Here is a 144,179-nt window from a genome sequence, read left to right as displayed (position 1 = left end):
CTATGACTCAGACAACTGTTGGAAGACCAACTCTTCGACATCCTCACGGTGGTCGACAGTAGCGAACTGATGCCAAGCTCGGTAGTCCGCGATGGTGTCTGTGTACTCTAAGGTGACATCTTTCTAGAAATGAACTCTTGCCTCCATAGCATCTAAGTACACTGTTGGGGCTCCTCTATCCAACTCGTTTGATAACATGTGCATCATCGTCTTGAGTGTGGTTGGACCAACAACATACGTGTGCATGGTGTCTGCACTGATTGACAAGTCTGGGCTAGTGGCTATGTGCATCAACTCGTCAAAGTACAAGTCAAGCTCTAGTTGGACATGTGCCTTTGTCTTCGCTTGGGTGAGTGTCCCAATAGATTGGATCGCATGTGCGTGAACAACAACATCCATACTCTTGAATACACGTGCATGGGAAGCCTGTAGACCAGTGATGAGTTGCGGGAGCTCTTCATAGTTCTGGATCTAACTCCAGATGCGTGCCTTCAGCTCGACTGCTCTGGGCTTCATCATCTTAGGCAAGTGTAGCGGGGCTCCCTTGTATCTCATCATCCATGTTTGCATGTAATCAACAGCATCATTCACGTTCGACAAGATACGTGCTCTCCTAACACATCATTGCTGCCACCCGTTGAGATGGACGACTACCTTATGCACGGTACCAAACTTGGAATGCAACACCCGCATGATTGTGTCAAGGGACAATACTTTATCCAGTATTGCCTTCTTCAATTCTACTTGGGCGGATGTTGTCAATTCTCCTCCCTTCTTGGTCATCTGTAGCTCCTTAGCCATTCGCTCGTTCTCAGCTATTAGGAAGCGAACACTCAAGCTAATGGCTTCGGCATATGCTTTGATAGCATCGTCTAATGCTGCTGGATGTTTGCACACGTCAGACACGATCACTCCTTCCTCAAACTGCCCAGGAGATGTATGATCATCTGGAGTCGACACTCTGCGAGATTACACAACTCTGTGTTGAGACTCGTCAAATGAGATGTTGTGCATCCCCTCCTCCAAATTGTCTCCACGGATTTCAGTGTCTCATTGGTCACTTGGGACGTGCTCCTCTTCGGGACATGGTCAAGCTGGTGGGTCAACCTCTTGGTGGTGAGGCATGAGGTCGATGTCTTGCTCTAACTCTTTGTTGTGCTCTACAACAACCCCCCATTTCTTATCATTCTATTCACAAAATTATCATATGAAATGGGTCCCTTTAGAGTTTGATTGGTATCAATATTATATTATTTAAAAAAGGTCCGAAAACCAAATGAAAACATTATAAAACCCTTTTTGAAAAATCCCATTTTAATCAAATAAATCAATCTTTATCATTGCGATAAAGCGATCGCAAGATCGCATATCGCAATGACATAAGGTACATAAGTAAGTGGCACATTGGTTTCCGCCGATGCGATATCGCTATCGGCTATCGGCAATACTATATGCACATTTTTAAAGCGCCCCATGCCATTCGCCCCGATGCGATGCGATATCGCTATCGGCGATCGGCGATATACTGTACATGTCTCATATAATGCCAATACTCCCGATGCGATGCGATATCGCTATCGGCGATCGGGGTTTTCAAAAGGTGTCAATATAAAAGGTTTAAGCTTTCCCCGATAGCCGATTGCGATAAAGCACAGATTTCAAAAAGCCGTTAAAATAAAGGGATATCACGATTAATTCATATTAAAGGCTTGATCCGTCCAACAATGATTCACCTATGCTCAACTGCCAAAACATCTACAGCACGCTTAAATGAATCATTTGGCCGATTAATGACATAATGGTCATTTAAGGATTGGCATGTTTTAAACGGCCATTTAATGTAATTGTAAGTCCTAAAATCCTCCCATGGATTGTATCTGCGCCCATTTTAAAAGCTAATCCCTTATCACGCATCAGTCAATATATCTCATCACATTGAAGTTTTCATTGCCAATTCTCTGTATTACGTTTATTTTCGCCTCTGTGCAGAACTCATCCAAAGAAGAAAGCTCAAGCAAAATGGGGAAGAAATCCAAGAAGACCACAGGTGCTTCCGTTGCGCCAGCCACAGGACAAGTTGTCACTGATCCTTCAAGCAAAAAGAAAGGATTGATCTCGGATACTACATGTTCTGGTCTCGGCAGAACTACTTGGAAAAGTACCTACAACTTGATCGAAATCGAAGAACCTAAAGTGACAACAATAGAAGCTACTGCAGATTCAACTCGGAAATCTGATGGTACTCTTAAGGACTTAGCTGACTCCTTCCTTCACCGGATAGCAGCTAGGGAACAAATTCTCCCATACACAGATGTAGTGCGGTGGGCAATTGAAGAAATCCCAATCCTGGATAGAACCTTCAGCACGAGAGACGGGAGAATTTTCGGGTCATTCAAAGCTGATGATCTGAGGCAAATGTATCATTTTCCTGAGCCAGAGAAGATACACAATAAGGCGTTCTTGGAAAAATTCTCAAACGAGAACGAAGTTGAATCCGAACCCATCCGGGATTGGAGACAAAATCCGGCAAAGCACAAACATGAGTCTTCCGGTAAGTACTCGGTTGATTCCCTGGCTTCTCCTTATTACTACGCTGGAATAATGATGTGTAGATTGTGGGGATTGCATGACTCTTCTAATTTCACTATAGAAATGATCCCCTTAATGGAAGCGGCATGCAACAGTATAATAATGGATTGGGCCACTATTCTCTCAGATAAACTAGCTAAAGATGTTCTTGAGTTTAGGAATAAGACTCGCATCTCTGAAAGGATAATTCCCCCATTCTATTACAGTGCATATATTTTAGATACCTTGTGTTTCAATTCTGAATTTCCCGTGCTCGGCTGGAGGTGGACGCCACAAGACCCCACGGCTATCCACATATACCATCAGAAATTATGGAAATCCTCTTACAAGCACCATCTGTACCAAGTCTACAATGGCTTTATGTTGCCTATTTATTATTCTATTTTTGATAAACCCATTCCCAAGATTTCCTAACAAGCTGGGATTGATTTAACAGTAGTAGGGAGATGGTTTGGAGAGGAGAAGTTCACTTATATAAGAGTGTTCGGTAGCCAAGCCGAACCCCATGTCCTCCCTTTATACATACCTGATAAACTGCTGGCAAGGGAAATCTCTTACCAGATTATTGCTGAGAGTGTTACACAGACTCTCAAGAAAAATAAGAAGCAGGGTTGGCCCTCTTTTCCTTTGAGATGCGGTGTCTATACCTTGCATGATCTCAAACATGCAGAAAAAGAAGCTACGAAGGTTAAATCATTAACTCTAGAAACTCTTCCAAATAGGCAATTTGATCCAAATAAAGTTTCCTATAATGCACTAGAACAGGCCAAATTGTCAAAATTTGATCATAAAGAAGATATGTTTGACGACCTGTTCTCTTCAGCTGAGACAATAATGCAGGTTAAAGCATTGGCCAAAATGAAATATCATGATGAAGGGTTGACCGAATTTAATAAACTTAGAGAACAGAGGTTGCAAACTCTGCCTCTAGATCTACTAGCGACAACCCCAGCGACATCGTCAAGCGAGCCTGATCGGCAACAGTCAAAGGAACCTCCAGTTATAACAAAAGAACAAGAGAAGCCACAGGAGGAAAATCAGAAGAAAGAACAGGAGGAAAAGCAGAAGAGAGAGCAGGAAAAAGTGCGGGAGGAGACCCAAGCTGAAAAGGAAAAACAGACCACCATTGATGTCAATGTGGATACTCATATTGACCCTAAATTGCTCCAGGAATGGAAGCAATTTGATTCCATTATCAGTGGTTTGGAATGTTCAAAGGACACAGACACTTCAAAGGTAACAGACACACAGGAAATCACTTCACCATAGGTTCTAAGTGGAACCAGCGGCCCACCCATTTCTAAAGAGGTAGAGATAATACCAAAGGACCCCTCCGACCAAATCATTTTGCAGGTAGAAGATATTCCTCCCCTGGATGTCTTCTACAGCCCAAGGCATAAAGCTGTGGTTAAACGACAAAGGAAAAGAAGAAGGACTGATCAACCTTCCCTTTTCCCAGAGCAAACTGTCACGGGCAATGTGGTTTGGAAGGAGGAATTTGACCCCTCCGATGACCTGACAAAACTGTCACAATATGCTGGAGCTTATTCGGCAGCGACAATAGATAAGGCATCGGAGGTAAGCCTTTTACTGAAAACAAAGGATCAGGATATTTTCTCGTTACAGGCACAGTTAACTGAAACAAAGCAGAAAGCGGAGCAGGCAGAGCAGCAATTGTTGACGCAACAACAATTAAACAGTCAACTAACTCAACAATTGCAGGCAGAAAAACAAAGGATTGACCAAAGCGCAATCCAGAAGCAGAAAGAATTATCAGAGGCATTGGCACAATTGAAGGCAACAAATGAGCAAATGGTGAAAACAAAAGATGAGCAAATTGCTCAATTATCATCACAGCTCGAGAAAACAAAGGGCGTTCCACAAGTGGCTGAATTTAGAGCAGAAGCATTACAAATAAATACTGCATTAATATCCCAAATTAAGCTTCTGTGTCAACAAATCGCCCAGGCAGAGCCACTATGTGAATTAACGGCATCCATAAGTAAGCAAGTAGACAAGGCCAGGACTGAATTGGATCAAGCTGAAGAAACAATAGCTGCATTTCTCGACTGGAAAGATTCTGATCAAGGACAAGCGGCGAATTTACCCAGGATCTTAGAATCACATAAAGATATACTCTTCACAGAATGGCAGTCCCAGTTAATGAAAGCAGAGAGGGCGGTTTCAAGATGTAAGTCAACTTCTAGCAATTTAGTTGAATTAGTCAATAACACTCTCTACTTATCAAACATGATTTCCCAATGCACACCAGTAAAGTTGACAACGATGAAAGCATTGGAGCAATCATGTTATCCAGATCTAGAAGAAAAGGGGAGATTAATCGCTGGGATTAACAGTTTAACCTGGGACACCTATTGGTTCTTCCTGGTAAAGCCGCACACACAGAGAGCCGCCCTCAAGTGCCTTACAGATGCAATCGGGTATATTATCCCCGATATTCAGGATGCTACCTATGCCACCCAGCTCAGCTCACGCCTCAACAAACCACCTGAAGTGGAGCCGATGCTTGCGATAAGTCAGCTCAGATTTAAAGGCAAGCAGCCTACTTGATGAATCATGCCGCCGACTGCCAGATTGCTGAAGAAAATAGGATCAAAATTTATTGATACCAATTAAGTAGGATTTCTGTTTTATAGATAGGTAGATTAATTAAGTATTTATAGACCCTTTCATTGTTTTGGAAAGGGTCGTAAAGTTTTGTACCTGACTTAAAGACTGAAGTTGCACTATTGTGCTTCAGTCATATTCTTTTATGAAACTGGACCAGTTGTTCTAAATTTGACAAGGAAGCTTTTTATGCAATTGTGCACTATTGTCTTTGTTTGAAAATCTTTCTGCGTTGAAGGAAGAATCACAAGTAGCGATTGATATTGGGAGTGTCAAGCAGCTCATATGGTATTTTTATCTATGTCTGAATTCATTCCTTTCATATGAATTGTTATTTGATTATCTTTGCTATTATCGATTATATATATGTGTTTTAACAGCAGTTCTGTATTCCTTCCACTATTGGATGTTTATGGTGTGCTTTTCTTTTAATCATGTATGTGTTGATGATATAAATGATAAGTGTAGTAATATTGCTTTAATCGCTTTGCTTAACTATTTAAGCACAGTAATCCTGAATGAAATAATGTCCATGTCTGTTAGATGGAGTCATCTATATGCATGTCTATAGACACAGACTATCAAGCGCTACACTTCAAAGCTCAATAAGTTCCTGGGATAAGTCATAGTTCTTATATTTTTGTTGATAGATTTAGTTATTCGCCCATCATTAGATTAGTCAATACATCATCCATTCATCCCGTTTATCCATTTCTGGAAACTGGTCCCATTATCCCCAGTCGGAGCCACCATTCCAAACGGAAAAGGAGTTGTACTAAGGTCCAGACCGGGTGGTTATCCCCCAATGTTGTTGCAACGATTTTCGAGGCATCAACATTTTTGGCGCTAGAGGGAGGGCCCAACTGTGAATGGCACACAAACCAAAATCTACAAGTCATTCTAAGAGTAATTCTCCCTCCGTATCCCCTCAAACTTCCCATTTGCATGCTGGTTCTCCAGTATCCAAACAAGAAGAAGAGGAATCAACTACCACTGCTCAAACCCATCATACTCCAGAACAATTAAGTCTTGAATCACCTGAAGTCCAATCTCTTATCCACAAACTTCAGAGCTTCTCGATTTCACCACAGAAATCTGAGGTATCACAAAGCAGTGTGACTTCGCAGTTCAATTTACCTCACCCTCTCACCAGACTTCAGAGCGAAAAGCTCGGTATTGAACCCACTGAGTTCCCTTTACCCAAAAGGAAAAAGGCGAAGAAATATACTGAAGGATCTGACAGTGAAGAGCTTTCATCCACATCCTCCATTGCATCTTCCCCTCTACAAAGTCAACCATCCACTCCCCCATTACATATTGTTGTTCATCAGGGATTAGGAGCTTCAACATCCCAACCTGCTCACTCCTCAACATTATTTCCTTCCCAGACATCTGGAGTTCCAACAGTAGTATCAACCACTACTGCTATTATAATGGCAGATCCATGGACCAGACCCGGTGCAGTCAATATGCCTGCACCATTGCATCCATTACCAGATGCTCCTGAAAAATGGCTACCCAAGTTTAATCCAGATGATGGGACCCAGGCTGAGGAACACATTAATAATTTCATGTTGGCAGTCAACTTGAAAGGAGTAACAGAACAAGATGTTGTTGTTAGACTTTTCCCTTACACCTTGCAAGGATCAGCAGGATCCTGGTATTTTTCTTTACCCTCTGGTTCCATTACCAGTTGGAACACTTGCCAAGAGCAGTTTCTTCCCAAATATGGAGATGATAGGTCTTTGGCTACCCTAATAAACAATCTCTCCAATCTTAGGATAGAGCATAGGGAACCAATTAAGGAATTTAATGCTCGATTCAATAAACTTCTGAACAAAATCCCGACGGCCTCCAAACCAAGTGAACAAATTCGAAGCAAATGGTATATAACCGCCCTACCTGCCAATATAGCCATTTTTGTAGATAAGGCTGGGAAACCTACCTTAGCCGAAAACATGAGAGAAGCACTTGCTGTGGAGAAACGTATCAATGCTCTAGAAAAGAAAGCTGCTCTGGAAGACAGAAATGCCAAAAAAGTCTCTTTTAAAGATGACTCAAGAAAGAAAACCCCAAAAGACCCATATGACATGGAGGGTTTGCAAAAATTCCTAAAAACTTTATCAAATGAAATGGTTGAAATAAAGAAACAGGTAGCCGAAACCTCAACCAAAAGACCCTTTAGGACTTATAAGAAAAATGAATCAAAGCCACCGAATGTCATATCTAATGCAGATTTAGAGCAAGAAGAAGAGGAAGAGGAAACAATCTCACCAACTGATGATGAAGAAGAAGTAGTAGAATGTCATGGAATGTGGGATTTTATACTCCCCAACTCCGATACCGATAATGAAGAAGAAGCGTTCCCGTTCACTACTATGAGTAAAAGTACTTCCGAACCTGTTCAGGTAACGTCAAAGAAAAGGAGTGCAGGTGCCGCTACAACCAAAGAAAAAATACCTGCAAAGAAATCACCTGCAGCAGTTCCCCAAAACCAGCCTTCAACTTCTAATACTCCTTCAACATCTAAAACATTAGTGGTATCCGATTCAATGGAGTACAACATTGTTGATGACATGAAGAAAACTAAAGCAAACATTACTATGTTTGAACTTAGTAAATTAAAACATCAGCAGAAATTGCTTCTCAAAGAATTGAATGATGTTCCTTCTACACCTCTTCCCAGTGCTAAAGTTGCTAATGATTCAGGCCAACCTCCTCCCGGTATGGTTGAAGCTACCGATTCAGTTCTGATTGGAGATAGATCAAATTCTCATACTCCACCTTTCCTTCTGACCTATGAGATCTACAACAGAAACCAGCACAACTGTTTGATTGACTCAGGGGCATCTTCTAACATAATGCCAGTTTCAGTTTGTTCCAAACTAAACATTGAACCCCAGAAATCTGCTATTCATATTGTACAGTTGGATAGGACCAAAGTACAGGTTGTGGGAGAGATTAATTCCGTAACTATCAAGTTATCTGCTGATCCCAGAGTAGTACAAAGGATTGATATCCTGATAGCCGATATACCTGAATTTTACGGTTTAATCTTGAGTAGGGATTGGTCTGAAAAACTACATGGGTATATTTCTACTGATTGGTCACATATGTGGCTTCCCTATAAGGGTAACTCAAATCAAATAAGGATCGATCGAGAAAAACATATGACCCATACAGTTACTGAATTTGAGCAAGAAAACCAACCTGTAGCATTTAATAACAACATTTTGGGGAATTATTCATCTGAGTCATTCTTTGGTAACTTTACTGCCCAGTCATCCCCTTTCTCAGTTAACCATTTTACATCTCAGGTTGAGAATTTTTCACAAACAGATAGGTCTAGATGTTTCAATGATACTGAGAAAACTGTAAATACAATTGTTAATACTTCTTTATTTTGGTCATTATATTTCGATGGGTCCAAATCTAGTGAGGGCTCAGGAGCAGGGTGTATTTTGGTTAGCCCACTAGGAGAAAAAACAATGCTGTCTTGTAGGCTGGAATTTGAATGCACTAACAATACAGCCGAATATGAAGCCTTAGTCCAAGGACTGTATAAAGCGATCGGCCTTAAAGTACAATATTTAAAAGTATTCGGCGATTCTGAAATTATTATCAAACAGGTGAGAAATACAATTCATTGTCTTTCAAATCATCTTAAACATTATCAATCGCTAGTACAAGAACTCACTTCACACTTTTTGGCATTCAATATTTCCGCCATCCCTAGATCTCAAAACTCGGCAGCCGACCTGCTAGCCAATGTAGCTTCCAAACTCCTACCTTCTGAAGACTACAGCCCAGATAGATTTTCAGTAGAATTGCTTTTTAGGCCTTCAATTCCTGACAATGTCACTAATTGGAGAGTGTTCAACCATGATGAGGATATTTTACAATTCTTAACTTCTGAAAAGTCCTATGATAATTAAATTATTGAGGAAAATGAGCATGACTTTCAAATGAGAGAAACACCTCAGGAAAATTCAATTCCTAAGCCTGTGGTAAAGCTGGAGGATCTTTATGATATTAAAGACAGGTTTAAACATGTGACTAATGCAAAGCTCCAAAGCTCTACCCTAAGGTTTGAGTTGATAAATCTGGGTACTGAGCAAGCTCCTCAAAATATTAATTTAGGATTAGGACTTTCCTTGGAAGAGAAAGAGGCATTCATTAAACTGTTACGGAAAAATAAACAGGTTTTTGCTTGGAAATATGATGATTTGAAGACATATGATACATCCATTATCCAGCATACCATTCCAGTGCTTCCCAATCAGAAACCAATTCAACAGAAGTTAAGAAAAATACATCCAAGTTTAGAGAGTCAAATAAAGACTGAACTTAACAAACTCTTGAAAGCCAAGATTATTTTTCCAGTCCGACACTCAAACTGGGTCTCCAATATGGTGCCAGTCAGAAAGAAAAATGGTGACATTCGGATTTGTATTGATTTCAGAAATTTGAACAAAGCAAGCTTAAAAGACAATTTCCCATTACCTACCATGGAGCAAATAATCCAATCAGTAGCAGGCTCTGAATTAATGTCTTTTCTAGACGGTTTCTCAGGATAAAACCAAGTTTTGGTCCATCCTGATGACCAGCTTAAAACCACATTCAGAACCAAATGGGGAACATATGCATATCAGAAAATGCCCTTCGGACTTATTAATGCAGGAGCAACATTCCAAAGAGCGATGGATACAGCTTTTAGAGGGATGATTAATAGAACAGTAGTCGTCTATCTAGACGATATTACTGTATTCTCTAAAGAGAAGTCCAATCATTTGCATGACCTAAATCAAATCTTTCAACGCTGCAAAAGATATGGTATTTCTCTTAACCCTAAAAAATCTTTCTTTGCTCTTGACCAAGGAAAGCTTTTAGGCTTTATTGTGTCTAAAGATGGCATTTATATTGATCCTGATCGGATCAAAGAAATCTCTGAAATCCCTTTCCCGCACAATAAGAAATCCATGCAGTCATTTTTAGGCCAAATCAATTTTGTTAAAAGATTTGTTCCAGATTTTTCTCAAATTATTTTGCCACTTCAAACTATGATCAAGAAGAATTCAGTCTTTAAGTGGGGATCAGCAGAGAAAGAAGCATTTGATTTAATCAAACAATCAATAATCGATGCCCCAGCCTTAAATACTCCCAATTTTTCTAATCATTTTATATTATACACTATTGCCTCCACCTCGTCTTATGCAGCAGTACTCACGCAGCTCAACGATCACAATTTGGAAGCACCCATTTCATTTTTTAGTTCAAATCTTCAGGGTGCTAAATTGAATTACTCCGAAGTAGAAAAACAATCCTTTGCCGTATTTAAAGCGGTCAAACATTATAGACCCTTCCTTTTGAAAACCCACACAAAAGTTATAGTTCCTTTCCCTGCAGTTAGGCAACTATTAATCCAAAAAGAATTGGGTGAAAAGAGGGCAAACTGGGTCACAGCGCTTCAAGAATATGACTTAGAAATTAAGCCAGCAAAGATTGTTAGGGGCCAAGGTTTTTGCAGGTTATTGGCAGGAGCATCCAACATTCCAGAATCAAGTGATACAGATCAAACTGAAGAAATCAATCAGATAAGTGTTACTGATTCTGAGTCTCAATATGCAGATTTAATCTTTTATTTAAAAAATGGTTATGCACCTCCTAACCTGTCTTACAAAAACAAAAGGGCCATTAGGTTTTTTTTTTTTCTCTGTAAGACTATGCTATTTATATTACAAAAAATTCAAAAATTACAGCAAATTTTACATCAGGGTCGTGGCCCTGCATCTCCAGAGAGATTTTCCCCATAATGGACCTTTCAGAGCAACACCATTACAAAATTGGATCAGCGTTCCATCCTTCCGACATAGCCAGCATCTAAATCGACACAGTAGACATATAAACCGCCACGGTGGACACATAAACCGACACGGTGGACACATAAACTGACACGGTGGACATATAAACCGTCATGGTGGACACATAAACAAACAGACAAAGAGAGCAGAAGAGACAAACAGAGAGTTGCGTTCCTGGCAGCGAAAAATAGAGTGACGGTGGAGCTATTACTCATCGGTTGTGTGAGGCTCATCCTTCGTTTGACCTTTGAGCTTCTGAGATTCCTCCATGTCCGAGCGCAACGACCTCTGTACCGGCTCACTGGGGCCAGCATCAGCAGCTTGTGTGGCTTGGGGAGAGTCTGCTCTGGTTGGCTGCCTCATATCTACCATAGGAACTTGCATGTCAACCACTGGCACATTCAGGTCTTCCAATTGCCCCCTGAGACTGTTGCAATGTTCCACCGAGACTGAGACAATGAGAGTGTTGTTCTCCAGAGTGCAGGGGATCTGGTAGCGAACAGCTGGATGCTCCACATGACCACAGTCCATAATTTCTCCCCACCCACGCACATTGTTGCGGCCTGCAAGTCTGCTCGGGTTTCTGTTCTGCTCAGAAGTGATTTCCACCGAGGAGGAAGGCGAAATGACTGGCTGCTGAGTAGCAGAACGACCCCTGGAACCGCCACGACGACTGCTCATTCTGGGCCTTTCTCTTTGCATCTTCTGATTATCCTCCAGACAAGAATTCCTCTGAGAAATCTTGCACTGAACCAGAGAATGTTCCGTCTCTGCCAGCTTCTGCTCGGACCGCTTGAAGGAATGTAGAAAAGCGGCATGGGGTTCGAGTTTATTGAGCGCCATTCTCCTCGTTCTTTGCTGCACATTGAATGCCGACTGGACCAGCCTTAAAGCCCAAATAACTTCACCTTCCGTCGAATTTACTGCGCCAGCGTCCTGGTAAGTCGTGGCTCGTCCGGGCTGACACCTGCCCATGTGACGAGCCACCTGCCTTTCACGCATCGAAGTCACCCGCATCCGGGAAAAGGGCCATTAGGTTAAAAGCAAAGAATTTTACAATTATTGATGATGTGCTTTTTAAGCAGAATTATGATTCCATCTTATTAAGATGCCTAGAGAAACCTGAAGCACAAAAGGTGTTGCAGGAGTTACATGATGGACCAGCAGGAGGACATTTTGGAGCTGACACAACAGCTCACAAAATTATTCATGCTGGATACTATTGGCCCACTCTGTTTAGAGATGCCCACGAGTATGTAAGGAAATGCCTCAATTGTCAAACTTCTAGTGGAAGACAACGTAAACCAGCTTTCCCTCTGCAACCAGTCAACATTGAACAACCATTTGAGCAATGGGGATTGGACATCATTGGGGAAATTACTCCACCGTCTTCCAAACAACATAAGTATATCCTTACTGCTACCGATTATTTTACTAAGTGGGTTGAGGCAATTCCTTTGAAGACAGCAAATTCTGAAGCAATCATTGAATTCATAGATCAATTCATCATTACCAGGTTTGGTGTCCCAAATGCTCTTGTTTTTTATAATGCATCTTATTTCTCAGGCAATGCTATGTTTGACTTCGCTATTAAAAGAGGATTTAAATTGAAATATTCTGCTAATTACTATCCCCAGGGTAATGGTTTAGCAGAGTCTACTAATAAAAATCTGATCAAAATCTTTAAGCGAACTATCGAACAGAATCATAAAAACTGGCACAAATCCTTAATGTTTGCATTATGGGCTGATAGGATAACACATAAAGCTTCTATTGGATCTTCCCCATTCAACCTTGTGTATGGAAAAGAAGCAGTACTGCCCACAAATCTTGTTCTTCCTTCTCTAGCCCTAATTCAGTTCATTGAGGAAAGTCCTTCCTCTTCTATTCAGCTTAGACATGATCAAATTCTAAAATTAGAAGAGGAAAGAGAAAAAGCCAAGGTTATTCATGCCAAACATCAGCAAATCATCAAGGCAGCTTTTGATTCAGTCTCATCCGGTTCAAAACAATTTCAAGTCGGTGATTTAGTTCTGAAATGGGACAAAGCCCATGAGGACAAGGGAAAACACACCAAGTTCCAGAAGATGTGGCTTGGACCATTTCATATCTGTGAGAAGATAGGCCATTCGACCTTCATATTGCAAGATTTATCAGGTTTGAGAGATTCTCTCCCTGTTAATGGCCTTATCTTGAAGAAATTCTTTAATTGAGGAGGTAACCCCTTCTCCTTTTAGTTTGATAGAGTTTTGTAGTTTGTAGGATTTTTAGAAAATAATGTTGTAAGGTATCTTCCATTGACCTTTGCTGTGTTTGAAAACTTGATCCACAGAAGTAGTATGATATTTGCTTTTAAAATAATAGAAGTCTTAACCAAAAGGGATAATTTCTAGGAAACTAGGTATCATTGTATTCTGAAACCACACTTCAAGTTTTGTGAACACCTCTCAAAGTTTAAAAGTATTATAAATCATTTTCTGTTTTTAAATTGGTCATAAAAGGTTATCAATATCAAGATAGAAGCTAATCCAACTTCAGCATCTTCAACTCTTACCCTGTCATCCATCTACTCTTAAAAGAGAAAATTGTCCATCCCATTCACCAAAGTTTATGATTACTCAGAGTGTAATTCTAAAATTTTGATATAAAAAGATAAGAGGTCTTATTACAAGCCTGCTTACCATGATCATAGGGAAATAGTTTAACCGACATTACCAATACTGCATACCATAACAGGGTAATGGCTTAAGAATTATAAGACAAGGGGTCTCATCACGAGCCAGCTTGTTCGGTTAGATTATTACCAGTGAATGGCATTGTCAATAGCTGGCTACCAAACCAGGACAATGGCTTTTATCTTATCAATAACAGAAAAAGAAAGAAATACAAAATATGAAAACATATTTTGAATTCATGCTGTTAATCACACTCTTAAATTGGATGGGACAATGGACAATAACATGGTTAAAAGGTATCCCTGTCGAAACTATGAACGTTTGCTGGCAGCAGAGGCTCTACCTATGACAGACGAGTTCACTATAAAAGCTGATTTGGAAAGGTTTTCTGTTTTATCATTATAAACCAATAAAGGCCTATTTAAAACTTAGAATGTATCTATTGTCTTTAAAAAGAGAGGAAATTAACAAAATAGTTTCATTTTACTCGGAATGCATTTATACCTAGTTATATTAGAATTTTCCCCTTTGATTAGAACTCTATTTTGAAAAAGTTTAAGTATTTCTATACTTTTCAGAGATAACTGTTTCTTCCAGCGAATCGCCAATTGTTGTGCTCTACAACAACCCCCCATTTCTTATCATTCTATTCACAAAATTATCATATGAAATGGGTCCCTTTAGAGTTTGATTGGTATCAATATTATATTATTTAAAAAAGGTCCGAAAACCAAATGAAAACATTATAAAACCCTTTTTGAAAAATCCCATTTTAATCAAATAAATCAATCTTTATCATTGCGATAAAGCGATCGCAAGATCGCATATCGCAATGACATAAGGTACATAAGTAAGTGGCACATTGGTTTCCGCCGATGCGATATCGCTATCGGCTATCGACAATACTATATGCACATTTTTAAAGCGCCCCATGCCATTCGCCCCGATGCGATGCGATATCGCTATCGGCGATCGGCGATATACTGTACACGTCTCATATAATGCCAATACTCCCGATGCGATGCGATATCGCTATCGGCGATCGGGGTTTTCAAAAGGTGTCAATATAAAAGGTTTAAGCTTTCCCCGATAGCCGATTGCGATAAAGCACAGATTTCAAAAAACCTAAAATAAAGGGATATCATGATTAATTCATATTAAAGGCTTGATCCGTCCAACAATGATTCACCTGCGCTCAACCGCCAAAACATCTACAGCACACTTAAATGAATCATTCGGCTGATTAATGATATAATGGGCATTTAAGGATTGGCAGGTTTTAAATGGCCATTTAATGTAATTGTAAGTCCTAAAATCCTCCCATGGATTGTATCTGCGCCCATATTAAAAGCTAATCCCTTATCACGCATCAGTCAATATATCTCATCACATTGAAGTTTTCATTGCCAATTCTCTGTATTACGTTTATTTTCGCCTCTGTGCAGAACTCATCCAAAGAAGAAAGCTCAAGCAAAATGGGGAAGAAATCCAAGAAGACCACACGTGCTTCCGTTGCGCCAGCCACAGGACAAGCTGTCACTGATCCTTCAAGCAAAAAGAAAGGATTGATCTCGGATACTACATGTTCTGGTCTCGGCAGAACTACTTGGCAAAGTACCTACAACTTGATCGAAATCGAAGAACCTAAAGTGACAACAATAGAAGCTACTACAGATTCAACTCGGAAATCTGATGGTACTCTTAAGGACTTAGCTGACTCCTTCCTTCACCGGATAGCAGCTAGGGAACAAATTCTCCCATACACAGATGTAGTGCGGTGGGCAATTGAAGAAATCCCAATCCTGGATAGAACCTTCAGCACGAGAGACGGGAGAATTTTCGGGTCATTCAAAGCTGATGATCTGAGGCAAATGTATCATTTGCCTGAGCCAGAGAAGATATACAATAAGGCGTTCTTGGAAAAATTCTCAAACGAGAACGAAGTTGAATCCGAACCCATCCGGGATTGGAGACAAAATCCTGCAAAGCACAAACATGAGTCTTTCGGTAAGTACTCGGTTGATTCCCTGGCTTCTCCTTATTGCTACGCTGGAATAATGATGTGTAGATTGTGGGGATTGCATGACTCTTCTAATTTCACTATAGAAATGGTCCCCTTAATGGAAGCGGCATGCAACAGTATAATAATGGATTGGGCCACTATTCTCTCAGATAAACTAGCTAAAGATGTTCTTGAGTTTAGGAATAAGACTCGCATCTCTGAAAGGATAATTCCCCCATTCTATTACAGTGCATATATTTTAGATACCTTGTGTTTCAATTCTGAATTTCCCGTGCTCGGCTGGAGGTGGACGCCACAAGACCCCACGGCTATCCACATATACCATCAGAAATTATGGAAATCCTCTTACAAGCACCATCTGTACCAAGTCTGCAATGGCTTTATGTTGCCTATTTATTATTCTATTTTTGATAAACCCATTCCCAAGATTTCCTAACAAGCTGGGATTGATTTAACAGCAGTAGGGAGATGGTTTGGAGAGGAGAAGTTCACTTATATAAGAGTGTTCGGTAGCCAAGTCGAACCCCATGTCCTCCCTTTATACATACCTGATAAACTGCTGGCAAGGGAAATCTCTTACCAGATTATTGCTGAGAGTGTTACACAGACTCTCAAGAAAAATAAGAAGCAGGGCTGGCCCTCTTTTCCTTTGAGATGCGGTGTCTATACCTTGCATGATCTCAAACATGCAGAAAAAGAAGCTACAAAGATTAAATCATTAACTCTAGAAACTATTCCAAATAGGCAATTTGATCCAAATAAAGTTGCCTATAATGCACTAGAACAGGCCAAATTGTCAAAATTTGATCATAAAGAAGATATGTTTGACGACCTGTTCTCTTCAGCTGAGACAATAATGCAGGTTAAAGCATTGGCCAAAATGAAATATCATGATGAAGGGTTGACCGAATTTAATAAACTTAGAGAACAGAGGTTGCAAACTCTGCCTCTAGATCTACTAGCGACAACCCCAGCGACATCGTCAAGCGAGCCTGATCGGCAACAGTCAAAGGAACCTCCAATTATAACAAAAGAACAAGAGAAGCCACAGGAGGAAAATCAGAAGAAAGAACAGGAGGAAAAGCAGAAGAGAGAGCAGGAAAAAGTGCGGGAGGAGACCCAAGCTGAAAAGGAAAAACAGACCACCATTGATGTCAATGTGGATACTCATATTGACCCTAAATTGCTCCAGGAATGGAAGCAATTTGATTCCATTATCAGTGGTTTGGAATGTTCAAAGGACACAGACACTTCAAAGGTAACAGACACACAGGAAATCACTTCACCACAGGTTCTAAGTGGAACCAGCGGCCCACCCATTTCTAAAGAGGTAGAGATAATACCAAAGGACCCCTCCGACCAAATCATTTTGCAGGTAGAAGATATTCCTCCCCTGGATGTCTTCTACAGCCCAAGGCATAAAGCTGTGGTTAAACGACAAAGGAAAAGAAGAAGGACTGATCAACCTTCCCTTTTCCCAGAGCAAACTGTCACGGGCAATGTGGTTTGGAAGGAGGAATTTGACCCCTCCGATGACCTGACAAAACTGTCACAATATGTTGGAGCTTATTCAGCAGCGACAATAGATAAGGCATCGGAGGTAAGCCTTTTACTGAAAACAAAGGATCAGGAGATTTTCTCGTTACAGGCACAGTTAACTGAAACAAAGCAGAAAGCGGAGCAGGCAGAGCAGCAATTGTTGACGCAACAACAATTAAACAGTCAACTAACTCAACAATTGCAGGCAGAAAAACAAAGGATTGACCAAAGCGCAATCCAGAAGCAGAAAGAATTATCAGAGGCATTGGCACAATTGAAGGCAACAAATGAGCAAATGGTGAAAACAAAAGATGAGCAAATTGCTCAATTATCATCACAGCTCGAGAAAACAAAGGGCGTTCCACAAGTGGTTGAATTTAGAGCAGAAGCATTACAAATAAATACTGCATTAATATCCCAAATTAAGCTTCTGTGTCAACAAATCGCCCAGGCAGAGCCACTATGTGAATTAACGGCATCCATAAGTAAGCAAGTAGACAAGGCCAGGACTGAATTGGATCAAGCTGAAGAAACAATAGCTGCATTTCTCGACTGGCAAGATTCTGATCAAGGACAAGCGGCGAATTTACCCAGGATCTTAGAATCACATAAAGATATACTCTTCACAGAATGGCAGTCCCAGTTAATGAAAGCAGAGAGGGCGGTTTCAAGATGTAAATCAACTTCTAGCAATTTAGTTGAATTAGTCAATAACACTCTCTACTTATCAAACATGATTTCCCAATGCACACCAGGAAAGTTGACAACGATGAAAACATTGGAGCAATCATGTTATCCAGATCTAGAAGAAAAGGGGAGATTAATCGTTGGGATTAACAGTTTAACCTGGGACACCTATTGGTTCTTCCTGGTAAAGCCGCACACACAGAGAGCCGCCCTCAAGTGCCTTACGGATGCAATCGGGTATATTATCCCCGATATTCAGGATGCCACCTATGCCGCCCAGCTCAGCTCGCGCCTCAACAAACCACCTGAAGTGGAGTCGATGCTTGCGATAAGTCAGCTCAGATTTAAAGGCAAGCAACCTACTTGATGAATCATGCCGCCGACTGCCAGATTGCTGAAGAAAATAGGATCAAAATTTATTGATACCAATTAAGTAGGATTTCTGTTTTATAGATAGGTAGATTAATTAAGTATTTATAGACCCTTTCATTGTTTTGGAAAGGGTCGTAAAGTTTTGTACCTGACTTAAAGACTGAAGTTGCACTATTGTGCTTCAGTCATATTCTTTTATGAAACTGGACCAGTTGTTCTAAATTTGACAAGGAAGCTTTTTATGCAATTGTGCACTATTGTCTTTGTTTGAAAATCTTTCTGCGTTGAAGGAAGAATCACAAGTAGCGAATTATATTGGGAGTGTCAAGCAGCTCATATGGTATTTTTATCTATGTCTGAATTCATTCCTTTCATATGAATTGTTATTTGATTATCTTTGCTATTATCGATTATATATATGTGTTTTAACAGCAGTTCTGTATTCCTTCCACTATTGGATGTTTATGGTGTGCTTTTCTTTTAATCATGTATGTGTCGATGATATAAATGATAAGTGTAGTAATATTGCTTTAATCGCTTTGCTTAACTATTTAAGCACAGTAATCCTGAATGAAATAATGTCCATGTCTGTTAGATGGAGTCATCTATATGCCTGTCTATAGACACAGACTATCAAGCGCTACACTTCAAAGCTCAATAAGTTCCCAGGATAAGTCATAGTTCTTATATTTTTGTTGATAGATTTAGTTATTCGCCCATCATTAGATTAGTCAATAAATCATCCATTCATCCCGTTTATCCATTTCTGGGAAACTGGTCCCATTATCCCCAGTCAGAGCCACCATTCCAAACGGAAAAGGAGTTGTACTAAGGTCCGGACCGGGTGGTTATCCCCCAATGTTGTTGCAACGATTTTCGAGGCATCAACACTCTTGTTGCTCCATATCTGTATCCATTTGTTTAAGCGCATGGTCTATCTCCTGAGCGAATTCCTGCTCCTACAATGGTTCACCTTGTCTGCCTGATGCCAGTTGTTCTGATGAGTCTACTATCTGTATGGGTGCAGTTTCATCTTTCTGCACAAGTTGCACCCTCTGCTGTAGTTGTTCCTATTGTGCTTTCTTCTCCTATTCCTTCTGAAGTTGCACCTTCAACTCATGCAACTCCTTCTCTGTTTCCTCCATTCTTTGTTTCTCTCTCTACCTTTGCGCGTTTCTCTTGTCACATTGTTGCCTCCTGGCCTCTATTACCAAAGATGCTTTCTGCACAACTGGGCCTGCTTAGAACTTGTAGCTTTTCTCTTCCTCCATGTTGTCGACAATCTTCCTCTTGCCCTTATCGCGCACTGATATGTTCACCTCTGTTGCTACTACTGCTTCTGGTGCTCTCCGAGATGCTGCTTCGCTATCCATTCCACAGCGAGGCCGACCATTTCATTGAGTCTAGAGGAGTTGTAACAATATCTCCATGGGTCTTCCTCTACCCAATGACATGCCCCGTGGATCCAGTTAAATTGTACTCTCGTGCAGTGTTATTTAAGAAGACAATGCAGGTCATACGGATTGTAACCTCGGAGGTCGAATGGATATTTCTTCATTTACTCTACTTCGACATCTCCATGCTTGGAACTCTATATCTCGTATAACCCGATCCACAACGGAAGAGTAGGCCAAGGTGCCTTCTTCTTCCTGTGTAGCCTAGTTGTCAATCCTACCGAGATGTGATATGATACTTCCTGCATGCCAAATTTTTCCAAGGAAAACTTCGGTAGAACATGCAGAGGATTCTCCACGTTGTACATATGTATGAAGGTTCTGGAAGGTGAGGCATACCAATCAGCTATGTCGATCAGTTCCTCCACTACTACCTTCGACATGCAGGGTGGATCCTATTCGAATATCATCTTGTAAACTGAGGTGACAAAATGATCAGACAGTTGTGTGATAACTCCTCTAAAGTTGCATTTGGACAACATCTTACAATAAGTGTTCACAGAGGTCTTCGCTAGTGTCCATGACCACTTCAAGCCCGGGAACTCTTGACTAGTATAGATTGCATCCAAGATGTAAGCGGGCATGTAGACCCCTACTTGCATACCTTTGGGCGGTTGTTGAGCCCTTGTTACATGTTCCTTCAGCTGATGAGCCAACATGCCAAACCAGTTGCACGCTTTGCCTTCTCTGGCTAGTTGGACCAACACGATCACCCAACTCTATGGGAAGGTTTTTATGATTTCTTGGCCATACAGAATACATGCAAAGATGACCAAGTATTGATACACCTTCTGCAGTGTCTTCGTCTTGTAGACCTAGTTGGGTTTCATCCTTAATTTAGCCGGCTCCTTCACCCAATTCTTTAAGATATCTCTGGAGTTGGAATTATTGTTGGGTATGCTGAAGGGATTCTCCATGATGATCACGGGCTTCAACATCTGATACATCTCATCATAATCATGTGCCCTGAAGGTATAAATCTTCGTCCTGCTAACACTGCTCAATGTCATCGTCTTAGGATCAGTGTGCGAGACGATCCAATGTATCATGTCCACGCATGGGAGCATGGGATACCTACATGCAATCCGGTATAAGCCGGACTTGTGGATGTTCACATAAACTTAGCAGTCTTCAAGGTCTTCCCCAAATGTGCCTGCAAATGTATCATTGACCTCTTGCCATTTCAGCTTGATGTCCTTGTCTACAATCAGCTTGGTGTCTTCATAGATCGACAGACTTGTAGACACTCGCTCAACTGCTGCTCTAGTTACACTTTTGTCATTCTCTTTTGATCCTGCTCTCTTAGAGGCCATTGATCCTGAACTGCTAAGAGGTGGACGAACACCTGCTAGATCTGGAGACAAAGTGACATGCATGGCAAGAAATCTGTCAGCTAAAACCAAAGCAAACTTGAGGAATGACATGCAACATACCTGGGGATTGACTGGCAAGGACTACGCAATTCTTCCTAGGAGGCTGGGAGTCTGGTTGCCAGAACTGCACAAAAGGTAGTCTAGGCTGTCTAGGGAGGCCTGTTGGCTACTCGAATTGTGCAATGCGCAATCCAGGCTGGCCTGCTAGCTACTGTAACTGCGTAATGCACAATTTCAACTAGCAGTGGTTGCAGATCCAGTGATTGCATTGCGCAATTTTCTAGTCTAGCAGTCATTGTCCCTTAGAATTGTGCAATGCAATACTGGAGGACAATCATTGGGAAGAAATGTGCATTTCCTACGGGGAAAACAAAGCCTTCCCTATCAGGATTGCACAATGTTGTCTAGGTGAGGCAGATTCTAAGCCAAGGCTACCCAGACCCGCCAAGGGGCAACTGAAAGCAAATGTGAATGTCATTGCATGGTGATACTGAGTGTAAGTAGGAGTGAATGATCATGCATGTAAACATTGAATGAAAGATTCAGAAAACGGAACAACATGCATGTGGGTGAAGCGAGTCGCCGAATCGGCGACCATTTGTGCAAAACAGTTTCATGAATGTGACAACAGTGAGATGCTAACGAAAACTGAAATAGTGCTAGTACAAGATAGTATGCATGTAAACAACAACAAGCGTTCATAGAAATCAAGCAAACAACACTCACACAAGCCAAAACACAAAAAGCGACAAAAATGCTGCAAAAGACAAGTTACGCTGACTTACTTGCAAATAACTGAGTTGGATGTGTCGAAGACTCCTCGATGTGCTATGGGATGTCAAAGATCCAAGATCGATGTGAATAAGTGAGCTCTGAAGCATCGAATAAATAATTTTGAGGCTCATGACACGCATGCCATAAATCTAGGAAAAAGCAACACTTGGAGGAAAGATTCTAAAACGATCTTTGCATGTAACCTCTAGCTGCTAAAAATAGCTCCCTAAAATCTAAGGATGCTTTTTGCATGTTGCATCTTTCTATTCTGGGAAAAAGCAACCCATACATGCAAGTCAAGTTTTCCTGGTCCCGGGTGAAACCAGTCAACTCAATGGCACATGCAATAACCTGCTCAGCTGAGGGGAAAAAATTGCGCATTTTTGGGAGGGAGCTGGGCTGACTGCCCAGAAGGTTTGCACAATTTCTGGGCTGAGCAGCTGACTGCTGCCCAGAATTGCGCAATTTATGGGCTGAGCAGCCCTGCTGGGAGGAATTGCACAATTTTCTCAGTGAAGCTTGACAGGCAGATTTGCGCAATTCTGGAGCCCAGCAGACTGCTAGACAGAATTGCGCAATTTATGGAGGGAAGGTTTGTTCCCCTCCAAAATTGCACAATTTCTTGAGGGAGTTGCTCAGCCTACAGCTGGACCAAGTCTGGAGAAACAGTCGGTGAGGGGGGTGTAACAAGACATCATGCACAGGCTAGAAATATGCAAGAAAATCACTTAAGCTTATGTACTTGACAAGGCAGACATGCTACTGAGGAAGGTTGGTAGGGAGGCTCCAAAATGAAGCTAAAGAAAAATTTTGGAGGTTGGTTGTAGCCACTACAAAACTTGGCTACACACTGGTAGAACTCCAGCTCTCTGAATGGACCTTCTTCGTGAAAAGCAAGTCTAACACCTCTAGAAGTATTGTTCAGCTCTTAGTTTGTCTTGGTTTCTGCACTTGCTTGATTGTAAGATGTAGCATCTGCCAAGCTCTTGGTCGGTTAACACACATTCCAAGCCAAGGCAACACAATTGTTTCAATTGGGGTTGAGGGGTATATTGGTGCACAAGCAATATAGTCGTCAGAGTCTTAATTTCATCTCTGTTGTTGCTTCACCGCCAGCAAGCCTTGACAATACCCTGTCAGAGTCATGCAGGAACATAAGCGTCGCTTCACTTCCAACAAGCTTAGTAAGTACCTCGGTGGAGTAACTTGCACCACCTCTCTGTGCAAGAAGCCTTTCTCTTCTTTCACCTTATTCATTTTCATTTTTGAAATTTTTCACTTTTCATTTTTTTTTTTTTCATTTTTCATTCTCATAACTGTGCATAGCACTTATTCATTTCAGAGGTGGAAGAGGGATCCCGACTTATTGAAAGAAGAAGAGGTTGTTCCTTCAGAGAAGTAATTTATTATATACCTCTGACATTCCTGTTAAGGTCTTCCCCCTCGCCTTACTTTACTCCACTGAGCTTCCAAGGGTTAACCCAAAAAAAAACTGACTAGAGTAGGTGACACTAGTTAGCGTGCAAGTGTTGTGTTTTCACTAAGCTTCACTTCGAACAGTACGTATTTTCCATCGATGTATCTTGGACCAAAATTAACAAGTTCTTCATACAGAGGGAGGATGATAGATAACCAAGTAGTGATAGTTGCACAAGGTCTCTCGTACTTTACCCATCTTGTTTCAAGAGTCACACACGATTTCATGTGAAACTAACCTACGAACAAAAAACAAGCAAACAAACAACAAAGAAAAATAGAAGCATAAGTAAATGTTAAAGCAAAGTGAGTAAGCAAACAAGCAAGCAGACAATCAAACATACAAAGCAAGAAAGCAAACAGGCATGCAAGCAAACAAACTGAAAGCAAACACTACTCCTACTCCTAAGCTACGGTGCATGGGCTTGATCACGTGAAGTGATATTTGCAATGCAGCGACCGATGCATTCGTTGACCCATGTTGGTGAAGGCTTGGTCCGCGAGCAACCCAGTTGTACGAACCTGCAAACAAGAAAGATATAACAATGGAGACAAAGACACTTCAAGCTTGAATGTGTACACAGGACATAACTGACTGCAAGTACATGACATGTGGTCTATGGACTTGTCACAGGTGTTGTGCAACACTGCATGCAAATTTGAAGCATACACATACTCTTGACTGTGACATGCAAGCAAATGAAAGAAACAAAGACAAATTGTGTCATGCACGTGCGCTTGCAATGTAAGATTCCTCCAATGCATGAGTGATGGGATCGTGCAGTTCGAGTGGAGGAAGTATGATTTGTGTTTGAGATTGATCTTCAATGCATATAGATGGGTGATGAGGAGCCTTGGTTTATTCAACAATTTCCTAATCGAAAGTGAAACCAACCTCAGGACAACGAGGACATGAAATAACCATCAGGTCAGGCTGAAGTGCCTTGATAGCCTAGGGTGTTTCGACTTCATCATCAGATAGATCATCATAAATAGGTGGCTTCGAAAATCAACCGCGATAGAATCATGATCGTGACCGAATATGGGAGTAAATAGGTGACGACAGCCACAACCAGAAAAATCAATGATTTCATCGACATCCTCATGATCTAATAAATCAAACAAAGGGGTAGATGAGAAGTGGAAAAATTCATCCTCTATGTTTCCGGAAAAGGAAAATGAAAGGTCAAGTGGATTTTCAATGAATAATCTATCCTCTCTGTTTTCAGATGATGGACTGACATCCGGTGTGCCCTGCGAGTGGTAAACAATGGGTGCTTCCGTAGATGAAGATACACGTGCGAAATCATGGATGGCAGGTTCACCAAAGATGTCAGGAAATAATGGAGGGGGCTTGGACAAAAGGGAGTCATCCTTCGCTGAGTGTTGATGCTCAAGCTCCCAATCATACTCTTCATGAATGACAGTGCATGTTGGTAGTGCAACACCAACTCCGTTGATGGCTTGATCCTCATTTACAATAACTGTAGAGTCTGGAATGGAAGAACACAAGACAATATCATCTGGAGGATCATCCGAGTATGAAGACGGAGGTTGTGGTACAAAATGCATATGACAACTCAATGGACTCACAACCACATCTACGCGAAAATTGAGCAAAGTGATGTTGGGAGGATGTGACAGCTGAATAGATGTGTGTGCATGTTCTCCCTCATCACTCTGCAGTGGTGGAGTTTTTTGATGAGGGGACGACGGACAGTCACTTGTGATAATGACCGTGTCCATCTGTGATTGCACAGCTCCATCACTAAAGTGTGTTGAGCGAGGCTTGGGCTCAATCTCCTTCTTGGGATGGATTGATTTGTTAAGACAATACTCGAATCTATCCCAAAGATAGGGAAATTTCATCTAGCTCTTCGGAGCTTGAAACTGCAAATCACGGAAGCGTTGCCAAAAATCCATAGGCAATTCATGTGGAGCCTTCCGTTGTTGTAATAGTTTGTGGTCAAGATGTTCTGGATAAAAATGATAGAAAGTGTCTTCAATGAGATCACAGAAGTTCTCAAGTGAGTGCATGTTGTCAGTCGGTAGGTTGCACAGCCACCGATGTGGGGATTTGCGAAGTGTGTATGCAAGTAGCAGACTGGCATGTTCGTCAAAACATCCATCTTCCTCATGAAGCATGGAAAGGAAGTCATGTAAGAACTCAGGCCAACCCTCTTCGCCTTCACCATCATATGTGTATGTAGACAAGAGATCAAAAAACTCCCTCGAAATGGTAACAAGTTTGGCATGTGAAAAACATCGTGGAGGGTTGAGAGTGCAAGACTCCATGATAGATATGCAAAGGTTCAAAACAGGATGAGAGGAAACAACTTGTCATCTGGCCCTCCTAGCGCCAGAAATGTTGACAGTGCTAGACCCGCCAACATGTCAGGGGATCTACCCAGTAAGAAGTCCCAATTAGACCTCAGACCGTTTGGTGTAGGAGTCCCAGCAATGGGTTGTATGGTAATGCCTTGACCACAGTTTCGCACAGAGGCAAGTAAGATGTCCCTGTTGGTAGCAAGGGTGTGACATATGCAGTAAGTCAAGGAAGGTGCATGAGATATTCTAACACACGGAGGGTGAGGTGAGTGCGCCCCTTGGAAACCTGTGATAGCACGGAGTTAAGAAGGGAATACACAAGCAAAGATGCATCACAACATGGAAGGAAATTAAGATAGCAATCCAAAGTGATGGTTAAACCAACAACACATTTCAGAAAGATTCATACATACATATACAGAAATAGCTACACATGCATGCGTAAGAAAACAGATACATATATCATTTAGAGTACTCAAGATAGTTGAAATACAATACAACATATGCATGAAATGTGTTGGCTCTATTATATTAAGAAGTGTAAGTTCCAGTCATACAATACATCCATGTCCAACCACTAGTTCTGACAGTGGAACGTTACAGCCACAACCGCTTGCTCCTCCAAAGAGATATACTAGCTTTGCGCAGTGGAGAAGCCAAGGCTCGTTACAATACTATCCAAGCTTTCTCTAAGATACTCCTATCGGAAGCTTGGCTGACCAAAAGCCTCTACAATGAGTTATGAGGGACTATATATATTAAAGAGTGGGGTGGCCCTTGACATTCCCCTTTGTGACAATTCATATACCCTCATGACTCTTCATCTACTCTATGACTATTACATCCAACTATCGACACTTGAACTTACACTTGACAAGACGTTACATTACAATGCACATGTACCCATGTGAGACAAAATGGTTTGAGCAAGCCATGCAAGACATCACTATGACTCAGACAACTGTTGGAAGACTAGCTCTTCAACATCCTCACAGTGGTCGACAGTAATGAACTGATGCCAAGCTCAGTAGTCTGCGATGGTCTCTGTGTACTCTAAGGTGACATCTTTCTGGAAACGAACTCTTGCCTCCATAACATCCGGGTACACTGCTCGGGCTCCTCTGTCCAACTCGTCTGATAGCATGTGCATCATTATCTTGAGTGCGACCGAACCAGCAACATACTTGTGCATGGTGTCTGCACTGATTGACAAGTCTAGGCTGGTGGCTATGCGCATCAACTCGTCAAAGTACGAGTCAAGCTCTAGTCAGACTTGTGCCTTTGTCTTCACCTGAGTGAGTGTCCTAATAGAGGGGATCGCATGTTCGCACACAATAACATCCATACTCTTGAATACACATGCATGGGAAGCCTGTAGACTAGTGATGAGTTGTGGGAACTCTTCATAGTTCTGGATCTGACTCTGGATGCGTTCCTTCAGCTCGGCCGCTCTGGGCTTCATCATCTTAAGCAAGTGTAGTGGGGCTCCCTTGTATCTCATCATCCATGTTTGCATGTAATCAACAACATCATTCACGTTCGACAATATACATGCTCTCCTAACACATCGTCACTTCCACCTATTGAGATGGACAACTACCTTATGCACGGTACCAAACTTGGAATACAACGCCTACATGATTGTGTCAAGGGACAATACTTCATCCAGTGTTTCCTTCTTCAATTCTGCTCGGGTGAATGTTGTCAATTCTCCTCCCTGCTTGGTTGTCTGTAGCTCCTTAGCCATTTGCTCGTTCTCAGCTATCAAGAAGCGAACATTCAAGCTAATGGCTTCGGCATATGCTCTGGTAGCATTGGCGAATGCTGCTGGATGTTTGCGCACATCAGACACGATCACTCGTTCCTCAAACTGCGCAAGAGATGTATGATCATCCAGAGTTGACACTCTACGAGATTTCACAACTCTATGATGAGACTCGTCGAATGAGATGTTGTGCATCTCCTCCTCCGGATTGTCTCCAAGGATTTCAGTGTCTCCTTGGTCGCTTGGGACTTGCTCCTCTTCTAGACATAGTGAATATGGTGGGTTGACCTCTTGGTGGTGAGGCATGAGGTCGATATCTTGCTCTAACTCTTGTTGCTCCATATTTGTATCCATCTATTCAAGTGCTTTCTCTATCTCCTGAGTGAAGTCCTGCTCCTGTGATGGTTCACCCTGTCTGCTTGATGCCAGATGTTCTAATGAGTCTACTATCTATACGAGCGCAGTTTCATATGTTTGCATAAGTTTCGCCCCTTGCTATACCTATTTCTGTTGCGCTTCCTTCTCCTGTCTGCACAACTCCTATTCCTTCCGAAGTTGCTCCTTCAACTCATGCAACTCCTTCTTTGTTTCCTCCATTCTTCATTTCTCTCTTTTCCTTAGCGTGTTTCTCTTGTCGTGTTGTTGCCTCTTGGCCTGTATTGCCAAAGCTTCTTTCTACACAAGTGGGTATGCTCGGAAATTGCAAATTTGCTCTTCCTCCATGCGGTCAACAATCTTCCTCTTGCCTTTGTCGCACACTGGTATGTTCACTTTTGTTGAGTCTGGAGGAGTTGTAACAATATCTCCATGGGTCTTCCTCCGCCCAATGACATGCCCCGTGGATCAAGTTAAACTGTACTCTCGTCATACGAATTGTAACTTCAAAGGTCAAATAGATATTTCTTCATCTGCTCTGCTTCGACATCTGCATGCTTGAAACTTCGTATCTCATATAACCCGATCCGCAACGGAAGAGCAAGCCAAAGGTGCCTTCTTCTTCCGGTGCAGCCTAGCTATCAATCCTGCCGAGATGTGGTGTGATACTTCCTGCATGACGAGTTTTCCAAGGAAAACTTCAATAGAAAATTCGAAGGCTTCTCCGCGTTGTACATATGTATGAAGGTGTCAAGCGGTGAGGCATACCAACCAGCTATGTCGATTAGTGCCTCCATTGCTTCCTTCAAAATGCAGGGTGGATCCTATTTGAATATCATCTTGTAAACTGGGGTGACAAAATGATCGGACAGTTGTGTGATAACTCCTTTGAAGCTGCATTCAAACAACATCTTACAATAAGTGTTCACAGAGGTCTCCGCCGATGTCCATGCCCACTTCAAGCCCGGGAACTCCTAACGGGCATAGATTGCATCTAAGATGTAAGCGGACATGTAGATCCCTACTTGCATACCTTTGGGTGGTTGTTGAGCCCTTGTTATCTGTTCCTTCATATGATGATCTAACATGTCGGACCAGTTGCATGCTTTGCCTTCTCTAGCTGGTTGGTCCAACGCGATCACCGAACCTTGTGGGAAGGTTTTCGTGCTTTCTTGGCCATACAAATGACATGCAAAGATGACCAAGTATTGATACGCCTTCCATAGTATCTTCGTCTTGTAGACCTAGTTGGGTGTCATCCTGAATTTAGCCGGCTCCTTCACCCAGTTCTTCAAGATATCTCTGGAGTTGGCATTGCTGCTAGGTATGCTGAAGGGAGTCTCCATGATGATCACAGGCTTTGACATCTGATACATCTCATCATAATCTTATTCCCTGAAGGTAGCAATCTCCGTCTCGCTGACACTGCTCAATGTCATCGTCTCAGGATCAGTGTGCGAGATGATCCAATGTATCATGTCTGTGCATGGGAGCACGGGATACCTGCATGCAATCTGGTACAAGCCGGACTTGTGGATGTTCACATAGACTTGGCGGTCTTCAAGGTCTTCCCCAAATGTGTCTGCAAATGCATCATTGACCTCTTTCCATTTCAGCTTGATGTCCTTGTCTATAATCAGCTTAGTGTCTTCATAGATCGGTAGACTTGTAAACACTTGCTCAACTACTGCTCCAGTTGCACTTCCGTCAATGTCCTTTGATCCTGCTCTCTTGGAGGCCATTGATCCTGAACTGCTAAGAGGCAGACAAACACTTTCTAGATCTGGAGACAAAGCGACATGCATGGCAAGAAATTTGTCAGCTAAAACCAAAGCAAACTTGAGGAACAACATGCAACATACCTGGGAATTGACTGGCAAGGATTGCGTAATTTTTTCTGGGAGGTTGGAAGACTGGTTGCCAAAACTGCACAAAAGGCAGTCTGGGTTGTCTAGGGAGGCCTACTGGCTACTGGAATTGCGTAATGTGCAATCCAGGCTGGTCTGCTGGCTGCTGGAACTATGCAATTTGCAATTTCAACTGGCAGTGGTTGCAGGCCTAGTGACTGCATTGCGCAATTTTCTGGGCCAGTAGTCATTGTCCCTCATAATTGCACAACGCAAGACTAGAGGATAGTCACTAGGCATAAATGTGGATTTCCTAAGGGGAAGACAAAGCCTTCCCTCTCAGGATTGCGCAATGTTGTCTTGGTGAGGTAGAGTCTGGGCCAAGGCTGCCCAGACCCACCGACGGGCAACTGAAAGAAAATGTGAATGTGATTGCATGGTGATACTGAGTGTAAGTAGGAGTGAATGATCGTGCATGCAAATAGTGAATGAAAGATTTAGAAAATGGAACAACATGCATGTGGGTGAAGCGAGTCGCCGAATCGGCGACCGTTCGTGCAAAATAGTTTCATGCATGCGACAGCAGTGAGATGCTAATGAAAAATGAAACAGTGTTAGGACAATCTAGTATGCATGTAAATGACAGAAAGCGTTCATAGAAATCAAGCAGACAACACTCACACAAGCCAAAACACAAAAAAGCAATAGAAATGCTGCAAAAGACAAGTTAAGCTCACTTACCCGCAAATAGTTGAGTTGGATGTGTCAAAGACTCTTGGATGTGTTGTGGGATGTTAGAGCTCCAAGATTGATGTGAATAAGTGAGCTCTGAAGCGTCGAATAAATAAGTTTGAGGCTCATGGATTGCATGCCACAAATCTAGGAAAAAGCAATACTTGGAGGAAAAATCTTTGCATGTAACCTCCAGATACTAAAAATAGCTCCCTAAAATCTAGAGATGATTTTTGCATGTTTCCTTTTGCTATTCTGGGAAAAAGCAACCCATACATGCAAGTCAAGATTTCTTGGTCCCAGGTGGAACCGGTCAACTCAATGGCACATGCAACAGCCTGCTCAGCTAAGGGGAAAAATGTGCATTTCTCGGAGGGAGCTGGGCTAACTGCCCAGAAGATTTGTGCAATTTCTGGGTTGAGCAACTAACTGCTACCTAGCATTGCGCAATTTCTAGGCTGAGTAGCCCTACTTAGAGGAATTGCACAATTTTCTCAGTGAAGCTTAACAGGGTTATTTGTGCAATTCTGGAGCCCGGCAGGCTGCCAGATAGAATTGCGTAATTTCTGGAGGGAAGGCTGGTTCCCCTTTAGAATTGTGCAATTTCTTGAGGTAGCTACTCAGCCTGCAGTTGGACCAAGTCTGGAGAAGCAGCATGTGAGGGGGGTGTAACAAGCCATCATGCACAGGCTGGAAATCTGCAAGAAAATCATTGAAGCTTGTGTACTTGACAAGGCAAGACATGCTGTTGAGGAAGGTTGGAAGGGGGGCTCTAAAACGAAGCTAAGGAAAAAATTTGGAGGGTGGTTGTAGCCACTACCACAGGTCATTTTTTTGCTAAGAGGATAACCTACAAGATCTTACAAGCAGGATATTACTAGTCAATCTTTCACAGAGATGCCTAGAGATACACAACATAGTGTGATGAATGTCAAAGGATGGGGAAACCCACTTATAGGGATGAAATGCATTTACAACCTCAAGTGACTTTTGAGTGATTTAAGAAGTGGGGAATGGACTTCATTGGTCTCATTGATTCTCCATCTGGACATAAGAGGTACATTATTGTGTGCATTGACTACCTAATTAAGTGGATTGAGGTGAAAGTAGTAAAAGTAGCAACAAAGCAAAATGCAGTTGAATTATTGAAGGAGAATGTCTTATATAAGTTTGGTTCCCAATATAATTGGTGGCAGACCAAGGGTCTCATTTCACCTCCAATCTAATAGAGGGGATCATAAAGTAACATCACATCTGACACCAGAAGTCTACTCCAAATCACCCTTAGTAAAATGGGCAAGCAAAGGAGACTAACAGATCATTGGCAAACACACTGACCAAGGTGATAAATAACACTAAAAAGGATTGGGTAGAGAGACTTGTTGAGGCCACCCGGGCCTACAACACCATCTGGAAGACCACTATTGGGTTCACCCCTATGAGCTAGTATATGGAAATAAATTATTGTTATCTATTGAGTTCGAGTACAACACACTAAGGACAGAAACCTAAATCGAGTTGGATCTCACCAAAGCACAGGAAGAAAGGTTGCAACAATTAAATGCACTTGATGAATATAGGATGCGAGCCTTATTGCGTCGAATTGGTTCAGCTACAAAGTAAAATCTAGCATGAAAAGCATATCAAGACCAAGGCCTTCTAAGAGGGTGATTGGATGATCCAGGTGGATGTTGGTGGCCACCCACCTATCCCATTTGGACCCCCACAACTGTCTCTTTCAGTCTTTTCAGCTTCCTAAATTGCAGCATAGTTTACTATTTTTAGCAGTTTTTCGGGTCCTGAACTTCCGGAGCCATTTTGAGGCCCTAAACGACGTTTTTTTGGGAAATCTGGGGCAACATGGGTCCATAGATTAACGTTGTATCCCAAAGTGGTAATACTCGGATAGATCTTTCTAACGAGCTATCGTACGCGTCAAACGGAGATCGTATGCCAAAGTTACGACCCCAGGAAATTGATGTACCAATTTACCCAAACGGAGCCCACAATTTGGCATTTCATCTTCTAGGGTTAGGTTTTGGGATGTGAAGGGTTTTCCATTGTTTCTCAACAATAAATAGGCCTTCGAGCCTCATTGTAACACAGTTCAGAATAGTTCAGAGGCATGTAGCCACCACACCTCTTCTCAGAGATAAGCTACCATTGCCCTAGCTAGTTTATTTCCATTACTGGTTGTAAGCATATTTCAGTATTTTACATTAATGAAATGAAGTATTATTTCCGCTGCATATTTGTGTTTATGGTTATCTCTGTAATTTGTTGTGTTCCTATTTAAGTCCGGATCAGTGGTATCAGAGCGGTCTGCTTTTTTCTCTGTTTTTCTTTGCATGTCCCCAACAAGGTCGGGATATAAGGAGTTAGGGCTTGAACTGGTCGAACCTTTGCAAGACCAACCTCGCAAATCCTGACGGCCTCCCATGGCGAATGAGAAGAAAGAAGAGGGGGCAGGAGATCCTATCAAAATCTTGCTCGAAGAAGCCCTCGAGCGACAACGGAACGCGATGATGCACAGTTTTGCCCAGATCCTTCAGCGGCTACCCAGAAGCGACGCATCGGCTTCCAGCAGCTACTCTGGAAACGCCACGCCATTTAAGGTACAAGTTAATTTTGAAATCCCCATATTCGAGGGTTAGATAGACGCAGATGCCGTAGATAAATGGTTAAATTTGCTAGAGGGTTGTTTTTTTGTTCATGAATTTTCAAGTCGGGAAAAGATTGTTTTCGCTCTTCTCAAAGCAGCCCCCCATGTCAAGGACTAGTGGGAGACCTACTGCGAGCAGAAGGATGAAAGTACAAGCTCACTATTTTCAGCCGCACCCACTTGGAATGACTTTCGGGATGCTATCAAGGAGCAGTATTACCCTGTCAAAAGCTATGAGGACAAATACATCAAATGGACCACACTGCGGCAGGGACGAGACCAAGATGTGTCGGAGTTCACAAACATTTTTCATACCCTTCGCACACAGTTGGGTATAAAAGATTCTGAGCTGCATCTGGTACTCAAATACCACGGTTGCCTACACAGATACATCTAGGAAGAGATGGTGTTCCTGAACATCTCCTCACTCGGCACGGTGTACCGATACGCTGTCAAAATCAAGCAAAAATTGAAACAGAAGAAGCGAGACTTTGGATCTACAAATCCGAAGCCTAAAGGACAAAGCCAAGGCGGGGTGACCCAAGACAACCCGTCGAAGCCGCAAGAAAATAACAACACCACGAAGCCGAAGAAGGACACAGGAAAGTGGTGTGAGTTCCATAAGAGTCCCACTCATAACACAAGTGAGTGTCGGACCAAGCAGTCGCTGGTGGCCGAGTTGAAGGCTTCTGAATCAGATGCATGTTCCGACCTTGAGCCAGAACCCGATAAGGGGAATGGAAAAGGGAAGCAAATCATTGATGCGGATCCAAGCACCACTGTTGCCACCGCCAAGATCCAGAAAAATGAGCCCGAAAATCCAGAGGAAGGGGAGCGTCTTTTCCACTCACAGTTGTGGGTGAAGGGTTCGCCGTTGCAATTCATTGTCGACAGTGGCAGCCAAAAGAACCTTATTTCAGCAGAGGTCGTGAAGCGGTTGGGCCTACCGACTACACCACACCCCCAGCCGTACAGTATCGGATGGCTTCATGAAGGACGAGAGCTCAAAGTTCGCCAGCAGTGCCGTCTTCCCTACAGCATCAAGCCCTTCACAGATGAGGTATTGTGTGATGTTACACCCCTGGATGTTTGTGATGTATTACTAGGCCAACCATACTTATGGAGGCGACATGCTGTGTATGAGTCAAGGCCTCGCGTTGTCATTATTTCTTTGGGTGATTCATTATACAGGATACCAGAGGTAGCCCCACCTACTGCCACCTCTTTGATCACTGCTAAGAAAGGCAGCAAGCTCATCTCCCAGACGAGGAAATTCATCTATTTGGCTCACTCCCAAAGTAAGGGGAAGATCGTTGCTACATCCATGACCCCCGCAAAGGGTTGCTCCATGCAGCAGCAGCAGCAAAGGGATACGGTCATGATAGAACACAGAAACAACTTCTCCTCACCCACAGGGATACCACACAAGTTTCAGGTGGGCAACAAAGTTTGGTTACATCGCCTTACAAGAGCCCATCAGAAGCTCTGACCACTCCGACATGGTCCTTACACCAGTACCAAGGCTACGGGCAACAATGCTTTGAAGCACAGCATTCCTCCATTCCTTCGCTTGCACTGAGTGTTCAATGTGGACCATCGTCGACCATGCTTCCCACCATTTCTGGACACATCAGAGATTGCAGAACAGCTCACCAGAGACCCAACTCAGCAGAAGCTTCCTCATCTCAGGGAGGAACTCAACGCAATGGGGACCATTGCTTCCTAAGGGGGGAGGAATGATCCAGGTGGATGTTGGTGGCCACCCACCTATCCCATTTGGACCCCCACAACTGTCTCTTTCAGTCTTTTCAGTTTCCTAAATTGCAGCATAGTTTACTATTTTTAGCAGTTTTTCGGGTCCTGAACTTCCGGAGCCGTTTTGAGGCCCTAAACGACGTTTTTTGGGAAATCTAGGGCAACATAGGTCCATGGATTGATGTTGCCTCCCAAAGTGGTAGTACTCGGATAGGTCTTTCTAACGAGCTATCGTGTGCGTCAAACGGAGATCGTATGCCAAAGTTACGACCCCGGGAAATTGATGTACCAATTTACCCAAACGGAACCCACAATTTGGCGTTTCATCTTCTAGGGTTAGGTTTTGGGATGTGAAGGGTTTTCCATTGTTTCTCAACAATAAATAGGCCTTCGAGCCTCATTGTAACACAATTCAGAACAGTTCATAGGCATGTAGCCACCACATCTCTTCTCAGAGATAAGCTACCATCGCCCTGCCTAGTTTATTTCCATTACTGGTTGTAAGCATATTTCAGTATTTTACATTAATGAAATGAAGTATTATTTCCGCTGCATATCTGTGTTTATGGTTATCTCTGTAATTTGTTGCGTTCCTATTTAAGTCTGGATCATTGGATCCTCTTGTATGACTCTAGGTTTAAAGTTTTTAAAGGGAGGCTCATGACTAGATGACTGGGACCTTATTTGGTTGCAAAATGTTATGATAATGGTTCAGTTCGAATTAGAGAAATAGATGAAGAGCATATTCCACTTCTGGTAAATGGTTATCGTTTAAAATTATACAAGAAGCCCCTCTCCAAAGTTGAATTTACTAATTCAACAAGAAAGGATTTGAAATTGATTAAGAGCATCAGAGCTCCCAATCCATCAACCTCTGACCAACATGTAAAAAAAAAAATCTTCTCTGAGGCACTTGAGGCAGACTCATTAGCTTAAAACCTCTATGAGGAAGCTTTTGAGTTTGAGAAAAAGACTAAAATAATAAGATACCCCTAGGTGAAAACCTCATATGAGGCACCTAGGGTAGACCTACTAGTTGAAAACCTCCATAAGGAAGCTAGTGGGCCTCAGGAAAAAAAATAATAAATAAATAAATAATAAATAAAATCACGATGAAAATGTTTTATCTTACCTTAATGTATGTGCAGGTATCAAAAATAAAAAATAGTAAGATTAACTAAACAGGCCAACCTACACATTCAACCCAATACATCATCTCATGCACTCTCAAAGGGCCTAGAAAGAACCTATACACCATTTTCCAATGTCACCCATCACACACAACATCATCTCAGTGTTTCCAACCCATTTTCATTAATTTGTCTCCACTTCCCTTAGTTTCTACAAGAAATCCTTGTAATGCTACAAGATAGCCCAAATTTTGCTAAAAAGTTACAGACCAAGGATTTTTCTACATACAACCGAAGGAAAAGCATCAGATGCTTCTTGACACTCAACCATTCCATCGACATTCCTCACCCCTCATTTTTTTCCTCCATTGTTCATCATTTTCTATCCACAACAACACAAAATCCTTGTCTTTTCCATCACATGCACACCAAAAAGAACTTTCATTACCATCACTAGCTCCTCCTTAGATTATCATAGCTCCTTGATGTTTTAGGAGAATAAAATGATGAGAATGAAAATTTTCTGTGATTTCTACAGGAGACTACACAATCTTGTAGCAGCCTTCAAAAACCCTACAGACCCAAGTCTCCAACACTCTTGAAGAAGGTCACTTCATGTCACAAATTCCCACATCTCTAGAAGCAATTTTGGTAGTCAAGGCACAACTCTTAGCTCAAAAATATCACCCTAATCAACTATAAGATAGATTGCTACAAGATCACCTATTGAACAACAATAACACCAGATCACCTGCAAAAGCATCAAAATCACTCATAGAAGCATCAAACCCACCTACAAAATCCTAAAAAGGTAAGACACCATGTATGAATCTCCTAACCTCACGCTTTGAAATTATCCCAAGCATTATAAAATGTTAAAAGTGCTAAAAGCAGAGGGATTTACATCCAAATTAGTCTAACAGGGGTCTTGGCCAAATTTGGCAGGTAACTTCACTTTTTCTCCAAGTCATCCACACGTGTGAAAGAGAGTAAACCCTTCTCCCACACTTACCCAAGCTTACCAGTCCACCGGGGTAAATACGTGATGAAGACTTACTACGATATGATTCAACTTCCTAGATCACCTTAAGGAAGTGGACTCGACACAACCAAAACCTTACTGACCTTCCTCAGGAGCTACAAGACCCACAGGAGCTAAACCACCACTCTAGTTTCCCAAACTCTGAGCTAACCTAGCCTTTCACTGAACTAAACCCCCAGTCACATGCGCAAGCCTATGTCCATGTGATTGTAGGCCTCCAGTCGCTCCCATAAGCCTGCAAGGAAGAGATTGCAATCTTTTTCAGCCGGTTCTATGCCTAAGACTACGAAGTTTGTGCCACCTTTTAGGGCTAGACTCCAAGTCACTGCCCAAAACTTGATGAAACTTTCCATAACAATAAATGACACAAAGACAAAGCTTATAACACAACACTTGATCAATTAATTATCCTAACCAAGCCTAACCATGACAACATGCCATGAACATGAAATCTACTGGTCATAAATACGCATATGAACATAGGGGTCTCATACTTGTCTGAGAATCGTAAATAAGGTATAATTCCCTCTTATATTAGCTACAATAACATCCATCAGGGCATGCATTCGATAACCAATCACATATTCATCAAACATGTCAAGCATCATACACAATATACATCATATAACTAACATATAACCAACTAATAACCAACATATAAACCAACAATAACCAACATATAAACCATGGAAGCTCAACCACAATGCCACCATCATAATCAATACATATGCTCATAGAACAAAATAGAAAATACCTCTTATTAACATATGAAAATGCCAACCAAGTCAGGGAATTCCACGTACCACCCAACCATAGATTGGACTGAACCAAATCTTTCTTTCATCCAATCACCCCCATGCCATAATCTAATCATGAATGTGGGATCTCATGGAATAATCAAAACAAAACCAAACCAAGGCTTCCAGAAGCCAAACCACCTCAACCTTGAACCAGTGATTCCACCTCACTGTCGGACATCACTAACCATCACCAAATCGGTCTCCACCCAAGTTGTCCAGGGCTCCAGAGCGTTTGTTCCAAACCGACTTCCAAGACTAGTAACTCAACCCACAGTTGTCATTGGGATCCAGAGAATTATTTGAACCAAGACTTCCACAACTAGTAACTCAACCCACCAAGGTCTCCAGAGCGTTTGTCCAACCAAGGCTTCCAACACTAGTAACTCAACCCAAGTTGTTATAGGGATTCCAAAGCGTTTGTCCAAATAAGGCTCCCAGAACTAATAACTCAACCCAGAGTGATAAGGAACATGAGCACCAATCAGAAAACAAAATGGAAGAACCCACAACATGGTAATCTAGGAAATGGCAAGGCTAGGCAAAACCATCATAAATCCAGCCAATCCTCCACGCTAATGACAGTCCATAACCAAATAACGACATGCATAGGCCATGCATGCAAAAAATAGCAAGGAAACCATACATGCAAATCGATACCTACAAAGCAATACCATTGTAGCTATTGATCCCACTGTCCCCTTGCACTTTACTGCGTTCCTTTGCCTTCTTTATCCAAATCTAATGTATGCCAAAGTGTTCCAAGAATACTCTAAGTGTCCAAGAGTATGAGAGAGTGAGACATAGAAGAGATAGCCATAAGTGAACTAACAAAAGGTAACACTGACAAAAGCCATGAACTAATCCTCATAAGCCTTTTTATCATTGAGGCCTTTATTTTCTTCATTTTCCTTCTTCAATTTTCCTCTAATGCAAACCTGTGACCTTTCACCTTCCTTTTCTCCTATTTTCCATTATTTTCGTAAATAAAATTCCAATTAATGCCTCTTTTCATTTTCAATGCCTTTGCCAAATTCCTTAGCCATAATAAACCAAAATGAACACCCACTAGGATGTTTTTTCCACCATTCAACTTGGAATACGTGTCCCATGACCTTGGTCTTATATTTTTTTACATAGAAAATCAACCAGGGTTGTTATAGAACCCTCCCTCTTGGGGGAACACCGTCCTTGGTGTTCAATGACACCTGTAAACCAACAAACCGCTGAAAACAAAACATACTGCCTATGGAGATTTATAACGCAACTCGTTGCAGTATTTACAATGACAACTGCTGAAGATATGACAATCATACCGTTTATTGGAGCTTTATAACACAACTCATTATGATATTTACAATCATAACCACATATACACTTATACACATTTGCTTCAACCAACAAACAATCATATTGTTTATGGAGCTTTATAAATCCAGCTCAATACAATATTTACAATAATATACACATGTACATTTTCTCAACCAGCAAATAAAAGGATACGATGCCCGTATCAGCAACAAGGGAATCCAAAGGCTCACACCTCCACCGTCAAAATGGTACCAGGATTCACCTCCTTTCCAGGAAGTCTAGAATCCACTGCCAGAGTCAAAGTTTACATCTAATGTCTAGCACCACAATATTGCGCCACTTTTCCTCTCAGTGAACAGTTACCGGCTCATTGTTCCAAGGTGCACTCCCAATGTTCTCATGATTCCATCTGGCAATGCTAATGACCAAAATCAATGTATTCCTCGGCCTTCCCCTCTCTTTTACACAATCCCTCAGGCAATCCAGTCACCCCTTTCGTGCAGTCACACACCTTCCAAGTTTTATGGGCATCCCCTTATCTGTTACACAATCCCTCGGAAGAGCCCTCCCTTGGCAAGGTTTCTTTGCATCGGAAGGTCCAAAAAACCAAGGCATATCCCTGCCTCAACCATTATACTAGTCATAGGATTTTCATGGCAACCAATGGAGATTATTGAGTACCAGTGTCCCACAATGGCCCTGCTCCTAAATTGCTTTACCAACATACTATTTCCTATTCCAATTCCTTTCACTAACGCTGCTAATTCTTGCAGTTGATTTCAACTACCCAGTCTGGGAATTTCCATGCTTTCCTGTACCAAGCACATAATTCCCATTAGATTCAAAACGAATTGAAATAAATCCAAATCGTACCTCATTAGTGGCTCGTCAATAAGGTACACTTGCACTTATGTGCACTTCCTGTCACAACAAGCCAAACCAACTCTTGACCAAATCATCATATATAAACATATCACATCTAGTTAGCTCAAAATACAACCATCATAGATCAAAATCATGAATCACATGCAATCATCATAAACCAGAATCATAGATCACATGCATAATAAAACTAAAATAAAATAATGATATTTATCCTTTAATCAGTCCTTCGCTTCTACCTTTGTCCTTTGTCCCTTTTGTACACACACCAGATTGTTTTCCATACTCGTCAAGCACCTAGTGCCTTCTCGCCTCTTCAATCATGTACACATACACATAGTATACATCACAACACATACACTTACACCTGGTGTACAACACAACACAATACATACACCTACACCCGACGTACAACACAATACATATATGTACACAGAGTACAACACAACGAATACACATGTCACGATACAAGGACTACACATAACACAGTACCACAAGTATACAACACAATGTGTATGATATGTACACAATACCATATGTACAACAACAACACGTGTATAACATGTACACAACACCACCTGCACAACATGTACACAACACCACCTACACAACGTGTACACAACACCACATGCACGATGTGTACACAACACCACATGTACACAGCACCACCTGTACACAGCACCCCACGTACAAGATGTACACATCACCACATGCACACAAAACCACATGTATAATCATGCACACAACACCTAATGTACATAACACCACATATGTAACATCCATGCAATGTCATATGTACCCAACACCGCATATGCAATATGCACAAAGCACCATATGTACACAACACCACATATACAACATGTGCACAACACCATATGTACACAACACTGCATATCCAACATGCACACACCACCATCTGTACACAACACTGCATAAACAACATGTACAAAACACCATATATACACAACACCGCATGTATACAACATCACAGGTACAACGTATACACAATAGTAGTATTGCACATCCATAGACCACATTGTCTCTACCAAGCAACCTTGCTTCTAGTGTCTTTCCACCATCCATGCTTGCCCTAGCATGCCTCAGGTCACGCTGCTTTCATTCCGCTAATGTATCCCTCAAAATTACCTGCCATAACATAGACATAGTATAATCACATAATATTAATTCATATCCACATGATACTAACCTCATATATTTGTTAGGGCTACTCTTACCACTTGATTCCTCATAAGACCAGGAACCTCTTCATGCCATTCACCTACATAAGCAATTGTTCCTCCACAAGAATGATCACTGACGACTCTATTATACAATGACATACATACATACATATAAACATTAGCATAAAACAATATGACATGATCTCTGACGACCCTATTATACAACGACATACATACATACATGTATACATATAGAGACATCAACATAATCATGATCACAACATAATTACCAGATATTATAAGGTCAAGGTTAGGAGAACCCCTTTTATCCTTGCACAACATGCACAACATTGAGAACAACATTTCCCAACTTAGCCAAAGCATCTAACGCCTCAAATCCATTTAGTTTACTTCCTTATTACCTTTCTCAAGATTGTCCTACCACTTTCCATTTACCTCAATGGACCCAACCAATCCAACTAGTTGTCATACTCTTGCCTTCAACTGCCCTTATACATGCACTGAGCTTCATCCATATCTTACATTACCTATCGGGTTTCATTCATTTCTCCTCGAGGTCCATTAACTTCCTCCTTCCCAACCAATTTCCAAGACCCTCAAAACACAAAAGGAAAGAGCAAGAAACAAACAAGAAGAAAACCATGAAAAATCAATAGCAATACGACACCAAAAACAAAGTGGCATGGTCATGCACCAGACATAGACAAACAAAGCTGCAAATCAAGCATAAACAAATCACAAAGCACCGAAAGCATAAAACTAGCAACAAACATCGTGACTCAACCCCATGGGTTCCCAATGCTTCCAAGGGAAATCTCAACACGACCATTCTTCAAGATTTCATGGCAGTCTCTTTTCCCATGCAAAACCTGCATCATAATACCATAAACACATAACTGTCAGTGCATAAAAAAACTTAACATTATACCGGTTATCTTACCTTATTGTGCCAAGAACGATGACTTGTAATTGAACATGTACATACATCATCTCTCAAAGGACTCCAATTCCTTGACGAATCCAACCATAATTAAAAACCAATTTTTATACTTGTCAAGTACATGTTCATGAATATAACACATATCCACATAATATCAAACAAAATCAAGGTTAATAATACTTCCTGTATTCGTGCAAAGAATTCATTCATTTGGAATTGTGGTTTCCAAACATAGCCAAAGGTATTCTCATACAATTCCTTTCTTTTATCTTTTTCTTTGTTGCAGTTGAGTCTTACTATGTACTGTCACATCGCCCAATTGTTAGTTATATAAACAAATCAATGGTTACCTTGCATGCTAATACCAATCATGTTGCCTTGCAACTATTCACACATGTCAGACACACATTCCAAAGATCAAGACATCATATCTATTAATTTGAAATCAACCTTTACCAAGACTAACAACCATGTCATAATCAAATCACAGTGATAAGTCATAATACTACAACTATCACCCACTTGCACTCAAGTGCATATTAGTTGTCTCAACACATAACACGTTAATATAACCATCTTAAGACAAGAACATTCCTTCATGCAATCTTAAAGACATATACTCATATCATGCAATTAATCAAACATTCAAACAAACTATAAACGTACCATGTTAGATAAATCAACTAGATGACATATTCAAACACTCAAACACCAAATAGATGACATAATCAAACTCATACATCAATGTATCCCATGGGAGGCTATCACATCTGCACAAGTCAGTCCAAAATAGTGCGACACAACATCACAATTATATCGACTCATACTTGAGTATCATAACCACAGTATTCTACACAGGCCAATCCATATTAGCATGATACATATAACATCAAGATCTTAACTAAAATGACCATACTCATCATGCATACGACAAATTACTACCATGCATGACTATCTGACACATGTATATGACCACACTAATCAACTAGCATCTATCATGCATATAACCACAACAATAATAGAATTACAAGCATATACATAACCCTAATGCTTATAACAATCCATTAACTAATGTACCTGCATGCCCAACATACAAACTTGTATGACAATTTACTCTCACCCTAAGGTTCATAACTACAACCTCGCTTCGATGATCTGCATCTCCTATTCTATCTCAACCAACATATTAGCATCATAACATATCAATGACATCATGATGACCTAATTGCATACAATTACCTCACGATGCATGTCTGACCTAGTATACATGCATAACTATAACCATGACAATGCATGCATAACGATATATATACACTGACATGCATAACAAATGCATATACAACCGACATGCGTTCATGACAAACACATCCCAACAACAACATCATCAACTTCTACATGTCAACACTATTGTAACAATGACTACCACCATTCATACATAACAAGCACATATACAACATACATGCATGCATGACAAACACCTTCCGCCCATCCAGTCCAAGGGTTCAACTATGCTCTGATACCACTCTATAACATCCTCCTCCCACATTTACCCAAGCTGACCAGCCAATCGGGGTAAACATGTGACGAAGAGTTACTATGATATGAGTTACTCTGATACATGTATGCCAAAGTGCTCCAAGAATACTTGAAGTGTCCAAGAGTATGAGAGAGTAAGAGAATAGAAGAGAGAGCCATAAGTGAACTAACAAAATCTATCACTGATAAAAGCCATGAACTGATCCTCATAAGCCTTTTTATCATTGAGGCCTTTATTTTCTTTATTTTCCTTCTTCAATTTCCCTCTCATGCAAACTTGTGACCTTTCACCTTTCTTTTCTCCTATTTTCCATTATTTTCATAAATAAAATGCCAATTAATGTCTCTATTCCTTTTGCCAATTTCCTAAGCTATAACAAACCAAAATGAACACCCACTAGGATGCTTTTCCCACCATTCAGCTTGGAATACATGTCCCATGACCTTGGTCTTATATTTTTTTACGTGGAAAATCAACCAGGGTTGTTACAAAAACAAAAACTAGGGATGATTTGAAAAGTAATTCGTTGTCACTTACTGATGGCAAAAGGCTTGGAGTACCAAGGATGACAAGAAGTAGGTGGGTAGGTCTCAGATGGATAGGTTATTGTATGGCCTAAGGGATTGAGCACAAACTCAACAGAGTGCTTGGTATTCGAAAGGAAGAAATTGTGTAGATTGTTAGGGTATCTAGGATCATGTTAGATAACAAGAAGAGCTTCCAGTTATGAGGTAGCGGACCTTCAGGTAGAGTGGAAGGAGCAACCTTCCTAGAGGATGTCATGGGTTGAGATTGTCAAGATGCTTAGAGACATAATGTCTCTACGGGAAATATGCCTTCTTTGAGGAGACCATCTTAATAGTAGAAGGACTTGCTTACATGACAGAGGGAGCAACAGTGGTAGAAGAACTTGTTGTAGAAATTAATGTGTGGATTTAAAATTGCTCATGAGATTTACTAAATCACAAGACTTGAAGCTACTCTATTGATCTGTGGAAGTTAATTCACCATCTAAAAAAAAATCATTGACATGCAAAAGGAAACATCACACATACACAAATATTTATCTAGGGGAAAGCAACTGCTCAAAACCCCTTACTATATGTATTTCATTAATCAGAGAATAGAGAAGAAATACAATGCTTGCTCAAGCCTGAGCACACCTTGCAAGTGTATGGTCTATCCCTCCGCCTAACTGAAGTCTAACTCTGGCCAACACTTCACCAATTTTCAAGCCCTCCAAGCCCCTAATTTTTTGCATTGTTCCCTTGGGAAATTGCCCCTATTTCCTAGGAATTTCACACCAAGGAATTGTGCAATACCTTAGGTCAATCTCTAACTACATGCACCACCTATACACATGGGAATATGCTAAAACTAATAGTACACTGCCTTGGAATCTCCATCTCAACTGGGTAACTCGAATTTTCTACATGCAACAATTGTTTTAGGTTTACTGATCACTTAGTGCAGTTGAAGTTCCATGCCCACAACTTGACCTCCACTAGTTCTTCTAACAATTATAACTAGGTAAACTGATGATAACTCAAATTAACTGAAACAGATTGCTACAAATTAGAAACCAATCATGTAGAACTAAACTCAAGTGTCTCCAACTCGAATTTACTGAGTTAACTAAGTGACAAGAGCCATGTCACCTCAGTTGACTACCTCCAAGTATTCTGTTGAAATTAAAATTAGAATTTTTAATTTAGTTTGACCAAGGCAAAGTCAAAACTAAATTTTCTTGCTGCATTTTCAACAATCCCTCTTAGCAAGAAAGGGATTTATCATATACCCCAATCTTGTTTCTATGGAACATGAATTTGCCTCTTGACAAAGCCTTTGTCAAAATATCTGCATATTGTTCCTCTATCGGAATGTATTACAACAACATAATCTACCTCTGCACACAATCTCGTTGATGGTGATACCGGATGTCAATATGCTTGGATAAATCATGAAATACAAGATTCTCATAGAGTTTGATACAAATCCGATCATCACAGTAAAATCATAGTAGGATCCATCTTTTGACCAAATAACCCAACAAGAATCTTTCTCATCCAGATAGCCTCACATATTGCTTGACTTGCAGCCATGTACTCTGCTTCTCTACTTCGTGTTGTACCAAGAAACTGTTGCAGACCTAACGCTGAAAATTCCTCCTGAAGTTCTCTTCCTATCTGATGGACTCCCTGCCCAATTTGCATCTGTGAAGCCTTGCAGCTTCACTCCTCTGTCCATTTGTACCAAAGACCAAATTGAGTAGTGCCTCTGAGGTATCTAAACACATGCTTTTTTTCCTTCCAATATAGTTTGGCTGGCTGAAACATTGCTTGACTAAGCTGGTTAACTGCATAACACATGTTAAGTCGTGTGTTCATCAAATACATGAGTGAATCCACAAGTTGCATGTAAATGGTAACCTCCACTACTTCACCGGAAGTAGCACCCCCTTTCCTCTAGTTTCCTACTAGAGGAGTCTCCATGGGTTTGCACTGTCCATGCAGAACCTCTAAAGTATCTCGTTGGCATACTTGCCCTGAGAGACAAACAATTCCCCATCACCTTGCCATACTTCCAATCCAAGGAAGTAGTGCATGAGGCCCATGTCCTTCATCTCAAACTAGGACCTTGCAAGATTTGATCAGTTGCTCATCACCAGTAAGGATCAAGTCATCAACATATAACACAATAATCAATAATTTACCTTCTACCACAATGTGATAAAGGTTTTCATCTACTTCACTTTTGGTGAAGGCCAAACCAGTGAGATAGTTATCGATCCTAGTATACCAAGCATGGGGTGCTTACATGAGTCCATACAATGGTCACTTGAGTTTGCACACATGTGAATCTCTGTCAAAGGTCTCAAACCCCTCAAGTTGCTCAATATACACCTCCTCCTCAATAAATCCATTGAGGAATGTTGTCTTCACATCGATCAGGTGGATCTTCCACTCCATCTGCGCTAATAGTGTCAGAATTGACCTAATGGATGAGTACCTTGCAACTAGAGCAATGGTCTCCTCATAGTCAATTCCCTCCACCAGAGAGAACCCCTTGGCCATAAATCTGGCCTTGTGTTTCTCTATGGTCCCGTCTGCTGCATGCTTTACCTTGTAGAGCCATCTCAAACCAATCATTGATTTGTATGTTGGTCTTGGGACCACTTCCAAAACACTATTTCTGACAATGGAATCATATTCTTCTACCATAGCATCAACCCATACTAGTTTCTCTACAACTTCCTTAAATGAGGATGCTTCTATCTCTACCAGCTCACTCATCAAAGCCATGTAGCCAGTGTACCGATCTGATGACCTCCTCTACCTACACTGTGATGTACGTGTGTTATGCTCTTGACGTGCGAGAAATCTAGAATACCAGAAATATGAAGAAAAATAGCCCAAAACACATAATTATCACATGAAATGAGAACAAATGCAAAGTATTTTATTATTTAGAAATAGATTCAATGTTCACTTGCCTCTTCGAGGGGGAAACCTCCAGCAGAGCATAGCTCAATTACAATAAGACTCGATGATATTTCCCTTACTAACTAAGACTATTTATAGCTAAATGACATTTGAAACCCTAACTACTAGTGGTCCCTTGCATAAAATGGGTAAACCACATTATTTATTATCTATGGCCCATTTACAACTAATTGTGGTCCCTTTTATCTAATGCGGGTCAACCACTTACAATTATTAATGCGGGCTTTATCGACTCTCTAATTAACTATGACTCTGACTCATCCCATTGGGCTTATTACATAAATAAAAGGGTTAGGGTTGGACCCTAACATGCCCTCCCCCATCAAAAGTAGTCTTGTCCTCAAGGCTAAAGTTACAAAAACTATTGAAGAATAGTGGTTGGTTCCCAGGTCGCATCTTCTAGAGAGGTGTATTTCCACTTTATGAGGACTTCCTTAATCGTGCATCCACAAAGATGTCTTTCACGAGTATCGAGGGTTTGTTCTGGTCAGAGCCAAAGTGAGCCTTCCTCATCCAATTCAGGTAGACTTGTTTGAACTCTACAATTTTTCCCCACCACTTTCTTGAGGCATGATACATGGAAGACCAGATGAATTTTTGAAGTAGGTGGCAAGGCCAGTTTTTAGGCGACTACTCCTATGCACTGAAGTATTTGATAAGGTCCATAGAATTTTGGTGCTAGTTTCTGGAAACCCTTTTCTTTGAGAGATGTTTGCTTATATGGTTGGAGTCGTAGGAATACATAATCCCCTTCTTGAAATGTGCGCTCGGAACGATTTTGGTCTGCCTGTTGCTTCATTCGATTCTGAGCTTGATGTAGATTATCTTTGAGATGAGTTATCATGGCGGCACAGTTTTGTAGGAGTTGATCAACTGCCTGTACTTTAGAACATCCAGGGATATAAAGAATAGGTGAAGGTGGGAGTTGGCCATACACTACCTCATATGGATTCATCTTGGTGGCTTCATGATAGTTAGTATTATACCACCATTCAGCTAAAGGTAGCCATTGTACCCATTGATGTTGATTTTCTGAAGTGAAGCACCTTAGATATGTATCCAAACATTTTTTGACTACTTTTGTTTGACCATCGGTTTAGGGATGATAGGCGGTACTTAGTTGGAGTTGCGTGTCTTGTAGCTTGAAAAGTTCTTGCTAAAATTTGTTGGTGAAAGTGGGGTCGCAATCAGACATAATGGAAGTCGGCATGCCATGCAGTTTTAAGATCTGGTCCAAGAAAACTTAAGCCACCAAAGTGGGGGTAAATGGGTGTGGTAAAGCGCCAAAATGAGCATATTTAGAAAGTCTATCCACAACCACCATGATGATTGATTTGTTTGTTGACTTTGGGAGACTAGTGATGAAGTCCATGGAAGCATCTATCCAGACAAAGGCCGAGAGTGACAATGGTTGTAAGGTTCTTGGTAACTTGACTATTTCCCCTTTGTTGCGTTGGCACACATCGCATTCAGCTACAAAAGTAAGAATATTGTTTTTCATACCAGTCCAAAAGAAAGAACGACGTGCGTGGGCATAAGTCTTCTGAAAGCTTGAATGTCCCGCAATTGGAGATGAGTGCAACTCTTCCAAGATGCGAGTTTTGAGGGTGGATGTTGGTGATATAACTACTTGGTCCTTGTAGCAACGAATCTCATCCTTCCAAGAGTAGTTGACTGAGGAATTAGGATCTTCTCTCCAGTTATTAATGAATTGGGAAAGAGAGGGGTGGGAGAACCATTCCTTGCGGGCCTCTTCAATCCAATCTGGTATGGGTAGAGAGATTGATAGCAGGGTGCTCTCATCCTCAAATTGGCGTGATAAAGCATCAACTACTACATTGTCACACCCTTTCTTGAAAATTATCTCATAATCATATCCCAGCATTTTGGCAAGCCATTTATTTTTTGTGGTGATGATAGACGTTGCTCCAAAAAATATTTTAGGCTTTGATGGTCTGTGTGGATTTGGAAATGTCACCCAACAAGTATGGCCGCCAAGTGTCTACTGCATGTAATATGGCCATCATTTCTTTCTCATAGGTAGATTGACCCAGAAGTTTTCCACTGAGTTGTTGGCTGCTGAAAGCCAATAGTCTACCTTCCTGTATCAATACAATGCCAATACAGGTACTAGAAGCATCACATTCAATCACAAAAGATTTGGTGAAGTTTGGAAGGGCCAATATGGGAATGAAGCACATGGCATGTTTGAGAGCCAAGAAGGCCTGTTGAGCTGCATCATTCTAGAGAAAGGAATTTTTCTTGAGAAGATTAGTGAGGGGTCTAGCAATGCAACCATAATTGCGGACAAATTTGCGATAATAGTCATTGAGACCCAAGAATTCCCTCAAACTCTTCAAGGTTTTTGGTTGGGGCCAACCTTGCATTGCCTAAATAATTTTTGGATCAACCCTCACTCCTTCATGACCCACAATGTGTCCCAAATACTCAACTTATTCCACGCAAAAAGAGCACTTGAATAATTTGACAAATAATTTTTTTTATCTTAGAGTCGTTGCAATATTTGGTCTACATGCTGAAGATGTTTGTCCCAGGTTATGTTGTAGATGAGAATGTCATCAAAGAATACCGAGACAAATTTTCGGAGATATGGTTTTAGCAGGTGGTTCATGAGGCTTTGAAAGTAGATGGAGCATTATAGAGACCAAATGGCATGACCAGGAACTCATAATTTCCTTCATGAGTTCGGAAGGCAGTCTTGGGAATGTCTACTTCCTTCATGTGTATTTGGTGATAGTCCAAGTAGAGGTCTAGCTTGGTAAAGAATTAAGCATCCTGCAGTTCATTAAGGGCACAATCGGAATAGGAAATGTGTCCTTGATAATGAGATTGTTGAGGGCCCGAAAGTCCGGACACATGCGCCATTCTCCATATTTATTTAGAACCATGACCACTGGATATGAATAAAGACTGATGTTGGGATAAATAGCACTAGCTTCGAGGAGTTCCTTGATGAATTTTTCAATTTCTTTCTTTTGGGAAAAAGGATATCAATATGGGTGGACATTAGGCGATTGGGCCCCTGGCACCAAAGAGATGCTATGATCATGTTCACCCCTAGAGGGAGAAACCTCTTTAGGTTTTTCAAGGACCCACTAGTGGCGATCTAAGACCTGTTGCATCTTAGGATGAATATGAGGAGTAGTGGATTCAATGGCCTGGATGGCATTAAATTGGGAGACTACTCCATGATGGCCTTTTTTTAAAATCTTCTCCATTTGATGCGAGTTGATGGCAGTAGGAGCACCTGCCTGAAGTCCCCTTAATGTATGAATGTGGTCATTCTACTTAAAGCTCATATATAACTCCTAGAAATCCATTATGATAGGGCCTAATGTGCGAATCAGTCAAGACCCAAGACAATGTTGCAACCATCGATTTCAATAGCAAACATGTGGATCTTTAGGTGGTAGTCTTCCATCTGAAGCTTAATATTTTCACAACGACCTTCAAATTTCATGGTCCCCCCATCAATGATAAGGACTTGGAAATTAGATACCGCCCGCACAAAGCAATGAACAACTTCTATGACTCTCTTATGGATAAAGTTATGAGTGTTGTCACTATCAATCAATACCACTATTGGTCAATGTTTAATAAAGCCTCAAATTTTGAGAGTTTGAGGCGAAGAAATGCCAGTCAAGGCATGTAGTGATATAACCGGCTCATCTGGTGTAGCTGTGGGATCATTGTCGGTTTGGGTTTCCTTGACTTCGTCCTTGGCCACCTCAAGGGATGGAGCTTCCTCTGCTGAGATGTTATTAGTAGCATCAATTTGAAAGAATTTTGGTTCCTTGCATTTATGTCCAGGGGAGTACTTGTCATCACAGTAGTAGCACAATCCTTGTTTTCTTCTTTTAGCCATTTCTGCTGGTGACACCTTTTGAACCTTAAGTGTTTGGGTGGGGCCCTGGGCTTGGGTGGGACGCGCCTTGGCGACAAAATTTGGATGATGGGACTGGACATTTAAGGCGATTTCCACATGTAAGGCCTTGCTGCATGCATCCAACCAAGTAGTTGGGTGGTGCATCCAAACATGGGCTTGGATGGCTTCTTTTAGGCTACTGATGAAACACTCAAAGTAGAAGTCATCTCCTAGACCATCAGTTCTGATGGCCAATTGCTCAAAGGCTGCAATGTAGTCCTTTACTATACTTGTTTGTTGGAGCTTAGTGAGACGACCCAAAAAATTAGATTCCCGGTCAAAGCGATCACATATGGCTTTTGAGAACATGTGCCAAGTTACTTTCCCTGGATAACATTTCTTATGCCACTCTCTCCATCTCTCTTGGTCCAAGTAAAGGGCTCCCACATGTAGTTTAGCTTCATCTTCGCCAATGTCATTAAGGGAGAAATATTGTTCCATTTGTGCTACCCATACTACAGGGTTAGAGCCATCAAATTTGTACATGTCCAGCTTGGGTGTCTGGTGGTTGGAATGGTGGTGATTTCCATGGAAGTGAATGTGATGGCTAGATTCTCCTTCTATGTGTGCATCAACACTAGGCTCCTCCCGATGAGACTTTGTTATAAGTTTTGTTAGTCGTGAGATCTTTGTGTTAATATTGTCCATATTGTTCTGGAATTCTTCGAACTTTTTTTCAAGGTTTTCAATCCTCTCAAAAGCCATAACTTGAGATCTGGTACCTAGCATTCACCACCTCGTTCAATTACTTAAGAGTAGTCTTCTTGGAAAGAGGGCGAGCTCGGGAGTCTATTGGCGTGGGTCACATGAAGTCATGTCAAAGTTTTTTGGGGACCGCCGGAAAATTGGGGGCTTACAAAAGGAGTTTTGTTAGACTGTCTCATAAAACAATAATAAATCCAAAAATAAATTAATTAATTAAATATTCCAAGTTAGGAATTTGTGCCTAACTCTTGGGTTGTTCCTCCCTGTTGATCAATACTGTAGTGGCTAAATTCCATAGAGCTTGACACTACCCAATGTCCTGGGAAAATTGAGCCTGGACTATAGTAACAGAACCCCAAGGTCTTGGTCCTGCCGAATGTGCTGTGACAATCTGATCTGGACTATGGCGGCCAAAACCCTCACTGCACAACAATTTGATCTGCATTGTGAAAACCCCAACTGTTGAATCTGAGTTGTACAACGACGGCAGAAACCCAACTGTTGGATATGATTTGGAAGATAAGGTAGAGGGCGATCTTCAGATAATAGAGGGAACTATGGTCACAAAGGAGTGTCAGGTGCTACAGATCATGATATATGCAGGGGTCCAATAATAATACTCGACCCAATCTTTTAGGGCGCTAACTAAGGAGGATCAACCACACCCTTAGTCGTACTACCTGACTACCCTATTCTACGTGCGAGTAATCTCCCCGAGTGTTATTCTTAGTGTACTGTAGCAATAATACGACCAATGAATTATCCCAAGTTAGGTTTCAAGAGAGCCTGGGGGGCTTCTGATATACTCAAGGGTATGTGGAAGTGAATTTTGTGTGCAGTTCTGTCTAATGTGCTACTGCTCGAAGGGGTACTGACAGCGGTTACAAGGGATTCCAACTAGTGTGACAACTTCTTGTAGTTCCTACATGCATGCCTCCCCAAATCCGCAGGTTTATGCGCTCAATGACAGATCACGTGGTTTAAAGACGTTGGAATATGTCTCTAACCTAAAAAAAAATCTCAGAAAATTGGAGGTACAACTGCCCCTGGAAAGTGCTTTGATACCACTTGTTATGCTCTTGACTTGCGAGAAATCCAAAATACCAGAAATACAAAGAAATATAGCCCAGAACACAAAATTATCACATGAAATGAGAAAAACTACAAAGTATTTTATTATTTAGAAACATATTCAATGTTCACTTATCTCTTCGAGGAGCAACCTCTAGAAGAGCAGAGCTCAATTACAATAAGACTTGATGATCTTTCCCTTACTAACTAAGACTATTTATAGCTAAATGACATCCAAAACCCTAACTACTAGTGGTCCCTTGCATAACACAGGTTAACCACTTTATTTATTAACTATGGCCTATTTACAACTAATTGTGGTCCCTTTTCTCTAATGCGGGTAAACCACTTACAATTATTAATGCGGGCTTTATTAACTCTCTAACTAACTATGACTCTGACTTGGCCCATTGGGCTTATTACATAAATAAAAGGGTTATGGTTGGACCCTAACAGGGTGCTCCCACATTCCCTCTAACATCCTGCAATAATTTGTTTGCTTCCCTAGTCTGCTTCCTTCCTTCTCTAGATGTTTCTACTTGAGTGGATGTCTCCACTCTCAACTCCTATGTTTGTGGCTACTCCAAAACTTCCCGAGGTTCTTCCTTTGGATCCAAAATCTCCCAATGAGGCTACAATTGAATCTCCCTCTAAAGTGAACAAATATTTCAACGCTCGCCACATTGCATATGAAGTCTCTTTCCTATTGAGATTGGAGACAATATGGTCTCATACTCCCTCCAATATGATCCACTGTGCCTTAGCAACACACTTCTTCCAATCTGCTAAATTCTGAGCATCAACTACTGTTGGTTTCATAATATCATTATCAATGAATTCTTTCAACCCATTATCCTCCAGCACTGCCTCCATGTGGTCCTTCCATGCAACATAATTCAAGCTTCCCTTAAGGGCATACTCGAGCCTTAGTCCATTGAAGGCCATCTTCTTAAACCTGAAGAAAACCTGCAACCTTGTACCTCCTGCAATGACAACTTCGAAATCTCTACTCTGTAGTGATTCCAACTCTGATACCATGTAGAAATTAATGTGTAGATTCAAAGTTGCTCATGATATTTACTAAATCACAAGAGTTGAAGCTACTCTATTGATCTGCAAAAGTTAATTCACCATCGACAACAAGAATCATTGACATGCAAAAGGAAACATCACACATACATAGAGATTTGTCTAGGGTAAAGTAACTGCTCAAAATTCCTTACTATATGTATTGCATTAATCAGAGAATAAAGAAGAAATGCAATGCTTGCTCAAGCCTAAGCACACCCTACAAGTGTATAATCTATCCCTTTGCCTGACTGACTGACTCTGGCTAACACTTAGCCAATTTTCAAGCCCTTCAAGCCCCTAATTCCTTGCATTGTTCCCTTGGGAAATTTCCCCTATTTTCTAGGGATTTCACACCAAGGAATTGTGCAATAACCTTAGGTCAATATTTGACTGCATGCACCACCTATACATATGGGAATATTCTACAACTGATAGTACACTACCTTGGAATCTCCATCTCAACTGGGTAAATCGAATTCTTTGCATGCAACAATTATTTGGGATGATTGATCAGTTAACTGGTTGATCACTAAGTGTGGTTGAAGTTCCACACCCACAACTTGACCTCCACCAGTTCTTGTGATAATTATAACTAGTTAAACTAATAATAACTCAAATTGTCTTAAAGAGATTGCTACAAATTAGTAATCAATCATGTAGAATTGAACTCAAGTGTCTCCAAATCGAATTTAATGAGTTAACTGAGTGACAAGAACCATGTCACCTCAGTTAACTACCTCCAAGTATTCTGCTGAAATAGAAATTCAAATTTTTAATCTAGTTTGACCAAGGCAAAGTCAAAACTAGATTTTCTTGTTGCATTTTCAACTTACGTGACAAAGGGAGCAACAGTGGGAAAAGGACTTTCTTACGTGATAGAGGGAGTAGTAGTGAAAGGAGGATTTTCTTCCATGATAAAGGGAGCAACTAGGACTACCATAGAAAAACCTACTTTAATGTAATAGGGAGTTGGCCTTGGAGATTGAAATGAAGGATTCTAGCTAGATACATTATTTCTTGGGATTGTAGATTTATATTTGGTGAATCCCACAATGTACAACAATTTGATTGGATCCTTGATGTACTTGGTTAACACCAGACTAGATATTTTCTTTGTAGTGAGCACCCTAAGCCAGTTTATGGTTGAATCGAGGCACGTACAATGGGTTGTAGCGACACATATGTTGAGGTACCTGCATGGTACAATTGGATATGGTCTGAGATATGTATTAGGTGGTGGAGTGAGGCTATAGAGATATACATATTCAAATTGAGCAAGGAGTGCAGAGGGCCAAAAAAAGCACCTTTGGGGTGTTGCTTCAACTTAGGATCAACTATCCTAGCTTAGAAAGAAGAAGACGTATGTTGCACTGAGTATAGAAAAGTCAAAGTATATTGCAGCTATTGTCGCAACTCAGGAAGCAATATGGCTTCAAAAACTACTTGCAGGGCTATTTGATTAGACACAGATCAAATACCACTTCATTTGTGACATGGTTCAAAGAGGAGTATTGGAGCTATAATACATATACATAAATAAGAATATTGCATACATTCTCACCAAGCCTCTGCCTAGAGTGAAACCTATATACTTCAGAGACAAACTTGACGTGATGTAGAATATCTCCCTTGTTGAAAGGGAGGGTTGATATCTTTGCAAGATCAACACAAACCATCTCCTGAAGCCATAAACAAATTTGGTTGGGTCATAAAGGAGTTTGAATAGGAGAGATGGATACACTCACCTAAGGGTTCAGAAGGACTTGGTTGGGTCATAAAGGACTTTGACTAGAGGTAAATGGCCCAGGGCTATTACAGGATTGGACATATCTTCTCCTAAGAAGTTAGAAGGACTTAACTGCCAAAAGGAATTAGTTGGGTCATAAAGGACTTTGTGTAACAACCCTGGTGAAAAGTTCATGTAATAAAAGTTAATAAAGGCAAAATAAGACCACAGTTAAGGGACACTTATTCCAAGTTGAATGTTGGGCAAATATATCCTAGTGGGCATCATTGGATGTGTGTTTTGGCTAAGGAAAACTGGAAAAGGCTAAGGCTAAGGCATTTTTGGCACATTTATTTATGAAAATAAAGGAAATTAGGAGAAAAGGAAGGTAAAAGGTCACAGGTTGCATGTGAGGAGGAAATTGAAGAAAAATTATGGAAAATGAAGAAATTAGAGGCCTCATGCATAAAAAGGCTTCTGAGGATCAGTTGGTAACCTTTTGTTAATTCAAGTTTGGAGCTCTCTCGATATTCTCTCTCTCTTTCACTCTCTTGGTCACTTAGAGTTTTCTTGGAGCACTCTAGTTGGAGCAAAGAAAAGGGAAAGAAAGGAAAGGAAAGGAAAAGCAAGCAAGTATCAAGGAATGGAAAGGAGGATCAAGTAGCTTCAACATGAATACATGCAGGTAACCTTTTGCATGTGTGATTTCTTAGCTGGTTCAGACATGCATGGCTTTGCATGTTGGTGTATGGATCTCTCGTTGTCGGTGGCATGGTTTTGCTGGGTTATGACAGTGGATTTCAGCTTAGCCTTGCCTTTTTCCAGATGCCATGGTATGTTGGAATGTTTATTTCAATTTTTGAGCTTTGGAATTGCCGGATGGATTTTAGAATCCGAGGTGGAGGTGGTATCAAGGTTCATTCGTAAAGTCCTAGGAATCCCTTAACTGGTTTTGGTAGGATACACGGTAAAGCCTAAGGGAGTAGGGCCTAATGATCCGGGTTTGGATTGCGATAAAGCTCGAGAGACAAGGAGACCGAAAAATCCTCAAGGATAGTGATGGAATTCGGATGGCATTCCAAGTTATGTTCGGTTGTGATCAAAGCGGTGTGATCACGGTTTGATGAGGGTGGAGGTGGCTTAACCTCTGGATTCCCTTGGTTGTTCTTGGATTGGTTTTTCTACGAGATCCCACATTCATGATTGGAATATGGCACGGGGGTGACTCGCTGAAAGAGAGATTTGGTTCAATTATGTTTATGGTTGGGTGGTACGTGGAAGTCCCGAACTTGGTCGGATTTGCCTATGATTAATAAAAGCTAAGTACTCTTACTTTTGCACTGATTCACATGTGGATTTAATGGTTGTCATATCTCTTATATTTATATGGTTTTATGCTGGTTATAAGCATGGTTGAATGACTGGTTCATGTCATGGTTATTTCATGTATTTACTTGTAATTGTTAAATGGATGGATGCAAGACCTAATTGATGATGTAGTAGTTCAATGGAGAAGGAGGCGATCCTTCTAGTTATGTTGCATAAGTTGTTTTAGCCGTTTAATCTCTGTCTTGTATCCTAGTCTTGTAGGTTGCATTGATGGCAAGTGTTTGACAGAATGTCAGTCCCGGTTGGGGATGTTCAGGCCTAGTCCCAAGGGTGATTTTTGATTGATCAACATTGTTATTATGTTTTTAATGAATTCTGAAAGTTACAATAAGTTTTGGGCAGAGGCGAGGATTATGGGCTAGAAAAGTGGCTTAAATCCCAGGGTCGCTAGCACATAACTAACAATTTTGGTCCACAGTCGCTGGCAAGCAGGCTTGTGAGAGTGACTTTGGGTTGTTGGTCACTCCCTTGCCCATAGCATGAGAGCAACTATGGCCTAAGAGCTACAAAATCGTTGTGGGACCCAAGGACAGGCTATCTGAGTGGCTGACTTGTCTCCTTAGGGTTCTGTTAATGATGTTGGATGACTGTATGTGATGTTCCGTCAATTCCACTTCCTTAAGGTGACATAGGAGGTTGAATCTGATTGTAGTAGCTTCTCTCCTCATGTTTACCCCGGTTTCCATGGTTACTTTGGGTATACTTGGGAGGGGGTGTTACAGAGTGGTATCAGAGCATGGTTACGCTCTCTTTGGGTCATATATGGTGCTACAAATATGGGTGAATGTGTTGGTCATGCATGCATGTCAGTTGCGTGTGTGGCTCTTACACTTGCGTTCCATGTGCTTGTTGCACTACATCATATTGATCATGGTAGTAGTAAGGTTATCATGAGGAACTTGATGTCAATTTTATGGAATGCATCGTCATGAGTATATGATTGGTTATATAATTATATGCAACTTGATTACATCCTTGTATGTTGGGTTGCATTCTTGGTTATTTGATTGCATGCATCAATCTTGTAGGTTGATTACAAGAATTGATCGCTTATGCTCGACTACATGCGGTTATGCATATGTGTAGTTGATTAGGCATTGCTTATGCAGGTGGATAGTTGCATGAGGCAATGTGTATACTGGAGTATTGGTTGTTGTCATGCATGAGGTCATAGCATGCATTATTGATATGGCCTTGCATTGATGACTGGACCCTAGTTAGTATGATGGTTATGTATTGATGCACTTATTGATATATGTCTATATGTTATTATGGTTATGTTGTGCATGCATCACGCTGATTTGATGATCTTATAGACAATGTATCCTCCCTGAGTATGTTAAGGTACGTTGATTTATGGTGATTTGGTTTAGCTGACATAGTATGCCTTGCAGGAAAGAGATCAGATGGCTAGCAAGGTGGTAGACTACATAGAATCTCCCTATGCATTAGATGGGCAGCGTGGCATGGGGCACTCTTCTAACTTGGAAGACACATTAAGAATCCTGAAGGAAGAAATAAGGAGTTGCAAAGTAGACAATGACAAAATTATGTAGGCACAAGAGAAACAAGCAAAGGTGAATGCGATATTACTTCAGAGTTTGTCAAATTTGCAGCGACAGGGACCTCTTCGGATCAACCATGGACATGAGGACAGAACTAATGGGGCATATGGCAACAGGTCTCATAGTATACATAGGTTAGATAGATCTGACACTATCAAAGATGGCAGGATGTTGGACACTCCGGATAGGAGGGGTGACAAACACAAGTATTACTCTAGTTTTGGTTCTGATAGACATCATGATCGTCATCATTATCATCCGTACATGAGGAATGATAGGGGATACTTGCTGGATGAGTTCAAGAAGGAAAATCCACCTACCTTTGATGGAGATATGAAGAAATTGCAAGATGCGGAGGCTTGGTTGCTTGGCATGAGGAAATTCTTTAGATTGCATGATTACTTAGAAAACATGAAAGCAAGGATAACCCTTTTCAGTCTCAAAGGTAAAGCGGATATTTGGTGGGAAGACGTGAAGAATGTCAAGGAAATACATGAGGATGATTTGACTTGGCATGCGTTTGAAAGGCTCTTCAAGAAGAAGTACTTATCTGAGAGGTATTATGATGACAGAGCTAAGGAGTTTTATGAGTTGCAGATGGGTTCTATGACAAATGAGGAGTATACTAGCAGATTTTTGGAGCTATTGAGATATGTGCCTTACCTCAAAGAGGAGAAGGCCAAGGTTCAGATATTCATTAGTGGATTCCCAGTTGCATATAGAGACCAGATTGAGTTCGATGAGCCTAGATTGTTGGTGGAGGCCATCCGAAAGTTGAAGCATTTTTAAGAGTAGTCGAAGCACAAAGTTGAGCCGAAGCATGACTTGAAAAGGAATGAGAAAGCTAAGGGAAAATGGCCACCAAAGCAAGGAAGTACTCAAGATGCAAGTGAGAAATATAATGCAGTTCCTTACAAGAGATTCAATACAACTGAGAAGCGACATGGAGAACAACGGGCTAGAGGTGGTGGTAGGGAACCATTGTAGTGTTGGATATGTGGTAAGGATCATCGTAAGAGGGATTGTCTACAGTATTAGAGTGGTGGTAGACCCCAGATCTACAGTGCTCAGGAGGCGCATACAGTTGGTGATGTTGGTCATAACATTCCTCGGATTTATGCAGTTGTGGACAACAAGCAGACGGATCATCAGGCATCGATCATTGAGATGGATGACAAGCTTTGTGATCAAGTTGTTTCTATTTTGATTTATCCTAGATATAACTATAGTTATATGAATCCTGACCTGATGGATAAGTGTGGTTTCAAAAAAGAAGTGCATGCAAAATCTTGGTTGGTACAGTTGGCTATGGGTACAAAGAAGCAAGTTCACCATTGGGTAAGAGCTTGTGCATTTGAGTTAAATGGTATGCCTACAACAACGCATTTGAATGTATTTCCATTGGGTTTGTATAGTATGCTTTTTGGTATGGATTGGCTATACCTTCACAAAACCAAAGTGGATTTCTTCGACAAGGCCATTGAGTGTGTGGATGATAGTGGGGAAAACAAGACCTTGCAAGGAAAGAAGAAGCCTACATCAGTGGGGATGGTTACGGCTATGCAGGCTAAGCATAGTTGCATAAAAGGTTATGTGATGTTTCCAGTACACATTTCCAGTGACATGGGTAAGGAGGTTGAGGATGCCGATGTGTTGAGAAGGTAACTAGTTTTGCAGCAGTTTCAAGATGTATTTCCGGAGGATATTACGGAGTTGCCACCTCATAGGGAGGTAAACTTTTCTATTGAGTTGGTACCAAGGGTAGCTCCAACATTAAAAGCACCTTACAGGATGAGCACACATGATTTTGTTGAGATGAAGTTGCAACTAAATGTTGGACAAAGGATACATCAAACTCAGTGTATCACCTTGGGGTGCACCAATGTTGTTTGTAAAGAAGAAAGATGGTACTCTTAGATTATGCATTGATTACAGGTAGCTGAATAAGGTAATGATTAAGAACATGTACCCATTTCCAAGGATTGATGATTTGTTTGATCAACTAAAGGGAGCAATATTGTACTCTAATATTGACTTGAGATCTGGATACCATCAGGTACGCATCAAGGAAGAGGATATCTTCAAGACTGCGTTTAGGACCAGGTATGGGCATTATGAGTTTGTTGTTGTTCCATTTGGTTTGACTAATGCTCAAGCTACATTCTTGTGTTTGATGAATAGTGTGTTGCATCCTTATTTGGACAAGTTTGTTATTGTATTCACTGATGATATACTGGCATATTCTAAGAATGAGGAAGAGCATGCCAAACATTTAGTATCAATATTGAGATTGCTCAGAGAACATCAGTTATTTGCTAAGCTTAGCAAGGGCAACTTATTTCAGACTGAGGTACACTACTTGGGACATGTTGTCTCCAAGGAAGGCATAGTAGTATATCCACAAAAGATAAGGGCCATCATGGAATGGGCAACTCCTAAGAATGTAGATGAGGAGAGATCATTCATGGGATGACAAGTTACTATAGGAGGTTCATCAAGAACTTCTCATGCATTGCATAACCTATCACATCATTGCAGCAGAAAGGTAAGAAGTTTGAATGGACGATGGAATGTGAAGATAGTTTTGAGCAGCTTAAGCAGTTGTTGACATATGCACCAATGCTAAAGATTTTGGATTTAGACAAGGAGTTTGTAGTGTGTATAGATGCTTGCAAGAGGGGACTTGGTGGAGTTCTCATGTAAGAAGAATAGGTAGTGTGCTATGAGTCACAGAAACTAAATGAGCACGAGCAAAACTATCCAACGCATGATCTTGAGCTAGCAATGATTATACATGCATTGAAGATGTGGAGACACTATCTTCTTGGTAGGAGGTTTACATTGATGAGCGATCACGATGGGTTGAGATATTTACTTGATCAGCTAAATCTAAATGTCAGGCAAGCTAGACGGTTGGCTACCCTTAGTGAGTTTGACTTTGAGATCAGATACATCAAAGGGAAGGAGAACCAGGTTGTAGATGCTCTTTGTAGGAAGGTATAGGTAAATCATATATCAACTATAAGCTCCTATGGGACAGAGTTACAAGATAGGATATTGCAGGCAGGACAACAGGATGACAAATACATGGAGATCATGCACAAGTTACAACATAGTACAAATACATGTGTAGGTATAGGTACATGTACATGTATAGGGGATTAGGATGTAGACTATCATCTCACGACAGATGGCTTGGTGAGGTTTTGAGATAAGATCTATGTGCCGAATTGTAGTGAGCTCAAAAAGCTTATATTAAGGGAGTTTCATGTGAAACCGTATTCAGGTCATCTAGGACATCAGAAGACATTGACGATGGTGAAGAAGTTTTACTATTCGTTGAATCTGAAGAAGGAAGTGCCAAAGTTTGTGGCTAGATGTTTAGAATGTCAGTAGGCAAAGGTAGAATGCAAGCATCCAGGTGGTCTACTAAAATCTATTGCGGTTCCGGAATGGAAATGGGAGGTCATTTCTATGGATTTCATCATAGGTCTTCCGAGGACAGTGAGGCAACATGATTCTATTATGGTCGTGGTCAACAGGTTGAGCAAGGTAGCTCACTTCATTCCAATGAAGACTACATATTCATCCAGTGAGGTAGCACAGGTGTTCATTAGAGAGATAGTGAGACTACATGGTGTTCCAAAGAAGATTGTGTTAGACAAGGATGCAAAGTTCACTTCCAAGTTTTGGAAGGAGCTATTTGCAGGCTTGGGTACAGAGTTGGCCTTCAGTACAACTTATCATCCATAAACGAATGGTCAGAGAGAGGGTCAACAAGATCTTGGAAGATATGCTGAGGATGTACGTGATGCACTAGCAGAGGAAATGGGAGGAGTATATTCCATTGGTGGAGTTTGCATACAATAATGGTTATCAGGAGTCATTGAGAATAAGTCATTTCGAGGCATTGTATGGATGGAGTTGTAACACTCCCATCAGCTGGAGTGATCCAGTGAACAAGGTACTTATTAGACCAGACATGTTGACGGACATGGAGCAGGAAATGCAGGTTATAAAGAAGAATCTCAAGGCAACATAGGATAGACAAAAGAGTTATGCAGATCAACACAGGGTGTTCAAAGAGTTTTAGGTTGGGGAGCATGTGTATTTGCGCATCAAGCCCAAGAAAAGCTCTTTGAGGATTAGTTCATGTGCCAAGTTGGAACCTCAGTATTGCAGGCCTTTCGAGATCCTTGAGAGGATTGGAACGGTGGCATATTGACTTGCACTGCCTCCAATAGTGAAATTCCATGATATTTTCCATATTTCGTTGATCATGTTATTGATTGGTCTGTATTGCAGGTGGAGCAAGAAGGAGAGTTCCAGCCGGAGCGTTAGTGAATATTGTAGCAGAAACATCTCGTGTTGAGGAACAGAGCCATAGAGCAAGTTAAAGTGCAGTGGAAGCACTTTGGGCCTGAAGAAGATACATGGGATATGGCGGATCAGATGTGGGCCCTATATCTTCATTGTTTGCCAGTTGAGGCAAAGAAGTTTTGGTTCGACGTTGGTCCGTTTGACATATGTTTTGTTGATGTTTTGATATTTATATATGTATATGTATATGGATGTAAATACCACCATGAGCTAAGTTATAAAGCTCCAATAAGTGGTATGGGTGTCATGTTATTATGGTTATTATATTGTCATGTTGTCATGATGTTTTGCTTTTGACATTTCATTACAAAAATTTGGAACAACCAAGGTGGAGAAGCTTTATGTTGCTTTGTTGACTTCAAAAAATCCTTGACACCACCCCTAGAGATAAGCTTTGGCACAAAATGGAAGCATTAGGAGTCCCAAAGGAATATATGGCGTTGTTCATAAGCTCTATGAGCGGGTTAGAGCCAAAATCAGAACTAAGGAGTGCATGTTTGAATGCTTTAGTAGTGACATTGGAGTCAAACAGGGATGTCTTCTTTTCCCCACATTGTTTGGTTTATATATCAATAAGCTTGAAGAGTGGATAAGAAATACCAAAGGAGAAGGCATCCACTTGGTAAACTACGTGGTGAAATTACTTTTATAGGCAAACGACATTATTCTTATTGTTAAATCTGTCCCAGGTTTGAGAAAACACTTGGAAACTCTAGAAATCTTTTGTCAAGAGGTCAGAATGCAAGTAAACACCAACAAGACTAAAGGCGTGATTTTTTCTTTGAGGGTAGCACCTTCGAGGTTGTAGATGAGTACAAATACCTAGGAATTGATTTCCACTATAGGCTCAACTAGGAGACATGTAGATGAAATAAAATCCAAGGAGGGTGGAAAACTTCATAGCTTCTTTAGAATAGGTGCAAACAAGTAGAACTGTGGGATTAGAAGACTAAGAAAACCCTCTTGGGTTTATTAGTGGTGCCAGTTATCCTCTATGGTTGCGAGATATGGAGGAGCAACATGTCAAACCACAGATGACAACAAATAGAAAGAATTCAAAAACATCTAATCACTAGTATTCTCAAGGCCAAATCAATAGTCCCATATGATATTCTTATTGCTGAGGTTGATATGTTTTCAATTGAGGCTTCAACGATCATTTATTTGTTAAGTTACCTAAAAAAGGTTGAAAATATGGATAAGCATCATTGACCCAAAATGGTTGTTGAAGAGGAGCTAAACCGTTGGAAAATACATGGATGAAACAAAATAGAAAGTGGACATAAATCTGTATAACTGTCCTCACACTAAAGAGGAGATTTAAAAAGTGGGTGTTAGAAAAATTTAGCACTGCCACATGGACAAAACAGGGAAGTAGGAAAAAAACATATTATGTTAAAGAATTTAACCCCACATGGAAACATGATGATAAAGAATATTTGAAATCTTCAATTAAAAAAAACTAAAATTTTAATTGCGCGAAGACTAGCTCCTATCATTTCAGATATGAAACTCGCTAATAAATAATCCCAAAAAAATTGAGAAAAAAAACTTTCTTTTTATTACAATAGATAGATTATATAAACAAAATAACATTATATAAGAAGGAGAAATTATTTTAAGTCTATGAGACTAAAAATAGCCTATATAACTTAATTTCCAATTTCTTTCCTTATGCAACCTAAATAACAAAAAAAACTATTAAAAAGAAAGAAATTATTTTAAAAAACATTGATTAGATACTCTTGTTCGCTAAAAACATTGATTAGGTACTCTTGTTCGCTAAAAACATTGATTAGGCACTCTTGTTCTTTCTTCTTCAAGGCGCACATTGATTCGACATTGATTCGCTAGAGAGGGGATCGAAAACCGGGTATGTTCATCTCATTATCACCAGTTTGATCGTGTAGATGCAGACTGCACCAATTACATCAGCTACAAATAGCTTGAAAACATCTACTGGGATTGTGAGGGTGCTGCCATGCCGTACAACAAAGTTAAAGAGGGGTAGTCTGTGCGTAAGCACTGCAATTTACCAAAGTCCCCTTGGTAAGATGTCCACATCCAGTATCACCTCAAGCAATCCCTCCCAACTGCTTAAGCAGCCGGGTCCAACGGCTCTTTCTCAGGAACACTACCGGTTTACTCAGTGCAGCAAAGCCTGGCCTGTTTCTGCTGCAGCGGAGAAGGATTCGAACCAGTACCGCGTAAACGAGAACTTGATATCTTCTCTTGTTGTGGTCTCGTTTTACAAGTTTGCAGATTTTCCAGACCATGCAGAAATGCGTAGCCCTCTGAGGGAGCTATGCGAAGAATTAGTAAGTTTTAACTTTTTGTTATTTTCCTCCACTGGACTCTGTTGTTATTGTCTAAGTTATGTTAAATTTGAGTTCGACTCTTAAATTCTTCTCTTTGGTTTGTGGGTGCCCCCATTTCAAATATTGTTCCCCTCGGTTTTGGGGTAGTATCGTCGCTCATGGATAGGCAATGCTACAATCTATTGCAGGAGAGATATTACATTACAATCGCCTTGACGTTGAAATTGGTTAACAGGAATTGGGGCCTTACGTAGTCGGCCGTTATACCCTGGTGTATTTGTTCGTTCAAACCCTATGGCAATGTGGGTTTAGTGACAAAATGAAATTATAACATGAATTGCCCCGAAAGGCTGATCGACTTTCTTTAATCCGGAACTTCTTGTTGATTGATTTCATTTTTTTTAAATCTTTATTTGAGCTGGGAAAGCTCAGGGATTGAGCCTCAAGCCTCAAACTTAATTCCATGCACCCAAGTTCTCACTGTGGCTCGGAAGATCCGCGAAGTGAACTGGAGACATTTTCGCCTCGCGGGGCTGATCCTGTAAAGTGTTTTTTTTTCTCCTCATCATAGGGCCATGCGAGACGTATAGCTGCACGTACTACCTCGCAGTAGTGGTCCTCGTTTCTATAAGTCTTCCCCATTACAGGGCATTAGGTGGTCTCTGGGAGGTGACATTGAACTTCATCTTCTCTTTAACTCCATCAAGGACAATCTGTTGTCAATGCAAATAGGCAATTGGGGAGCTAATCATATTTGGCAATCCCACCTTTCTTCTACATTGTAACACGGCAATTAGTGACATTGACTTGTTTGAGGCAAATTATTCCTACACGCCCTTTTTGGTTCGTTTTAGGTTAATATCTGATACTTGCTACAATGGGGTTTTGGTGCCTTAACGGGAGCTGGAGTGTATTCTTTCATAAATCTGGGAAATGAATTTTGGTTCGGGGCTTGTTTCCCCTGGTTTTGATTTTTTTCCTCTTTATGAAAATCTGACACCAGAGTTTTCTTATGGCTTACCAATCTGATACTGTTCAGCGTGTCTCAGGAGGTATAATTCTGGCACCGGAAGGCATCAACGGAAGTATATGTGGGACACGAGACTCAGTTCAGAAAGTCTTAGAATTTATTGAAGCAGACAGCCGTTTGAAGGGCTTGAGGCAGACTGAATCTCCCGCTGGTCCAGAGGATGAGATTATTCATCATGGGCATTCTAGTAAGTCTCCTCTTGGAGCAGGTGATGATGCCCCCTTTCGTTGGGATCACGTGCGAGTAAAGCTTAAGAAGGAAGTATGTTCAACTTAACTAACATGGCTTCCCTTGACAGTTTTTGCTTGAGCAATAGTGGATGGTTTGTTTCCATTTGTGACTTTGATATCCTTTCCATTTTCAGGTGGTAACTTTGGGAGTTCCTGGAATATCTCCTGCCAAGAAAGTGGGAAAATATGCTAATCCAAGGGAATGGAATGCTTTGCTAAGCGACCCAGACACGGTTAGTGGTTCATTTGATCAAATTCATAATTACAATGCATAGAAAAATTGTGCTTTCCACTTTTTCGTAACCGGTATTTAAAATTATCCTGCATGAATTGCGAAACATTTGTGAAGGGTGTATCATAAAGAGTAGAGTAGACAGTAGTAGAATTATGAGTAGCAGACACTCAAGTGGCTGTGCATATATTTATGTCCATACTCCCAAAATTCTCATATTTCCAAAATTATCTAAAAGCGAAAACAAAAAAAAAAATAGTTTCGTATTTTCATTGGCCCTGTGAAAGCGTGATCAGAAGAGAGCAAGTGTAGGTTCATCAACCAAAAATTGGATTTTGCTAATGTTGCATGATGATATTAATCCCTAACCCCAAAATATCTTTACTTTTTGTGATATTAGTTCCTGTTTGCATTTCGTTATCATATGTGTGCTGTATGTGTCTTATTGCACACTCTCCAAACCTCTATAAATGTTGTAAATTTCAGCTTAGGTCTTCACGTACAAGTATTGCTTTGATTTGCACTTCGTGACTATGAGAAAACTTATAGGAGAATGTATTAAAAATAACAAGTATTTCTTATTAATTTTGTATTAGTGCTTAATAGGTAGGTACCATTGTTTTGATGTGCACTTGTGACTATGGGAAAACTCATAGGAGAATGTATTAAAAAGAGCAAGTATTTCTTATTAATTTTATATTGATGCTTAATAGGTAGGCACCGTTGTTTTGATGTGCACTTGTGACTTTGGAAAACTTATACAAGAATGTGTTAAAAAGAGCAAGTATTTCTTATTATTTTTATGCTGATGCTTAATGGGTAATTTAGAGAGATAATGGCATTTGTCCAAGGTGCACTTGGACACTAGAAGCTAATCAAGTATTCTTCTCACATTATAGTTGTTGCAAATGTTTTATATGCATGTTTAATGTGCACAGTCCTAGCCTAATTAGATCAATAAAAATTGATATAAGAGGATTTTTTTGTTTTGTTTTGTTTTTTTGTTGTTGTTGTTATTTTGTTTGTTTTTTTTTTTTAATTTGGGTTTTGTTTTGTTAAATTTGGTCTCCTTGTTTGGTTCTAAGGAAAATCTTGTGGAGAAACCCTTGGGCACTTCCTCATGTTTTGTGGACAATACCTAGTGTAAATTTGTCAGTGTTGGTTATGGTGCATAATTTGAGTGAGTGAGGCATGCAATAGAGGTAGCTAGCCTGAGGATCAACGTTGAGACTTTATACATAAAGCTTAAAGCACTCAATTGCTCAAGCTAGCTACCTTTCCTCTCTATTTTCATATTAAAGAAAACATTATTTTCATTAAAGATTAAGTTGTTTCATGTCAATAAGAAGGCTATATTTTGACAATTTAATGAATCCTCACAAGTTTAGGTTGAGATTGATTCCCATTCAAAGGAAATAGATTATTGTTGCTTAATTTTTATATTAGCTGCACCGAAAAGGATCATTCACCCAGAAGTAAAATGCAAGTGCAATAATGATTATAATCTTGTTAGACATAGATGATGACATGTGAGGCTATCCCTCAACCTCATATTCAAACTCTTAGAGTGCAACTCTCATAGAAGCAATTGACACACACTCACACACAAATAACAAACAATGGGGATCAACATCGCATACTATTTGGAAATTAATTTATATGCATTCGGCCTCAATTTGCTTTTTACTATTTTTTTTAACAAGGTTGGGTAGTTTTAATATTACCAAAAAGCTTTGATGGAGCAAGCTCCCATTACAAAGACTGTACCATGAAGAACCTCTAAGCCATGAGATAGGAACGCAGTCTCTTCTCCTAGGCTTGATTTCAGGACTTCTTGAATTTTTTTGTGAATTCTAGTGTATTGCCTAACAAACTGACCTACTAAAAAGAGAAATTTGCATGTCATGGATTCTCTGAGAGATTTGTAGCCTGATTGCCCCTGATTTGACTGATTCTTCTTGTCATAATTGTCCGGGTTCTCTCCTTCGTTGCTCGAAGAGTTCTCTTCTTCATTTGATTGAGATCATGTGATTTGTTTGCTTGTTCTTCCTTTGTCTCTGCTTTCTGCTCCGAATTTCGCTGTGCATCTTTGATTTTGTGTTGCCTGCGGTGCTTCTTCTTTGGCTGCTGTTTTCCACTTTCCTTTTGGTATAAACGGGGATCGTTGGATGTGTTAACAGACGAGGTTGTCAGGAGAATATCGGCCAAGAGAAGTTCACAAAGATTGGGATCAGGGGATGTGCTGTGGGGATTTACCAGAGGCGCAAGAGGAGACTGGAGGAGCCGTCTCAAATGACGATCGTTGAGATCTACGGTTATCGGGATCGAACATGTCCGCGTGTTAACCGAGGAGAAAGGTGGGAAGAAAGGCGGAGGCGGTCAATTTGCTTTTTACTATTACAATCATGGGGTCAAAGCCATTCTCATAGGATGCTTGTTGGTCTAAGACTTAGCGTGGGCCTATGATGTGAGATCCCTGAATAGATTATTTTCTTGACTTTAAACCTTATAGTTTGTCAAACAACAAAATCCTCTGCTACTATGTTCTACAAGGCAATTCCATAGGGAGTGCTCTACAGTCCAAGGATGATGAGTTTCACATTAGGATTTTCCCCAACTCTAAGGTGGTGGACTATTTGTTAGGCCTCATATGCAGGTTGGTGCCACATGAACAAAGAGATTGGTGTCTCTTGCTAAGTTGGTGCTTAGCAGTGGGGATTGGTGTCTTCGAAGATCTGGAATAGTAGGCTAATGCCTACCATATTTTGTACCAGTGGGGATTGGTGTATCCAGTAGGTTGGTGCCTACAAATATTTTTAACAATAGATTGGTGCGTACAAAGAATTATAAAAGGAAGTTTTGTGATTTTCTTTTGAGACAATTTCCACAAAAATCTTGTGTTTCATGTTTTGCAACTAATAGATCTCATATGTGATTGTTTTCTTATGGTTCATGAATGTTTAAGTAAGTACAACTTGTCTTGTACTAATTCACTCCCCCTTCTTAGTATAAGTGTGTGCTCAATATAAAGATGGTTTGAAGATGGATCCATAAAAGGTTAAAGCTATACAGAGTGACCTTCTCCAAAGAATATATCTTAGGTAAGAAGTTTCCATTGTTTTGGCAAGTTTTTATTAGAAATTTATTAAGAATTTCGGTGGCATATGTGCTTCAATTTTTGGAGACAATCAAGAAAGGAAAACAACCATTTCAATGGATAAGAATTGAAAAGGATTCCATTTAGGAAAAAGATAATTGAAGAAGCAATTTTGGCATTCCCAGACTTCAATAAAATATTCTAGGTAAAGTGTGATGCAAGTGGAGTTGCAATTGGTGTTATTTTAAGTCAAGATGATAGGTCCATAGCTTATTTCAATGAAAAGTTAAGTGTTGCCAAATAAAAATATTCATCGTATGGCAAAGAATTCTATGCCATAGTACAAGCACTTAGGAAGTGGAGGCATTATCTAATGCCTAAAGAATTTATTTTATATTTTGACAACCATGTGTTATAGTTATAACCAACATTGCGAACATCTCGATAACATACTGATTTTATCTCGAAATCACGATTTTTTGGCCTAGCCGATGTTTGCCAATTTTTAAAGATATTTTTTATGGTATCTTAATTTTGCCGATGTTTGCCGATTTTTACCGATATTTTCCCGATTTTTACGGTTTTTTTGGTTTTCCGGACCCTTGCCGATTTTATCCCGATGCCGATGTTCGCAACATTGGTTATAACTCAACAAACTTAAGCTAAATCAAAAGCATCCTAAGTGGATCGAATATTTGCAAAGTTTTACTTTTGTTCTTAAACATCTTAGTGGACAAGCTATCAAGATTGCAGATGCTTTGAGTAGGAGAAGTTTAGTTTTGCAGGAATGTATAATAAATGTGTTGGGATTTGACCATTTGAAGGAGATGTACAAAGATGATCCAGATTTCAGTCAAGCCTGTGAAGCATGTGAAAATCCAGTCAGCACAAATAAAAGTCCATGCGTGGAATATATGTTGCAGGAATGACTGTTATTTAAAGGCAACCCACTTTGTACTCCTAGATGCTTCATGAGAATAAATTTATTGTAGGAAAAACACAATGGTGGGTTGGTTGGACACTTTGGACAGGAGAATGCTTAGCTCAATAATTTTTATTATTGCCTAGGTATGAGGGTTGATGTAAGAAGATTTGTAGAGAAATGTAGAACTTGTCAATATGCAAAGGTGAAGAGTGCAGAATACAGGTTTGTATTAGTCATTAGTAATACCAGTTCCAAGCAGACCTTGAGATTCTGTAAGTATGAATTTTGTATTAAGTTTACCCAAAACTCTTCAATTCTAGTTGTTGTGGATAGATTTGAAAGATGGCTCACTTTATACCTTGTTTCAAGACAAGTGATGCAACACAGTTAGCAAATTTGCTTTTCAAAAACTATGTGAGGTTACATGGACTTCCCAAAAGCACATTTTCAGATAGGGATACCAGATTTATAGGATATTTCTGGAGAACTTTGTGGAAGAAGCTCAGAACAACGCTGAATTTTAGCTTAGCTTGTCATCCCTAGATGGATGGGCAAAGTGAGGTAGTAAACAGAAGGTTTGGAAATATTTTGAGGACTTTGGTTAGGGAACACCCAAAGCAATAAGATCAAGCCCTTGCACAAGATGAATTTGCATGTAAAGATTCCCGAAATAGGACTATAGGATCGAGTTCTTTTCCAAATTTTGTATAGTATGCATCCTATGGGAATTGATGAGTCGAGGAATTTGGGAAAGGCTGAAAGTGTTGATTTTTGGTAACTATTGTTGGTATTCCCCAGCTACAAATTGGCCCATGAAATGGAGAGAAAATTACAATTTTAAATTTGAATTTAAATGTTTAGGTTGGCCCCAAAATATGGGTCGACCTAGCGCAAGGAGACGTGCCCCTTGGGCACCTCATGACCACTATAAATACAAACTCGACCTCCTTCATTTGGCATCAATTTTGGATCACCATCACAACATCTATTCTTCTATTCACACGTGCGAGAGGATGAAGTCTTCTGAAGTTTGAACGAGTTTGTGGAGATTTGTTTGATTAGCATTGACCAAGATTCTTTTGATATATTTGACTGAGTTTTGGGCAGTGTTTGACTGCAAGCTGACTAGTTGTAGGAGGGTCGAATTTTGCCCTATTTGACCGTAGGTTGACCAGTTGTAGGAGGGCCAAATTTTACATTGTTGACCAAGTTTGACTTATGTTGGATCTTTGGTTTGGGTTGACCAAGTTTGACTTATGCTGGATCTTTGGTTTAGGTTGACCAAGTTTGACTTATGCTGGATCTTTGGTTTGGGTTGACCAAGTTTGACTTAAGAATGTCAGATTGTACTTTCGTAGAATTGAACAATTTCTCCTAAGAAAAGGTTGTTGGGTTTTTCCTGAGGTTGGGTTTTCCCAAGGTAAATTTGTGTCTCTTTTGTGCTTGGCTGTCTCTTTATGATCCTACTGTCATTATTGCATTACTGTTGAGATTTTCTATGTATATTTGCTTGATGTATGCGACATAAGTTAATTTGTTTAAGAAATCACTGGAAAGTAATTATTAGATTTTTGCAAGAAATTCAACATGGTATTAGAGCCTAGGTGAAAGTGCAGCCATTAAAGAGACTTGAAAAAAGCATCCCTAAGACAAGAGATAAGCAAGGTGAAAGAGCATCCATTAGAATGCCCTAGAAGTAGAACCAAGTTTGGATTGTGGAAGAGTAAATGCCCTAGCTGTGGTTTGAAGAAACGTAAGTCTAACTAACTAAGGCGAGACAACCTTAATAATGGTTTGAAAGGAGCAAGATCAGGTGACAACCCTTTATGATAAGTGCATTCATATGTCCGAATAAAATTTCTGGGCTATCTTGCGCTTAATTGCTTTTCTTTTTTCTTTTGGTTGATGGCTTTTCATTGAGATAGGGACCCTTATGGAGGTTGGACAAAAGCCTTTCTAAGGTCTGATTAGAAGGATCATCCATCCAAATTTTTTTGAGTATTATGGAATGATTTTAAGGGCTACATAGATCTTGTCTGTAGTATCTTTGGCTGCTTCAAAGGTGGAATTTCGGTCGCCTCCCTGAGATCATATTTTTGAGACAAGGGTTCTGTTTCCGAGGCAAATGTTCGCACCAAGGCCAATCCAAGGAAGTCTAAGGTCTCTCTATGGCATGTTTCTCAACCCTCCAAGACAAATCTTTTGAGGTTATCTCATGCCAGGTTTTGAATATCATTCATGCCAAGTTTTGAAGGCTTTCTCCATGAAGTAACTTGTGAGGTTTATTCACATTGTTCAAGGCTAATTTGAAGCAAGACATGAAGTTTACAAGGTTTGAATCAGAGTTTACTTAAAGGGCACATTCAAGGTCTGTTTCGACCTCCCTTTTCTGAGCTATATTTTGCTAATTGGCTGAAGAAAATTCAGACAATATTTGTGGCCAATCTCGCCTGACTTATGGACATTCTCAGCCTATCCTTGAGGTTATTTCAAGGGTTATCTTTCAGTCTTCCTAAGTTAGGGTCGAAGGCATAATTTTCGCTAATCAAGGTCATGATTAGGACTGAGTTTGAATTTGTTTCAAGGGATTTTGACAGTGAATTTGTTGAGCAAAGCTGCAAGGATTGTTTATGTGAGGGTTGTTATCTTGGTCCTAAGGGTTTGTGAAACCCTAGAACGTGACCAAGAATGCTGAATGCTAGTAAGAGTGTGTACTTGGTAGCATGAAAATGTCATTAGCTGGATAACTCAAGGATGAAGAAACCCTAGCTCATGTAATTCATGCAAGGAAGGAAAGGAAAACTACATGCATTAGTAACTGATGATGAGGATGAGGATGAGCATTTTCTAGCTTGATTAGTTTGCAGATGGATTTCAATGATTTCTGCAAGAAGGCAAGGATCAAGAGGGAGTTGACAATTCCCTACAATCCTCAGATCAAAAGATAAGTACTTCATATCTTTTCTTCCTTGATTATTATTATTTTTAGTTAGCCTCTTGTCTTTGTATCTTTTGCTTGGTTATAATCGTTTCTTCCATGGCCTCCTAATGAGGTTTGCAGGTACATCGTAAAGGCTGCCAAGGCTCTGATAATAGATGGAAGCATCAGGTAGAACGAAACAATGTTTTTGGCAAGAGGATTCTCCTAGGATCGAGCATAAACTCAGAGTGATTTGTGTTCAAGAGGGAGAAATTGTATTAACTTCTAGCACTGTGCTAGATGACCGAACGAGCTCTTAGTTCAGACGGAGTAGACAACTAGGTAGTTTGAAAGGATGCCATGATGGAGGAAATCCATTATGAAGAATGATGTGTGGAAATTGTACCGATACTTGAAGAGGATTCATTAGTGACTTCAAAGTGGATCTACAAGATCAAGCATGTGGTAGATGGCAGCATAAAGAAGTACAAAGCGGGATTTGTGACAAGAGGGTTCTCCCAGAAAGAGGGAGAGGGCTATGATGAGACATTTGCTCCAGTTGCCAGGTGTGCTTCTAATAAAATTATTATTTCTATTGCTTTTGTAATGGATAGGAGGTTACATAAGATGGATGTAAATACCAGTTTCCTCAATGGAGTGATTGAGGAAAAAGTGTACATAGAACAACCTTAGGGCTTTGAGGTACATGAGGAGGAGTCTCATATCTGTAGACTGAATAAAGCTTTGTACGAACCTTGGGCATGGTATTCTTGGATTGATGGATATCTGTTGAGTCTTGGTTGAACTTGTTATTATATGACTTGTTTCTGACGGGTGTAGAAGGATGCATGTGACGGAGGGAGCAACAATGGCAGAAGGATTTGCTTCCGTGATAAAGGGAGTAGTCAAACTTGACTTCAGTGTTAGAGGGAGTTGACCTTTGAGTTCGAGATGAAGGATCTATATTTGATGCATTACTTCCTTGGTCAAGGGAAGTATACTATTAAGATCCTTCAGATGATGAACTGCAATATTGTCAGACTAGATGCTTAGAGATAGGAAGTCTCTAAGAGCAATATGCCTTCTATGAGTGGACCATGCCAGACAACAGATATGCTTCAGTGACTAGGAAGCAACAATGGTAGAGGGAGCAGTTAGGATTGCCAGAACAAGCTCTGTTTCAAAGGGAGCACCTAGTCAAGGTGACCAAAAAGCAGCGATGGTGATGGATTCAATGAAGAAAGCTAGTCAGTTTATGATTGAGCTGAGGCATGCGACACAACATGTGTTGAAATACTGACATGGTATAGTTGGATATGGATTGAGATACTTCTCAAATGATGAAGTACAATTGTAGGGATATACAAATTCAGATTGAGTAGAGAGTGCAGAAGACAGGAAGAGCACATCAGGATGTTGCTTTAGTTTGGGTTCTGCTATGATATCCTAGATGAGTAGGAAGCAAACATCTGTCACACTTAGCACTACAAAGGCTAAGTATATTGTAGCTAGTTTCACGAGTTGTGAAGCAGTGTGGCTTTAGAAGCTTCTCGCAGGATTGTTTGACTAGAGGCTGGAGATGACTGTGATGACAGGTTGAAGTACATTGAGATCAAGTACTGAGACATGGTACAAAGGGAGCAATGATGCTCTTATACATTTCCACGAATGAGGAGGTTGCTGACATTCTCACAAACCTCTGTCCTAGGATGAAGTTTGTTCACTTCAGGCACAAGCTTGGAGTGGTTGAGAACTCTTCCCTTAGAGGGAGTGTTGATGTTGGAGCATCAAGGGGCATATATTCTCCCTAGGTTAAGGGTTTTGATTAGGTTAAGGGTATTGACCAGGAACCATGTAATGTGGCTAGGGAGATTGGCCAGAGAGCATCAGGGCTCAGAGTGCTCACCAGGATAGAAGGTTCTAATCATATTGCCAAGGGTTACTTGGCTAGTGGGTAGTGTGAGTGGCCCATAGCATCAAGCAAGTGTTTTACCATTTAAGTATGATGTGACGACATGAGGGAATGGTAAATTGGCCTAGGGTTTCACCATTGGTTAGGGATACTGACCTGGTTCCAAGTGACAACTTGGATAGTTGGTGACCTAGGACTAGGCTTGTATTTACTCCAGTTAGGGGGTACCTGACCATATTGCCAAAGGGTGTTTGGCTAGTGGGTGACTAGATCCATTTGCAAAGGATATTTGACTAGTGGGTAACTAGATCCTTTGCATGATGCTGATGCAGGATGCTTTCCACATGGTTCTAGGATAGAACATGAAGTGGATGGATACATTAACATAGTGGGCTCATTCAATATTTTCTTGGGATGGAGAAATTGTTCAGTGAAGAGGACATCTGAGGAAGTCAAGGTAAATACCTCCCTACCTAAGAGGGAGTGTTGATTTTCGGTAGCTGTGGTTGGTATTCCCCAACTACAAGTTGGCCCATGAAAAGGAGGGAAAATTAAAATTTTAAATGCGAATTTAAATGATTAGGTTGGCCCTAAAGTATAGGTCGACCTAGCATAAGAAGACGTGCCTCTTGGGCACCTCATGACCATTATAAATACAAACTCAACCTCCCTCATTTGGCATCAATTTCGGATTATCATCACAACAACTATTCTTCTGTTCACATGTGCAAGAGAATAATTCTTCTGAAGCTTGATCTAGTTTGTGGAGATCTATTTGGCCAACATTGACCGAGATTCTTTTGATCTATTTGACAGAGTTCTAGGCAATGTTTGACTGTAGGTTGACCAGTTGCAGAAGGGCCGACTTTCACCTTGTTTGACCAAAAGTTGATCAGTTGTAGCAGGGTTGGATTTCACCTTGTTTGACTGCAGGTTGACCAATTGTAGGAGGGTTGATTTTAGCCCTAGTTTGACTTATGCTGGATCTTTGGTTTCGGTTGACCAAGTTTGACTTAAGAATATCAGATTGTACTTCTGCTGAATTGAATGATTTCTCCTAATAAAAGTTTGTTGGGTTTTTCTTGAGGTTGGGTTTTCCCAGGATAAATTTGTGTCTCTTTTGTGCTTGGCTGTCTTTTTATGATCCTACTATCATTATTGCATTACTGTTGAGATTTTCTATGTATAATTGCTTAATGATGTATGTGACATAAGTTAATTTGTTTAAGAAATCATTGGAAAGTGATTATCAAATTGGAAGATTAGATTTCTCCAAGAAATTCAATAGAAAGGAGGAGTGTTGATGGAGAGGATTTTGCTATAGCAATGCAAGAATTGCATGAACAGGTAAAGAAACAACTACAAGACAACAACAATGAATACAAGCAAATTTGAAGAAAAGAAAAGTTAATTTTGAAGTTTGAGACTTAGTGTTGGCACATCTTAGAAAATGAAAGAGGGATTACTATAAACTAAAGTTGAAAAAGATTGGACCTTGTAAAATTGTGAGGAAGTTTTCTGTAAGTGCATATGAAATTGAACTACCACCTAACATTGGAATATCTTCAATTTTCAGTGTTACAAATTTATATCCTTACAAATAATGTGAAGTAGAGAATTTGAAAGATGCAACTAATTAAACAATTCAGTGGGAAAAACAGTCACCTACAGTAAAACCATTACAAATTGAAACAATTTTGGATAAGAAGGTTGTTAAAAGGCCAACGGGCAAAGAATATTTTAAGTATTTGGTTAAGTGAAAGGACCGTGTAAGATGCTACATGGGTGATTGCCATAGAGATACAAAGGCATGGCAACAAAGATGAAGACCTCATGAACAAGTGTCGAGTTTGATGTAAGAACGTCTCTCAAAATTAGCTTTTGACCTCCAGAAGGTCGAACAAATCTTTACTAAAGGGAGTTGATTCCCTTAATATAGATCTAAAGATAGGGTGCGATTTAATAAATGAATTGTCTTTCCAAATTAGGATGTAATTGTTGTTTACAACAAAGATTGGTTCGATGAATAGTATTTGTTAAGATTATATGTTAATAATAGTTGATTAGATCCATTTTTAGTAGATCTTGATCGATTATTCTCATTGTGCATATAAACACAATTTGAGCTCGGGGTTTACAAAAATAAATGAAGATTGAATGGTTTAGAAATCAAATTTGATATTTATCTCCCATGTGAAGGATGTCCCATTGAAAAAGAGAGATTCTTTTTGCTAATGAAGCCATGCTTGCAGAGTATGATACATGTAAGTATTGTTTTTCCTCTTAAAGGTTCAAACTCCAAATTTCGAGTGGAAAAGTTTTGCGTTTCAACTGTTGGGCAATTTACCCCTAAATTCTATCATCAAAGTTTCCTAAATGTGAGGAATTTAGCTCTTCCAAATTACACGGAGGGTAGATTGAATTAACTTTGATTATTATGTGGTGTATGTGCAGTAGATGGAAGATTTGGATCATTTCAGAGTTAAAAAGTGCATGTGGTTTAGTATCTGTCGGGCCTAAGAAGCCACCTTTTATGTGGGTTTAGTTTACCACAAGGGATTCATTTTAGAGCAATTGAATTATGATTGAAACCATTTGTTTGTGCCTCCGAAAATACTTTGTAATAAGGTTCTGCTCATGTTGAAAGGACTGTGCTTAGCATGATGGAGGTTAGAAGCTAAACTTGGATATTTATGTATAGTGCTTGGTCATTACATGAGTTTTCAGAAATCGGTTAACGAGGAAGAAACATCAATAGTGTCAATACTAAGGGATCTGATAAAATGCAACGATAGAAATCATTTGAAAAACCCAAAGATTTAGATCACAGTTTGAAGTAGTCTATGTGTGGAAGCTTTTCCTTTCACCTGCACTAGAAATTAGTCAATGACAAGTGGAATGAGAAAGGGAGAGGATTATGGCTTTTATAAGCTTTAATCCTTGTATAGGGTGTGGGGGCTATTGGGGTCTTCTCATAGGCCCCGATTAAAAAATTGGAAAAATAATTAGGTGTATTCCACTTATATAGGGAGTTTGCCCAAGAAAACTCAAGTTGAAAGTGTTTCTAGGAGCACTGGGGAGCATACTGCCTCAAGTCAACAAGTGTTCCTCTAAAAAAGCTCCCAAGTGGGAGAATGTGTGTCCCAGGAGAACTCCCTCTCAATACATGTTTATGGAGCAAGAGCAAATGGGGTAGGAACTCACCATGCAATAGTGATATGTATGTTTATATCATTTGAAAATACTCATTAATTTTTATGTTGTTTAAAATAATAAAGATAACCTACTTTAGTATTAGCTATATGGGTTATTAGAATTCTTTCAGTTTCTTATTTTCTATTGGTTAACGAACTTTACGTTAAGATGAAGTATTTTTCAGTTACTAATACTTTTTTGTTAGTTAATGGAGTTTTATATAAGGCAGTGTTATGAGAATCAGACTGATCATGGAACCAATTGACCCCAAAAACATGAATAGGAAAAAATCCAGACCAAAAAACTAGTCACTAAAAATACATAAACTAGCAATTGTCCCAAAAGGTACAAAGAGAGGCCGATAGGATTATTAAATTAGAATTGTTGAATTTCTCTAGAAGAGATGTTGGTTCAAGCCTACAAGGAGCAAAGAGATTTGATGTTTGGAGTTCTATGCTTTTTGGACACCATATTCCTTTAAATACAACTTAATTTTTTAGAAAAGTTCAAGCCCAATGCAGTTCTGCCGTGCGGGAGTGCAAAAGCAATCTCCTATAAAAATGGACCTCTATATCTAAAAACAAGATCTTAGCCATGAGGAAAAAGAATAGAAAGATCTGAGGACCATAAAGCCACAGCCATGAGGATATCATAGCCTACTGGTGCTGTCTGATGAATGAACCGTGAAGGGGGAAAGCTCTGGTCCGTGACAACTGCTTTCTTTCACACAACTACCGAAGGGAGAAGAGAAGCAAACAGGACATCTAGAATAAGGCTGGAAAGAAGAACTCAGATCAGCTCTGTGTATTAAGACAGCAGCAAAATCTTACTACCAAAACCTGGTAACAGAGCCTTTTGATATCTCAAATCCCGATAGCAGACTAAACATGGGTCTTCATCCAGGAAGAACTGAGATCAGTTGTGTACTCAAAGGAAATAGGGCCTGTTGGTTTCCCTATTGATTTCTACCAAAAACTGTGGCACATTATTAGTAGGGACCTTTTAGCAGCTGCTGAGGAATCTAGGGTGTCTGGAAAGATACTGAAGGATATCAATTCACCTTTTTCTACACACTCAAAAGTAGAAAGTAGAAATGGGGAAAGATTTTATTTAGGTTCATCCAAAAATAAAATAACAAAGGGGATTCAAGCAAGAACCCTCCATACAAAACAGTACCCAGAAGAACAAATGTGTCAGGAAAACAGTGAAGGTTTTGAATTCAGTTTCAAATTTTAGAATAGAGAAAACAAAATAACTTATGAGTTCACTTGACCTTCACTGCCAATTTTGGTTAAGAAGTAATTGAGCACCCAAAGATCATCCAATTGTACACAGTGTCTCGTATAATTGTCTACAACCTCTAAAGTTCTCCTAATTGGATAGTGGTACCAGTGTCTAAGAAGAGTGACACCCTTGCATTTCTCATGAAAATGATCAAGCTGTCCTAACATAGAGAAAAACTACAAAACAACCATCATGTGACTTGCTTAACAGACATGAAACTTACATCAGAGATTGATGGGTTTTCACATATTACTTTCACTGAAATAGAGAAGAGATGGTGAGAAAGACTTGATATTATGTATTATTCTGTTTTTCAATAAGTATGGTCAGCCTTTTTTTCCTTAGTTAATGTCCATGTGGATAACAATACTAAACTTCACTGTGGCTATCCTATTATGTATCATTTTTTACTTCATTTCATGTTATCTTAGATTGAACTTTGGCATTTTCTAAGAGTTGCGTTTGCACTTCTTACGGAGCATTTTCTTCTGACTTACTGTGGATTCTTGTACATCACTCCTCGAATTCAAAGAATTTCCAACCCCCAGCTAATTTAAATGGGATCATTTTTCATAGTTGTAGCTTCTTGGCTTGGGATCATTTTTCATAGTTGTAGCTTTTTGCTTGATTAGCATGATCAGTGTCATGCCAGTTTCCTTGAAATTAGTTACAGCGTGAAGCTCAACATGAAAAAAAGGAGATACGTCCCACTAAATAAACTGATACAACAGAACAAACATAGTAAATAGTAATACAATGAGACCTCATGCATGCAGAATTACAAGAGGACTGGAAGGCTCACTTGTAACTGCCAAGCCAAGTAGATGCCATTTAATTTTCATGTGAGTCATATATATGATGAAAAGAATAAATTAAAAAGATAGTTTACCCATAAAGATATGCAGAAACCTAATTCCCAAATGGGTTAACCATCACATACATCATCCAGCTGCGAACTCCGGCATGGCATATCACCAACAGAAACCCATAAATGAATGAAATTTATCTTGTGTTGTTGAAAAAATGACAACTTGTACAAACTGCAAGTAACCATGAACTAGTCTGAAGGACAGCGCATAAATTTTCAGTAAATTATGGAATGATTTCAATTAAACGTTTTAAGTATTTCTTGTAATGCATTGGTCTCAGATACAATTGAGATTCTGAGACATTATCAGAACGTTACCTCCTACAGTTTTGCAGATTGTATTTGCGCCACAGAACAAGAAAGGTAGAGAATACAGCCGCTCATCATCAGGAGAGAACCGAGAACAGGAATCTTTGGTTATGTACCAAAACACCATGCATTCCTTGATAGGGTCATCAAACTCCACCACTGTAACAGGGAAATGCTGGTACACCCTTTCATTCAATATTTTGTGGGGTGCATCTGCCTTCAAAAGAAGTGCTTCTGACACTACCTTTGATGCACACACATTATCCAAGTCATCGCAAGAAAGAACATCTTTCAGTTTGGGAGTGGTCATGTTTGGAAAACGTATCAGTTTGCAAAGGTTACTGCCCAAGATTTCTCTCCTTTGTTCAGGACTTGGATAATGTTTTCTGGCCCAACTTATGACAAAATCATACAGTGCATCTTCTGATTGAACTCTCAATTCATCACTTGACAGCACAACCTCGATGCCGGCCAAAGGAAGATCCAAAAGCTCTTCAGAATGCCTGAAAATCATGATCAGGACATAACAGATTGATTAGTTTGAAGTACATCAGGGATGAATGAGAAATCTTCCACGAGAGAGTCATATCAGCAATGCAAATTTTGTTTCATATATATATATATATATTCTCTTCAGAATTTTCAGAATTCTGTAAAATTTGGATAAAGATAATTTTAGCCAAATTTGAAATTAATCTTATTTTATAGTATTTATTTTTTAAAAGTTATATAATAAATTCACTATTATTTGCACGGAATTTGTGCATAAAAGTTTTTTCTAGAAAAAATCTAGTGACAAAAAATACTTTCTTTTTAACAAAAGTTAAATTGATATTTTCTGAAAAACTTAAATAACCAATTAAATCATCTATTCTATTCTATAAAACAATATTAATAAACTATATCAAAAAATTTATAAATAAACTATATCAAAAATTTTATAGCTTCTCTCTAATTCTATTAACAAATTGTGTTATGTAATAAGAAAAATAAAATAGTTAATTCTTCATATGACAGTAGGTATAAAATTACAAACAGAAAAGAGTCCCAGTTTTTAAAAATCATATAAAATAAAAAATGCAAAATCTAGAAGTCAGGAGAAATTAGAAAGTCAATGGCAACTTACTTTTCATATAACCTAATCCTGATGATACTTCTTAGAAATTTTTTTTTTAAAAATAATTGTAATAAGAAACTTACTTTTCAATATAACCTAAATGTTCGACAAGAAACTTCTCTGCAGACTCTTTTAATGACTGTCTATTCTATAAAACAATATTAATAAACTATATCAAAAAATTTATAAATAAACTATATCAAAAATTTTATAGCTTCTCTCTAATTCTATTAACAAATTGTGTTATGTAATAAGAAAAATAAAATAGTTAATTCTTCATATGACAGTAGGTATAAAATTACAAACAGAAAAGAGTCCCAGTTTTTAAAAATCATATAAAATAAAAAATGCAAAATCTAGAAGTCAGGAGAAATTAGAAAGTCAAAGGCAACTTACTTTTCATATAACCTAATCCTGATGATACTTCTTAGAAAAAAATAAAATTAAAAAACATTGTAATAAGAAACTTACTTTTCAATATAACCTAAATGTTCGACAAGAAACTTCTCTGCAGACTCTTTTAATGACTGCACTCTGTGATTTGTAAGCATATTTTGTGGGAGCTGTAAATAATGCAATGCGGAGTCTGTTGTCATTGATGACTGCAACTCCCTGAGGCAATAATCAACACATCTTGTGACATCCATCTTGAGCGCAAGAATCAACACATCCAACACCTCAGCAGTACAAGGCAGTTGAAGTGTTCCTCTGCAATTTTAAATACAGCACCACAACAATTCTTCAGAGACTAAATTGAAACCTAATCTGAAGAACCAATTTAAAACCGTATTCCAAATTGTATAATAGTTTTGGCAAGTACGATTGAACATACCTGAACAACGTATATGAAAAGTGAGATGTCGATTCTCTAGTTCCAGCTTGTCATCTGTGAAAAGCTTAAACTGGGACAGAAGTATGGTATTCAATCATTTCCAATCGCAATTCTAAGGCCTGCACCGCTTCTGCTGCATGAAGCCCATGTAGATCTAACTTCCAAATGTCCTTATGTTTTTCATTTCTAAGTTGAAGAATTTCTGCAGCTGCCTTAGCATTTAGTTTATCTGCAGCCAAATGTTCCTCTTTTGATTTTAGAGAAATATTCCTAGCAGTGCTGTGATCGCCTCGCAAATAAGCTCTTTCAGCTTCCCTTGAATGTCGATTTGCAGCCCTGCTTGAAAACAAGCGATGATAATATATGTTCATGCCTTCCCAATTATCAGTAATGATCACCTTAAAAAAATTCAATGGACTTCATGGAAATAGGCTGGCAAAATATACCTGAGCATCCGCAATGCTTCCTTTCGATGTTTCAAATATACATCATCTTCCTCCCATTCTGGCTCAGGGGTAGCAGTTGGCATGTGTCCTATTGAAACTGTCACATGTAAATTTTCAAAACCCAAGGACTCAGGCAATAGAGGGCCACCTCCTTCAGAACTCTGATCAGGTAGAGAATTCTCAACAGCTTCAGATGCATCAGAGGGATTTGAATTCTCCGGCAATGTCATCACAGCCATAGACTCCAGGGAAGCAGAGGCTTGTTCAAGCTCATAATTAACAGCCACTAAAACATCCTCTATCAGGGTCTCATCAGCCCAACCATACAAGGCCTTCAGTTTCTCTACTGCAACCTTTTTCTGATTTGCATCATCTGTCACGCCCTGCAGCATAGCAGTGCTAGCCAGGGTTGTATTAGGATAAGGATCAATCAATTTCTCTGGCCTAACAACAACTTTTTCTATTAATTGAGAAAATCCTTTCCAGGGTTTGCCTCTAGAATTTGGAGACATAAAGGAAATATTTTCGTGCCGCACCACAGCCGAGACATCATTCTATCTTTCAGATAATTCTTGTCCATAACAGAACCCTGACTTGGCTTTCTCTGGAGATGATTAGAAGAGGACGAGGTTGGAGGAAAAGGTGGGAAAGGGACCACGTCAGCCTTAGGAACCCCACCCCGCTGTTGGGCATCAAAGGAAGCCCATCCTGGAACCTTAACCCTTTGCCGCGGTGGTCGGATGGACCTCTTGGGAGCACCACTGGTGCCCATCATGGAGCACTTACCTGCCGAGAAAAGTATTGTTAAAGGGAAACAGATCATTCATTAATGAGGATCTTATGCACAGAATTTCAGTGCCGTACCTGGCTAAAGAACTCTCAGAGCCACCCGTCTGTACTTCCAGAGCTCCCGAAACCACGCACAGGATTTCAGAAAAACAGAGTCGCTGGATTGCTGTTGTCGATTTTGCTTTTGTCTGAAGGATTTGATGTACAAAGATGAAGAAGATGCGTTGAACTTGCATTGAGAATTGGACTGAGAATCCATTAACAAAGCGCGTGAGCTCTGAGAAATTTTGACCCCCCTCAAGAATTGCAGGCTGAGAACAGACCCAAATCGAATTGCTCTCGGCTCTTGCCGTGTTGCTATAGAAAAAGGAGCAGTTGGATTTCTGCGCGAATATATACACGGCGCTATACTAACCTACTAACCTCTAAACCCTATCGAATGTAGAGGGAGGAGTTTGTTCAGACAGGTGCGTGCACCTGGACTTGGGATTGTGCTGCACGCAAGTGCTGTCCTGGAACTCCGGCGTAAAATGGGTAACAACTGACTGTAAAATCGGCTGCAGAAACCACTCTTTAAATCAATGGTTGAAAGTGGGTCTAATTTGATCGAACGGAGCAGAGTACGGCATAAAATGGGTAACCACCTACTGTAAAATCGGCTGCAGAAACCACTCTTTAAATCAATGGTTGAAAGTGGGTCTAATTTGATCGAACGGAGCAGAGTAAATAGGACGACGAAAGTCTGTTTCAAAGGAAGGCCTATCGGCCTAAATATTCAGTTTTTCTAAAAAAGCATATATATTATTCATGAGCATCCATATGAATCCAAAACATTATACACAAATATGCAAAGTTTCTAGTATATATAGCAAATAAGGGTGCGTATAACGAAAATAGCATTGAGTGCAATTCATCTTTGAACCAAACATATAGCAACAAAGAGGTTTTGAATGGCCTCCAGAGTCCAAAAACAAATCATGCTACATGAAATAACTACGTATCATCAAACCCTGCCTATATTGGGATCCTCATTGTCAATATCACCCTCTAAGCATTAAAATAAGATAGAAAAAGCTTAACATGCCAAATTCATGATTTTTGCATGAACTAAGGTCATGAAAAAGGAGTTCAACAATTAATGCCACTGGCATCGAGGTACATAGAGGGTATATTGTGGAACTAAGGTCATTTGTCAGATTGGGTGGTTCCACGAGTTCTGGTCCAATTCTGATAATACTAATGTAAAGTTTAGTTATATTGCATGCAAAATACAAAGAAGCTAAAGTGGAATCATCAATGATAAAATTGTTCCTAGGCATTACAATAGGCATCTTTTGGGGAATGTGTTAATGTAAGTAATCTATAAAATACTCTGTTACACGAGAAATGCTCCCAAGAGTTGGGAAACCCGTTCCAATGGTTCCCGTGCTCCCGGGAGCTTTGGAACTGGGAACGTTCTCTTTTTAGCGGGAGCTCCAATGGGAGCTTGGGAAAGTTCTGCGAGCTTTGAAGACTGTTTTTTTGGAGTTCCGACGTTCCTTGGGGTTGGGGAATACAAAGCCTGTAGAGAAATATGCTAAACTGCCCACAAAACATGAGCCTAAGTTGAAGCCTTTGCAGGAAGAAAGGCCAAAGACATCCTTTACACCGATATCCTTAATTGAGAAACTGGAGCAATCTCTTGATGGGTTAAGGAAGTGTGTGGCACCTCAATGTAAGGGCGATATCTGGGATGTCATGCTGATGAGTATTTCTTTTGTTGTTTATGTATATATATCGCAAAAGATTGTGTGTGCATATTGAATGTGGCAGTGAACGCTTAAACATTAGCGCTGCTTTACTTTTTCTCTTAAGAATAACTAGAGAAACATATGTGAAACTGTTCCTTTGTTTTTTTAAGCCAGATTGTTTAAAAGACTCGTCATGTGTCATAATGAACTTGGCATTTTAATATTTTATATATATAAAAGGGAGAGACTCAAAAGAATCGTCATGTGTCGTAATGAAGTTAGCATTTTAATATTTTATATATATAAAAGAGAGAGACTCAGGGAGAAAGACACCCAAAGAATATATTTATATATAAGAGAGATTATATATTTATTATTTATATATTTAAATTGATTTTAATATTTGAATATTTTGATTGAATATTAATTTTGATTATTATATAAATTATATAATTAAATAATTTTTATTTTTATATATATATATTTTTATTACATATTATTACTGCTCATGATTGGTCGTTTCCTGTAAATTTTAGGGAAACCTCTAACGATTCCCGACACCTGTACCCAAGTTCCCAACGTTCCCACGTTCCAGAAACTCATGCAACATAGATAAAATACTATCTTTGGCAAAGAGCAGTGTACATACTGACCTTGGAGTTTTGCTTGAATTGGCATTCATGCCTTCTCAATAAAGTTGTGATCTTTATGTGCTCCAATTTCCAAATATTTAGGTGTTGTTACTACTATTGGGATTTGCCATATTGTTAGTAGTCTAGAATCTGATATCTAATGTACTGTTGAATATTGTTAGATAATCAATGTTATTAGCATTACTGAACTTACAACTATTAGTGCTGATTTTTTGCTGCTACTAATTTTGCTTGTTGTTTACCACTGTTACCACCAAAGTTATCAAAATTGTCCACACCGACATGTAGGGTTGGTAATGGGGGGTTTCAGAGTGGAATTGGTGGTTCCAACCAGAAATGGCTGGCTTCCTTACAATGTCATAAGGAGGCGGTTGGAGCCTGTTGCGACACAATCTAGCAGGGGTCCTAGGAAAGGTACCTAAGGGACAACTACTAGACCAAATGACAACAATGCGACAAAGACCCTGTCACCTCAGTTAGTGCCCCCTACTATTTATGGATTTTCACCAATGGGAGGAGTCCCGATATGAAGGAATTCATTTGTAATGATAGGATCTAGATCTAGGTATGAAGTGATTTCCAAGGCCCATTCAAAGAAGAGGCTCAATTATGGCTTGATGAAAGAAAAGCTCTCCAAGAAAGACCTAAGAGGAGAGTCAAGGCCTAGGGTTATAAATATTCAATGATGATGAGTATATCTAGGATCAAGACTTCTAAGGTGAGGTAAGACCTCTCTAGGGGCTTTGCAAACCAATTCCTTTTCAAAATAGGGTTTTCCTTCCACTAGAGAGACCTAGAAAGAAATACAAGTGAGACGTAGGGTTTTTGAGTAATCGTGGGAGGAAATCCTCCAATATGATCATTGGGTCTAGCAAGGGAAGAGAAAGGGTCAAGAATGATTGACTTCCTTTGAGTTTTATGTGCAAATGACCCTCAAAAAGACCTCTCAACCTACGACATTGAAGATAATCTTCCAAAATCAGTGTTAGCGCTTGAGTTTTCTCCAAAGATGGAGACCACTAGAGGAGACACCAACACAGATGTTTATCCAAATGGTTTTGAAGGACAACTCCTCTAATGCAATTCACAGGCAACCCTAGCTAAGCCATCTAGGAGAGGGGCCGAAAAATTTAAGAGGAGAAAAAGAGAAGGAAAATAAGGGTGATCACCAAATTTTCTTGGACCAATGCCTTACCCTTGGGCTATGGAGTCTATGTGATTCGAAATTTCACTAAATCCTTCCTCAAGGAGGCTAAAACACGATCCCCTAGCACCTACTTTTCAACAATTACCCACCCAAGATCTATGGACTTTTATGGAAGAAAAACAAGTTTCAATCCACTAGGAATATTCATCTACTTGTTATTCAATGAGTAACATGTGCAATTTCACAATCTAACAATCTTCACAATGATTTTCAATAAATTAGGGCATAAAAGAACTAGCTAATTGCAATAATTCCACACATTAGACATTATTCATGAAAAATCTTCAAGAAAATCACTTACAAGATAACAAGAGATATATCCAATCCAAGATCAAGAAAGCAACTCCAAGAGAAAGCGAATTTAGCTCCCAAAAATATCGAAATGCATCAAGAGATCTCCAATAGACATCCAAGGAAAAAGTGCAAAATTCTCCAAGAGAAAATAGATCTAAGTGTGATGATGATGATCTCTCACAATGGGAGAGATCTAAATATATATGGACCTTTATCCTATTCGTATTAGCCTAAGATGCCCCAAAAGTTATTTTAATAACGTATCTTTGGTGGCAAGCCCACCAAGTAGCTCATAAAGTGAAGAATAAGGCATCCAAAGTGAGGCCAAAATGAGGAAATAATGGTGTAGGAGGGCCGTTGGAGGGCCTCATTGAGTCCTCAAGGTGCCATAATGAGAGTGAGGGTCCCATGAATTATAGTCAAGAAGGGGGGGGGCTTGATCTGCAAGTAAAACATTATGCGGTGCTCCAAAGTGGTTATGGAGCACAAGTAGTGGTCTCATGGTCTCCTAATGAAACATAAGCCTGTAGACTGCTCCAAATTAAGGCACAGAAGATGGTGCTTGCTCCCCCATGTCGGATGAGACAAACCTCCCTTGGGCCTCGGATCAACTGCTAAACCCTGTATATACTGCTAAGTCGGTTGGGGAAACTACTGGTCCAAGTGCATAATCTTGCATGTAATGTGGGGCAATGAACAAGCTGTTGAAGGTGCTGAGGCTTCCCATGGCATGAGATAATGCTTTGTCACATAATGGAAACCCATGGCTCTCAACACTTCCCCTACAAGTTGGGCCCCAGTTAAGTTGCCCAACCCATGATGAAACCACCTGCCAATGCTGTATAAGATCTAATGCATCTCCTTACCTTCAGGTACAACAATTCACTAATGCATCTAAGTGAATCAAGCTTGTTAGTCAAGGGCAGAAATGAAACTTCATAGTGGGTTTCTCTTCCAAATTTGGGGTTTTGAGCATGTAATGGTGTTATCTCCTTAGGTAGGAGTGGTTAATAAACAACTAGGTGTTCCTAGCCATAAAGGGAAGGACATGTCCAAGGTACATCCTTCAAGTGGTAAGTGTCATGTGAATAATGATGAGGTGGATTGCGACATAGGGGTCTCAAGGCCAAATGACATGGGCTCAAGGGTGGTAATGGCGAGGGATGTCCACATATTTGGTTGTATGAATGTAGGAGGGAGCAATCGTGGTACATGAGTTACCCCGGCCTTTGTTTTTCCACTCTTCTTCATTTGCCTTTTGCCTTTTATTGATTTTTCTTTTATTTTACTGCTTGGGGCTCTAGGGGATGAGAACATAGTGTGTATGATATAGTAGTGATTACCCCATTTAGGTGGGGCAGTTCATCGCCCACTAGGGGTTGGGGCATACATGGGTTCCTTAATGATGCAAGGGGAAACCATAGGGGCCCTAGGAACCAGGGTGATGACCATAATGATAAATGGTAGAGCTCATGTTTGGCTTTTGCCACATGCTAAATTTTATTGTCTCGACCATCTTTTGCATTTTGTGGTTTTATTTCCTTTTGTATGTGGCCATATTATGCTTTTATCTTTTCTTTTTAGCTGCATCAACCTTCGAGGCATCTTTCCAGGCCTGACCTAGACATGTGGAAAAGGGGAGGGGGAGTACCACAACCTTGTGGACCTAGAGGGGGAGGATGATGAAATAGGGCATGTAATGTGCAGAGGGGAGTGATTAATGTGGAATGGGAAAATGAGACCATGCTACCAAAATCAGGGTTTCCAAAGTAGTGCCCATCCTAAAGTTATAAGCTAGTAGGGAGATCCCACAGTACCAGGGTTGAGGATTAACCCGCCCAATTAAGGTAAGGGAACAAGACTACAATCAAAACCCTTCTCCTTCCAAGTCAGCCAATAATCCATACCTAAGTGTGCCCAAAAAAAACAAGCAAGCAAACGATTGCATAATGAAAGACATACCTTTAGGATTGGATGGCCCACCTTCAAACATACGATCTCGACAAATGGGCAAGGGGACATATGACTGGCTCAGGGAGCGGAGACAGCTGGCACAACATCGGCTACACTGGTGGCTGTTAGGGGCTACTGGTTGCGGGCTTAAGACAAATCTAGGAGAAAAATTCTCCTATGCGGTCAACCACTGGTGGTGGGTAACAGAGCCTACTTAAACCACTTTAAAAAAAGGAAAAAATTAATAAAAAATAGAATCCTAAACCCTAAAATTAATTCTAAACCCATCCCCTTTTTATTTAATGAAGGCCCCCCTCTCTTTTTGTCACACACCCTTCACTTGATCAATTTAGAATTTTGACTTGGTGTTCATCTTCATTCAACATCATTCTTCTTGCTGGTTTTGAGTGCTTCTTGGGCTGATTTGGAGTGTTAAATTGGAGATCCTTTCATTGAATTGAAGCGCCTGAGAAGATTTATAAAAGTTTAAAACTATTTCTATAGCCCTAATGTTCTTTATATTAACGTTGCTGTCTTTTTCCAAGAATTTAAGAACGACCAGGGTTTTATTTGCAGATTTAATTTTGTTGGGAACAAAATTGCCATGGTTCATAAAGACAAGAAGGTTCTGGCATGGAAGTGGATTTTTGAAGAGTATTTTGTCTGGAGTACTTCACATCTCTAAAATCTGATGCTACACTATTGCACTGCAATTTGTGCATTGATCTTTGGAGCCTTAATGCTTTTTGCTGGGTGGATCAATTATCACAAAACTGTCAGCTCACTTGGTAGAGCAGAGGACTGAAAATCCTCATTCCACTAGTTCAAATCTGGTTCCTGGCAAGGTGTCAATCTCAAGTCTCAACCCTGGACAGACAATGGAAACTACCAAGTTGGAATATGGTAGGGGTTGGGAGAGTATCTGGTGAAGCTGCGAAATGATTGAAATAGGAAGAACAAAGATGGCAAAAACACTCTGCTGGCTTGATAGGGGATAAGTTGGTGTTTTTGGGGCGCCAGGGTGTAATCCATGTGTTGAAACGACACCTAGCACATGTGGGAGGGGATGTAAAACCTTGCAATAAAGTCTTCAACGAACCAAGAGCTGAGATGAAAGGTTATTTTGATGCCCTCCAAGCAGACAAATCTACAAAATGAGGAATGCTTATGTGATTCTTTAATATGATTAGATTGTACAATAAGAGTGTAGTAGTTATTAGTTAAAACTTAAAATTTAATAACATTCTTATTTTTGGACATATGTTGCAGGAAACATGTTAGTAGGTGCATATCTGTGCGGAACCATTTTTGATATGGCCTTGAAACACATTTCAAACTGTACAAAAACATCCCATCTGTGGGAAATGTGTTTTGTATGGCCTAAAATGCATTTCAAGACCATTATCATGCATACATACAACACATTTCTGAAAACAACTCACCCCATTTTGCCTTTAATTTGATATTTGGGACCCTCAATTTTGGGGTTGATGGAAAATGACCTTGTCTACTCCAATGACTTTTTAAGACCCAGTTTTTGGCTTTTTAGCCTCATTTTTAAAGACAAAGATGTGGGATTGAGCTATGAGGAGTTTGTCACCTTGGTAATCACTTGTAAATATTAAATTCTTACAGTAAAAGTTGACATTTTCCTTTCTTTCCTTTACTATTCTTTTAAAAGTTGACATCTTCTTTTATCTTTCCTTTACTATTCTTCTGATTAAAATTTTGACATTACCATAAATTGTTTGAAGATGTTTTAAAGTTGTTCCAACCTCAGTGGGTTTCATATGGAGAAAGTAGAATTCATATCTCATTTAGAATTTACTAGATTTAACAGTTTCTGGGTTTTCAAGATTGACAGAATTGCAGTGTTTCCATTGGAGATTCTATCATGTATGAGGGTATGGGGTTGTCAGTAATCAAGAGAACCAAGCCCTCTATGTACCTGGGTGTTGGTCATGTTGATTGTTGAACTCTCACACAATCTTAGTAAAGATGGACACTTCACTGATTGGGCTTAAGCTTTTTTCTACCTTATTTTAATGCTTAGATTAGGGAGTATCGTCAAAAGTGGAGGGTGTTGACTGATCTCCTTGGAGGATTGAAGTAGAGGCAAAGGCTAGGGTGGGCAGAGGGTGCTATTGATGATGAAGACCCCAACATACTTGATGATTTTGCTGATAAGCAGTTACTTGTAGCATAATGTTTTTTTGGACTCTAGAGGTCATTTAAGGCCTTGATGCCTATGCATTTTCAGGTATGTGTTGCAATTCACACTCGTGCCATTTTGCTATATTTACCATTAGTACTTACACGCTATATACGTGAGCAGACTCGGCATATTTGTGGTCTGATGTGCATGTTATAAAATTTTGCATGTTTTATGTATTTTCTAGTAGACCTGTTCTAGTCCCGTACCAGTTAGACCTCGGTCAGTCTGGTTACTGATAATTATGCTAATGATGATGAATAATGAGATACATTTATTTATTTTTTTGATTTGATTTTGTATCGGTTTTTCAGGAGTTAGGACTCAGGATGGATTTCAGAATTCAATATTGATGTGTGATGTATCACTTGACATCTTATGTATATTATTTATTGGTTTTATTTTCATTTTATGTGGCATTGTGTTTGTTTGTTTATATATATATATAGATAAGTTTGAATATTTTCCGATATTTTCCCATAATTGCTGATAAATTATATTCTGGACCCCAAGTGATATATTTGCTGACATGATAAATGCAACATTGGTTTTTATTCTATGTTCTAACAATTTCACTTGTATTTAGCTAAGAGAGGAAGGCAAAAAGATGCCAATAATATCTTTGATATGCTTAGGCAAAGTTGCAGAAAACAAGGAACGATGTATGGGTTTCCGAAATGGGAATGCCTGTAAATGTGACCCCCCAAAGTGGATACGTGGGGGAAACACGTTATAACACATTATCTTTCAAAAAAATAAGAATGATACCCATAAATGACATTTTGGAAGGAAATCCATGCCAATAATAAATCTCATAGATGATTACATGATGCAAAATCTCATAAATTGGTCATCTTGATTAGTGCCAATCCCATACCCTCATGCATGATATACTCCAGTGGAAACATTGCAATTGTGCCAACCCTGAAATCCTGAATGGGTTATGAAATTTTACTTTCTCCATATGAAGTCTGATGAGGTTGAAACCACAATCAAACATCCTGGAACAATTAATGGAAGTATTAAAAATTAAGTTGACATTCTCCTTCATGAATTTAATATTACTGGTAATTACCAGGGTGACAAACACCCTAGAGATCAATCCCCTATCTGTGTTTTGTCCTAAAGAGTCATAGGTGCAAACAGGGTGATTTCCCATGGGTCTGATGCTCCTCATGAGCATTTAGGTGGGATTGGGTATTGGAATGCTGCCTGGGTAGGCACAGGGCTGCAGAGGAGTGGCGCCCCCCACTCGAATCTGCTCCCGGAGTGCACTCCGAGTGGGAGCGACCTGAGAGTGCACTCTTGCAATTTGGGGCAACCTAATATTCAATCCTATAGCCCTTGTACTGGTATGCAAATCATGGTAATGCTAAATTTTTAAAGTAAAAGTGACATTCTCCCATATCTTTTATTTTCATCCTTTTACCTAAACTTTCAACAATACCATGAAATGACTTAGGATGTTTGAGAGTGGTTCTGACCTCATTGGATTTCATATGGAGAAAGTAGAATTTTAGATCTCACTCAAAATTTAGCAGACTTATCAGTTTTTCAGGATTTCAGGATTGGAGGGATTGCAATGTTTCCATTGGATTTTGTCATGTACTAGGATATGGAACTTGTATTTAATCAAGAGCACCAAGCCCTCTATGTACCTTGATGTTAGTGACATTGATTGTGAAACTCCTCTATTATAACCCTATTAAAAATGTACCCATCACTCAAACAAAATCTTGACTTGACATGCTGCGTTTTTTCCATCTTATGTTAATGCTTAGAGGGTGATATTAATGACAAAGATCCCAAGATTAGGCAATGATTTTGATGATATGTAGGTATTGGTTGTAGCATATGATTTTTTTGGATGCTAGAGGCCATCTAGAGCCTATTTTGTTGATGTATTTTCAGTTCAGAGATGGATTGCACTTGATGCTATTTTGTTTATGTGCACCCTTACATGCTAAATAAACGAGAACTTGTAATTTGTGGACTTGTGGTTGATGAATCTTATAACTACTAAGATGAATGATGTTATATGGTTTAATCCATTTTTTTTAATGTTTTTTAATCACTAATTCATCATTCTACATGCTTTTGTTGACATATATGCATCAAAATATATAACAACATAAATTATATAAAATTTGCTCCCAAAATCACTCCTGACTTGGGAGCTTTTGAAAATGTCACTCACTGTTCCCACTTCCTGCTCCTGCTTCCGCTCCCAAGTAGCCATGGGTCACTGTAGGAATTTCCTGCAACATTGTGCTTATGATAAAATAATTTTATGACATTATCATTTTTTAAGATTTTCAAGTGTCTTTTGGGGGGCATCTTCGCCCACATGTGGGATGTCTCCCACTACGTAGGGTATGCCTTAGTACATCCCAGGCCATATTGGGTGCCATAGAGACATTTTAGGCTTACCCAGAACAACAACCCTATAGACTGGCTATGCATATCCATGTGGCATCAACTGTAATGCTTTGAGAATCCTTTAATGATTCATTCATTATCTAGAGTTATGGACTATCTGTTTCCTTTTTGGTGACTCTAATATTGTCTAGAACAAAATTCTTTTAGCAGATTCTAGCTTTTAGACCAGTCGAATTTGTTGAAGATCAATAATTTGTAAAGATCTCTTTTCTCTGATGATTCTGACTTTTACTGTGTGTAATGTCTCCAACTCAAACAATGAAAACTAATAGCAAATTGGCTGTCATTTCCTTGGCTTGCCCAAGAGGAAAAGGATGTAGAGCCACATTGGGTTTGGGCGCTTGCATGATAGTGCTTTGAGAATCCTTTAATGCTTCATTCATTATCTAGAGTTATGGACTATCTGTTTCCTTTTTGGTGACTCATATTGTCTAGAACAAAATTCTTTTAGCAGATTCTACCTTTTAGAGCAGTCGAATTTGTTGAAGATCAACAATTTGTAAAGATCTATTTCTCTGATGATTCTGACTTTTACTGTGTGTAATGTCCCCAACTCAAACAATGAAAACTAATAGCAAATTGGCTGTCATTTCCTTGGCTTGCCCAAGAGGAAAAGGATGTAGAGTTACATTGGGTTTGGGCGGTTGCATGTGGATTAGTGCGCATAGATAAGATTGAGTGACTGAGAGTTATTTGGAGCGCGTGCATGAGTGAGCTAAAGACTCTGAGGACACACGCACTGATTTAAGAATGAGTTGGCACTTTTCTTGGAGTTAACTACAATGCGTATCTAGAGTATCTCCACTACACTGAGTGCATGCTTCTTCTCTCCATTTCTACTTCAGTTGAACTTAAGCATACTCCCTTGGCACTCACTGCGCATGGCCATCTCATCCTAGTTCACCATCAGTTAACCAAAATGCATGGAAGAGAACTCCAAGAAGACTAGTGAGTTAACAACACACATCTCCTTGAAACCTTCTCTTAACTCTAGTGCTTGAACACTTTACTTTGGGTCATCCTCAAGTCGACAAGGCACACCTACACATCAACTTGAGTCTCACTAATGTGCATGGGTTGAAGACAGAATCTTGCATGGATAATTCGACTTCCATAGTTGATAAAAGGAGAAGGTCGCTTTGGTAGCTGTGAGCTGTATGTTGTGAGTTTTCTATTCTATGTTGTTGCAATTTTGGGCTTAAGGTTTGACAACCTTGAGTATCCCTAGTTTTAGAGACATATGGGCTCCCCCTAGTTAGAAGGGCATGTCACGGTGGAAGCGCTGTGGTTTCTGAGACCCTTGCTCAACTTTTTTTCTGGGTTGCAATCATTCATCAGGCTAGAGGTCAATTTGGAGATAAAAGTCAGAGGACAATTTCAGATATATGTTTATTTCATATTTCTAATTTTTGATATTTATATGCAAATAAAATTTCGGATTCTGCTGTGCCCTCGTTTTGGAAATATTGTTATTTTGCTAGTAATCTCTATTTGGGGATATTACAGTGGTATCAGAGCTACAAGACTTGGCAGTCTGTTTGGATTAGCATACGTGAAGGGGGTGGTCATAACCTGGAAAAATGGGAAGAAATAATGGCTGGAAATGATCAACCATTGCCATCAAGTGAGGAGGCAAAACAAATGTTCGTAGAAATGTTAAAACAACTACAAATGAATAACCTTTTTTTGAGTTAGATGGCTCAAAACATAGCAAATGGAAGAAATCTTCTCATATGGAAGGACTGGAATGTAGCAAGGTTGAAGAAAACATTGACCATTCTTCCAACAAACCTTCAGGTTCAACACAATCTAGACCTTTCATGCCTACTTTTATACAAGAGGATGAGCCTACACAAGAGGAACCTATGGAGGACAATGAGGACACTGAAATATTAGCTAAGTATCAAGCTTTGGGGGAAAATTTTCAATCAACCATCTCTTTTAAGGACTACTTGGAGGTCACAAAGCACACAAAGCCAAAGCAAAAGCAATGGAACCAAGGGAAGCAGAATTATGGGCTGCATAAGAGGTTGGGACATCTATCCTTACCAAGTTTTGATGGATCATCCAAGTGTACAACTAGGGCTTGGATTGAGAAATTGGATACTTATCTTGCCCTAAGTCAAGTTTGCTACCCTTCACCTTGAAGGAGTTGCACATGAATGGTGGTATCACGGTTTAGTGACACAAGGACATGGTGCAATAGTCTCTTATGATCAGTTTTGCACTACATTGATAGAGCGGTTTGACCACAAGGATTCAGAGGCACACTCTAGAGAGTTGGCTCAGTTGAGATAGGTTGGGACACTTGATGCATATATTTCAGAGTTTCAATGGTTGTCAATCATGGTTTCTAATGTGATTGAGAAGAGATTGATTTCTTGGTTCATAGAGGGCTTGTCAGAACCTCTCAAGGGTTGGGTCAAAGCTTTTGATTTGCCAAACTTGCGGGATGCTATTAAGCGTGCAAGGAATATGGAGTTATCCACACCACAAGCTAGGTTTCCTAGCAAGTTTCCGCATAGACCCTTGTTGCAAAGTTGGCTATAGAGGAAGGACAAGAAGCCAAAGTATAATAGACCTACGGGTGAGATGTCTAGGCCAGTTGGTGGTGCACCTCGTGATTCAAGGGATGAGTTGAGACGAAAAAGGCTTTGCTTTGACTGTCATGAACCTTGGACACCTGGACATAAGTGTAGAAGTGGAGGCAAGGCCCACTAGATTGAGGTCTTTGAGGAGCCTAGTGATGATGAGTCAAAAGAGACAAGTTCCTGATGAGCAACATGAGCAAATGGATGGAGAGATAGGTACAGATGAGCACCTAGATGATTTGGAACAGATAGATGGTGCATTTGCAACCCTCACTACCATTCCTCATTATAATGCCTTCAGAGTAAAGGGTGTTATATAGGGACAATGAGTTGTTGTGCTAATTGATAGTGGGGCTACCCACAATTTCATTGACTTGTCCTATGTGAAGAAGTGGAGTTTGCAAGTTGAGGAGCATGATGGTTTTTGGGTGCAAACAATGAGTGGCCTGATGTTGCATTGTGTTCATCATGTTCCACAATTGAGTATAACTTTGGGTAATTGCACCATTATTGATGACTTTTATGTGGTTGACAATGATGATACCAATATTGTGTTTGGTGTTTAGTGGTTGCATTCTATGAGTTCATTGTGAACTTTAAGACTATGCAATGAGTTTTATAGTAGATGGTAGGAGAGTGGTATTATGGGGCTTAACTCTAGATACTCCTAGAGTCATTTCATCTAAGAGGATGGAGAGACTTTTTTGACATTTAGAGGCTAAGTGGGCAGTGTAGTGTTTCATTTAAGAAAGGTCTACGATACAGGACAACATGGATATCATGTGGACATACAAGGCTTGTTGGCTAAGTTACATGAAACACTGAAACATCTAAAAGTTTCTGAAATGGGTACAAATAGAAAGACGACCCTTGGAAAATGGAAATGCCGACTGAAACGTCATATATATATATATATATAATTATAATTTTTTTATAAATGAGTTAATAACACATTATCTTGCAAGAAAAGAAAGAATGAGACATATAAATGATGCTGTAAATGAGACATATAAATGATGTTGTAGAAGGAAAACCAAGTCTATATTAACTCTAACAGATGATTACATGATGCAAAAATCCAAAATTGGCTTTTACATATTAGGCTTTACATCGAAGGCTCCAAAATCAGTCTTTATAAATAAGGCTATATGTGCTAAAACTGAAATAAAACATGAGCTAAAGACAATTATTAGCTACATTAACATATCAATAAAAATGCTCTTCCTCATCAACAAAGATAGAACAGGATGCTTGTTTAGCAGAAGAGGCAACTCTTCTACTACTTCCACTTGCACTTGCATCACCACTGGCACTAATATCAAGAGAAAACAAGGAGAGCTCTTTGTTTGGACATTCTATGTCCACATCCAATCTTTATGACGTCCACTTGTATATTCTTTACCCCTAAGAGACAAGGTGTAGTTTTGGATGCACATATACAAGGTCCTTTGCCTTATGTGATCCCAATTTGTTGCGCTTCACACTATGAATGAGACTGTCGGTGCTCCAATTTCGTTCTACTAATGAAGAGCTTGCCACTTGTGTTATAATATGAGTGGCAAGACTTTGCAAATAAACACCATTTTCCCCATGACAAGTCCACCACTTAACCGGGTTCATGGTTCTCCTCTCTTCCAAAGCTGATATGTCTGTAAAATATTCTAATCTAGCAACAAAACAAACAAATTCCTCACTTACATCAGTTTGTTAAGAAGTTGGAAACAACCTCTGAAAGGCTTTTTTCACTCCATTGGCCACCTCCTTATCCTTATGTGGGGCCTTCCTCTTCCCATTGCTTTGAGCAATGAATTTTTCATCATAAAATTTTGGTTTCAGAGCATGTGCCAAAGTGTGCAATGGAGTGTTGAAGCCATTCCACCTCGTAATAATGATGGTCCTCACTTGTTTAGCAAAATGAAAATCCACAAAAGGAAGAGTGGGAGCCTCTTGTGTAATAATTTCCACGGTTTTTTCAACCATGGTGTCCATGCCATCATAAACCTCTCATAGGAAAGGTTTCTTTGTGTCTGCATCTCAAAGAAGATCAAATGCAGGTAATTTGAACTTGAGCAAGAAATCAATTTTTCACGACCAATCTTCATCAATCAACACCTTCCTCACCAGACTTCCCTTCTCTGAATCTGCTTGTCTCCACTCAGCCCAAGTTGAACCCACCACCATACTCATTAATGCAGTTTTAACTTCAACAAGGTGATGAAACTTGATGAAATTTGAGGCATACCTTGTCTCAACAACTTTCAACAACTCCAATTTGGAGTTCTTGATATATTGCTTGAGATTGGTGGTTCGTGATGAATTTTATATCTCCCTAGCTTGCCCTGTGACCTCCTTAATCCATTCCGTTTTTGTCTCAATCTCTTCTAAAATCATATTCAAATTGTGGACAATGCAAGGAGTCCAAAATATGCGATTGTGTTGACTCTCAACAATTAAGCTTGTAGCTTTGCAAACAGGGGCATTATTTGTGATAACTTGCACCACATTTTCTGGCCCTACTTGTTCAATAACAAAATTTAAAATATTAGCAATGAACTTACTATCCTTTACCTCATCCGAGCAATCTTTTGCTTTGATGAACATGGCTCCTTTTGGTGATGATGCAATGACATTAATCAAAGGCCCGCACCTTGTATCACTCCAACCATCTAAGATCATGGAAAGCCTTGTACTACCCCATGAATTACGAATTGGTATCAAAATATCATCAAGAAGTTGCCTCTCTTTCTTCAGCAAAATTGTTTTGACTTTGTCATAGTTTGGCCCCTTATAACCTTAAGGGGCTTTGTTAATTGTTCTCACCAAATCCTGCCAATATGGGGATCAGACCACATCAAATGGAATGCCAGAAGCAAAGATGGCCCTTGCCATTCTTGTGTCAACTTCTTCTCTCCCTTGATTATCAAGCATCTTCAACAATCTACTGCTTTAATTTGGATTCAATGGCTTGGATAACTCTTCTTCTACTGCTAGCGCACGCCTCGTTCTTGCTTCATGAACAATTCTTGGCTCAATGCTATCACTCATGTGAGGATTGGTAGTGCTCATGCCGATTTTGCTTTCTTGATTCTTCAACCTTTCAGCATCATTGGAATTTTCTCCCTCTTGAATTTAGCCCACTTTTGGATTTCTAGTATGTGCGCACACATCAATGCCCTTTATCTCTTCATCCAAAATGTGAGCCTTCACTCTTGTGTAAGAGCCCTTGGAGGTCTCATCATAATTGCATAAATTGCACTTCCATTTCCACTTACCACCGAAACCATTTTGCTTCACTTTGGTAACATACTAACATAGAGGATAATATTCTTGTTGCCTGGTTGCTTGAGTAGATTTAGGGGCACTAGAAACACAACTTTGAGAAGCCATGAATGTTGCAAAATTAGAAAATGAAACACTCATCAAAACAACTACTATCCACGCCCTTCCTCTTGCTGCCCATGCCCTTCTTCTTGCTGCTCACACTCCAAAACACAATAAAATTCTTATTGTTGCTACGAGAAGTTCCTCTTGCAAAAGAATGTGCGAGAAATGAGTGAATGAAGTGCCTTTTAACAGAAAAGAAGAGGCTGATAGTGTTTCTAGAGAATTCTAAATTTTTAAATTTCTAGAGAATTCTATTTCTAATTATTTTTATTAAATTTTGTTAACCACTACATAAAATGTTGTAAACTTAGTGTTTTTGGGTGATAGAAGGGGCCCACGCCCTTCTTGGCCCTTTGAGACGCCCATGAAAAAAATTGTTTTTCCAACCGAAATGCAGTCCATAGGAGCCAAAACGACCCCGAAACGCTACTAACCATCCCGAATGGCATTTCAAGATCAAAAAACACTTTTTGGGATGGTTGACAACGTTTTAGGGCCATTTTGGAGCTGTTTTGGCATTTCGGCCCGTTTCGGGTACTAGGATGACCCTTCCCACGACATTTCATGCAACATAGCTTGTTGGACAAGCATAACATGGTGCTTTCAGATATACCGCGTGGCCTACTTCCAGATCATGGTTTTGAGCATGTTTTTGAGCTTGTGGACAACGTGCTAGTTGTTAGGGATCCCTACTGTCATCCTAAACGATTCAAGGACGAGCCGAGAGCACTGTTCGAGAGTTGTTGGATGCAGGACATATATGGCCTAGCTCTAGTTAATTTTGCTTCCCCTATTGTCCTGGTGAAGAAAAAGGATGGCACTAGCTCTAGTTAATTTTGCTTCCCCTATTGTCCTGGTGAAGAAAAAGGATGGCACTATGAAGATGTGCATTGACTTTTTTGCACTAAATAAGAAGATTGTCAAGAACAAGTATCCTATCATGTGTATCGATGAGATGATGGATGAGCTACATGGAGCAGTGAATTTCTTCAAAATAAATCTTTGTTTAGGATACCATCAAATTCAAGTTTGAGAGTAGGATGTGCACAAAACAACTTTTAGGTGCCACTTTGGACATTTTGAGTATTTGGTGATGCCCTTTGGGTTATCAAATGCTCTAGCTACTTTTTCAGTCTTGCATGAACCATGTGTTCAACAAGTAGTTGCGGAAATTTGTGCTAGTTTTCTTTGATGACATCTTAGTATATAGCAAGTCGTGGGAAGAGCATCTTCGACACCTTGATGAAGTGTTAAGTATATTAGTAGCTAATTCCCTTTTTGCGAAAGCCTTTAAGTGTGAGTTTGGCATGACTGAGCTATTATATTTGGGATATGTCATTGGGGGAGGTGGTGTGAAGGCACATCAAGAGAAGATTCAAGCTATACTTGACTGGCCGCCACCAAAGAACGTGTCACAATTGCAGGCCTTCATTGGTCTGTGCACATACTATAGACAGTTTCTGAAGGGATTTTCTTCATCAAATGCTCCTCTGACAGATTGACCAAGAAGGATGCTTTTGTTTGGATGGATGAGACTCAAGGAATTATGGATCATCTTAAGAAGGTAATGAGTAATTTCCTTGTTTTGGCTTTACCGTATTTTTCTAAACCTTTTGTGCTTGGGTGTGATGCATTGGGTATTGGTTTTGGCGCTGTTTTGATGTAAGAAAAGCATCCTATTGCGTATGAACGCCGAAAATTGAATGAAGTTCAAAGGATATTCTTCACATATGATAAGGAGATGTTGGCCATCATGCACACCCTTGAAATTTTTTGTCAATATCTTGTGGGCATCAAGTTCATTGTGAGGATTGATCATAATAGCCTCAAGTATTTTATGGAGAAAAAAGGATTAAACGAGAGACAACAATGTTCGGTAAGTTACAAGGGTGTGACTTTGACATTGAATTCGCTAAGGGGAAGAATAATGTTGTTGCTGGTGCATATTTTAGAAATCCTTCGTTTGCTCACTTTTAGAAATTTCAGCCCTTGGAAGGATCACATACTAGTAGAATATGCAAAATATCAACATGCTTTTGATAATTTTAGATAGTAAAATTTGTTGAAGGAAATGTAACTAGGTTCAGTCTTCATAAATGTAATTTTGATATTTGTACTTATTCAAGAAAAGAAAATTTATTTTGATATTATTTGTCAATGAGTTTCTTGCTTATTGAAAATAGGACAAGCGCATTTTGAAGTGCTTCTAGAGAGTCAAAGTCAAAATGTAATTATGATAAGACCTTTTGAGGGCATGCCACATCATTTATGACATCATACAAGGTCAAGGGAACACCTCCAAGCATGGTCAAATCCTCTCCTAGCACCAACATAGTCTACAAGCAGAAAAACAGTGAATAAAATGAATTATGAAGCAAACTGTCAAGTCGGCTTTAAGGACAGTCATGTCGGCTGGAAGAGGAGGGACACACCTCTATTTATAGAGGCTGTCCACTCCCCATACAACGCATCATCAAGCTCTTAAATCAACGAAGAAGGGTAGCCGAGTAAGGGTGAATAAAAGATAGGTTTGAGGAGCCTCTAGTGCAGTGAAGGAGAAGAAGTTAAAGCCACAGTCAAAGGGACAGTTTCTAAGGTAAAAACCAGTCACATGTGTGAGGAGCAGAGCCATCTCTGCAGTCACAACAACAATAATATAACAGTCTCACATATATCATTGTTTGGGTTTGAAACTAGGCTTACTAAGCCTCCTATCCAAGCGTAGAGAGAAGGACCTCAATCAAAGTTAGAAGAAGCCTTATATCTGCAACAAGCACCCTCACACGTGTGAAGATTAGGGCTGCAGTGCTGTCACACTCAACCTACTACCATACTTTAAAAAGGAACTCAGATGATCTATGGGAAGAATGAATATCCTTAGGTGAAGGATATCATTAAGTAAGGGGTATCTCTCCTAGAATATCTACTTGCTATAGAAGGAAGAACGATGTGTTGGAAGAAGGTCAAAGTGCTGGAAGGCAGAGGTCCATGTGCCGGGAGTGACAGTGCAAAAAGTGGAAGGATTTGGCCTATGCTTGGAGGATATCTTAGTCAAGGGTCTAGGGTTTGGCAGTTGTTCAAATAAGAAGCTTCAATAAGAGAAATCTTACAAAGGGTTTTCCTCTCAAGAGTGGAGAGGGTTTGTCCCTGATCAAAGAGCCAAATTCTGTGTTCTTGTTATTTTGTTTTGATAGCAGTTTGATGAAGCGCACACATATGCACTAATAAGAAGAAGAAGAAGAATAAGCTAACAAGAAAAGTAAAAAGACTTCGCAAATTGTTATAAACTCTCGGAGAATCATCACAACACTACTTTGCCCTAGATTCTCTAACATGGTATCAGAGGGTAGGTGACACATCAAGGAAAGGGCAACACAAGAACACTCATCAAGGGGAAGCATCTACAAAGTTGAAGCATCAAGCCTAGAAGTCTCAATCACTTCAAGGACAAGAAGGGTCTACAATCCATCATCCATCAAGAAGGTCTACTAAGCTAGAAGAAGAACCTTACATAAAGGCTCCTACAAAGAAGCGCAGATTGGAGTAGGACCTACATCAAGCTACAAGTCATCAAGCAAATCTCATCATCAAGCAAGTCCACTTGAAGAAGGCAACTTGAAGGGCATCAAGATCCAGGGAAGACAAGCCACCAAGCCTTCAAGGAGGAAGCAATTCCATTACATCTCAAAATCTATCTAGTAAGTACATGTCCCCTTCTGAATATACATCAATGTCTTTTTGCAAGGAAAGCAACAAATTGGTAGGTACCAATAACTTTCTTGCATGGAAGAAGAGGGCTGATCTACTACTCAAGGAGAATGAACTCCTAGAGCATGTCAAAGGGAATATTACTATCCTTGCTAAGGAGCAGACTCAAGCCTTAGCCAAGTACAATAAGGTGAGACAAGAGCTGAAAGGATTCTGATAGAATCAATCAAAGACTCTCTCATTCCTTATGTCTCCAAGTTTGAGACATCGAAATAAATTTATGATAAGCTAGTAGAGCTATTCTCGGTATCCACCACCGGAGAAGTAATATCTCTGAGGAATGAATTATACAAGATGAAGCTAACAGAGGAAGGAATAACTCCCTACTTCATGAAAATATTTGAAATGAGAGATCAACTTAAAGAGCTTGGGGAAGTCATGTCTGACAGAGAGACGACAACTATAATACTCAATGCTCTACCTGCGGAGTGGGGAAACTTCACATCAAGCATATATGCCAAGAAGGAAACAACCACTCTCAGTGAAATGTGGTCTCTATGCAGGACATAGGAAACCAGACTTAAGGCAAAAGAAGACGTGGGATCAAAGGAGAAAGCATTTGCTACCATGGCCAAAAGAAAGGGTAAATTTGGCAAGTTTGGTCCACGAAGAACAAACAACAAAGACATGTCCAAGATCCATTGTTTTGGATGCCAAGAATATGGACACTACAAAAGGGATTGTCCTAAGCTTAAGAAGGACAACAATCATAAAAGGAAGAGGGAAGAAGCTCACATAACTCAAGAGATGGAAGAAGAAGGAAAGAAGCAAAAGAAGGAAGATCCTTCGGATCTCTACTATGACTAGGTCAAACTCTTTACTTCTAGACTTTTTTCAAAGTTTTGAGTAGGATAGGAGCATGTAGGAATAAAATTGCATGGCTAGAAGCATCCTCTAGAATCTAGCAACATGATGTACATAGAGTTCTAGATACTCATGTAGATGTAGCATTTACGATAAGAACAAAAATGCATAAGTAGAAATATCTTCTAGAATATAGGAGCATGGCAAAAATAGCTCAAGATATTCATGTAGAAGAAGCATACCTAGTATAGGACCTCATACATGATGAAAGAAAACTTGATCATGATAAGAATCTTAGAAGACCTACGTCATCAAAGGAAGGAAACATTTGCAAGGCTAGGATCCTTAAGATCCTATGATGGAATCTTCGAAAGAAGGTTCATGAACCAAGGCAGATGTCTCATTGGGAATCCCATTCATGGGATTCAAGAAAAGGATGATATGTAGGCAAGCTAAGATGAAGCAAGAAGGGCCACACCAAAGGATGATCAAAGGAGAATCAAGATGAGGTATGTATGCATCAAAGTTTAAGTCATGTTATCATTTGTATATTATTGAGTCATGGGTATAGTTCTATAACACGATCAAGCATGAAAGAATCTCTTTCACCAAAACATGCTCGAAGGCATGTACCACGATGCAATGAAGGTCAACAAAAGAATATGCTCACATAAGGAACATAAGATTGCTGACTAAGAAACAAGAAGAAATGTTGACAAGTCCAGAAAGCAAGCAATGAAGGAATGCTCTCACTAAAAGCAATAGATGGTTGACCTATCTATCTGAGAAGAAGCAAATCAAGAAAGATATCAAGCATGTGAAGAACACCATGATCATCGAGAATCACTATCTGACAAAATGCCTTGAAGATATCTCCCGAAAGAAGGCAGGACAACTCTGATAAAGGAAGAAAGGACCCTTGACACCTATGAAGGCCTTGGAGATACAAAAGGTGCAGATAACTGATTCTACTCTACAGAGATGTTGTGATGAATAAGCCATCCAAAAAAAGAGGCAAGGTTGAAGTCATGATGGGCTACTAAGTCAAAGCATGTATCCTAGCAAGTACTATGAAGCATCCATGAGGAGGGTATTCTAAAGCATGGACAAGATGACAAAGAAGTAGCCAAGATGACAAGAAAAATCTGATAGTCACTTTCCACGAAGAAATGACATGACAAACCAAGAAGGGAAGTGATCGTTGGATGGTGCCCTACCTAGAAGAAGTTCGATCGAAGACTTCATGACATCAAGAAAGGAAGGAGATCAAGCCGCTAAAGGACCCACAAAGAAGACGCTGTTGATGAAGGAAAGAGTCCCCAGTTCAGAGGGAGCTCTAACAAGTCCCTGATTGAGAGGGAGTTTTTGAATCACCCTTGATTACAAAGGAGTGACAATTGTGTTTTCCATTTCATGGGTCATGCACTAGAGTTCCAAAAGCTTTTGAGTGGGCTAAAGAGAACCAAGATATCCTCAAGACAGTCAGGAAGAATATTTAGATTGCACATGAACAACAAAAGAAATATGTTGATCATCATTGAAATAAGAGGTCTTTTGAGGTGGGAGACATGGTATTTTTGCATCTTCAACCTTATAGACAATCTTCATTGAAGATCGATGGAGCGAAAAAGCTTAATCTTCGGTTTTATGGGCCTTTCAAGGTGTTTAGGAGAATTGGTGTAGTGTATGAGTTGGAGCTGCCTTATACAAGCAAGATTCACAATGTATTTCATGTATCATGCCTTAAAAAGGCTCATGGGCAATGTGTGACTCCTTCAATGAAATTACTTGCCAGGGATGAAGAAAGTAAATTTATACTTATTCTAGAGACCATTCTGTAGGTAAAGGAGAAACGATTGAGGAATAAAATAATCTCCAAATATCTCATCAGATGGAAAAACTTGCCCTTGGAGGATGCAGCATGGGAAGGGGAGGAGCTTCTTAAGCCTTGAGGACAAGCATTCTTTGGGTGGGGAGGATTCTAATGTCCCCAACTCAAACCATGAAAACTAATAGCAAATTGGCTGTCCTTTCCTTGGCTTACCCAAGAGGAAAAGGAAACACCACCACATTGGGCTTTGGGCGCATACATGTGGTTTACTGTGCATGGATAAGATTGAGCATGACTAAGAGTTATTTGAAGGGGGGCATGCACAAGTGAACTAAAGACCACTGGGCCACATACACTGATTTAGGAATGCATGCATGGGGAGATGATTGAGAGTGTAGTCCAGTTAACAACGCACATGCCTTTTTATCTCCCACTTCACAACAATTTGACATAAGTTAGATCCAGAGTATCTCCACTAGACTTAGCACATGCTTTTTCTCTCCACTTCTACTTCAGTCGAACTCAAGCATACTCCCTTGAACCTCGTGCATGACCATCTCATCCTAGTTCACCATCAGTTAATTGAAATGCATGGAAGAGAACTCCAAGAAGACTAGTGAGTTAACATTGCACATCCTCTTGAAACCTTCTGTTAACTCCAACACTAGAACACTTTACTTTGGGTCATACTCAAGTTGACAAGACATGCCTGCACATCAGTTTGAGTCTCACTAATGTTGTAACAACCACACCCAACTTACCCCATGGGGTGGTTGCTACTATTAATCCAACTCTTCTGGTACTGTTAGAGGAATGGAATAATGCATTGTAATTTTTTTTGTCTCTTATGTTTATTTCTCAATCAATTTCTCTTTCGATGGGTTGGATTATTAACTTAAGTCTTAGCTCCCCCTTTTCACATACACACGCACATATATGTATATATACATAGTTCATAGACCCATTACTATGGTCTTGGCACCTCCATTATATATATATATATACACACACACACACACACCGATGTTACTAAATTCCTATGTTAAATTGGCCTATTATAAACCTTGTTGCCCATATGTAATGGACCCCGCCTCTGCGCTCAGGTATAAATAATAATTCGCCACATTGCCTCGCTCTAGAGGCCCCACTCAGATAAAAGGCATGTAGGTTTTGGGCGGATCCTTGCATGTTCAAACAATGGAGCCATCACATGCTTATTTCGATAGGGTAACGTGTGTGAGGTTTATGAGGGGGTTCATCCCAGAATGGGTGGTAAGAGGAAATCGCCAATTGCCAAATCAACGACTTGCTTCCATTCCGGCGGGTCAAGCCCATTTCCCAAATCCGACGTAGGTACCCCCCGGAAGCGGGTTCCGGTTCTGAGAAAACCTCTAGTGGGCATATAATGACAAAAGGGGGGCCCACACTTCTAACCTCCTCCCTCAACCAATAGAAGTTGACCACGTTGCTCTGGTTTAGCGCCTCGGTGGTCCCATTGTCCACTGGTCTCTGGCACCAATTGAAGTTGGCCACATTGCCTTGCTCTATGGATCTCGCTAGTCACTCCTTAGATCCGATGACCATCGTCGATTAGGGAGATCAATGGTTTGCGCAAGGGGTTGCCCATGCACTGACGTGACAAGGAGGGGTCTGCCAAGATCTTGGTCGTTGATCCCAATAGATAGATCAACAGTGTGCATGGAGGTCCCCTCCCTGCTGATGTCATCCCAGGGTGGGTGTGCACACTATTGATCTCAAGCGGTGATCCTCCACCGTTGATCGACACACAGGGCCCTCCTGTTGACTCCACTGTCCGATCTCTAGCTTCCCCGCCGTCCATTGGAATAGAGCTCCGCCCCTGGTCACAATGCTTGGGCACATGGGGCTAGGCCCCGACACCTCCACCTATGGTCTTGGTTAGGAATCAAGATCACATGGGCACAATCCTGACCCCGACCACAATTTCACATCAGGCCTTGACCATTGGACTTTACAAAGGGGACCAACTCCAAGCCAACACGTCACAGGGCCCAAGCAACCTTAGAGGCACACCCACGGATAATCATGAATGAACAAATAGTTGCAGGAGGATTGTTTGGCATAGGGAAACATGGATTTTTCCTCCATAGACCTAGTGCTTAGAATCTTCGCTCTATTGGTTAAATCAATGAGATGAGAGAAATTTGTTCAACGAGGATTTAAAATACACTCCCCAGTGCTCACTTGCATTACCAACATAATCACACCCTCAGTGCCCACAACCCTGTTTTATATATATATACATGCACACACAAAGTAGTGGATCCAAATCTCAACCATCAGGACCAAAAATAGAACCTCATTATTTTGTTTATGGTAGCACACTGTGCATGAGTCAAACATCGATGTAGATTGACATGAACAATTCAAACATATACAATTACATTCCATAGCATAAATTACAGGGTACATAACTTATCTTGGATTAAAACAAGTGCGTGGGAAACTGAGTTTGGGACAAGGACTCTTCACCCAACCTTAGACAACTGCAACCAAGATTACTTGCAACTGTCATCCTCGAGCCAGATTCCAGAGACTGAGGGGCTTGCTTCAGGGATTAAGACATCATTTGCGAGCTAAACTAGTGAATCCAGGGGACCTCCTTCCAAAGGACCCACTAGCCACTCAGCAGATTAATGATGCACAGGGAATCCAGCTCGCAGATTCAACGAGGATTTCAAATACCACCGCACTACCAACATAATCACACCCTCAGTGCCCACAACCCTGTTATTAGTGATATACACACACACACACAAAGCAGTGGATCCAATTCTCAATCACCAGGACCATTAAATAGATACTCATTCTTTTGTTTACAGTAGCACACTATGCATAAGTCAAACATCGATACAGATTGACATGAACAATCCAAACATATACAGTTACATTCCACAACATAAATTACAGGGTACAAAACTTATCTTGGATTAAAACAAGTGCATGGGCAATTGAGTCTGGGACAAGGACTCTCCACCCAACCTTAGACAGCTGCAACTAAGATCACTTGCGGTTGTCACACCCGAGCAAGATTCCAGAGATTCAGGGGCTTGCTTTAGGGTTTAAGATATCATCTGCCAACTGAACTAGGGAATCCAGAGGACCTCCTTCCTCCACCCACCAGCCACTCTGCAGATCAATGATGCAAAGGGAATCCAGAGGCTTGCTGCCTCCACCCTCCAGTTATTCAATGATAGCCAGCGAATACACAGGGAATCCAAAGAACTGGTCTCCATCCTTCTCTGCTGGTGAATGTTGATCCTTGTATCCCTGAATGGATGAGTTTCTAAGTGTCTGTGTGTGTGTCCCTGAATGGGGTCGAGCTGCCTTCTTTTCTCCTCCTACGCAGTGTTTGATTGTCATTGTCCTGGCTGACAACACAATCCACTTCCTTAATTCTTGTCCTCCTTGCCTTGTGAGTGTTCTCCAAGGTAGCATGGTTTGTGTACTTCTCTTGCAGTCCCATTAACTTCAAGAAACCAATCCATTAAGGCACACTAACCAGCCTTTAATGACTATCAAAACAATGCAAATTTCTTGCACAAGGAAACCTTGACCATCCCAAGCAAGCAACCTCCTTAGCTTTGGAATCCACGTCCGTCTCTCAGCCTTTTAATTTAAAAAATATTTACATTGTATATATAAGGATGAGAAATTGGGCTATTACAAATGTGCATGTTTTGAAGACAATATCTTGCTTGGATAATTTGACTTCCATAGTTGATAGAAGGAGGAGGTTGCTTTGGCGGATGTGAGTGGTATGTTGTAAGTTTTCTATTCTATGTTGCTGCAATTTTGGGCTTAAGGTCTGACAACCTTGAGTATCCTTGGTTTTGGAGAGACATATGGGCTCCCCCTAGTTAGAAGGGTGTGTTTCGATGGAAGAGCTTTGGTTTGTGAGACCTTAGCACATAATCTTTTCTAGGTTGTGTTGTCGCACAGAATGTTTAGGCAGCGCGACAACGACTCAGATCGGGGGCTGTCACCTTGATCCCCAATCTCTCCGTTTAAGCTATCTCCCAACATCAGGCTAAAGGGGGTATACCCTACAGAAGTGGAATGAAGAAGAATTGGTTGGTTGGGATCAGGGTGACACCCCTGATCTGAGCCATTGTCGCGGTGCCAAGACATTCTGTGCGACAACATTTTTTGGCGCCGTTGCTGGGGACAACGTTTTTTTTTGTCCTTAGTCCTCACGCCAAATTTTCTAATCTTCTAATCGTTTCTGTCATTCATTAGCCCATCAAGCGGCACAACATTTTTGGCGCCATTGCCGGGGACCAATTTATTGAACCTTGGCTTTACGACATTCATCTTTCCTCTTCGTCTTGCATCTTCTCAAAATTTTCATCATTTCTTATCCCATCAACGCCACATTTTCTAGCGCCATTATATCACTCCATCTTTTCATCACCTTATCTTTCTCCTCTCACTAATCCTATCATCTTCGCTATCTGCGCCTTTAGCACTTGGACATTCTGGTTGGTTAACTGTTTGGGTGGCAACTCCACTTATTCATCTATTATTTCTCATACAAGAAGCCCTCCCCGATATCCATCTGCTTCTCCCCGGCAACGACTCCAAAAGATGTTGTCGCACAAAATGTCTAGGCACCGCGACAACGACTTAGATTGGGTGTTGTCACCCTGATCCCCAATCTTTCCATTTAAGCTGTCTCCCAACAACAGGCTAGGGGGGGTAGACCCTACGGAAATAGAATGAAGGAGAACTGGTTGGTTTCTAACTAGTTCTCCTTCATTCCATTTCCGTAGGGTCTACCCCCCCCCCTCCCCTTAGCCTACTGTTGGGAGACGTTAAACGAAGAGATTAGGGATTAGGGTGATAACCCCCGAATTGAGCCGTTTTCACGGTGCCTAGACATTCTGTGCGACAACAGGCTGCAATCATTCATCAAGCTGGAGATTGATTTGGAGATAAAATTTCGAGGACACTTTTAGATTTGTGTTTATTTCAGCAAGTAATCTTCGTATTCTAATTTTTGATTTTTATATGCAAATAAGATTCTGCTGTGCCCACTCATTTTGGAAATATTGTTATTTTTCTAGTATCTCTACCTTTTTTCCAAAGGGAAAAAACCCGTAATTTTATTCATCTTGAAACAAGAGAAAAAATTACATATGCTGAAAGCATTCCAGAAGATAAGCCTCACTGCTTATGATCTTAAAAGAAGAAATCTGAAAAATAATTACAAGTGAAAATTCAATTTTTAGTGTGATAATAATCACTTAACTTCTCTTCATTTCCTTTCTTTTTTTGCACTTTCTGCCATGCCCTAGAGTTTGGAACAACAAGAACTATCGTCATTTCACCTCTTGTTTTCATTGGAGAGGGTTCTTTGTCTGAGTCCGAGATCTCGGAAACATGTGCTCTCTTTGTATCCCCTATCCCATTTTTTGTAAGTGCTTCGTTCTTTTGCAGTTCTGACACTTGGGTCTCTTGTACTTCGATGTCATTTTGCAAGTGGGATACAATGTCATTCCGGTCCTGTGTATTCACTTCAACAATGTTTGGAGCATTCTCCATGGTTTCTTCTTCTTCGTCATTTGAGAAGTGGGGATTCGAGGGTTGCCATCCTTTTGGTTTGTGGGTCCGCCCCTTTCTCTTTTTTGGGATTTTTTTTGCCTATGGAGATGTGTTCTGCAAGTGTCCTGTTTGGTAGCAAGTTTGACATTTAAATGTCGTGTTATCATAATCTAATACTTGGGTCCACTAAACGTTTTTTTTGTTTTAGTTGAATGTGATTAGATAGACCTTTGCTGAGGTCTATCTCTACACAAATTTTGGTAAAGATAAAAAGACCTTTCTCTATCCTTTCAAGGTCTATCTTTTTGAATTTTCCTAGGGTTTTTATGATTTCCTATAGTACCTTGTGGGAGGGGAAGATTTGGAAGTCTCACCCAAACTGGCATTATTGAGATCACCATTTTTGTGGCATCAAAATATGCGAACCAAGGGGTGATGAAGAGCCCTACTCTTCCCCAAAATCATGGCTCCTCATTCAGTATCTTCTCCAATTCTTCTTGAGTATCAAATTGGACAATAAAAGAACCTTTGGAACATAAATAGATATCATAGTTGGGGATCCAGGATGTGAAGACCCACTGATGTAAAGCACCAGTTTTGGGCCACGAACCATTCAACCTACAAATAATAGCCTTGGATTGGAGAGCAGAGAAAAGGTAGTTTACCTTTGGAAGATTGACCTTCATTGCAGACACTTTTTTCATTTGTTCTACAATATAGGGTCCTGGAATGTGTTGAGGCTGGTTTGCAGGGGTGGAATCCTTTCCTTGCACTGCATCCTTGTAGGAGGCAGATCCACTAGAGTTTTTGGGACTCAAAACCCCTCATCGCAACCTCAAGTTCATGATTATGGTAGAGTTCCTATTGATGTTGTAGTCCTTCATTTGGGAAGTATCCTAAAGCATCTTCCCTTCAAAGAATCGACACTAAGAATTTGTAGGAATTCCCATGTTATTCTCGATCCACTGTTTCAGGTGTTGGACTGAGTTTGAATCCCCAATCCACAGGAGAGAGGACTTCCCATTGATGTTTTTAATGAAAATCTGGAAGCTACCTTGGATCGACTCTTTCTGTGGTCCGTTCAACTTAGGACTGTTTGAGCTAGTGGGGTCCTTTTGTAAAATTGAATGACCCTTGTGCGCAAGCTTCTGATCCTTCGCAGGGTGCGGATCCATCAAGGTCGAAAGAGCTCTGAACTTAAGTGAAAGGGTATTCAAATATCATCTTTGAAGGGCTTTCTTGCGGCGATCGAAACTCTTCCAGAGATACAAGCTTTTGAGCCCTTAATCGAGCTTTGTTCCATAGCTTTAGTCTCATAGCGAGCCCAATTGAGGTATGTTTTTGTTGGGCTGAGAATTCGCTTGCCCTTGAAGACTGGGCATTTTGCATCGATAGGACAGAGAGTCGAATGCACCTAACGTCCATCGCCTTGAGGAAGGCTGGGATCTGCAACTCCATTCCAAAGCTCACCTTTGAAACCTGGCTCAAAATCGTGGCCAACGGCAACACATGGTGAAAATCCGGTTAAGGAAGAAACCCTAAGGCACCATGTGATATCGTCTCTACTTTTGACCTTCTAGTATCTCTACTTGGGGATATTACACTGCCAATATGTGATTCTTTAAATGTATTGGAGGCTGCATTAAGGACGGTACTGCTAAAGTTCGCACTGGAAAGGCTTGAACGGACAAACATACGTAGGAAGATCTCAATTTCTCAAAATGAAATTGTCAATTCATACTTATCTCAAAATCTCTCACACAAAAAATAACCTTAAGAAACTTAACCTCTAGAATTGGAAGAAATGGATGATAAATCATTTGATCTACTTGAGACCTAGATAATACAAGACCTAAATCATTTGGAGCTATTGAAACTCCTACTCTTGTGATTGAATGTTGTGCAGCTTTGAAGTTACCCCTTTCAAAGGTAACAACACCTCTATATATGCTCCTGCATGAGTTGATTAAATTATCAAACCTCAAATTGTCGTGATTCCAGAAGCACAAATTAAAAAGGCTTCAAAAGTGTGGGGACACCAAAACAAAATATCTTCCGCTATGATAGGCTAATAGATGCTCTGATATTTCTTGTATTGAACCTTTTCATCCATATGAAATAACCTCAACTTGGTGGAAGAAAATAGCATGAATCAAATTTGAATCATAGATATTGAGACTTATGTTTAAGAAGTTTCAATTTTTGAAGCAAAATTACAATGATGTGAATTGTCAATATTGCTAGTGGCTATAAATGATAGAATTCGATTCTTGCACATAGTTTTATATGGCCAGAGCTATTGGAATTTCAAAGTCTGTTGGGCATGCTTGAAATATTAGGCCCATATCAGTATTGTAGATTACTAGAAATTTTAGTATAGAAGTTCATGTTTACCCATAAAATTGAAGGTATACATGAGCAATTATGGTATTTGGCATAAACAAATAGAAAGGGGCAACATTGTGCATATTTTCCCAAGTGTTTCTAAATGTAACAGTGTTCCATGAATCATCAGGGAGGGTCCTGTCTTGTTGTATTTCACTTGTTAGAAACATATATTCTTAGAAAACAATGTTCTCATTTTTACTACGTAAAGCATACATTCTGAAAATTGACTTTCTGAATCTTGAGATCTGTACTAGATGTTGAAATTTTTGAATGAGTAGCTCAAAGTTTCTCAAGATTATCCATCTTGAAGGTGCTGAATTGTGAGGTTACATGATTGAAATACTGTTTATAATGATTTGTATGATTGGACTTGCTTAAATGAAGACATTGCATTATGAGTAGTGGTCTCTGGAAGTGTTACGGATGGTCATTATTTAGATGTTGCCTTTAATGTTGCAGATGGTCGTGGATGTAAGAAATTCTTATGAGACTCGAATAGGAAGATTTAAAGGGGCAATAGATCCTCATACCTCAGCATTCAGGGAATTTCCATCATGGGTTGAGAAAAATCTCTTTATGCATCAGTCTAATGGTGTTATTTCAGGGGAACAAAAACCTTCAATTCAAGAGAATTTCACGGATGAAAAGGAAAAGCTAAATTTTGAAAAAGGACAATTCCCACGCCGTGTGGCTATGTACTGTACAGGGGGGATCAGATGTGAGAAAGCCACTAGTTTTCTCATGAGCAAGGGCTTTGAAGAGGTTAAATCTCCAAAACATTGCCTGTTCTGCACTTTTGCCTTTCTGGGTTTTCTTAGTTAATTGTGTTTGATTTTAATCATGCAGTTCGAATCATGTGCTTTTGTATCATTTTTATACAAAGCTTGTATTGATGCATTTGCATGCTGATGGAGCTTTACAGCCAAAAGTGGAAAATTAAAGGACCTTGCAGCATGTCTTTCTAAAGTTATTGATTTTTTTGTTTTCCTCTTGTGCTAAGGTTTATCATCTAGAGGGAGGAATTTTGAAGTACTTGGAAGAAGTCCCCCCATCAGAGAGCCTTTGGGAAGGTGAATGCTTTGTATTTGACAAAAGAGTTTCAGTTGAACATGGACTGAAGCAAGGAACATATAAACTTTGTTACGCTTGTAAGAAACCTGTAAATGATGATGATGTATTGTCAGCGGAGTGGGAATACGGAGTTTCTTGTCCTTATTGCTACAATGCAAAGTCAGAAGCAGAGAAGGCAAGGGCAAGAGCTAGGCAACGGCAATTTGAGATGTGGGGTGTTGTAGGAGGACCTGATAAGGGTGTCCCTCCCAGTCAACGGGGAAAGAAGCAGAAAAGTGGCCCATTACATGTTTCAAGATCACTCTAAGTTTAATGTAGCAGCTGTAGTCTTCGAAGTGGATAGCAATTGATTTCCAACGCGTTTTTGACTGGGTGCAAGTTTTTGTATGTCGAAATTTAAAACTGATTGTTTGATTGGCTACATTTATTCAACTTGTATCTCTTCCTTGTATCAATCAAAAGCTTGATTGAAATCTTAAAAATGGGCATGTTTGGATTTAAATTAAGATAATGCATGTTGTTGAGAATTTTTCCTCAGGAAGTTCTAGGATGGGAACTTACCTTATAAACCAGGCTATTCACAAGCCTTATACGTCTCTAATGCACTATTACTCTGAATGTTTCTATAAGAATTTACCAATCACGAGAAGAATACAAGGACACTTGGCTTGCACCTGACTGTTTATTCTGTTCTTTCTTTTGTAATAAGACGCCTACAAGTCTTGCTCTGGGATGGACATTAATGTTATGCTAGCTTAATCTATATTCAGAACATTTGAATTGTAATTGAGTTTTAAATTAGATATGCTAGCGTAGATTCATCTTAACTCTAGATCTACCAAGTGATGAGAACTCTATATCTACCAAGTGTTGAGAGGGATAAAATCTCTCAAGATGCAAATGTCTTTTTAAGTGCCAAACTTGAAGAAATGTTTGTATCTCAAGAGATCCAAGTCTTCTTGGCACTTGGTAGATCTAGAGTTAAGATGAATCTATGCTGGTTTTTAGTAATATTATTTATATTAATATAATTTATATATCTATATATACAAATGTTCTTATTTTTAATTTGATTAAAACTCGAATAATACATATAATTACATATATATATATATATATATATATATATATATATATATATATATATATGCAATTGACATTTTTTTGATAGGTTTATTTTTTTTTTTAATTTTATTTTGTTTTTAAATTTAGCATTTTAATGTGATATATATATATATATATATCTATCTTAGAAAAATAGTTTATTATAAGTATTAATTTTTTATATGTTTATTAATTAAATCTAAATATGAAGTTGAAATATAATGGTTATCAATATGAATAATTATTTTATATTATGTGGTAAAATGGATCTTAATTTATATTACTATTTTTATTTTATATATATATTTCACATCTCTATACACAAAATATTTTTATCTCTAATTATATGTTTATTAACTAAATTATTAAGGTTTTAAATGCATTGAAATATGATCGTTACAAATAAGAATTATTATTATTTAAATTTATTTTAATGTGATGCATATTATCATTTTTTTTTCAAAAAAATTGTTTGTAATTTTATTATCATTTTTTTTTTCTTGCGAAAAGAAAACTGTATTTTCATTCATATATTGGAAGGAAAATAATTTTTGTATATACACAAAATGTGTTCATTCATCAAGGATATTTCCAGATCCTTGTGTGGCAAAAGTTTTCATTACATATGCATAAAAGCATTTGAATATGATGTGTGGCCAAATGCTAAGTAACCAAAACATAAAACCTAAAAGAAGTAAAAATAGAAGGGGGAAGATCAAGTAATATAGGAATCACTTGTCTTCCCATTTCCTTTCTTTTTTTGTACTTGTTTCCATTCCCTAGTTTTGAGATCCACTGGTACCAGAGCCAAGATGCTTACTAATGCCTCCGAAGAATGCTTTTTGTCCGAATTTGAGCTTTCTGATATGTGGACACATTTTGTGCCCATTGCATAATCCTCTTTGCGTGTCATATTTATTTGGTGATCTGACGTAGTTAGAGGACAATTTGGTATGGAATATTTTTGAAGAAGAGTAATGGTCCTTGTTTGTGCTTCGATGTCCACATCCATTTTGACACCTAGTTGGACTTGATCTAAAATTAAAAACTTGAAGGTTTCTTGAAAAGTTTGCAAGCTAGTTTATGTCTTGTGGGCAATGGATTGAAATTGCAAAAACAAATAAACTTAGTTTTTTTAGTTAAGTTTTGTAGATATAACTAGAGAAAAATAGACAATATGCAACATCATACACAACAATTTGATGACGGAGTTAATCCCTCCTGGGCTACATCTCCGGATCCAACTTCCAATGTTGGCCCTTTATATTATATGCTCAAAATGTAAATTACATCAACATGCAATGCTCAAATCACAAAAATATTGTTGCCATTGTGTTCAAAACAACCAAAAACCCCTGTTTAGGCTCTTCTTGGGCTAAAAAATGGCCAAGATAGGCCTCCTTGCTTCCTTCTCTGCTATATGTCCTGTAAATTCACCAAACTGTCAAACCAGGAAATGAATTCCTCCTTTGGCATATCCGCTAGACAATAATTTTGCGTGGGCGCGACATAAATTCTGCTGGAAATTGGGCAATTTGTCGAACAGTTAGTTGAGTGTCGTGGCCCTAACTACCACCCCTTTTAACGGTCATATGGAAGAGACGTGGCCAGGGGCGTGGGCTAGAGGCCATGCGCCCACCGGCTCCGCTGCTCCTGGTCGCGTGCAAGGCCATGGGGCCGTGCGCTGGGCACCATGTGCCAGCCCTCCTTCGCAAGCCCTGACCGATGGTTGTATCGGTTATGTGGGAACCGGGCGCTGGGCTAACCCCCGCCCCCTCAGCGTCCACATTTTCTCTGTGGTCACGGGTACGTCATGTGGCTCAGGGCTAGGGCCATGTGCCTGCCCCCTCTGCCTTTCCTTCGCGTTGTGGTCACATGTTGTGTGATATGAACCTAGCTCGACCCCCCCGAAATACATCGACCGCTTCACATTAAATATAAACAGTGCTCATAATATAACAAGAACCAATGCGGTGGTATGATAGTAAGACGATGTGTTGTTCAACCGGAGGTCGCGGGGTCGACCCCCACACATTAGGCCATGTGGTGCCTCCTAATTGGTCCACCCAAAAATAAACAACCAATAAAATGTCGCCACATAGACTTGTACGACTTGCCGCATGTTAGCATAGGATTGGCCCATCTGACCACTGTACTTGCCCAGTCATCTTACTGACATCAACACCACGTCACTGTACGACTCGCCTAGTTAGTAGCCCAATCAACCTTGCAAGTTGATTTTTAGGTGTTTACCAAAAACTTCAGAACACGATAACTTTCACATATTGTGTTGGATTGAGGCGATTTAAGCGTTGTTGGAATTAGAATGACGAGATCTATGACTTGGCATTGGTTTCGGGCAGTTTTGAGGATTTTTGAGCATATTTTTGATCCCTTGGATCATTCCTCCCCACTAGAAGCTTTTGGACCACTAAAAGTTTGTTTTACCCAACAAATAGGTGAAGTTACAACTCCCTCAGTTTCTCGATCTCAATCCATCTTGCTTCACTTTGTCCATCTATTGCAATATCTTTACCAAAGATGAAATCCAAATGAGACTGGCAAATAACCCAAACAAGCTTTAAATGGAAATACTTGCGTAGATGAACGTTTGGCATGATTGTAGGCATGCTGTATGTAGTGCAAATGTTCATCCCAAAGTTTAGGATGCTTACTACAATATCCTCGAAGGAGATGCACTATTGTTCTGTTTACCACTTTTGTCTGACCATCGTTTTGTGGATGAAATGTTGTGCTCTTTTTCAACTTGGTGTCTATGAGTTCCCATAAACTTGACCAGAACTTCCCGACAAATCGAGAATTTTGATAAAAAATAATAGAAGTGGGCAATCCAAAGTGAATCCATACATTTTGGAAGAACATTTTTGCGGTTTGTTCAATTGTAATTTGTTTCTTACATGGCATCAACACACACATTTTGCTGAAACAATCCACAACAACATATAGATAATCATGACCTTTTCTAGACATTGGTAGCCCCCCCTACAAAATCCATTGAAATACTTTCCGAAGGACGAGAAAGAATAGGAAGTGGAGTGTAAAAACTCAATTTCCTATTTCTAGGCTTGCTAGTAGCACACATGAAACATCCCTTTACATATCTAGTTGATGTCTTGTGGGCAATGGTTCGAAATTGCAAAAGCACATAAACTTAGAATTTTTAGTTAAGGTTTGCAAATATGACCAGATAAAAATAGACAATATGCAACTTCACATAAACAACAATTTGATGAACATAGGGGATCAAAGGAAGGATGAGGCTTGCGGTTTTCCTGAAGTGGAGGCCCGACAAGGGTTAGGGTTAGGGCTCATGTACTGCAGACTGAAGCGGTTACCTTCATGCAGCGGATCTGTTCTGGCTCTCTTTGAACCGTACTTGCCTGACGCTGTTCACCCCCGCTGTATTCCCGTCGCGGTTTGGGTTTTACCTCTCTGTAACTTCACCGTTTTCACTTCGACCTCCCCTACCTGCTCTCGGTCTCAACAACGACGGGCTTCACATTTTTCACGGCGGCAGCTGGCACGGGTCTTTTGGAGCGGTTATGGAGGACCTTGTGGACTATTCGGAAGACCCACTAGAGGGCGCCTCCATCTGGACATCTCCCCATGCAAATTCGGCTGGTCTGTTCCCCTACAACAACGAATTGACCGACACCATAGCGACGCTGCCCTCGATCTCAGGGCCCTCGTGCTCGGTCGTTACCCTCCCAGAGGTCACCCCCTCCTGGCCGACTTTTTCAACTCCACCCCCGTCGCCGTCCACCCTAAACTTTGTGGCCCGTTCCATAGGCCCTAATCTAGCTATCTGCTCCACGGGCTACCCATCTTTCCCTCCATCTATCGGTTCTCACAACCCCTCTGTTGCTCCCTCTAGCGAACCCTTGGCCACTTCACTTGGGTATCCTCCAGCGGTGAATATTTCGGCCCCCCCATCAGGCAGTTTCACCGACATCCCTCCCATCTCTGGCGCCTTCCCCTCTGGGCCGATTTTAAACTCTGCAAACCCTCAATCAAACCCTCCTTCGAGCGGCACTTAACAAAACCCCTCTGATGCAGGGCACAAACCAAGTAAGAAACAGAGGTGTGTAAAATCCAAAGCACAGGACGTCATCCTCAGCTTGGGTGAAGATATTCAGTGGGGAGACACCATGGACACTGCAGACAGAGTTCTGGTTGGAAGAGTCTGGGGATGGAATTATACTGCGGCTCGGCTGAAATAATGGACGACTGAAGTTTGGGGACAACACCTGGCCGAGCTTCCTTTCGTCCAAACCTTCGTCAGGGGCTGGTTCGCATTGAGGTTCACCAGAGCCGAGCATACAAATTGGGTCCTGTCATTAGTTTGGCACATTGAACAGGCCCCCGTCCTCCTACACCGGTGGAACCCCCTTTTTGATCTAGAGAGAGAGCAACTTGGGGCTGGCCCTCTTTGGGTCCGCCTACCAGGACTTCCCTTGCAATTATGGTCCGAAGACATCTTTCGACGCATCGGGAACTCCTTAGGCACATACCTGGAACATGACAAGTCATTCCTTTTCGTCGACATAATGGCATATGCAAGGATACTGGTACATTTAGATACTAGGGAGGGCTTACAGGAACACATTACCCTCCAATGGAGGAACTTCTCTCGGCAACATATTCTTGACTATGAAGGGGTGCCTTTTCGATGTAGGAGGTGCCATAAGGTGGGTCATCTCTTTCGGGACTGCCCCCTCAACAACAAAGCAAGAGTAGGGGAATTCGGCAAGGCTATACCGACCAAAGAACCACAAGCACAAGGGGAGCACCCCCACCCCCCCCTTGAAGATGCAGAGACTCATATCGACCCTGAAGCAACAAAGGAGGCACTAGCTAAGGAGGCTCCAAAGAAGTGCGGCAAGGCACCACATCGGCCTCCCTCTCCTCCTCTCACCAGGGCAAGGGTGGCTGCTAGGGCTGCGTTATCTTCGGGTATGAACACTTCTATACCCTGCTCTGTTCATAATTTTTCTCCTTCTGAAAGCATAGCATATTCTTCTTCTGTAATTAATAAGGCCTCAGTCTTCACCTCTCAGCCCCCCATTTCTCTGGCATGCCCCCTCCATAACCCCTCTCCCACATTCTCTTGTACTCCACCTTCCTTCCTGGAGAAAGCCCCTAACATAACCCCTGCCTCTGATCATGGGCCACCATCCCCCAGATACCTGATTCGATCCCGGGTGAAAATACAGGCCCCTGATTATATTGGCATTGACCTGGATACTACTCCCATCCCCCCGAAGCCTCCCCGAGGACGTCCTTCCTCCCTTTCCAAAGCAAAGTTGCAGGTCGGAGAAGAGATTGCATCTAGGAAACAAAACACCATCCACTGGGTAATTAGAGCTATGAACACCCTGGCTGAACCGCCTCCATGAAGCTTTTCTCATTCAATTGCCGAGGGCTAGTTAGGCCTGAAAAAAAACTAGCTCTTTGCAGACTTATCATATTTGAATCAATTGATGTTATCTTCCTTCAAGAAACCTTGGGCTCAGCTGAAACCATCTCCCACCTGCTTGAATCGATGCTCCCGGGATGGTCCTTTCTAGCTCTTGATGCAAATGGACGCTCGGGTGGCATAGCACTGGGGTATAACACTTGATCCATCAATCTTTGCAACAGTTGGGGAGGCAATGGGCACATTGGGGTGGACATTTTCTCATCCGACTTGGGCATTGAGATTAGGCTAATTAATGTGTATGGGCCATGCCATCACCGCCCAGAATTTTGGGATCATTTACTGAGCTCTGATATCTTGCAAAGGGATTACTTAATCCTTGGAGGGGATCTAAATTTTTCCATAGGCCTCTTTGAATCTTGGGGACATCACGCCCAAATTGATCCCCTAACAACATACTTTGAGAACATCCTGGAAATCCATAGCCTTTTGGACATCCCATCAGCAAAATTGCAGCCCACCTGGAGGAACAACAGAGTTGGTGAAGACAGCCTCGCCAAAAGACTTGACCGTTTTCTTATCAAGGAGCGCCTTCTGAACATGGGTCTTAATTATCGACAATGGGTGGGATCGGGAGGTATCTCAGATCATATGCCAATATACCTAGAAATAAGAGGGGGGTTTAATAAGCCTAAAGGCCCTTTCAAATTCAACTCTTCCTGGTTAAAGGATGCATCTTATGTCTGCATGATAACTAATTTTTGGAAGTCCCATCACCCTGATGCTGGAGGGCATATAGCAGAAGGTTTTGCACATAACCTAAAAGAGCTGAAGAGTCTCTCTAAAATTTGGGCTCACAATAAGGGAGTACAGGATGATCAAACCCTAAGGGATACCAAAGCAGAGATTGCTGACTTCGAAAACAATCAGGGAGGGGTCTTCACCTCGAATGAACAAAAGGAAAAGCTCACATCCTTATATTCTAAGAGATGCAAAATCCTAAAGGATAGAGAAGAATCCTAGAGATTGCGAAGCAGGGCAATCTGGCTGCTAGAGGGAGATGATAACACGAAATTTTATCACAAATTTGCAAATGGCCGAAAAGCAATCAACTCCATATGGCAGCTCATGAATGAGCAAGGGAATATAGTAAACACCTTTCCACACCTAGCAACCTTGGCCACATCTCATTTTAAGCAGATATACAAGGCTCCTCCAAATGCCACCCTTGCTGAAATCATTCGGTTGGCACAACTATTTCCCTGATTTGTGGATCAGGATACTGTGATGGAATTGAACAAGGAAGTCACTCTAGGGGAACTTGAAGGCACACTAAAATGGTTCAAGCGAGATAAAAGCCCAAGGCCAGATGGATGGTCGGTGGAGTTCTATTTGGATTTTTTCGAGACTCTTGGTGCAGACCTCCTCAAAGTTGTTGAAGATTGCAGGATCAATGGCAAGATGTATGAAGCTTTCAATACCACTTTCATAGCCCTCATTCCCAAATCCGATAACCCGGCCTCTTATGATGATTTCCGGCCCATATCCCTATGCAATTGTATTTATAAAATCATTGCCAAAATCATAGCTAATCGCCTCCGCCCCATCCTATCCACCCATATCTCTCCTGAGCAATTTGCTTTCTTGCAAGATCGACAGATCCATGAGGCGGTTGGAACTGCACAAGAGGTACTGCACTCTCTATAGTCCAAGAAAATGAAAGGTATGATCTTAAAGGTAGATCTTTCAAAAGATTTTGACAGAGTAAGTTGGCTGTATATAAGAATGCTCCTAACTCACCTTGGCTTCCCATATGAGTTTATTAAATGGATCATGTGTTGTATAACTAATATATCCTTCAGTGTTCTGGTAAATGGAGTGGCATCGCCTTTCTTTCACTCAGAAAGAGGTCTCAGACAGGGATGCCCACTATCTCCCCTGCTTTTCCTTCTCATCATGGAAGGGCTTAGCAGACTCATCAAAGAAGAACATAACAGGGGAAGGCTCCAAGGAATCAAAATCACTGATAGATGCATCCTGACTCACTTATTATTTGTGGATGATGTGCTGATATTCCTCAATGGAGGCATAGGGGACTTGACTATAATGAAGAATACCTTCTCTTTATTTCAAACTGCCACTGGCATGGTAGTCAACTGCAACAAGTCCACGATGACAACACCTAGATGCTCTCCCCATGAGATACAATTTGCTCTCCAAAGATTCCACTTTACCCTGCTGCGAATGGAGGATGGTCTTAGATATCTGGGATACAAGCTAAAGCCCCTGGGATATAAAATAGCAGATTGGACATGGCTTATCTCCAAATTGGAAAGGAGGCTCAACATATGGTACCACAAGTACCTATCCAGGGCAGGCAGATTAGTACTCATAAAAGCAGTTCTAGAGGCCACTCCGGTATATTGGATGTCCTTAGCATGGATACCCAGGGGTATCCTCTCTAGAATACAAAACCTATGTTGCAGGTTTCTTTGGAAGGGTAAACAGTCAGGGAGAATCTTTGCTTGGGTCAAATGGGAGGCACTTACCCTACCAAAGAAATGGGGAGGATGGGGCATTAAGAAGCTGGAGGACTTCTCCTCAGCGCTGGTAGCAAAACTTGGTTGGCAACTAATCACCACGAACAACTTGTGGAGTATGGTGGCCGTCTCAAAATATATTGCACCTCTCAATCTGATGGACTAGCTAAGACAGCCACATCGAAGTAACACAGGGATATCAATTATATGGAAGGCAGTGCTGAAATCACTAGCCATCATCCGAGCAGGCCTTACTTGGAGAATACAATCTGGCACATCTGTGCGTATAGGGGAAGATCCCTGGATTGGCTGCGGGAATGCCCACAGGTTGTCTATAGAGCTTAAAAACCATCTCAGCATTGCAGGCATCACCCATATCTGTCATATTGTGGACCCTGATCATACCACTTTGTTTCAACAAGCTTGGAAATCTGCCTGCATCCTGCACATTCCACAGCAATGGGAGCAACAATGGGCTGAATACACTGTGGCATTAACTGAATCTCACATTAGAATTGTTGAAGGGGAGGACGAGATAATCTGGGCGCTTGCAAAATCAGGGAAATACTCCCCCAAGGAGGGCTATCTTGTTTTAGCCGAGACTCATCGACCACAAGCTATCGAGCTCTGGTGGAAGCACTTGTGGAAGCTCAAAGCGCCTCCTAGGACCCAACTTCTCATGTGGACAATTCTAAAAAATAAGATCCCCACTGGCGATAACCTCCTTAAACGTGCTCAGCACGGACCATTTTGGTGTTGCTTGTGCAAGAACAACAATGAAGATGTAGACCACCTTTTCCTCGATTGCCAAGCTGCAAAGGATCTCTGGAGCTCGATCCTATTGACCTTTTCCTCCCAGAACAGATGGCAGGGATTGACAATAAAGGATGCCTGGTCTTCATGGTGGACCAATGCAGACCCGTCAAAGGCTAGGAACCTACCCCTCCTTATTTGTTGGGCAATTTGGATAGCACGCAATAGATTCATTTTTCAGAATATTGCTCCCCACTGGCCCTCCATCTCAGCTCGTATCCTGACTGACTACAACATCATCCCTGATGATGAGGAAACCCCTCGTACCCGAAGCCATAAATCACTTATATCCTTGGGCATTTTTTGATGGTTCAGCACAGGAAGCTGGATGTGGGGGAGGTGCCATTCTGTACTTATCTGAATCCCACCACTTTCATATTCAAATGGGACTGGGGAGAGGCACAAACAATTTCGTTGAGCTAATCACAACAAAATACCTCATACAATTTGCATTGGAAAAACACTATAGAAATCTACAATTGTTTAGAGACTAAAAAATTGTCTGTAACTGGATAAACAAAACATCAAACTGCTCTGCATCTTCTCTGAGACATATATTGGATGAGGCGCACCGACTTACTACACTTTTTGACTCATTTGTATGCTGTCATATCTACAGGGAACGAAACACAGCTGTCAATCTACTATCCAAAGAAGCTGCGGTCAGTGCTTTCGGCACTTGGTTGATTCGGGAACAGAGGGATGGCACTCATTACTAGTTTTACCATGACATTACAGACTAGATGGCTCAGCCGGAGCTTGGTTTTTATTTTTGCTACCATTTGTAAATATTCATACATGCTTTTAAATTATTAGATGTATATATAACAAACATGCACTATCTATGTAGAGTTATTTTGTTTATTTTTGCTAATCTTTTTCTTAGAACAATGCTTCCCTGCATGGATACAAGGCACTAATTTTTGTTGAATTGGATACTTCCTATTTACGACAGGCGCTCTGCCTCACATACAACATATGCATCTTGCATATACAACATGTAATTTTCTTTCACATAATGAAAATTACGATTTTCCAAGGGGAAAAAAGCAATTTGATGATGGAGTTCACCCATCTAGGGCTACCGTCTTTGGGTCTAGCTTCCAATGTTGACCCTTTATATTATATGCTTAAAATGTAAATTACATCAACACACAATGATCAAATCACAAAAAAATGCTACCATTGTGTCTAGCACACCCAAATACCTCTGTGTAGGCTCTTCTTGGGCTCAAAAAAGTTGAAAAATAGCCAAGATAGGCCTCCTTGCTCCTTTCTCTGCTATACGTCTTGCAAATTCACCAAACTATCAAACTAGACAAAAAATTGCTCCTTTGGCGTAGGCGGCAATTTCGCATGCGCACGACAAAATTTCCACCGAAAATCAGGGAATTTGTCAAACAATTAGTTGGGCATAGTGACCCAACTAATGCCCCTTTTAACGGTCATATGGTGGACATGTGGCTGAGGGCGCTGGCCAAAGGTCACATGCCTACGGCTTCGCCGCTCCTGGTCGCGTGCAAGGCCATAGCATTGCTGGTTGTGTACCACCTGCCAACCCTCCTTTGCAAGCCATGGTTGGTGGTTGGATCAGTTATGTGGGAACCGAGGGCTAGGCTAACTGCTTGCCCCCTTCTCCTCCGCCTTTGAACTGCGGTCACATGTATATCATGTGGCGCGAGGCTAGGGCCACGTGCTGGCCCCCTCTGCCTTTCCCTCACGGTGCCCCCTCTGCGTTTCCCTCATGGTGTGGTGACTTGTTGTGTGATATGACCCGAGGCTGGGCAGTCGGGCTAGGCCGCCGACCTGGCTCTCCCCCCAAATATGCTAACGACTTCATGTTAATTTTAGGTATGTTCTATGTTGAGAGAAAATTTACTTCAATTTTCCATATTAGCTCAATATAAATTCCATATTAGCAATCACATTTAGCATGATAGTAAAACACAGATAGAACATAAACATAAATCACATAAAACAAGCCAAGACAAGAGGACACAAGATGTGGCGCCAGCCAGGGGGAAACCCCAATGTGGGAAACCCTTGATCAATTCTTCTTATGTTCTTGAATAGTTCAGCTGAGAGAGAGATAGTACATATACATCAGAAGTCAACATTTTGACTTGGCAAAATTAGAGCAGAGATCTTCACTAAGAATATAACACATGAGGTCGCTGATCTGAACTCAGGTGAAGGCATACTGCTTCAACTGATTCTCCAAGGTGATTCCATCACCATTCTGGACCCATCACTGTGCTGCACCCATCACTGAGTTGTTCTCATCACGGTGTTGCTCCCGTCATGGAGCTGCACCTAATCATCATGCTGCATACATCGCCATGCTGCATTCAACCATGCTACATCCTTGTTAATTGACTAATCCTCAACATAGTAATATTAACCCATGACAATAGCTCTGTCCATCTGATAGGAAATCTTGAGAATAACCTTGTTGCTTGCTATGACCTGCGGCCTAGCCTAGCAACAAGATATACCTCCAATCCTTTATCAACTAGCCTTGAAGCATCATAAGAACTTAACTCTGCTGTCATCCCTTTCAAACATGTGTCACCAAAATGTGACCACTGTAGCAGAACCCAAATTCTTATTCGAGTTCCCACATGATGAAATACTTGTCCTCCAAATTTAACACTAGAAGCCATCTGAACTCATTGACTGAGAGACAACGTATTGTACCCTTATCGCGTCTCATTACCAAACATCCCACTGCAGTTTATCCGACCTTATCATTGTATGAGACTAGAGATGAATCTGAGCTTTTGTTGATTGATATTAGTCCTAGACAGAACTCCGCTATCCCTTATCTTTCCTTTGATTACATCCAAAGATTGTGTTGCTATTGTCTATTCAAAGTTACATTCAAACTAACCTCTTCCACTTTCCATCTGAGATCAGAGATTGAGATAGCATGCTTGAGACACCTTATTACAACGTGTTAGTGTCGGTCTTGAGCCCTCCATCGGTGATCAAAAGCTCTTTGCATTTTGCATAAGTAGGTGTCTCATCAGTGTCAGTCTTGCATCCCATTAGGGATGCCATAACACTGATGGAGGAGCTGGTCTTTTGTTCCCTTCTTGGTTTTGCTGGAGCAGGTCATGTCATTTAATGAGCTTGTGTTATACTTGTTTATTTTGGTCTTGAGATCCCAAGTCTTAGGTCTAGGGTTTTAAGTCAAAAATCACTGCAAAGTCATGAGTCAAAGGTTCATGTGCCCAGCAAGCCAGAAGGAAGCATGTACATATGTTTCATTAATATTTTTCATCAGTTGCAGCTCATTTATACCTTGGTTTTAAAAACTCTGTTTTTAAACCCAAGGTCATGTGAAATTTGCAGAAATAAAGAAAATTTTCAAAATTCTCCAAAATGCCGGCAATAACCCTGGTCTCCTCACTAGCATCCCTCAGATGGCTAACCTGCAAAAAGAACGGAGTTAAAACATTCAAAAGGCCAAAATCAGGACAAAATGAACTCAAAAACAGTGTTAAAATGAATGCCAAAGCAAAAACATTACAAAGTGGGTTTGGTAAGTTAATTTTTTCAAATTTGGGCATATAAAGGCCAAATTTCCCTCTAAGGAGCCTCATTATGCATTTGAGAGCAAGCAAACACACTTGAGAGGTCGAAGAAGGCGATTTGCAGCAAAATTGGGTATTTGCCTGGTGCGCGACCACTCAGCAGGGGCGCGACCACTCAGCACGGGGGCGCGACCACTCAGGTCGATTTGCCCAGGAACCTCCAAAATCGACCCAAACTCTCTCTCATTCACTCAATCGGTCGAGGTAGGGTCTCTTTATACATTTGAAAGCTAGAGATATGAATTTATGGGCTTGATATGTATGTTATCACAGAAAAAATGCATGGAGAAGGGATAGGAATGATTGTTTGTGTTGTAGGCATTATGCTAGGGTTATGTTTGTTTTTCAAGGTTTATAATTCCTTTTTCCCTCCTTGGTTTCCCATTTTGGTTCACAAATGTCAGTGTGTCTCTCTCTTTTATCTCATTTGCAAACTATACTAAAAATCCCATCCCAAAGTTCCTAAAACCCTAACCCCTCCTCAAAACCCTAATGCCTATCTATCCTTCCCAAAACCCTAATGCCTATATACCCTACTCAAACCCTAAAGCATTATCACACAGCAGTTAATAAAACAAAAGATATATAAAAACACAGCAAAGATAAAAAGAAATGTTATGAAAAAGAAAAGAGTATATATATATGGCAAATGCATGTGCATGTTCACCACAAAAACAGAGTCAAGTATTACCATGCCATAGCCTAGCCACTACAAGAGCAAAAAGACATATTGTTGTGTAAAAATCAGAGGCAAGGATGCTGTGTAAACATTAATGCCAAAATCAACAATATACAACTGTACATGATGCTCAAAATGGACAGTTTGCTGTGATAGGGTTTGCACAGGAACAATTGTTGCATCTCCCCAATTTTAAACTCTGTTTTCCCTACTTTTGCCTTCATTAAAATCCCAGTTCAATTGCTCTATTCCTTCCCTAAAAATCCCAGTGCAATTGAAATCCCTCTTCCGTTTTGTCAGCATGTAACTAAAGCCCCTTTTTCCCTCATGACAAATGCAAACTAATGCTTTGTTTCCCCTTAGCATCAAAAGCACATAAACTTGAAAAAACAGAGTATGCTTATAAAGTACAGTCAGAGACAAATTAAAGGAGCAGCCTGTTGATGCTAATGATTGATGCTACCCCATACCCCTATGATCATGTTGTCCTTTACCCCATGTTAAAAAAAAATATATTGTCCTTTCCCTTGGTGATCATTACACATATTTTCCCTAAAAAAGTATTTATTTGCAAATGATTTCCAAATGATAAGAGATGAGGAACATGTTTGATATTTTGTGAATCAGTCCTTTAAATTCCCTGTTTTTATATATTTCCCTTTCCTTATTAAAAGTCCCCCCCCTAACATTTCCTTCATGATTTTTTCCCCTTGAAAACAACATACTTCTCAGCATTTTGCAGGCAGGGCAGCAATCAGTTGTGTTCTTTTTCTCCACCTTGCTCAATAACATCATGTCAACCACTGAAACTAATGAGCAAGGTGATGACCGGTCTTCTTCTTCGGAGTCTGAGGTACAGAGGCCTCGGAAGGGTGGCAAAGGTGGTCATCATAAGAGAGAAGAGCCCACTTCTCTAGCAGAGTTACAGGCTTGCCCTTTGGCAGTGACTTTTTTCCGGTACATGTCATGTCTTGAGTTTTGTGAGAGGCTGGCCCAGATTCAGCACCACAGGGAGTTGGCCCGATTATTTGTTTTGCACCTTCATGATGGGCAGGTCACTCTTGCAGGGGTGAATTTTGTACTATCTCCGGAGGTGATTTCAGAGGCTACCGGGATACCAAATGTGGGTGAGGTGTGGCCAAAGCGCAAGATGCTGGACTATGTATATTTCGAGCCATATGTCAGGCCAGCATTCATGAGTCATTTGTCGGGGATCTTTCCTTTCAGGTTCCTCCGGGCGGAGTATGCTTCTATTATGCGGCTTATCATGCACTACTTCACATGCGAGGGGAGATTTTCTCGGGTCTTCTCTTATCACATTCGCTTGCTGATGCACTTCACCCGGGTGAGGATGATGAACATCCCGGTTTTCTTTTTCCATGATATTCAGAGGATGGTGTCAGTGTTCCAGAGGCGGTCTCCAGCTCAGCAGTATCGGAGTTTGTGCCATCACGGTCTTATCCAGCTTATTGTTGCCCATCAGTTGACTCAGCAGGGCATTGCATGGGCAGACTTCATTTCTCGGGATTTCTTCACAGAGCCACAGCCCGAGCCACAGCCAGAGGTCATTTTTGAGGAGGGAGGTCCTTCACATCAGCCTGAGATCACTGTTCCGAGACACATGGCTTCCTCACCTCGCCTCACTTATCAGAAAGGCCCGAGGGCCTTGTTTGCAGCAGCTCGGCGAGTACTTTCTCCACAGCAGGTGGAAGGGGTCTCGCCATCATCATCAGCTACAGGTCAGCGAGTGTTATCTCCACATCAGGTGGAAGGGGCCTCGCATTCTTCATCAGCAGTACGAGAGGGAAAACAGCCCGTGACAGAGGAGGAGAGAGCCATTGACATGCCGGTTGACATCATTGATCTTAATGCTCGCTCCCCTACATCAGATTTGCACGAGATCATCCGACAGAGAGAGGCGGAAAACCGCTTGCTGCAGGAGATACTTGATATGGCCAAGTGGACAATAAATTACTTGGAGCAGCGCAACAAGCAACTAGAAGAGGAAAAAGAGTTGGATGAACTATGGAGAATTCGTAGCAACCGAGACTTGAACCGTAGGAGGCCGGGTGACTTGTGGCCTAGGGACCGGGAATCAAGGCTCATCAGTTCAAATGTACACTTGCAGCAGCTGTTGGAGAAAGCCAACCGAGACAAAAGGTTGCTCAGACACATGAAGGATCATTATTGGGCAAGAATGCATGTTTGCAAAGCAAGGATGAAGATCCTTCAACGGCGGTTGAACGAGGCTCTTTCGAGGAAGAAGAAGGCCAACCCACTCCGTATCTTGGCTGAGGCATCACTCACTCACCATGATACTCTTTAGTATCCTCCCAGCAGCAAACACAAGAAATTTTGAGGATTTTGAGGCATTTTTGGCATTTTTTAGCATTTTACAGGTTTTGGTCATTTGAGTGGTCTCACCCCCCGCGCGACCACTCATGGAGACAGCTCAGATTGAGGAAAACTCTACATATTTGGATTTGTCATGACAAAATACACTTGGATATGGATGGGTTTCAAATTTTATGGAGATTTGGGCCTCCAAAAGCTCAAAATACATGCAAATTTTGACTTTCTGCCCTTTTTTTGAGTTGCAGAAAGCTGCCTTGGGAGAAATGATTTTTGAGGGGTCAAATAAACTCCAAATTCAGAAATTCCACTTGGGTTGGAAAGTAGACTCCCAGACCTTTCCAACGAGCTATCTTGCACCTGATTTGGACACCGGGAAGGCCTTCAACCAGAGCTGCAAAGGGGCGCGACCACTCAGGATCAGGGGCGCGACCACTTAGGGAAAATTGCCAGATTTGACCATTTCGGCCAGCAAAACATTGTTTTTACTCTTGGATGACTTTTGGGCATGTAAATAAGAAACTTTGGTGTAATTTTCATGGCACACGGATGCATTTACTCTCCTTTGACACTTCTAGAACTTTCTTTGATGTAAATAGTGAAAATTTAATGCATGGATTAGTTTCCTAAGTTTTAGAGGCAAGTTGTTTTGACTGCCTATTATCTAGTTCTTAGTTTAGAATTAGTTCAAACTGCTCCTAGGAAGCTGAGCTCGACCCATAGAGGTGGGGAAAGGAGTTAGATCAGCTATATGATGCCTTCTCATCCTCATTTTGATGGTTGGACTCTTGAGGGAGAAGCTCTATTGTATATTTCACTTGTATCTCTGCAATTTGAGGAAAAGGAAGGCCAGGGTTTTGCAGACATCATTGTGGATTCTTGTGGATTATTGTGTTGATGGTGTGTTTCCTACTTGTCATTGTAAGTGTGTTTATGTGTTCCATCTCTTATTCTATTGCTGCTAATTAAACAAAAGAAGTGATAAAGTTTGAATTCATGCATGCCATGCTCAGCTTTCAATTTTGTTTAATATTTATGTTTTCCACTGTCTAAAGAGGATTCAAAGTCATTATTTGCCCTCTTTAGCTCCCTGTCTTTCTTCCTGGATCATCCATCTCAGCTAAAGGCATCAGCACAAATTCCTACCTTGCCCCAAAGACCCACCTGCAAAAACTGAGCTCAATCCCCACACCCTAAATTGCACTCCCTCCAATTGCCACCAAAAACCCCAAAAACTTTAAATCAACCCTCCTCATCAGTTTACTAGCCTAATATTTTTGATCCTAATTGGTCAGCTCACCCCATTGAGAAAATACCTTGAGTCTGACCGGAGAGAGCCTTCTCCTTCCTCGTAGGGCTAGCTACGAGGTGTAATGGTTTGATGTAGCCTTGAGATTTGTCTATCTCAGCCTAGGTGAAATTTCAAGCGCTAACATAGTGGCGACCATACTGGGGAGAACAAACTTGTTTGTGTGTTGATGTGTGTGTTTCGCAAGTCTTAGACGGAGCCTGAAGTCACGCCAGGTAGCCTTTGAACACGCTCTTGTTTTACATCAGCGTTAGTAGATAAACGCTGCTTCAGTCAATCTCCGTGAGCTTCTGAAACTCTCACTTCAGTGACATCTTTATCCCAGTATCATTATGGACTCTAAGCTTCGGATGATAGGCTAAGAGTTTCCATACGGCTGAGCGGTTTTTCCTTTCCTAGTCTATTCGCGAAAACAAGCTGGCTACTGATCCAAGACCAATTGTTAGATCTAATTCATGCCCAGCTATTTTTGAGTATCTTGAAGATCTTGATTTCGATGAAAGTTTTGAGTTGTCGTTGTTTAAAGCTAAATCTGAAAGTGCACTTGCTACTCTAGTTCCTAATCCTGATTTTGCAGCTGCTATTGAATTCGAGAGGCATAATAAATTAGTTGAAAATTTCATTTTGAGGAATCTCTAGACACGTGTACAAGCTACAACTCTTGCTGATTTCCTTGAAAATATCTCTGGTCATATTGGATCTTCTATCACGGCGCATGAACAGTCAAATCCCCCTTATATTGCCATCACTCCCATAGTTACTCATCCCCCATCTACAGTTGTTTCGCCTTCGGTTTCACATACTACTTCTCCTCCTCTTACTCCTCATACTGCCACACCTACTCCGCTTGCTACTCCAAGACCTACCTTACCAAGAAAAATGGCAGCCCGGTTTGCCCCACTTGTATTGCCTGCTAATCTTCATGACATGCCAGTTGACTATCAAAGCAAAATTCCCATGTTTGATGGCACTCCGCAAAGTACTACAGCACAACAACATATTGATAAAATGTCCACTTTCTTTGATCTATATGAGTTAGATGAAGAAGATGTTACCATGCGGTTGTTCGTGCAAACATTTGTCGGAGAAGTTAGAAAATGGTTCAGAGGGTTGGCAGCTAACAGCATCACCACCTTAGAAGCACTCGAGAATCAATTCTTGGACCGATGGGAAATAAGGAAAGACCCGCTGCAAATCAATGCCGAGTACAACAACCTCAAGCGAAATCCGGGTGAGTCGGTTCAAGATTATATCATCAGATTTAATTCAGTGTATAACGCTATACCCGATGATTTGAAACCATCAAGAAAGTCCGCATTGCTTAAGTTCCCGGATGGTTTCGATCCGGAGATGGCCTACTCACTGCGGGACCGAGACCCTCCTACCTTGGAGGAAATGCAGAAAATTGCAGTCAGTGTGGAGGCTAATTTGAATGACAAAAGGGCAAGAATGAAAGCGGAGAAGAAGGTCACAATCAAAGAAGAGGCAGCATCCACTTCTCAGGTTCTTCGTACAGTGGAAGAGATGAAAAAGGCATTCCAAAATCTTAGTCTTGGCAAACCGGAACCACAAGTTCGAAACCCAAACTTCAGAGGTCAACAACAGCAGCCCCAATATAGAATCAAACAGCGGGAAACACGAGCACAAGAGGCTGCCGTGCAGCAGCCAATCCAACCCCCATTTCAGCAAAATTATGTCACTCAAGAATCAGATGATGAGGGTGAAGGTGTTGGCGAAGAAAATCATTTCTTCACTCCTGATGATCTGCCCACATACATCACGGAGGAAGAAGAGCTGGTAGGTAATGCATACACACCTCAAGACGAGCATTATATTCTATCTAATGATGTTGTACTTCAAGAGGAATCTGAAGAGTATCAAAGAGGGTACTTACATGCCTTATCAGCTCAGCAAGGTAAGCAAAGGCAATTGAGGAACCGGACAATTCCCATCAATCCTATTCAAAAGAGAGCAGAAAACTTAGCAAAGAATGGTGCTGCTGCCCCACAGACAAAGGGTAAAGAAATCATGGATCCTTCATCAACTCAAACAGTTCCAGCAAACAAGATGGATCAGCCATCAAATGTACCCAAAGATACAGCAGAAAAACGAGACAATCCGGCAAAGGAAGGTGAAATTTCAAGCGCTAACACAATGAATAAGGGTTTCTTGAATCACTCTTCACTGTGGATAGAGGTCACCTCTTGACCTGCAGTTTAGGCTTCAGGACTGCGGCTAAGATGTGCTAATTCTCCTTGCTTGAACAACACCTAAATCACATCTTTGAGGACTGTGTATGAGTCTCTTTCTTACTGCGGATTAGGAGTTCATTTAGGCTCTCTTTGACTGTGTCTAGTTGTGTATGGAGGACTGCGGCTATGGATTTTATGTGGCTTCCTTTGACAACATATAGAGGCTCCCTTTGACAGCGTATGGAAGCCTCCTTCATGACTACGTTAAGTGCCTCCTCTTGCTGCATACACTCCCTCAATGATTGCGGCCTAGGACAACGTATTAGGTTCTTTGTTAGGGCAACGCTAGGGATCTATTAGGGCAACGTTAGAAGCTGATCTTCATAACTGTGTTAGGCCTTCATCTCCATGCAAATGTTGGGAGCTAGGACATATTCTTTATGGCTGTGTAGATCCTTCTTTCCCATGACAACATCTAGGGCATCTCCTCTTAGGGAAAAGTATCATCTTAATATCTCTCCTCCCACCAAATCCCAAAGACAAGTGGAGAGGAAGAGATGACAAGAGGTGTGTGCCAAATGACTTGCAAGAGACCTCTTTTTATAGTAAAACGTTGAGGATAGATGGGGGCAATTTGGTTGTTGGTCGACCTTGATGAATTGTCGCATAACACAAATAAATTCATATCTCCATGAATACATGTCAGAATCAGATGATCTTTAGATCAATCCTACACCTTTCGACAAGAGGACTCCAAGAAAAATATCAGGTGCCATAAATAAGAAGACCCACATGGAGTTTGGCCCTAGTTACCAATTTTAACACTTCACGTCAAATATAAACAACACTCATAATATAATAAAAACCAATGTGGTGGTATGGCGGTAAGATGATGCGTTGTTCAACTGGAGGTCGCGAGGTCGACCCCCATCGGGGTTGGTCAGATCCTTAAATAATTTTGCACCATTTCCGAGGGCCACATAACGCTCTCCATTGGGCCATGTGGCGCCTCCTGATTGGTCCCACCAAAAATCAACAACCAATAAAATGCCACCACCCATACCTGTATGACCTGCCACATGTCAGCATGGATTGGCCCATCTGACCACCGTACCTACCCAATTAACATCCTGATCTCAATGCCATGTCACTGTACGACTTGCCCAGTCAACAACCTAGTCAACCCTGCAAGTTGACTTTTTTTCTTTTTGTTTTGTTTTGTTTTGTTTTTTTTTTGTTTTCTGTTTGCAATGACAAGATCTACGACTTAGCACTAGTTTCGAGTGATTTTGGGCACTTGATTTTTGAACAATTATTTGATCCCCTGGATCATTTGTTGAGTCTCTTTGTTTCCTTCCTCTTCATCATCCGAAGGAGGAAGCTCATAAAAATGGCATCCTTTTGGCCTATTTTTTAGCTTTTTTTAGTTTTTTTTTTTTTTGGAGTCTTCTTAGGCTATGGACATGTGTTCAACAAGTGACTCGTTTGAAAACATACTCGACATCACAATGTCATGTTCTCATAATCTAAAACATGGGTCCATTGAAAATCTTTATGTTTCAATGTCATGTGATCTGGTAGCCCCTTACTAAGGTCTATTTCCACACAAACTCTGTGCTCTCCAGATCCATTTCTTTTAAAATTTACCCAGTGTGTTTCCAATGCATTCAAGAACCTTGTGATGCCAAAAAGGAAGAGGAAGGTTTGGAAGCCTTACCCATACTGACATGGTTGTGACCACCAGTAATGTGGCATCGAAATCCAAGAACCATGGAGTGATAGATAAACCAGCTCTATTCCAAAACCACGGTCCTTCATTTTGAACAAAATCAAGATCCATTTGAATTTCAAATTGGACTATGTAAAATCCCTTGGACATAAATAAATGTCACAATTTGGTGTCCAAGTAGTGAACACCCAACGGAATAATGCTTTAGGTTTAGGCTAGTAGCCATTAAATATGCAAATAATGGCCTTAAATTGAAGAGCAAAAGAAGTGGAAGATACCTAGGAGTTATTGAGCTCCATGGATGGAGCTTGTTCCATTTTGTCTGCTATATAAGGACTTGAAATATTTTGACTTAAATCAACGAGGACTAGTGTCTTCCCTTGTACTGCATCCTTAAAAGAAACTGGATTCCCATATGTTGTTCTGGCTCCAAGAACACCCCCACGTAACCTTGAGTTCAGAATGATGGATGAGTTTTTTTTGATTTTGTAATCTTTAAGTTGAGTAGTCTTGTAGTACCTTCCCATCAAATTGCAAACATTGAAATGATGTGGGTATCCATATTTCATATTAATAGATTGCTTTAGAGGAGACCAAATCTGTATTACTGATCCGAAAAAAGGGAAGATTTTCCACTAAAGTTTTTAATAAAAATATGAAATGTATCTGATACTCTGCCCACTCTATCTAAAAAAATGGGGATATACCACATGGGAACGGAACACAGATGCTAACCTGTCGTCGCTTTTGTATAGGTATCGATACCATAGGGTCTGAAAGAGTAGGTTTTTTCTAGGAAGAAAAATGACATAGAAGAAAATATCCAAAGGTAGCATAAAACAATGACGTTATACATGAAGTGTTTTCTTTCATCACCCACGTTGAGAAAAAAGGGTCCTCCGTTTATAATGATGGTGCTTCTCCTTTGGTCAGTTTTGTGTCCAGTGTCTAACTTAGAGTGAGCCTATTCATAGAAATCTTCCAAAGGGTCGAAACACCCATTGGTTATGAAACCCTTTGACCCTTTGCTTTGGGTAAACTACAACAAAACCACATGGATAGATCAAAGGTCTCCATTTCCATTGCTAATAGCTGAAAGGGCATGTCTCTCCCCTTGCCAGGAGGCTTCAATGGCATCAAGGGTAAAACCAAACAGGTCGACAATGCACATATTGTTGGAAAATGTAACTAGGTTCGGTCTTCATAATTATCATTATACTTGTATCATATATTTCTTGTAAAATCAAGAGAAGAAAAATAATTTTTATGGGTTTCATGCTCAAGTCAAATTGTTATTTAGGTCAAGCATGTTCTTCATGCTTCTAGGGTTTATAGAGTCAAAATAATATTTATCACGAGTCAATCCACTGGACTAGAGTCAAGTCCCATTTGGACTGTTAACGAAGAAAGATAAATATTTTTTTAAAGTTGTAATCTGAGTCAAAACCACCTCAAGTTTCCAAGTCGGCTCTACTTGTCAAGTCGGCCCTGCCAAAGGAAGAGACATCTGTTCGAACTCCCTTCTGAACAATATAAATAGAGAATAAGTTGGCCTCATTTGGACACACGATTTTTTTATGATTGGTTCTGAAATATAACAAAGAAGGATAGAGAAGAAGGGAGGCCGAAGTCTAAAATTGGTAGGTGTAAAAAAGGTTTTTCTTGAGCTTAGTTTTGTGGAAGTTCTGCCTTAATACATCTCTTGTTGAAGGATTGTTCCTGATGCTATACATGTTGGTGATCTTTTAGATGTTGATATTTTTGCTATATGGAAGGATGACTAGACTTATCATCTTGATGATTGATGGTTTTTCATGGTCATGGGTCTTGGATATCTCACTTTGATATGATTCTATAAGAAGATTTTTTTATTTTCTTGGATTTTATTCCTTTTGGGGTTTTCCCCCTGGCTTGGAGCCTATATCTTGTGTTCATTATCCTTTTATGATCTTCTTGATTATGTTTTGGAAATTGTTTGATGAAAATAACATAATAAAAATTAATAAGAAGCTAACAAATTTCACAAGCAATTATCAAAGAAGAGAAATCTAACCTAATATGTAGACAACTTGATTTCTCAACATGGTTTTAGAGCTAAGGTTGGTAGTTTGAAGATCACTTTTTGTTGGCTTCCTTGAAGAAGACTCACCGTTTTTCTAGCTGTTATAACTCCATTTTAGACGAAGATTACCATCATGTCCGAAGTTTGCAACTTCCATACTCTATGTTCAAGATGTGAGCTCAAGAGGAAGATGGTGCACTCGCTCTAGTATGCACTTGCTTTAGTAAAATTGCACTAGGTCTAGTATGAAAAGAACTGAAAAATCAATGATATTTTCAGAGCTGAACTTGTGGAAGTCTGTTTATGAAAGATCCAGTTGTGAAAAAGAATGGTATGAAGATCGTCTCCTCGAGTATCTACACTAAGGCATCTGAGTTTTAAGGCTATGATTCTTTGATAAAGGGCGAATGTTTTTACTTGTCTACCATACGAGGAATCCAAAATTCTAAAAATTGAGACTTTGTGGTAACCCTAAAGGGTCCAAACCTCAGCAGGAATGGTTGTAGCAAAAAAATGATTTTCCTCATTGCCAATCATTTGTTGATCATCTCCTTGAATGATCTCACTATCTGAGCTTTGAGAATCTCTGTGGTATCTAAGATACATATCTCTTCGTAATAAGGACCACTACACAAGGAATTGTGATAGTACCTATGACCGAACAAAAGCATGACATATTGGTTCAAGTTAAGAATCAGGCACGGACAGTTAGAAGGCAAGCATCCGAATCTCAATTTAACATTACATTGTGATAGCATCTGAGACCCTCTATGACCCTACAAATTGGTTGAGTTAAATTGAATTTTATGTCGCACTATATGAGTAGTCTATGAGGCACTGTAGACTCTAACATAACACATCTTCTTATGATAAAATCAACCATTTGATATCCGAACCTTCTCTACAATTGTGGCACTATATATATGAAGTAATCAAGACATCTAAGACAAGGCATCGATGGAAAAAATTCTTAGTTTGAGACAACCTCCTTAAAAATTCTCAATAAGACCTATATATAAAATAAGGACCTATGATCACACTGAAGCAGACCTACTAATAAATGATTGTCAAAGCAACATGAATTACCATGCATATTACAGTGATTTGTATCATAGCTTGCATTTTTGGTCACCATGGCTCGCATTACATGATTGGCTCACACAACATTCTCAGTGACTCTAACCTTGTCGTATATTTGACATTGAGACAAAGTTTTATATGGTAGTGAGACAATGACAATGAGACATACACTGATGAATGTAATGATAATGATAGCAATGACTTAGCAGAAGTTTCATATCACTGATATATGATAACGTATTTGTGAGAGTAAATGATAGTGACCTACATAGGGCAGTCACCTACATATGACAATGACCTACTATGGCAGTGAAATTATGAGAAGACATGCGAAGTTATCAATCCTGATTTGCGATCTTATATTATCATTATCTATGGATAAGGAATATGATCTATGGCAGTTGTATTGTTGTAATCGTTGAAATGATAACAATGACCTGTAACATGGGAGTGACACTCTATAGATGACAATAATATAGAAGTACAACTACAATGTTTGACAGAAACGGATTGTGAAGTATGTATAACAACCACAATACTTCGATGGATTTCATCATGAAATCGACCTGTTAATAAGAAACCAAGATTATCACTAAAATCTGAAGTAGTTGGAGCACATTTTTGAGGCATAAATGGACCGAGACTTTGTGAATCGTGGAAGAATTATATCGGAAGATTGATGAAGCTCATCTTTGGGAAGTAGTCTTGAATGAAGTCAATACATGTAAATTGTTGGAACCAAGACGAAGCAAGCAACTCAACAAAGTTTTTGTTGTTGGAGAAGTTAAGACACTTTTTTGTTAAAGAAAGTTGGTTCTTGAAGATAAGACAAAGGAGCAGATCTCTACAAGGAAGAGATAAGGTAAAGTTGCTAAGATATGCATAATTTTGTATGCATTCCAAGATATGTGTCTAGTTCATTAGCTCATGATGGTCATTTGAAAGACAAAGGGTCTGCATAGATATAAATCATAGATAATGACATATAATTGTTGAATAGGAAATAATATAATGTCTTTAGGATTTTGCAGCTGATCCTTTTGCATATCTAGGGTATATATATATAAATTTCAATTTGTGAGTTGAAAGGTCTTGAAGAATTTTGGTATTTAGGGTCTGTGAACCCTAAAAGAAAAACTAACCTTGTCCACTGTTAAGAATAAATATAACCCTTAATTTTTAATGTGATCACAAGGTTGGTGAACATGTCCCAGATTAAGGAGCTAATTCTTCTCAAAAGAAAAGTAATTTATATTTTTTTGTTTATTATATTTGTGCCTTGTCCATTTTGTTTTTTCATGGTCTTCTAATAAAGGTTGCAGGTCAATACAAGACATATCTAAAGCTTGACTAGTAGAAGGAAGAAGTGGAAGAACATGGCAAATCATGAAGATGAAGAAGAAGAGAAATTTGAAACTTGCATCAAGGAAGTTGATTAGAGGACAAGAAGTTCACTTACCTCATAAGGAAAGAAGAAGTTGTAAAGACCTTGTTGTGAAATCTTGCTGATTGGTTCGCTTGAGGAATACATTGATTAATGATTGAAAGCTGAAAAGAATTAGGTAGAACTCTGTTGCAATATGAGGATAAACCATGCGAATAAATGTTGACCTCAGAGGGATCAAGTAGCATAATTTTTCATGACGAATATCACACCTTGACTAGAGGCTATTGTGATTTGGTAACTCGGATATTAATGATTAGTTTGGGATGTAACTTGGTTCCCTAGCAAGACATTTTACAAAAGTATGTGTAGAGGCTGGAAAGAGAGCTTGTTTGATGATAACGTTTGTTTGATTCGATTTGAGAGCACATGGATTGAGTGGAAAAAACTAATGATGAATTGGAAGAGCATGCTGACAAAATTGATATTTGGATATGACTTATTGAAGAATATGAGGCAGAACTCTGTTATGAAGGATTGAAGCCATGTGCTAGTAGCTGTGAGGAATTTTGTCCTTGAAGATGATAGATGCAACATTTGATGACAAAATTGCTTGATGATTTCCAAGATCCAAGAAGGTTGAAGTTATATATGATGTGATGCTATAGGAGTTGAGAAGCCTTGCAGAGATCTAGAAGCCCTACAAGCTACTACAAAGATCTCCAAGGAAGAACAAGTAGCTGATGAATAAGATAAGTTGAACCCTATGGTTATGTCTCCCTAGGGTGAGAGGGAGTAAGGAACTCCTCCTTGGTTGAGAGGGAATGTTGGAGGACACCATATGCTCTATGTATCATGCACATGGCTAGGTAACAACCGTATGTCTAGTGAAGGCACTGGTTTGGAGAATGGAGGATTGGATAAGCATCTGGGATTGATAATTTGTGAGGATTGGGAATCCAAGATAGGAGTAGTCTCAAAGATCGATACTCTTTGAGGTTAGGGCAGGGTATCCAAGATAAGAATAGTTGAAGAGGATCTAAGATAAGAATAGTCTTGTAAGGACATACCTGGTGAACATCCAGATGGGGTATGTGTCTTGAGAGGCTGTGGTGTTGGTGTCCAAATGTATGCCTCCCAACATAGTGCTCTATTCTAGTGGAGATTTAGAACTTGTTAGTCATGGCCTTATATTGTGCAGATTGACATTGCTGGTTATAATGTTGATGCTTAAAGATGGCTTGTCAATCCTTGTACTGGTTATGTAATTATGAATACCTCCTTAGTTAAGAGGGAGGGTTGGATAAGGTAACTAGGTTCAGTCTTCATAACTATCATTGTACTTGTGTCATTATATATTTCTTGGAAAATAAAAAGA

At 40.2% G+C, this 144,179-nt stretch overlaps 2 protein-coding genes across 3 annotated transcripts; one reads left to right on the top strand and one right to left on the bottom strand.

Annotated features, from left to right (window-relative positions):
- Nucleotides 1–64,913: 64,913 nt before the first annotated feature.
- Nucleotides 64,914–117,257, top strand: LOC149158389 (rhodanese-like domain-containing protein 7). Of its 2 annotated transcripts, none has more exons than XM_089436198.1 (5): nt 64,914–65,430; nt 66,470–66,721; nt 66,825–66,923; nt 115,913–116,215; nt 116,454–117,257. In XM_089436198.1, the coding sequence occupies exons 1-5, from the start codon at nt 65,023–65,025 to the stop codon at nt 116,829–116,831; spliced, it is 1,440 nt and encodes a 479-aa protein (XP_089292324.1). In that variant the 5' UTR covers nt 64,914–65,022; the 3' UTR covers nt 116,832–117,257. The 2 variants fall into 2 exon arrangements, with proteins under 2 accessions (XP_089292324.1, XP_089292325.1); XM_089436199.1 differs by having other exon boundaries at nt 65,268–65,430; nt 66,480–66,721.
- Nucleotides 80,978–83,196, bottom strand: LOC149158390 (BTB/POZ domain-containing protein POB1-like). Its single transcript, XM_089437592.1, has 3 exons — nt 83,021–83,196; nt 82,633–82,692; nt 80,978–81,935 (listed from the first exon to the last, which is right to left on the bottom strand). The coding sequence occupies exons 1-3, from the start codon at nt 83,194–83,196 to the stop codon at nt 81,401–81,403; spliced, it is 771 nt and encodes a 256-aa protein (XP_089293718.1). The 3' UTR covers nt 80,978–81,400.
- Nucleotides 117,258–144,179: the final 26,922 nt, after the last annotated feature.

Source organism: Pinus tabuliformis, chromosome 5_2, assembly GCF_031772625.1.
Source record: "Pinus tabuliformis cultivar Carrire ecotype Pingquan chromosome 5_2, CPIR1, whole genome shotgun sequence".
Lineage (NCBI taxonomy): Eukaryota > Viridiplantae > Streptophyta > Pinopsida > Pinales > Pinaceae > Pinus > Pinus tabuliformis.
The sequence above is the reverse complement of the archived record's forward strand: the minus strand, read 5'-3'. Positions and strand labels throughout refer to the sequence as shown.

What these genes read in the sequence shown, in the direction of transcription:
- LOC149158390 (XM_089437592.1), bottom strand. Translation starts at nt 83,196, where the DNA reads ATGGATGTCACAAGATGTGTTGATTATTGCCTCAGGGAGTTGCAGTCA. An exon ending in CATTTAGGTTATATTGAAAA is followed by an intron (nt 82,693 to 83,020) that starts GTAAGTTTCTTA and finishes TTTATAGAATAG; the next exon opens with ACAGTCATTAAAAGAGTCTG. An exon ending in CATTTAGGTTATATTGAAAA is followed by an intron (nt 81,936 to 82,632) that starts GTAAGTTTCTTA and finishes CATGATTTTCAG; the next exon opens with GCATTCTGAAGAGCTTTTGG.
- LOC149158389 (XM_089436198.1), top strand. Translation starts at nt 65,023, where the DNA reads ATGCAGACTGCACCAATTACATCAGCTACAAATAGCTTGAAAACATCT. An exon ending in TGCTAAGCGACCCAGACACG is followed by an intron (nt 66,924 to 115,912) that starts GTTAGTGGTTCA and finishes TTAATGTTGCAG; the next exon opens with ATGGTCGTGGATGTAAGAAA. An exon ending in TGAGCAAGGGCTTTGAAGAG is followed by an intron (nt 116,216 to 116,453) that starts GTTAAATCTCCA and finishes TCTTGTGCTAAG; the next exon opens with GTTTATCATCTAGAGGGAGG.